The sequence below is a fragment of the Phacochoerus africanus genome, chromosome 5 (genome assembly GCF_016906955.1).
Source record: "Phacochoerus africanus isolate WHEZ1 chromosome 5, ROS_Pafr_v1, whole genome shotgun sequence".
Lineage (NCBI taxonomy): Eukaryota > Metazoa > Chordata > Mammalia > Artiodactyla > Suidae > Phacochoerus > Phacochoerus africanus.
In genome coordinates, this window is record NC_062548.1 from 76099534 (window position 1) to 76243712 (window position 144179).

Sequence of the window (144179 nt, forward strand, 5' to 3'; positions counted from 1 at the left end):
ACATGGATGAACCTTGAGGATGTATACTAAGTGAAACAAGCCAGTCACAGAAAGGCAAATGCTATATGACTCCATTTACCTGAGGTACTTAAAGTGGTCAAAAATCATAGAGTCAGAAAGTAGAATGCTGGTGGCCAGGGGTGGGGGGAATGGATGGTCATTAATGGTTATAGAGTTATGGAGTGTGTGGTGGTGATGGCTGCCCAACATTATGAATGTGTTTAATACCACTGAACTGTACTCTTAAAAATGGTTAGGATTGTGTGTTCCAGTCATGTGGCTCAGCAGTAATGAACCTGACTAGGATCCATGAGGATGCGAGTTCCATCCCTGGCCTTGCTCAGTGGGTTAAGCATCCGGCGTTGCTGTGAGCTGTGGTGTACGTCACAGACATGGCTCTGCTCTGGCGTTCCTGTGGCTGCGGCATAGACTGGTGGCTGTAGCTCTGATTTGACCCCTAGCTTGGGAACTTCCATATGCCTTGGGTGTGGCCCTAAAAATGAAAGGGGAAAAAAAAAGAAAGTTAACATGGAAAATTTTATGTATATTTTACAGCAGTAAATTTTTTTTTTTTAACTGTGATTGAGGTATACTAGCAGCAATGAGTAATTTATCACAGTGGTAGGTAGGTTTCTGTGGTTTAACTATGAATATCAGTCAGTCGGTCCACAAGGGTTTACTGAACCCCCTCTGTGTGCAGCTACCCTTCCGGGTGCTGGGAATGCTGGGGCAAACTAGGAGGCCACACTCTAGGAAGGAGAGAAAGACAGTAAACATGCAAATAAATGAATGGTGCTGGACACTGATACCTGTTATGCAGAAGATAAATTCAGGTAACCAGCGGAGAGTGACCAGAGGAGGCCCTTTTAGCCAGAGTAGCCCGGGAAGGCCTTTCTGGGTGAAATTGAGTTGACTCACATGGGTTAGTGGGATTGGATTGGAGAGTGAGCTGCATGACTGCAAGCATTTTGTTCTGCTATTTGAGACGACACCATTGGCTGAGAATGGGGAATGAGGAGGGTGTGGGGGAGATTTAGGAGGCTTGAGGAGAGATAAGAAGGTGGGAAATGATCCTCTTGAAGAGCCTACACGGGCAAAGGGTGGGTTGCCTGGCAGTGTTGAGAAATTGTTTGAAAGGCAAGGAGGGAATTTTTGAAATGAGTCCAGTCCATCTGGTTATATACAAGGGGCAAGGGCTAAGAAGCATGCCCGGAGCAGTCATGTTGGGGTTAACCAAAGGAGGGGCCCTGCAAGGTGAGAACAGTGGAGGACAGAGGGACAGAGGAGTTAGAGGGGTTTTGCAAAGTGGTTAATTTAAGCTAGAACAGGAGGGATGTGAAGAGTAGGGGTTTGGGGTTGGTAGTGAAAAGCTGAGTTGAAGGTCCTGGAAGACACTGAATTGCTAGAGGAAGGATGTTGGAGTCAGCGGGCTGGAAGGGGATGGTCGAGGAGCAGGATGTGAACTCCAGATGTTGGGGGTGGTGATCTGGTTGGTGACAGCAAAATCTAGGGTGTGTGCCTGTGGGGGTGGGTGGCTGAGGCTGGGGTGGAAGGAGAGAGAATTTCTAGAGGCCAAGAAAATGTGAGGTTGGGTGGATTGCTGCATGGGTGGGAGGTTGAAGGGGAACTTGTCAGCAATGGTAAGGATATTGATGGAGGAGAAGATGCTCAGCCAGGAGCCCAAGTCATCAGTGGACGAGGGGAGTGACCTGGGAGAGGTAGGGGACAGTTGAAAGGAGGGTGGGTGTGTCCTCCCAAGGCCATGGGGTTTTTGAAGCAGTGGAAATAGATGGAGGTGGCCATAGGGTACAAGGAGGCCGTCTATACTGCACCCCAGCGCTGAGTATGTGGGATGTGTGCTGTGAGAGAGTGATGTGTCCAGGAGAGAATCCGACTCTAGATTTTTGATTCTGGGGATTACAGAAATGGGGTTTATGTAGCTGGATGAGGGGATGCTGCAAGGAATCATGTGATTGGTCAGTGAGACTGGTTTCCAAGCAGGAAGGATGGTAACAGGGAGGCATTATTGACTTTGGGCTGGATCAAAACTCAATTAAAGGCAATTCACAGTAGCCGGTGTTGTTTACCAAAGTACCAGTCTCGTGAGGGATCTCCTAGCTGTTCTCGTGAACTGTGAGATGTGGAAAAATGTCCTCCCTTGAGGCATCTTGTGTTTTCACTTCGGTAATTCCTGTGTCACACCCAGCCATAAATCTCAGGGAGGGAACAGAAGGCATCTGTCCTTTCATATCACCTTCTCTGGCTCCACAGAGACTCCTTGTCTGGCCTTGCTCTGCTGATGGTGACCTTTAACATAATAAAACGCTTACGGGAATAATGAGAATGAATGGATGGAGAAGATGCACTTTCTCATAATTAATGGCTCGTGCATTAGGGCAGAACGTTTTTGGAGGAATGAGGTATGCTATGGGAAAGCAGGGGTGTGGGTGAGGGTGGCAGTTCTTAAACACAGAGCCGAAAATTTCAAAAAGCACACCAATGACCTGGCAGCCCTGAGGCCTTACTTTACCACTCTCCAAATGACTAACGCACTCCTCCTCTCTTTACAGCTCCTTCCCTCCCACTGCATCCACCTTGCGGGCTGCCTCTGACTTCATTGAGAAGCCAAAGCAACAAGCCAAGCGGCCCTGCTTCCATCAGAGGCCATCCTTCCCTCTGGGTTCTGGCCCCTTCCCTGTCACCTCAAAAAAACATGGCTCCAGTCTCTCCGTTTTTCTGACTCATCACCTTCTCGCTCTGTCTCTCAATGACCACATCCCCTCTGGCATTCAGGCCTGCCCTAGTATCTCCTCCTGAATCATCTCAGCTACTGCCCCACCTCTCTCTGTTGTCAGCAAAACTCGAAAGAAAAAGTTGCCTTTCCTCCCTGTCTTCCTTCCTCTTCCCCACCTTCTCCCCTCAGGCTTCTGTCCTCTCTATACCGCTGAGATTACTCTTGTCAAGGTCATTGGTGACTTTCCCATGGCAGAATCTAATGCCTCTGCTCTGTTCTCATCTTACCTGCCCTATCAGCAGCATCCCACTCTGTAGTTGACCACTTTCTGAAGCAGTCTATTGTCCGGCCTTCTGGAGCCCCTCACTCTCCTGGTTTTCCCTTAGCCTCACAGGCTGTCCCTCCTCTTCCTCCGTGTGGTTCCCTTCAGCTCAACCAGACCTCTAAATGGGGGGAGCCCCAGGGCTCTACCCTGGGCCACTTATTTTCCCTACAGACTCTACCTAGGAGAGCTCTGCCAGGCCTTAGCTTTAGACTCCATTTAAATGCTAATGACTCCAAAATCTCTCTTTTTCCCAGAACTCAAGTTTAGGGCTTCTCAAACTTTAACATGCATACTGATGACGTGGGGATCTCGTTCAAATGCAGGTTCTTGAAGTTCCCAGGCTAGGAGTCAAATTGGAGCTGCAGCTGCAGGTCTACACCACTGCAACAGCTACACTGGATCTGAGCCAAGCTGATCTATAACCTATGCCACAGCTTGAGGCAATGCTGAGCAAGGCCAGGGATTGAACCTGCTTCCTCATAGACACTATGTCAGGTTCTTAACCCACTGAGCCACAAAGGGAACTCCAAAATGCAGATTCTAATTGCATTGGTCTGGGTGGCCCTATGGTTCTGCATGTCTAACAAGCTCCCAGGTGATGCTGGCACTGGTGGTCCTGGGATCTTTGAGTGGTGTTAAGTGGTGTGTCTACAGACTTGTAATCCCAACTGCTTCCTTGGCATTTCCACTCGGATGTCTTACAGGCATCTCAGACCAAGCCTCACATGACCCTGTTAGAGTGCTGGAGTTCTCTCCTCACACCCGCTTTGCATCCATCATCGTCCTAGCTGCTCATGCCAAAACTCTTGGAGTTGTCCTTAGTGTCTCTCTTTTTCTTATTTTCCTATCCAATCCATTAGCAAATTCCATTGGTTCAATCCTCCAAAAGGTATCCCAAATCTGTCCACTTGACTCCATAATAAGGGTAGTAGCTGGCATTTATTGAGTACTTTCTACATGTCAGGCTATGTTAGTGATTGCTATAGACTAAAATGCTTATGTCCCTCCAAAATGCATTTGCTGAAAACTAATGTCTTGGTATTTGGAGGTGAGTAGGTCATTTGGGCAGAGCTCTCATGATGCAGAATAGTGCTATGTATGTCCTTATATATTTATTTCTTTATTTTTAGGGCTGCACCCATGGCATATGGAAGTTCTCAGGCTAGAGGCTGAATCAGAGCTACAGCTGCCAACCCATGCCACAGCCACAGCAACGCCAGATCTGTGACTTACACCACAGCTTGTGGCAACGCTGGATCCTTAACCCACTGAGCGAGGCCAGGGATTGAACCTGCATCCTCATGGATACTAGTTGGGTTCTTAACCTGATGAGCCACAGCAGGAACTCTGAAGAATAGTGCTCTTATAAAGAGGTCTCAGAGAGCCTCCAGAAAGCTCCCTTGCTCTTCTTCCATGGACACAGTGAGAAGACAGCTCTCTAGGAACCAGGAAGCAGGCCCTCACCAAACACCCAATCTGCTGGTGCCTATGACCTTAGCCTTTCCAGCCCCCAGAACTGTAAGGAACAAATTTCTGTTGTTTGTAAGCCACCCAGTTGAGGGTGTTTTGTTATAGCAGCCTGAGTGGACTAAGACAATACTATATGATTTTATTTATATGTACTTAAAATCTTGTTATCATGACACCCCTATAAGGAGATGGGATTGTTAAATTCATTTTTTTTTTAGGTGAGAAAAACTTATAACCAGGTAACCTATGGTTATACGCCTATGGTTTATGACTTTAAAAAACCAGTTCATTTAACTATTTTCCTCCTTTGTTGTAAATATAGTGCTATTGATATAAATAGAGAATTAAGGAGGCAGTGTCTTATTTTAAGGTTTCAGTGTCCTTGGTAAGTACAAATCACATTACAAATGTCCACAGGCAAATGTCCAAATGGCAGGTGTGTGTTCAGAATTTAAAGTCTCTTTGGCTTCCTCAAGCCCTTTTTGACAAGGGCTGTTTGCACTTAAAAATATTTCTGTCTGATAATTACAATATCATGCCGCACCTTTTGAAGACATTGTGTCTTGCATGTCCTTGTGAAAAGCAGGGATTCTTTCATTTCTCATGACATCACTGCATTTTCTGTAACCAGTGTTCTCCATTGAGAAAATAACCTTCCAGCTCCAAGATGCATTCCTTTCCCATGGTTTCTGTGCATTGATCAGTTTTGAGAGTACTGTACTCTGTTGGTTCTCACGCTTACAAACTATACGAAACATGGCTGGAGTTCAGGAAAAAGCAACCTACATGGTCAAGTAGATGGCAAGTGGTTTAGGTGGAGAAGGTCTGAAGGATCTTGGGTTGTTTAAATTGGAGGAGAGCGGGTTATGCTACTACTTTGCTATATTGTGCATTTTTAAGGAAATCTTTAGTCAATTTGATCTTAAAATAAAGACACCTTTTGTAATGCGAATAATTTTCTTAGTTTTATAAGTGTGAGTTTCTTTTAGGAAAGGGAGCCACACCTTCATTAGCTAGTCATTTCTGACACCTTTCTCTAAAGAATCAATATGCCAAGGCAAACATTATCCTAAACATAACATTTCATTCCTTTCTCTGGTTTGGTCCAAAGAAACATCCTAGGAAGTAAGATTCCTATTTATCAATGAACTCAGGAGAGCTAAAAGGAGCCCCAGCCAGGAGCAAGGACCTGCCTATCTGTCTTTTTGTGTCTAACATGAGTCAGATGTCACATATGTGGAACGTACCACATTGCTGCTGTAGTTCCAGCCTGTCAGATCTTCTAGTCTGTGCCCCCCTCCCTGCCCCCAGCTCCCCCCCCAACCTCCCTGAGTCATAGGTTCAGGCAAGTGTAGCTGGGGAACCCTGGAGGGGAGATGGTCATTACAGCAGATCTGGTTCCCAACAAGCTGCTCTTTGGGGCGTTTCTTTCTACATCTCCCTTTTTTAGTGGCAGAGTTTTCAAGAGACTACTTGATTTCAAGGAAAAGAGGTAAGAAGGATATAAATTCTTGTCAAGAATCTACCATATGGTGGAGGAGATGGGTGGGGCTGAGGCTGGCTCTCTTGGCAGCCAGGCCTCCATCTTGATTCTCATCTCTGGATACAGGGGGAAATTGCAACAATTTAAACTTTGTTACAATGTTGCAAAGAATATTAGCTTCCTAGGGCCATCTTTTAAAATTTTTATTTATTTTATTTTTTGTCTTTTTATGGCCGTACCCACGGCATATGGAAGTTCCCAGGCTAGGGGTCGAATTGGAGCTACCGTTGCCAGCCTACGCCACAGCCACAGACTCTGAGCCACATCTACAACTTACACCATAGCTCATGGCAATGCTGGATCCTTAACCCACTGAGCGAGGCCAGGGATCGAACCCGAGTCCTCATGGATGCCAGTCGGGTTCGTTAACCACTGAGCCATGACAGGAACTTCTCCTGAGGCCATCTTAACAAAAGTACTACAAACTGGATGGCTTAAAACAACAGAAATTTATTCTTTCGTAGTTCTGGAGGGTGATGTCTGGAATCAGGGTGCCAGCGGGCTCTAAGGGAAGAATCGTTCCTTGCCTCTTCCTGCCTCATGCTGGTGGCCCGAAATTCTTGGTGTTCCTTGCAGCTGCATCACTCCCATCTCTTTCTGCATCACCACCTAGACTCTCCTCCGTGTCTGTGTGTCCTCTGGGCCTCTATATGTCCAAATCTCCTTTTCCCATGACAACACCTACCACTAGATTTGGAGTCCATCCTAATCTATTATGACTTTATCTTGACTTTTTGCAAAGCCCCTATTTCTAAATAAGGTCATATTCACAGGGTTCAGTTGGGCATGAATTTTGGGGAGACACTCACTATTCAACATAACAAAAGTTAAAATGGTTTTGTTAACATTTGCTAAGAATTTACTTGTGCCCTACAAAGGCAGCTTGTTTACTTAGTCCAGAAGGGAGGGAAAGGAAAGAGAGAGAAAGACAGGGGAAGAGGATCCTGGAGCACTGCTTCCCAAAGTATATCCGGGAGAACACTATTCTCAAGGAATGTAACATGAAAATTTCCAAGGTTGAGTTCCCTGGTGGCTCAGTGAGTTAATGATCTAGAGTTGCTGCTACTGTGGTTTGGGCCAAATCCCTAGCTGGGGAATTTCTCCATGCCATTGGCACAGCCAAAAAAAAAAAAAAAAAAGTTTCCATGGTCAAGAAAATTTGGAGGACCCTGTGTTTTACTCTCCTCTTGAAGCATCATCAGGCATCGGATATAAAATGTTGGGGAAAGTCCTGTAACAAAGACTGGGGACCTGGGTTCACCCTACCGATTCCACAGTTTATGGGACATGGAATTCTTTGCCTGTGTTAACACATAATATTGACTAAGAGTTGCCTCCATCTTCATGAAACAGAAACCCAGCCATAGTAGCTTTGTCCAATAGGGCTTCATTTCCCTCGCTTTGAAAGTTCAGAGCTCGGGTGCCCAGGGTTGGCTCAGTAGCTTGTAATGGCATCAACATGCCAATCTCCTTCTGTTGCTGCTCTACCATGCTTATCAGGTAGGGTTCTTTCTCTTGGAAGTTTGCAAGCCATTACTCCACTTTGTCTCCCAACTCCCTTCCAGACAGAGAGAAGGAGGAGGAAGTGGTGAGGGAGAAGGGATAGCATTTCTATCAGGAAATCACACTTGCCCAGAAATTCCCAGCAGATTGCTGCTTACACATTATTGACTAGGACTGTATCAAATGGTTGCTTCTAGCTTCTGGGAAGGCTGAGAAATGCAGTTTTATTTGTTGGGCATGTTGCACAAAATTGGGCTTCTGTTAGGAAGAAGAAGGGGTGAATGTGGTGGGGAGGTGGCCAGGAGATCACCCTGGTTAAAAATTTGTCCCCACTATCCTTCATGAGAGAGTGCTTCCTACAGAAGTTTTTTAGCATCAGCCCCCAAGTTTAATCCTGCCAAATATTTTCACTTAGTATAACACAAGCAGTTTAAGAGTGCCTGCACTCGTATGGCTCCATGCTACACTAAGTACATTTTAAATTATTTAATGACTTGATGTGTATTTGCACTCCTAAACTAATTTCATTTTCTTTAATGTGCTCTAATGGATTTTGGAACTTCCCTCTCTACAACCCCAAATCCCTTAAATATACAGCTGCCATATTTAAAGGAATATACTCAGAATGCCTGGTAGAAGCACCATGGGTTCTTCGGGCCAACATTTCAACAGAGACATCTACCTTCTCAGAGACAGCAGGTGCTGCCTGTGGCTCAGGAAACCTCATCAGTGGCAGGGGTCTTCAATGACAGTCACTGTGGCCCCTCATTCTTATCACCGGGGGAGCCAAAGCGCATACCTCCACTTCCAGGGAGGATCTGCAGGGAAGAGCCTCCTGGAGGAGAAGGCGCCTCTGCCTCTCCTCCGTGTGGTCAGGGAGAACACGCCGGCAGGGGCAAGGAGGTGAATTATTGCAGCATAACCTAGCTTAGCCTGGCGAAGACAGCAAACAGTGATGTCGAAGATACAGGGATAAACAATAGATTCCAATAGAGGAATTTTGATCTCTGCTTGAATTTGTGACATTTCTAATCTTCCTCTGCAGACTAGTGAGGAGGAGGAAAGGACCCACATTATAAGGCAATCAGGTCATCAAACCTGAGAAGGGGAATGTTCTTCGCAAGTGAGGGCTCAGTGACCTGGGAAGGAAAACAATCATAGAGATTATTCCATTTTTCATTTTCTTCTATCAATACAAGCTCTTTCCTTCTCTGTGGGTAGAGATAACCAATCTGGGATGCTGGAATGTCAAAACACCTGACCTTGTTATTTTGTTTTGTTTTCCCTATCAGCAAAAACATATCATGATTTTTTAAAAAACCTATTAGAATTGTATACCATTATGAATTTCTAAGAAAGCACAGGTCACAGTGGCCTCATATCCAGTGTGATATGAAGGCAGAGACTGAAAGGAGCAAATGTCCTTGCACCATTTTGATAGTTGATCTACTGTACAAAAAAGAATTTCAAATTGCAATCTCCCAAAGGAAACAATTTGTTTATCATTGAGTAATATTTAAGAAAGGTCAGTCTAAATTTTAAGTGGTTCCAAGCCACTGACCCCTAAAAAGACACTGTCCTTGGAATTTAATATGTGTGTAGAAGGTATAAAGAAAAGGGCAATGAAACAAAAGAGAATGAGTTTCTCTTGCTTGAGTGATGGTGCTCCAGGTGCTGTGGTATGATGAGAGCACACATGGCATGCTGGGAGAACACGTGGCATGCTGGGAGAACATGTGGCATGATGGGAGAACATGTGGCATGATGGGAGAACATGTGGCATGATGGGAGAGCATGTGGCATGATGGGAAAGCACATGCCATAGAGCTCTGGATTGTAATCTTGAGGCTGGGCTTCCTTGTTTGAATTGCCTGCTGAACTCTTCATTCCTGGAGTGCAGAGACCATTTACTACATGTTTGCTTCCTCCTAGCACTTAGCCCAGAGCCTCATTTGGTCTCTAAGAGCTATGAGTTGAGTAAAGTCATCAGGAAAGCACTGATGCCAGGGTAAATCCATCCAAAAATGTTTGTCTCATCAAAAACATTTGGCTCAGATGCTAATCTGGCAGCCCCAGGCTGTGCTCAGTGGTGGGAAGCCCAGCCTTGCTGCCTTGCAGTAAGGTATGGATGAGACCGGGAACTCTGGAATTGCAGGGAAATCCCAGAGGCCAAGGAGGCCCAGTGGTTACTCTAGGACTCCCCAGCTAGTAAACTACCAAATAAAGACTTGACCCCAGGTATTTTGACTCCTAGGCCAGTGATTTCCCATCTCACCCCAGTCTGGGACACGGCAGAATAAGAGTAAATTAGAATCCCGATTGTCCGCGCTTACTAGCAGTATGACCTTAGACACACCTCTTCACTTCTCTTGCTCAATTTTCCTCCTCTTAGTGGCACCTATTGTTAGAATTAAAGGAATGATTGCATGCAGTTAGTGCCTGGCCCCATGAACTGTTTCATAAGTGTTAGCAGCTCCCAGCTCTATTACTACTAATATTTTTCATATTTACATCTACTTTGTAAAAAAAAAAAAATTTAACTTCAATTTTTATTTTATGGCTGCTTTCATAGCATATGTAAATTCCTGGGCCAGGGACTGAATCTGAGCCAAAGCTGCAACAATGCCAGATCCTTTCAATCCACTGATCTGGGCTGGGGATCAAACCTGCATCTCTGCAGAGACCTGAGCTGCTGCAGTCAGATTCTTAACTCACCTAGGCTACAGTGGGAACTCCACATGTGCATGTCTTTAAGGTTCAAGAATGGAAAGGAAGCTGAGTAGTATGCTAGGCACTGGAAGAGAATTGTCAGAGAGACTTACCGCGATAAGTAATTCCACTCCCTACTGATGATGCTGGAAGGGCTTGGAGGAGAGGCCTGTTCATTCTGCTCAGAGATCAGAGAAAACTTCACAAGGGGTTGATGTCTGAGTTGGGCTTCACAACACAAGATGAAAACACCTGCTTAATTTGATTCCTTCTTGGTAGAATCTTTTTAAGCACAAAAGCTATTTTTTATTTATGCAGTGCTATTTTCTAAGTGACAATCACAGTTGCAGGCTCCCCAGCTTGTTATTATTTGAATTCTGTCAAGGGGATATTTATTATTTACACCTTTCCCCCACCATTTTACAAAACCTGTAGGTTTAAAAAAATAGATTTGTTTTGCGGTGAATTTACGTTAAAATGGTCCTTGTTCTGGCCATAGTCTCCAAGGAGAGAGATTTGTGTAATATACTCAGTTAATCTGTCTATCAGCTACGGGGGCTGGGCTCATTTTCTCCTCCTCTCCGCAGGGTCTTTTGTTGTCTTTGGACATCCACCTGACATGTGTTCCTGAGTGTATGCCACTAACCAATCATAAAAATGATGATATTCCTTGGAGTAATTGGACATTATAGAAAAGCAGCTGCTGTCTTTCTCAAGCGGGAGGGGCAGACAGTCTCTGAGTCTGCGCAGACAGCTGCTTTCCCTGGGCAGGGCGAGGTGGGGGTTGGTGTTCGGAGGCAGGGGTCTGGGCTTGGAAGGGAATCTGGTCTCCAGCACCTGGCACTTTCCTGCTTTGTGCTGGGTTGTTAGAAATGTTGTGCCAGGGGCATTCCCTGATGATGGCCTAGAGGCTAAGCATCCTGAATTGTCATTGCTGTGGCTCAGGTTCTACCTCTGGCCCCGGGAATTTCCTCACTCATGCTCTGGGCGTGACCGAAAGAAAGAAAGAAGGAAATGCCTTGCTAACTCAAAGATGGAGCCTGTTCCTCTGGAGGAGACCAGTCCCCCCAAGTATAATTTCCCTTCTCCCCAGCGTTCTTCCCACAGTGGCAATCTGCTCTGTCTCTGGTCCGTACTTTGTGGCACTGTCTAGAGAAGGGCTGAGGGAATAATACACAGAACACAACAAAACCTATAACAAGGATGGGGTAAGGGCGTTTTATACTTCCCTTGACATCTTCGGTTCAGTTCCATTCAAATCCAAAGCTTGAAAGACGTGAACCAGGGGACGTATCCAGGTTACCACTACATCCTGTTTGACTTTTTGAATCTCCTAAACTATCTTTTTTTCCCAATGAATTTATTACATTTATAGCTGTACAATGATCTTTACAATCCAATTTTATAGGATTTCCATCTCACAACCCCACCGCATCCCCCCACCCCCCAAACTGTCTCCTTTGGAAACCATAAGTTTTTCAAAGACTGTGAGTCAGTATCTGTTCTGCAAAGTTCATTCTGTCCTTTTTTCAGATTCCACACGTCAGTGAAAGCTTTTGATGTTGGTCCTAAACAATCTTGAATGCGCACACTTTTCTCCATGTATTCTATGCTCTAAATCCCATCGCCATCTCCCCCATCTGGACCTCTGCAGCAGTTTCTTTTCTTTCTTTTTCTTTTTTTTTTTTTGTCTTTTTGCCTTTTCTAGGGCCAGTCCTGCAGTATATGGAGGTTCCCAGGTTAGAGGTCTAATTGGAGCTGTAGCCGCTGGCCTACGCCAGAGCCAGAGCAACGCGGGATCCAAGCCTCGTCTGCAGCCTACACCACAGCTCATGGCAATGCCGGATCCTTAACCCACTGAGCGAGGCCAGGGATCAAGCCTGCAACCTTATGGTTCCTAGTCGGATTCGTTAACCACTGCGCCATGGTGGAAACTCCATCTGCAACAGTTTCTAACTGGTGTCTCCTCACCCACTTGTGCCCCAGCCCCTGCTCTGTATTACACCACAGCCAGTGTGAGATTTCCACGTGCAAATCTGACCTTGCTATCCTCCTGTTTAAAACACAAGCGCACTTCCTGTTATTCTTCGAAACAAGGCAAACGTCCTCTCTCTCGGCTCCTATCTCAAAGCGCTTGCTCCCTTGCCCACACAGCTTCAGCCACACTGGACTTCTTTCTGCTCCTTATACCCACCAAGGGCTTTCCAGCCGCAGCCTTTGCATTGACTGTTCCCTGTGCCTGAACTGCCTTCTCACATGGTCTTCCTTGGCTGGTTCCTTCTTGTCATTTATAACTCAACCTAAGTATTACCTCTTCAGAGGATACTCTCTCTCAGTCCATATGTGCATTCACTACATACTACACATGCTGATATTTACATCTATACACATATAATTTGTATTTTTTATGGCCACACCCTTGGCACATGGAAGTTCTTGGGCTAGGGGTTGAATTGGAGCTGCAGCTGAGGCCTACACCACAGCCACAGCAAGCTGCATCCTTGACCTATGCTGGAGCTGGAGGCAATGACAAATCCTAACCCACAGAGTGAGGCCACGGATCGAACCCAAATCCTCACGGAGACTATGTCAGATTCTTAGCCCATTGAGCCACAATGGGAACTCCCACATACAGTTTTCAAAACTATTTGCGAATAAAGTGTAAACATAATACTTCCCATCTACCCCAAATACTTCAGTGTGTGTTTCCTAAAAACAAAGACATTCTCTTATATAACCAGATGCAATTATTACAACCAGAAAATAAACCTTGGCACAATCCTGCTACCGAATCCACAAACTTTATTACCATTTTGCTGCTTGTTCTGCTAATGTTCTCAGGAGCAAAATAAAACAAGTTTTGTTCTGGGCCAGTATTTTGTTCAGGATAATATCTCTTTGAGATCCTTGAGCCTGGAATAGGACCAGTCTTCCTCTGTCGTTTAAGACTCCAGGCCAGTTCTTTTGCTGCATGTGCTTCAGTTTGGATCTGCCAGATGTGTTCTCATGATTATGTTCAGACTGTGCACTCTGGGCAGGACTAGGGGTGGTGCTGTGTCATCCACCATCCTCCCAAGTGATACACACTGGCTTGACTCAGTCATGCTGGCCAGATCCATCTACTAGCCTTCTCTACCTTCACGTTCCTGTTGATCTCCTGTAATGATGCAGTATCTTGTGGGGATGTACCCTCAGACGGTGTAAACACCCTGTTTGTCATCATTGTTTTGCCCAATTGATTGAGCAGCCAGGGATGTTTCTTGCATGAAATGGTTATTACCATGTTGGTTTCCAAGCAGTGAATACACCAACCTCTTTTTTGTTTGTTTGTTTAACCCATTTTCTTTTTTTGTTTCCTTCAGATTTTTTTTTACTGTGGTAAAATACAGATAGGAGTTCCCTTGTGGCACAGTTGATTCAGGATCAGGCATTGTCACTGCCATGGCCCCATTTACCTCTGGCAGATACTTACTCAGAGTTTTTAAATAGGCAAATGCATTTTGTTTGGAATGTTAAGTCCAAATGCTTTCATTTTCAATGCTGGATGCTTTGTAAGCATGTAACATTGTGATCTTAAATTGTCAGAGTAGGTTCATTTGATTTATTACAAATACCAACAAGATATGTTAAATCTTGTTAAGTTTCAGATATGTAGTCTTATGTTGAAGGGGAATCTAGCTAAGTTTCTTATCAGAAAAATAAACTCAGAATAATTTCTTGCTTCATTTGAACCATATTTTGTATTCATATTTAAACCAGCACATTGCCTTAGAACAGCCAACAAACTTTGTTATGAAAAACTAATCAGAATTCACTCCCCAAGGTACTATGAGTAATTCTGAGACGGGAGTATTTAAAGACAATGTCTTAATTTTCTTGGCAAATTAAAACCTTGATTTGAAAGGCATTGCCAAAATAGCTTGTGCTTGTCTTTGCAGTGCACAGAGATGACTTTAAATAAGCTACAGCCACAGCTTCCTGGAGGCCTTACTTCTGTTTTGTTTTATTTTGTTTTGTTTTAATTCTATTATATATATTTATTACATATACAATAGAAGCACATGCAATTGTATATGTAGAGAGATGTATATATACTTCTATATGCTTCTGTATAAGTGAGATAAGTGACAGCAATGATATAAGGTATAAGCAAAGGACGGGAGGAAGGAATTAGGAATATTTTGTTCTCATAAGGAACTTGTACTGCCTGTGAAGCAGTACAGTGTTATTTGAAAGTGGACTTGGATTATCTATAAATCTATATATATATAATTATTGGTCAAAATATAGTTAGTTTACAAGGTTGTGATAATTTCTGCTGTACAACAGAGTGACCCAGTCATACATATACACATATTCATTGGGTTTTTTAATTCAGGTTTGTTTGTTTTTTTAAAATAAGCCTGACAAATCTTTCTGAATTTGACAAACTTATTTGCAATTTTATACACTTATTGAGAAGAAAAAAACATTTCCTCCTCTTCTTGTATCAATCTTAAGTTTTGAAGCAGGCATCCTCTCTTATAAATTACCGGGGTGGCGTTCCCGTCATGGCACAGTAGAAATGAATCTGACTAGGAACCGTGAAGTTGTGGGTTCGATCCCTGGCCTTGCTCAATGGGTTAAGGATCCGGCGTTAGCTGCCAAGAGCTGTGGTGTAGGTCACAGACTCGGCTTGGATCTAATGTTGCTGTTCCTGTGCCTGTGGTGTAGGCTGGCAGCTGTAGCTCCAATAGGACCCCTAGCCTGGGAACCTCCATATATCGCAGGTGCAGACCTGAAAAGCAAAAAAATAAAAATAAAATAAATTACCGAGGTGATCGTAATGTACAAGGAAGCAACATAAAGAAAACCACAGGTACCACCATCCATGAAACTGGGAATATTTTCCATAGAGCAGTTTCCTTATACTCACATGTATCTCACAGTAATCCAACTCTCAGAGAAACAGAGTGAAAATGTATTATACTTTGCTCATATCCTTTCATGAGTTGTACACACAATGTACATAGTATATAATTACACATTACTGTGTCAAACAGTACATTCAAAACCACTCTCTATGCTTCACAACCATCAAGATATTTAAGGATGATTTTGACTGTAACCAATTTTGGCCTTACTTATGGCCTCTGGAACCTAAGATATGACTTTGAGGTGATAATTTTGACCTATCTAATCCCCTCCGTACAGAGGCTTGGATTCTCAGGTAGGCTGTGCTGTTGAAATGGACCAGGACCCTATGGTCCTTCCCCTCCATGTCCTCCGCTTGCCTTTTATTTGTAGAAAAACTTTAGTTAAGAATAAATGTAGGAGTTCCCGTGGTGGCGCAGTGGTTAACGAATCTGACTGGGAATCATGAGGTTGCAGGTTCGATCCCTGCCCTTGCTCAGTGGGTTAACGATCCAGCATTGCTGTGAGTTGTGGTGTAGGTTGCAGACGCGGCTCGGATCCTGCGCTGCTGTGGCTCTGGTGTAGGCCAGCGGCTATAGCTGCGATTCGACCCCTAACCTGGGAACCTCCATGTGCCGCAGGAGCGGCCCAAGAAAAGGCAAAAAGATAAAAAAAAAAGAATAAATGTAATCAGAGAAGTGAGAGAATGCAGAAACAAAGGAAAATGGTCAAACAAGACCCAATAATAATAGGTTAATCGTTAAATAAAGTCACAGGCCTTTACTTCCTCCTCAAGAGCTATAGATATTATTCTGAGCCCTATCTTCTGAGCTGTTTTGTAGAGGCTGAAACATCTTCCAGGTGGAAGAAATTAACCACATGATGACCAAACTGTAGCCATGACATTAAGCCGTCACAATTCCCAGAACTGACCTTAAAGAGATGGGAACAAACTGACCCTGAAATTCAAGATTATCTGTATTTAAAACAATCACAGCGACACTGATCAGACAGACCACGGCACGACCAATTTCAAGATGACCATCAGAGCTTCCTGTGCTGTTTCTGCATGTAGCTCTCTCCCTCCACCTATGCATCCCTGAAATTCCCCTTTAAAAGCTCTTTCCAACTGACTGTTGGTGAGGGGTCTGCCTTTGGACACCAGCCTGCCCTTCTGCCAGTTGTGGGCCTCCAAAACAAAGCAAGCTTTCCTTTCCACCAACCTTGTCTTTTTATTGGCTTTAGAGTGGTGAGCAACTGGACCCTACTGTCAGTGACAGAAGTGTTATCTGACAGCAGTATTAGTTTTGTTTTTGTTTTGTTTTGTTTTGTTTTGCTTTTTAGGGCTGCACCCACGGCATATGGAGGGTCCCAGACTAGACATCCAGTCAGAGCTATAGCTGCTGGCCTATACCACAGCCACAGCAACATGGAAGCAGAGCTGTGTCTTCGACCTACACCATGGCTTATGGCAACACCGGATCCTTAACCCACTGAGCGAGGCCAAGATGAACCTGCATCTTCATGGATCCTAGTCAGGTTTGTTAACTGCTGAGCCACTCAGGGAACTCCAGTTTTAGTATTTTTGTAGCAGGCTTCTCATTTAACACATGTATAATAAAGTCCATAGCATGGGATTTAATAAGCTTTTCCCAGTGAGCATGAGTTTTTCCTTCAGGGCAAGGTTAAACCCACATTGTCAAATATTATATAATGTAAAAAAAATTATAATACATTTATTTTATACTGATTATAGATAGCTAAGAACCTCATTTTTAAGCTCACCAGATACATATTCAATGACAGGGATCCTAGAGCTATTTTGCCAGATTTCTTTATACAAAGTACATCAAGGAATTCAGTTGGATTTTGTTGCCCTAAAAGGTGAGCGAGCCCCAAAGACAGATAACAGCTACTGTATTTTTTTGTCTTTGAGTTTCTGTGGCCTTTCTCATATTTCCCTCACTGTTGTTCTGTAGCCACAAAGAGTTGAAGCATCAGTAGATATGAGCTGAGTCTGACTTGATGTTTCACCTTGACCTTGATCACTTTGGTCACAAGCATCATCATGTTTTCTTTCGAAATCCTCTCTCTTTCAGGGCCATGATTTCACGTCATCTAAAAGAAACAATATACATGAATGTGAAAAGCTAGAGAAGAACACCCCAAACTTAGTTTTTTTCCGGTCAAGAGCTGGCTCCAAGCAGGTATAGCTGAACTGGTAGTACCCTTTCCTCTCTGTACAGATGTTATTTTGGGAAGAGTTTTAACATCTCTAGGGGGCAGTTTTTTGTTCATTAACAAATTGCTAACTTGCTATTACCTAGTTTTACTGTTTTGTGGTCAGAGAGTATATCTTTCTCAATTTATTAGATTTATTGGAAGTTCCTTTGTATCCTAATTTGTAATAATTTTTTATAAATGTTTAAGGCATAATAGAAATATCTCTAAGACCTCCAACCTGTTTTAAATAGGCAATTTACCTTTTCTTTTTAACAGGCAATCAAAATGGCTCAAGCCCCTATTCTACAAACTATGGGGAGGTCCATGCCTTTCCCAGATTCCCCAAGACTTTTTGGGTGGAGGGGCGACCACTTCTCGGTCCACTTCTTACTCCATGTGCTTTTGACCATGACCTTATTATTACTATTACTCACAACAGGCCCGCACACTGCGATGTCAAGCTACTCTGTGATCTCAGTGGCTGAACATGACAGATTTCTCTCCTGCTCCTGCCGTGTGTTCACTGAGTTTTGGTGGGAAACCTGCCCCAGGTCTTCCACACTTAGAGACTTAAGTTAATGAAGTCACTGTCTGGAAATCGCTAGAGGCTGCAGCAGGAGAGGCAGGGTTCTAAAATGCCTCTTTCTAGATATACCCTTGTCCGTATTTCATCGATCACGAAAAGACACTTGGCCATGTCAGACTGGAAGAGAGTGGAAATAATCGTCCTCTCCAATATCTGCAAGCAGAGAGCAAATGGATGCTGGTGAACAATAGCGTCCAGCCCACTTGAGAGCTCACCTCCCAGAGGAGCTGCCCTCTTGGTTAAGACATTCGCCCTCATTAAACACTGTCCTTCCCCCTTTATTCTCCCCAAGCAGCACTAACACAAAGCTCTCCTGCAAGTCAGACTTTTAATCAAAGGATTAGGCATCCGGAAGCCATTTATAGTATAGGGCTGGAAACAACTGCTTTTCTGTTTTTGTTTTTGTTTTGTTTTGTCTTTTGTCTTTTTAGGGCCACACCAGCAGCATATGGAGGTTTCCCAGGCTAGGGGTTGAATCGGAGCTGCAACTGCCAGCCTACACCACAGCCACAGCAACGCAGGATCTGAGCCGTGTCTGCAACCTACACCACAGCTCATGGCCACGCCAGATCCTTAACCCACTGAGCGAGGCCATGGATCAAGCCCGGATCCTTACGGGTACTAGGTGGATTCGTTTCCACTCAGCCATGACGGGAACTCCTGGAAACAACTTTTTAAATTTAATGTCAGGCATCAATGATTCTTGAAATTTCTTAGCCATTCCCCAACACAGGGACATTTCACTGTTTCTTTGTATAGGCCTCTGTTCTTTGCTGTGTTCTATCCCAGGGCCCTTTGCCTGTCCTTGCATCTCCCGTTTTTCCACATTTGCGGTTGACGCTCTACTTACTTCCTCTGCAGGGCACTTTATCCCTTTGTTTCACCATCTTTTTCCACATCAAGGCTGGTGAGGGCTGGCAAGTGAAAGGAAAACACTGGCTTCTTTTAGGCTGCTAACTCCACTTCTGGCACCAAATGTCTGACTCCGCCCCCCGCCCTCCCACTGGCCAGTTCTTCAACCCCAGCTGGGTGTCACGTAATTCCATTCAGTTCTGACACTATTTCCCTGGAATAAGCATCAGATCCTACAAGTTAAGGGCTCAGTCCCACAGAGTTGCCCCGCCTTCAGATACCAAGTGCAAGTCCAGGCCAAAAAAAAAAGGACAAAACAATTTATCCTGTCCACTATCTCCCTGAGGATAAATGATGCTTCTCCTAGAATACAGAAGAGCTTTGCCGAAGTGTTTAACTGGCATTTTATCCTGCTCTAGATGCTTGCAGTCAAATTGTTTTCTATAATGCTAATGCTCAGAATACATCTTGCCACTTAAATATGAGTTCCTGAGTTTGTACTGTGACAATGTGGATAGTGAGGGATTTTTTTTTAAGTTTAGTTAATCAACCTATTCAGATTCATTATTTCCTCACTTTTTTTTTTTTTTTTTGGCTGCACCTACAGCATGCAGCCAGTTCCCGGTCCAGGGATCCAACCTGAGCCACAGCAGTGACAATGCCAAATCCTTAACCACTAGGCCACCAAGGAACTCCCCTTCTCACCCATTTTTTAGGTTCTTTACTTTGTTGTGGACTGAGAAGTATATTAATGTCATCTACTGTTATTGGGATCCTGTTATTTTCTCACCGATTCTCAAGAGTTTTCGCTTTATATGTACAGTCCAACGCTATATTATGTGATGTATAATAGTTCAATATGATGGTTTCGTTGTGGGAATTACTCTTTTCAAATATAAAAATTATTTTCAGTCATGACTTCATCATATACATATCTTTTTATGAGTCACCCAGAGGTGGCTTTTGTTTGACTCCCCTACTTATCCTCTCCCAGCCATTTTTTATTTGTCTTAAAATATCTGGATGTAAGATAGCATTGGGATCCACGCCTGTCTCTGGCCAGTGCTGTATGACTGACTCTGCAAATCTGGTACAGATGTAGCATTAGAGATGCTCACAGGGATAATATGTGTGTGAAATGGCTCTGGCCGCTTAAGGAACAACTGTCACATCATAGTGGGAAGTTTGCTAAATTTTCTGGAGGGTAGAAACCCTGAGGGGAGGCATTCAGTTGGGGAGGAATAAGGCCTCATCTTCCAGCTAATAAGATCTCTGTCCCCCAAGTGACAAAGACAAGTGCCCCTATCAGTCACTAGTTGTGCCTTTCTTTTCAATCTCACATGTCCTGTGCCAAGTAAATATTCACATCCATTGTTCTGGCTCTAGTCTAATTGTCAGTCTTCATTTTTGGAGTTCTTATGAGTTAGGATCTTATTTTGTAGATGAGTTGACATTAAAAAGAGTGAAGTTGGGGAGGGTGAGTGATGGATCACTAGCCATCAGCCAGACATCAACTTCACCCTGAACAGGAATTCCTTAAAATATTTGTAATCGTTTAAAAAATTCTGGTCTTCTGTCACTGGATTTTTGTTTTCATTTACAAATAAGTCTCACAAATAGTGTTAATTTTTAAAAATTAATTAATTAATTAGTTTTTTAAATAAAGATAGAGTTGACTTACAATGTTGTGTCCAATTTCTGCCATACAACCAAGTGACCCAGTCATACACACACACACACACACACACACACACACACACACACACACACTATTGCTCAAGTAGTGTTAATTTAAAAAATGCAGAAGTAAACAAGCTATAGAAATAACTGGAGGCGTCAGAGTACACTGGGCTCTGGAATCAGATGCATGTAGGTCCAGTGTTCAGTTCTGCCGCTTATTAGCTGTGGATCTCTGGATAAGTGACTTAAACTCTCTAGGCCTCTGTTTCCTTTTCTGTAAAATGGGCATAGTAATTTTCACTCTAAAGAGTGGTAGTGAAAATCAGAGGCAATCTGTCTGCTAGAACTTGCTCTCTTTGGGCTTCATATAGACATGAGAAACTGAATCAAAATTGGAAGAATTCTTGGGTAGATGGAATCAGAGCAGGAGAACTTGGATGAGTTAAATGTTTAAAATTGTATCAAGCCTGAAGTATTCTTTTTATAATAGGATTCTCCCTCTCTCTTTCTCTCTCTTTCTCCTCAATTGCGCCTTTACGAGCATTCTGAGAAAATTCTACCTCCCTCCAAGCTGACATTATTTAAGTGTTCATTTAACTTTTTTTGCTTCTCAGGGCAGCACCCGAGGCATATGGAGGTTCCCAGGCTAGGGGTCTAATCGGAGCTGTAGCTGCCAGCCTACACCACAGCCACAGCAACACAGGATCCAAGTGGCACCCAAGACCTACACCACAGTTCACGGCAACGCCGGATCCTTAACCCACTGAGCGAGGCCAGGGATCAAATCTGCACCGTCATGGTTACTAGTTGGATTTATTTCCCCTGAGCCACAACAGGAACTCCTAACTCTTTTTTTTTAAGCAGGTATGGGAAGAAGTAAATTCTCTTCAGGTCCAAAATAAAGAAAACATTAATAAGCTTTTCTGAACTGGGCAGCTTCTCAAAAGGCATATGAAAACTTCTAGAAGTTATATCATAAGCTAAGTAATTTATCTCAGTACATAGCACTCTGTCATGTCTAATTTAGAAATTCCAGCTGAAGGTGGTGACAGGCTTCAGGGGACTGTCATGCTTCTACCATGAGACCTGGAGGGGCATTTTACAAAAATACTTAAAAATTATAGGTCAGCACAGTCAAGGAGCTGTCATAAGTCTTCTGTCTGTTCAATGGGAGTGGAACCATTTTAAATTTCATCATAATGTGAAGAGTCATGTACGGACACTTGAGTTAACTGGTGCTGTTTCTATGAAAACTGGAATGTTTTTCTATATATGTTAGAGTGGTGATGTTGTAATGTTTCTTGGTGACTAGAGCCCCAAGCACCTGCCCAGCTCGCCTGCTCTCCAATCCAGCTACTGCCCCGTGTCACTCTCCTTGATGCCCTTGTGCCTGTTCAATGCTCCTTCTTCCTGACATCATCTCTCTTCGGGTGATGGGGCGAAATTCATCACCATCTGATTGTTCTCAGCCTTTCTTTACCCTGGCAACTGAAGAAGACTCTGGTTTTGTGTCCACAGCTTCTCTCATCTTGTACCCTCTTGTGCGGTAAAGGCATGACTGCCCAGGTGCCGTGCTTGAATACATTTGCTGGGTTTGGCAGCCACAGTCCAAGGGCTGTCTTTATTGGATCTGCCATAGGCCTGTTCTTCTGGCTTCTGTGAGGAAAAGTGGGGAATGGAGGTGGGTGTCTCACTGTAGCTTCCTCTGCTGACAAGAATCAGTACCATTCATCGTTAGTATTAATAACAAGAAGGCAATCGCTATCACTGGGGCAGATGGCTGAAGCAACCTTGTGAAGTGAAAACCCAACTAAGACTCTGAACTCTAGAGGCAGAAAGCTTAACATTGTCAACACTTTGTGTAAGTGATGCCATAGGATCTAGAATAAGAAGTCATTCACTCATGAAAACGCCACAGATCCTCAGCCATCCTGGTATATGCCAGCTGTCCTTCCAGGGCGTGAGGATGGAGGGATGGGTCAGAATGGGCCCCTCAGGGACCCTGGTTTAAAAGGACAGATGAACTATGTATCCAGAAGGTATAACTCAAGGTATAGGCTGCTCACTTCTTTTTTAAAGACTGAAGTGTGGTTGATTTACAATATTGTGTTAGTTTTTGGTGTACAGCAAAGTGATTCAGTTACATTTTTTTTCCATATTCTTTTCCATTAGAGTATCCTATAAGATATTGAATATAGTTCCCTGTGCTATGCTGTAGGACCTTGTTGTTTTCCAATTCTATATAAATAGTTTGCATTTGTGAATCCCAAACTCCCAGTCCATCCACCCCATGCCCCTGCTTCCAATCACAAGTCTATTCTATGTGTCAGTGAATCTGTTTTTGTTTCATAGATAAGTTCATTTGTGTCATATTTTAGTTTCCACATATAAATGGTATCATCTGGTATTTGTCTTTCTCTTTCTGACTTATTTCACTTAGTGTATGTAGGGGCAAATGGCATTATTTCATTCTTTTTTATGGCTGAGTAATATATATATTAATATGTATCACATTTATATATATCATAATGTATATTACATATTATACAATATTACATATTATATTATAATGTCACATATATATTATATTAATATGTATTTTTATATATCACATTTTCTTTGTCTATTCTTCTTTTGATGGACATTTAGGTTGTTTCCATGTCTTGGTTATTATAAATAATGCTGCTATGCATGTGTCTTTGTGAATTAGCATTTTCTCCAGATATATGCCTAGGAGTGGAATTGTCAGATCATCTAGCAACTCTATTTTTAGTTTTTTAAAGAATTTCCATATAATCCATAGTGGCTGCATCAATTACTTTCCCACCAACGTTGTAGGAGGGTTCCCTTTTCTCCACATTCTCTCCAGTGCTTGTTATTCATAGATTTTTTGATGATGGCCATTCTGACTGGTGTGAGCTGATCTCTAATAATTAGCGATGTTGAGCATCTTTTCATGTGTCTGCAGGCCACCTGTATGTCTTCTTTGGAGAAATGGCTATTCAGGTCTTCTGAGGCTGCTATTTCTGAAAGGGGTAGTGACATGGTGTTGGCTCAGAGAGTTCAGAGGATCAAGTACATGGGTTTCTTTTAGGCAAGACTGCCCTTAACAGATGTCACCTCAAGGCCCCAGGCTTGGTTTTCACAGAGCACATCCCTGAAGATGCCAGTGGTCTTCTTCCCTCCTCTGCCAGCAGCCGGTTTCCCCCTGTCTTTCCCTGTTTCCTCTGTGTCTCAGACACCCCCTCCCATGGTGGCAGCAATACTGAAGTTCTCCTCCCAGACCCTCATCCTACCCAGGACTCTAAAATGCCCCCACTGCTCCAGGAGCATTTACCCAGTCCCCCTACCCCAAACAGCTTTCCTGAGTCCCACTCCCTGCCTCGGGTGGAGTGTGAGGTTTGTACTCTTGGTGGACACCAGTGGGGTGACCCTCCTGTTTGAAGAAACATGGGGTGGATGTTTTGGAGGGGAAGTGCCGGGCTGGCTTTGGGTGGCCCATCCTGCTTCCTTAGGCCATTCCTGGTAACACGGGTCAGTCCCTTGGTGCTCGGCCCTGGCCCCCGCCAATTGTCCTCTCCCTTTACACATGAATAAACTCATCTTTTTTCCTATTGATCTGTCCCTGTGGCCTGCACACCCGCCTGCTGGTTGCTTTGGACTGTCAGTGGAGCCCCCACTCCACCAGCCAAAGCTAGCAATTCTGTGAACAGGTCCTCAGTGTCCTCGGCGGGGAAGAGATGGCAGGCCCATCAGGAGAAGCGAGCAGAAGGCACTGCCGAGGCCAGGCCCAGGCTTTCTAAATCTAGAGCTCAGAACAGACTGGTTTCCTTGACAACAGAGATGAAGTCTGCTCATCCGCTCCTGGGGATGGGCTGTGTGTGTGTGTGTGTGTGTGTGTGTGTGTGTGTGTGTGGAAAGCATGGCGACTTGGGGACAAGAAAGGCGATCCTTTCTTAATCAGTGTAGCTGCCCATTTCTGAAAACTCACCAACTCTTACTGTATTATCAACCGCATTAAAAACTTCCCAGGTGGCACGGAGACATCAGCTATGTAATCTGCACATTGGGAAGCCAGATATAGAATCTTCCCTCCCTTTCCACGGTGTTGCCTCTGATCCTGGACGTATTTTACCGGCAACTCCTTTTTGATACCGTGTTTTCAGGTGTCAGTCAAATATGTACTCTCCCTTAGCACTCTTGAAGGCTCAGTGAAAAGCATTTCTTGCTTCTCCAGCTAACAACGATTTGTGTGGCTGGGACACTGGGAGGAAATGAAAATCAGCTCCTGACAAGCTGATGTTGGCTCAAACCTGCTCTTGTCAGATGGCATCCACAGAAAAGGCTTGGGGAGCCAAACCCTCATTCTTGATGCAGATCAGAGGACTCCGGCTGAAAAGCGGGTCCATTCGCTTTGCCCACCAGGCCTGATTTCAAGCAACACGTCTTGTCTTGGAGGAGGCCTGGTCTTTAATTCATGCACCACCCCTCCCTTCCTATGCATTATTAAAGCCTCTTTAAAAAGCAGTCTGTGGATCGCAGGGGAGACGTGTGCCAGCAGTGATTTCACATCTCTTGCAAGAAGCAACATCTGCTGCCAAAAAAACCCAGAGAAAAGATTCGGCAGTGTTATAGCCTATGGCAGATCTAACAAAGATGGTCCTTGAACTCTGAGCTTCTATAAGCAGCTAATTTGTTCAAATGTGTTTTATTTTTGTGTGTGTCTATGGCAGGGCATGGACTTCCTGAATGGTGGGCAATATAGACAGGAAACTGTGAGCTGGACTTATGTGCCAAGAGTGATGGTGACAAGATGGGAATTAATTAGCAGGGGAAGTGGATCCAGACAGATGTAGGAACAGATAGATGGGGGCCAGAACCTGGTACCTTTCCATGAGACATTTCAGTGACTGTTTCCTCTTGCTCAAATTTAGCTCCTGCCCATCCCCCTACCTCAGGAGCCAGGCAGTGAGCTGTGGCATTCTAAAGCCCTCCACAAGTTCCTTTGTTTCCTTCATCTTCCCCAAAGGAAAGTCACTAACACCCCCATGCAAACAGTGGGCTCTGCCAAGGCTGAGTTCTTTGTTCGGAGGCAGCCTCCCTGGCCCCTGGGACCTTGTTGATTTGACTCTGGACAACACGAGATCCTCCTCTCTGGCCCCCTTTCCCTCATCCCTGAGGGCCATCTGAGGATGGCTGGGGAGGGGGTGAGCCCGAGCCCGGGGGCTGTGTGTCCCACCCCAGCCCTTGCCCCACATGGACCAAGCAAATCACAAGCTTCTGTTCAAATCACAGACTCAAAAGAGCACCTCTGAACTGGCAGGGACTTCAGAGGCTGCTTTGTCCCGCTCTCACCTTTACAGTGGGGGACACTGAAGAGCCCAGAGAGGTTACACGGCTTGCTGTCCATCACAGAGTGTGTTAGTTGGAGATCCAGGACCAGACCTCTGGTCTCTTGAGTCTGTCCAGTGCTCTTGCCCCATGACACAGCTTCAGGCCTGCCCACTTAGTGCCCTGGCTTCTCAGTACGTGTACATATCAAGGGTACCCAGGGGTCGGGAAAGCTTTCTGTTTCGTACACATAGATCTTGATCGGGCCAGATACCCATGGCGTTCAAATGTTTCTCGATCACACAGAAATTGATTGAGAGCTGACTGTGAGCCCTGCACTGAGCCAGGTACTTCTGTGTGGATCTGGATGTTTGGAGACGGGCCTTGGGCAGGAGTATCACTGGCTAAATCCGGTGCTGTTTTTGATTGATTGACAGAAGAGTTTTGCAAATTGTAAAGATCTATGGGCTTTACCCTATTTATTTATATTTTACTTTTTTTCTAGGGCTGCATCTGTGGTGTATGGAAGTTCCCAGACTAGGGGTTGAATCAGAGCTACAGCTGCTGGCCTATACCACAGTCACAGCAGCGTGGGATCCGAGCTGTGTCTTCAGCCTACACCACAGCTCACGGCAATGCCAGATCCTCGACCCACTGAGCAAGGCCAGGGATTGAACCCACGTCCTCATGGATACTAGTCGGGTTCATTTCCACTGTGCCACAATAGGAACTCCTAACCTATTTATTTTTTTTACTACCTCATGATTTGGTTAAAAGACATTAACTTTGTTCTACCTTCCCATAGAATCATGGTCATGTTCTCAGCTACTGCTGGTACTGCTTAATCCTCTGAACCCGTTGAAGGGAGGGGAAAATTGAAAATATAGCCATATACAATCGATATCATATGATATTTGTCTTTCTCCGACTTACTTCACTCAGTATGATAATCTCTAGTCCACCATGTTGCTGCAAATGAATTATTTCATTCTTTTCTGCAGCTGATTAATATTCCATTGTTTATAGGCACCACATCTTCTTTTTCTGAATCTACTACAACATGGTACAAAAGAAGTTATTTATAAAACAGAAACAAACTCACAGATTTCAGAAACAAATCTAATGGTTACCCTAGGTGAGATGTTAAGAGGAGGGAAAAATTGGGAGGGCAGGAATAAGATATACACACTATTGTGTGAGATAGATGATTAACAAGAACCTACTGTAGGCACAGGAAAATCTACTCAATAGCTTCTTCTTCTTTTTTTTTTTTTTTTTTTTGTGCCATTTCTTGGGCCACTCCCGCAGCATATGGAGGTTCCCGGGCTAGGGGACAAATCTGAGCTGTAGACACCAGCCTACACCAGAGTCACAGCAAAGCGGGATCCGAGCCACATCTGGCGACCTACACCACAGCTCAAGGCAACGCTGGATCCCCAACCCACTGAGCAAGGCCAGGGATCGAACCCACAACCTCATGGTTCCTAGTCAGATTCATTAACCACTGAGCCACAATGGGAACTCCCTCAATAGCTTCTAATAACCTGTATGGGAAAAAAGAATGGGTATATTTATATATATATAACTGATTCACTTTGCTGTACATCTGAAACGAATACAACATTATAAGTCAGCTATGCTCTAATAGAATTTAAGAAGGAAGGAACAAAGGAAGGAAGGAACGAAGAAGGAAAGAAAGAAAAAAAGAAAGAAAAGACCACCATAAACATCACTTTGGGGCATTGGGTCCAACAGACATTAGCGGTTTTATTTTGCTTGTGATGCCTGAGAAAATGAAGGGTGGAAAGTACCCCCAAAGAATTTCCCTTGTCTGCTGAGGCAGAGCCTGCCGCCTACTGAACCACAGGTTTGGCTGAGGAAAACGTAAGCTTGGTTGGAGCTGTATCTGCCTCCTGTCATGGGCGGCAGCAGGAAGATGGCTGAGTGGCTGCAGGTGACAGGTAGGTGGGCCGTTTAGCAGATGCCGCCTAATGAAGGCAGTGACCCAGGGGGACATCAGGAAACCAGCAGAGCTCAGCATACATCTCGTTGGGGTTTGCCAAGGGGTCTTCCTCTTCCCAGAGGCCCATCCCCAACTCCAGCAAGAGACGATGCAGCTGCAAATGGTCGTTGGAGCCTTCAGACATGGGATGGGGAGCCCTCGAGAAGTTCTTTTGGCGTGTTGGTCTGCTCCACCTCATTCACGTGACCGATTCCCGACTTCCGTAGGGCACCTCCCATCTTTCAGGCACTGCCTGAGGTGCCAGGGATACAGTGAGGAGCAAAATCAGACAGGGCCCTTCCCTCTGAGAACTTCCAGTCTCCTGGCAGGTGGAAACCTGATCTAGTTCTTTAGATTTTCAAGTGAGATGGTTCCACATAATGGGCTTTGCTCCCATCACACACAGTTTTATTTTTAGCCCTGCTTCATTGTCAGCCTTTTGTTCACCTCTTTTCCTTCCCTTCAAAGAAGCAGCATCCTGAAGCTCTAGTGGGTGTGGGGGTGAGAACCTGTTCTAGGTCGAGCCTTGGGTAAGCAGGCCTTCCCTCTCTCCTCCCTCTTAGGTGCCTCAGCAACGTCTACGTACCCCCTTTCCTCCACTCCCAGGGGTTCAGGGTCCCTGTTACAAGGAATCCTCCTAGAGCTTTTCCCTTAAGTGCACCAGATCCTCCTTGAGCTCCCTGACCTCTGAGCCCCCGATGTCTGCCAAGCTCTGGGGGGCAGGCCATCTTGTTCAGTCACGGTGATCTAGAAAGGGTTAACATATATCTGATCAGCTGTCCCAGGAGGGCTGGCCTTTAAAAGGAGGAGATATAGTAGGAAATAAACCTCCAAGGATGGAACTTCAAACACAGAGCAGTGGGGCGAGGATGTTCGGGCAGCCTGGTGAGATCTGGGGGCAGAGTGCCCCTGGCTCCAACTCTGCACCTGTGACTTGGTTTGCCCTGCCTCTCAGGCCCACACAGACTGGGCTCGTTTTGCCCTGTGCCTGACTTGTTCAGACAAGCACTGTGTGTGCATCTTCTTCTTAGGTGGCTGTTTAATGACCCAGATGCATCTGTGTAATTAACCTTGGCCCATCGGTCCTTTCAAAGAACATCAGTGTTCAAAACACCTGAAGCGGTGCTCTGCTCACATGTCCCCATTATTCCATGCCAGGGGCTCACACGCCTCTTCTCCCACCACTCCATTTGCACGGGGTGGAAGAGGTGAGATACTGCACATAGACAATCCCAGTGCTGCATTTGGGAAATAGGGTTCATTTTCTTGACACTGTCTTTTACCAGTTACAAATGGTAATGATTGGCTGTGGGACTCTGGAGAAATTATGAAGTGTTAATTAGCAGAAGCTCTGTGTATTTAAAATATATGGCATATTGAAATAACTATTAAATGAAGCCTACTTTCCAGAGTTGAGAAACCATCTGGTCCAAAAAGCTGAGGAGTTGAAATGGGTCTGCATATATTAAGAGAAATGTTTAAATGCTTAAGGAAATGGTCGTTTTGTGTCACTTTTGTTTCCTCAGATATGGGAACTGAGGCACAGGAAGCATGCCATGACTTAGCCATAGTCACCTCCTAGGCTACTCTAATGGATGTGCTGCCATCTCTCAGAGTGAAGGTTTAAACTGCCCCTTATGTCCAGAGGGCATGTTTAGAATGTGAAAGAATTATGGCTGTGGTTGTTTCTTAGAAGTCACATATTTCACACTCGATCCCAATGACTCATGACTCTTTGGGCTTAAAAGTGAAAAGCAAGCATTCCCTGCTATATTCGGCAGAGATGAGAAGGACAGAGCCCGAAAATGCAGTCCAGTAACTGATGACTATGTACTGGTGTGTCTTTCTTTGGATGCATCCCAACCGCTTGGCCTCAGTGTTTTCATTGGTTTAATGAAGTGGAAGGCAAGGGTTGGGCTGTGGATAGGTCAGGGTCTAACCAGGAAAATAGAAGCTTCAAGTATCTCAACAGAAGGAATTGAATGCAGGATATTTACCCAAGAAATGGAGGAGCTGAAACAGACAGGGCTTAGGGAAGAAACCCTGCGATTAGCCCAGGCAGGAAGTCTCTTCTCCCTCCAGGTTGGAGGGAATAGGGGAGGAGATGGTGTCATCCCAGCCCAGGGGCCAGGGTCACTCTGTGGAAGCTGGAACATGGGGACCTCTGGGATGAGAGCTCGGGCCATGGAGGGATTGCCACTTGAGGCAAAAAACAAGAGAGGAAATGCTCTGGCATCCCCCCATCTTGGGTCAGGGCCCCCTATTGCCTCCAACCCAACAGGAAACCAGCTGGGTTGCGCAGGGAAGGCTGAGAAATAGGCTGGAAGCAGCCAAGGCCAAGTTGCTGTCGAAGTGCCCCTTAACTCTGACATTCAATGAGACTGAGAAATTCAGTGTATCCTCAAGAGTGTGCTGGTGGGACAGCCAGGCCCATAAGGCCACACTGCTCTTTTATTTTTTTAATTTTTATTAAAAAAATTTTTTTTGGTCTTTTTTATAGCTGCACCTGCAGCATGTAGAAGTTCCCAGGCTAGGGTATGAATTGGAGCTGCAGCTGCTGGCCCACACCACAGCCACAGCAATGCCAGATCCTTACTCCACTGAGCAAGGCCAGGGACGAACCCTCATCCTCATGGATGCTAGTTGCAGTTGTTACCGCTGAGCCATGACGGGAACTCCACAGAGTGTCTTTAACCAGTGCCTGTCTGGCTGGATTGACCACACACCCCCTCATCGAAGGCGTCCTCTTCCCAAAGTAGGGGCAGTGGTGTTAGCTCTGACTTCAGCTCAGGAAGAGCTGCTTACACAGGCATCAGCTGCTAGGGAGTCTGAAGTGCTAACAGGCTCTATCTCATGGGCTTGAGATGCTTTACCAGGAAAGTGAGGGGTTAGTGTGTTTTCAGGTCCTCCCAACTCTGCCCTCTGGGACCCACCCCAGCCCCTGGCAGACGATGGCAAGACATGGCCCTTCCACCAGGCTGGGAAGAGGGCACCCATACAGCCATGTCCCTGGAGGTGGCTCAAGGATGGACTAAGTAACTGGAAGCCCTTTGTAATAACTCGCGGTCTTGCACTTCCTGACAGAGAAATGGGGAGTGGGTAGCGCCCAGCACGGTTTCCTGCAAATCCACACTTCTCTGCTGCACGAGGCCTTCAAACCCACCAGCTTCCTTGAAGGGCCATTCTGCATCACGAAGCACAAAGAACCACGGAGGTGAAGCTGGCTCTTGACTTTCAAGGAGGGGTGGCTGGGGGGAGGGGGAGAACAGAGGCCACACATGCCTTCGTCACTTATGTCCTGACTCATATATGGAGATGAGCCATAGCGAGGAAAGCTGCCAGTTTGGTGCCAAATGACAGGTCCAGGAGCTGAGACGAGAGAAAATAGAAAGACCTTGGCCAGGGGAAGACGAGCGGTCCATCCAGAGCCTGGCAGAGGCAGGAAGGCGTGCGCAGTACGGGGGTGGGAAGGCCGGCTGGCTGTTGGTCTGGGCTGGAGCTTTCATGTAGAGGGAGCCTTTCCTGTAGAGGGAGATGATGCCAGGGGCTTGAGCCTGAGTGGCTTGAAAGCCAAGGTGACCTTATCCTGCTGTCCAGAAAGAGGTGGCATGGTGCCACTCCCCCTGCCCTCAGCCCACGGGCACATGCTGGAAGCCAATCAGCTGAATGCAGAGGACTCGCACTCTCCTAAGGGGAAATCTCCTGATCCACTGGGGACTGTCTGGCTGTGGACAGGACGTCATGGATAGTCTCAGGGAAGCATTTTAGACTTTTAACCATGGGTGTGGATTGGATTGAAAGAGCTGGCGCTGGAGAAAGAGATGAGTGAGTGGGGAAATGAAAGGAGTGAGATTTTAGGCCAAGGAACATGCGTATATTCTTCTTCCCATTTCTACTTTGGACTTGGGGGAGCAGCCTTTCTTGTTTTTGTTTTTGTGTTTTTTAAATTTTTATTCTTTCTATTACAGCTGCACCCACAGGATGTGGAAGTTCTGGGGCCAGGGATTGAATCCGAGCCTCAGGGCAGTGCTGGGTCCTTTTAACCCACTGCACTGGGCAGGGGATCGAACCCTCTCCGCTACAGAGATCAGAGCTGCTGCAGTCGGATTCTTAACCCACTGTGCCACAGTGGGGACTCCTTATTTTTGTTTTTAAGCGTAGGCTCTTTTATTGGGTAAAGCTCCTCAACTCCCACCCTCACCCTGGGGCCTACATGCAGTAGCCTCTCTTGTCTATCAAACTGAGCTTCTCAGGACCCAGTCACCTAAGTAAGAGCTCATGTTTCATTAGAGGCACATTCTTGTCTTCTTTGTGGACCAAGCCCTTTTCTATAAAAACATTAAGGCAAAAGTACTGATGTAGAGGTCTCCATCAAGTTCACCAAAATTAGAAAACTGGAGTTCTGTCATCCAAGTTTCCATTCTCCCAGGAATGGTTCTGGGCCCTTTGTAAGCCAGGGATGAGGAAATCTGGTGTGTGTGTGTTTTTTGTTTTGTTTTTCTTTTTCCATCCAAAAGGATGAGACCACTTCTTGGTTGACCCTGTTAGAGACTGATGAACTGGAGCAGTCAGAAGCTATTAGCATTGCCCCAGTGAGCTGCTGTTCAATTTAGAAGCATTGACAGAGCCCAGGGAGATGCACCATCAGAGGTCGATGACTTGCATCCACGCTTCATCCTGTGGCTGAAAGCCAGCCTCCTCCACTGTCACAGTGGCCCCACACAGTGGCTGATGGCATCTGCAAATTCCACACTTTTTTTGTCCCAGGGGTCCCTGTTGCTATCATGTGCTGCCGATGACAATATTCTCTTACACCCTTGCTCCTCAAAGCATGGTCTGTGGACCAACAGCGCCAGCCTCATCCGGCAGCTTTTGAGAAATGCAGAGTCTCTCGGGCCTCCCTCTGGATCTGCTGTCTGAATCGGAACCTGTAGGTGAGCAGGATCCTCAGGCAATGAATATGCCCTTTAGGGTTGGAGAAGCGGGAGGCAGCTGGGGAGACCGGAAGTGTGAAATTAAAGTGTCAGGCAGCTGCTCTCCCTCCCTCCAAAGTTCCAGGAGATAATCTTTTCTTTCCTCATCCAGCTTCTGGTGGCTCGTGGTGTTCCCTGACTTGTGGCTACATCACTCCCATCTCTGTATCCATCTTCATGTGGCTTGTGAGGTCAGCTGTGACAGGACTTAGGACCCACCAGGATAAAGTAGGATGATTTCATCTAGAGATTCTTAATTTAATTACATTGGTAAAGATTCATTTTCCAAATAAGGTCATTTTTAATGCAGGTTCTTGAGTTGGAACATGGACTTACTTTTTGAGGGAAGGGGGCCACTGTTCCACCCACTACAGATCCCCCCTTGGAACATTCCAGACAACATGCCTCCAGCTACCAGTCCAGCCTGGTATTCTGACTTACCTGTACTACTGGATGCCGCCAAATAGTACCAGCCATGTTGATGCCTTTTCTATGACAGATGTTGTCCTCTATGATTTGCATGGATGACTCCATTTGATTGCAGCAACCCCTCAGGGCCGCTACCAAAATTTACCACTCCCACACTACAGATGAGGAAACTGAGGCAGGGAGGAGGAGTTCAGGAATCACCTAAGCTCTCACAGCTAGTAGAATCAAGCCTGGGATACCAGCCAGGCAGCCTGCCCCAGAATCTGTACCCTTTACCGTCAGTAATAATGCATCTGAAATTATGGAGGGTTCAAAAGGTGGAGGAGATAGAGGGTACCAGGGTCCTCTGATTTGCTTCTCAGGGGAGCTGGGTGCAAAGAAGCCCCCAAAACAGTGTGGGCTCTCCTGCTCCCACCCCACAGTGTGTTGAGGTTGGGGTACCCCCAGTTGCTGGTGCCTGGAGGATGGAGAACCATTACATACCAGTGAGTGGCTAACACAGTGCCTCCCATCTGTGTCTAAGGAGCAGAGGTATAGCCACGGCGGGGGGCATTGCTCGGGGCAGGGGTTGGTGGGGACTCTCTCCACCGACCCACCCAGGATGGATGCTCAGCTCTCTAGAGGGCACAGAGCTGAGCCCTGCATCCCTGAGATGGGGGGGTGCAAATCAAGGGGACCCAGAAGCAAATTCTGAAAGTGCAGGAGGGGCCAGGACCCCGGGGGGGATGTCATCAGACCACCTCCCGGTGCACTAGAGGGAGCAGCCCAGGGAGTGCACAACTGACTTGAATTCTGGAAGGCCCACGTGCACAGCGCGTGTTTGTGGGGGACAGGATGAGACAGAGACCTATGTGCCCTGCAGAGGGGCCTGCTTTCATTAGGAAGCTGGCAGCTGAGCCACGCTCTGAATCCCTCATGAAAAAGCCACCCCGAAATCCAGGTGAGCCATTTCTCATGAGAGAGGCACTGCCATGACCACCGTTTAGAAATAAAGCACACACACAGTATGTGTACGCGGGTAACTGAATCACTTTGTTGCCCAGCAGAATTTATCCCAACATTGTAAATCAAGCATGCATCGATAAAACTTTTAAACATAAAAAAGAGAAATAATTCAAGAAAAATTTTTAAAGAAAAAAAGAAAGAAAGAAATGAAGTACACAGTGCTGGAGGAAATTTTGCCCAAGGCCACACATCTGCCCAGGCCCTTGGCCCACAGTGCAGCGTGGGCTCTGGAATGGCAGATCATGGCAGGGTAGTGCTGAGCACAGTCCTGGGCATGGAAGGCACTGAAAAAAAGAAAAAAAAAAAAGATTCTACTCTCAAACCTTTTTCATTTAACACTGTATGTGTATGTGTTTTCATGAGAGTGTATTTCTGGCCATGGCTAAATGCCTTGTGGGTGTTTATTATTAAGGAAGGTCTTTAGAAGAGTATTTAGTGTGGTTGCATCACTTGGCTAACACATGCCATTTGTTTACTGACCAGCATGTGATTTCTCATTTAATTTTCTTTAGCTGCCCTTGCTTTGAGTGCTGAGAGCAGGACCTCCCCTTCCTTCATCCCCCCCAGCATTTTCTGCCTTGGTTAGTAATCCTTTGCCACCTTCTTTTTGACCCACACTGAGAGACTCACTCCTTTGTCCTGAGTTCCAAGGTTAATTGCCAAAAATTGCCAGAAGGCCTTTTGAAGGCACAAGCATGGCAATGACTGGACACAGCCTTTTATACCTGCGATAAATGGCCGGAACAAGAGGGTCAGAGAATCAGCTGGAAAAACCCACACCCAGTCCGGGCATTCTCACCGGTGATGCAAGCAGCATTGTAATCAGCAGTGGAAGCTCTAGATGACCTGCTCAGATGGAAAAGTGGAGCCCACCATTTAAAAATGGGTATCAGTCCCACATCTACTTGTGTCTTTTCCTTTCTTTCTTTCTTTCGTTCTTTCTTTCTTGTTTTAGGGCTGCACTTAGAGAATATGGAAGTTCCCAGGCTAGGGGTCAAGTCGGAGCTGCAGCTGCTGGCCTATACCACAGCCACAGCAACTCCAGATCCTTAACCCACTAAGCGAGGCCAAGGATCAAACCAGAATCCTCATGGATACTAGTCAGGTTCGTTACCACTGAGCTACAATGGGAACTCGCATCAACTTGTGTCTTTAGTACAGAAATTCAGCAGCAGACATAACCTGCCTAATTTTATTAAGCTCGGTTTGACATTCCCTTGAGAACATTTGATAGGGCAGTCAGCCCAGATGTACGCTTGTTGGCAAGACAGAAGCCAGACTATGATTTAAAGATTGAATTGTTACACTGTCAATAGACCACATGAGGACTGATTGAATAGTAGCGTGTAGCATTTACTGAGCACTTATTATCTACCAGGCTCTGGGCAAAGCTGGTGCCTACATTAATTTTCTCACGTAATCCCCCAAGGAGGTTCTGTTCCTCCCTCCAGTGCACAGGTGAAGAAAGTGAGTTTTTGAGAAACTGAGTAGGAGCTGGAAAGGTGGAGAGCTGGGATTCGATCCTGGGCCCATAATGCTCTCCAGAGCCTAGATCTCAGCCATGGTGCTGCATAACAAAGACAACTCCCTGGGCTCTTAATGTGATGAGATTGCTGTGGACTCCTATTGAGTGATTTACCACACTACCCCATCCCCACTCCCCACAATAGCGCTTTAAAAATTCTTTTAATGATTTTTATTTTTTCCATTATAGCTGGTTTACAGTGTTCTGTCAGTTTCTACTATACAGCTGGTTTACAGTGTTCTGTCAATTTCTACTGTACAGTGACCCAGTCACACAAACATGTATACATTCTTTTTCTCACATTATCCTCCATCATGCTCCATCATAAGTGACTGGATATAGTTCCCAATGCTACACAGCAGGATCTCATTGCTTATCCATTCCAAAGGTGATAGTTTGCATCTATTAACCCCAGATTTGAGTCCATCCCATTCCTTCCCCCTCCCCCTTGGCAACCACAAGTCTGTTCTCCATGTCCATGATTTTCTTTTCTGTGGAAAGGTTCGTTTGTGCCATGTATTAGATTCCAGATATAAGTGAAATCATATGGTATTTGTCTTTTTCTTACTTCACTTAGTATGAGAGACTCTAGTTCCATCCATGTTGCTGCAAATGGCATTATTTTGTTCTTTTTATGGCTGAGTAGTATTCCATTGTGTCTATATGCCACATCTAATTAATCCATTCATCTGTCAATGGACATTAAGGTTGTTTCCATGTCTTGGTTACGGTGAATAGTGCTGCAATGAACATGCAGGTGCATGTGTCTTTTTCAAGGCAAGTTTTATCTGGATATATGCCAAGAGTGGGGTTGCTGGGTCATATGTTAGTTCTATGTATAGTTTTCTAAGGTACCTCCATACTGTTTTCCATAGTGGTGGTACCAATTTACATTCCCACCAACAGTGCAAGAGGGTTCCCTTTTCTCCACACCCTCTCCAGCATTTGCTATTTGTAGACTTATTAATGGTAGCCATTCTGACTGGCGTGAGGTGTTAACAAATTTTTTTTATTATAGTTGATTTACAATGTTGTGCCAATTTCTGCTGTACAGCAAAATGACTCAGTCATATATATATATATATATTCTTAGTTATATATATATTCTTAATCATATATATATTCTCAGTCACATATATATGTATATACGTGTGTGTGTGTATTCTTTTTTATATTGTTTTTCCATCATGGTCTATCCCAGAAGATTGAATATAGTTCCCTGCGCTATACAGTAGGATCTCATTGCTTATCCATTCTAAATGTATGTTTGCACCTATTAACCCCAAACTCCCAGGCCATCCCACTCCCTCCTCCCTCCCCTTTGGCAACCACAAGTCTGTTCTTTGTCTATGAGTCTGTTTCTGTTTTTTAGATATGTTCATTTGTGCCATATTTCAGATTCCACATATAAGTGATATATGGTATTTTTCTTTCTCTTTCTGACTTACTTCATTTAGTATGAGAATCTCTAGTTGCCTCCACAATAGTTCTTGATTTTACCTCTGCTTACCTGAAATCTCTCTACACCCAACACTGGGAATATGTAGGGCAGATCCCAGTGGCAGATCTGGGAGGGTCTTGGAGAGGATGTAGAGGATGGAAACTGGCATCGGTGGAGCACTTACTATGTGCTGGAGAAAGAACACTTCCAGCCTCGGTGGTTTTCATTGACTCTGCGAATCAGAAATCCAGGTAGCAGATCTATTTTCACTTTGGTCTCATCTTTATTTATTTATTTATTTATTTATTTATTTATTTATTTATTTATTTTAGGGTGGCATATGGAGATTCCCAGGCTAGGGGTTGAATCGGAGCTATAGCTGCCGTCCTACGCCACAGTCACAGCAACGCAGGATCCAAGCTGTGTCTGTGACCTACACCACAGCTCATGGCACTGCGAACCTGTGTCCTCATGGATGCTAGTCAGATTCATTAACTGCTGAGCCACGACGGGAAATTCTATTTTTGGGTCATCTTGATGTCTTTTTAAGTTTGGCCTTCTCATCCTAGTCTGTTCCTATCTTATAATATTATGTTCCTGTTTCACAGAAGGCGAAGATGCCTTCTCAGCCAAACATGGGTGTACACTGTTCGGCCTGCCTTGCTGTTGTAAATCTCAGGACACCATACCTGGCAGAAGCAGGACCGGTAGCTGACAAACCTCACCTGCTGATAAATCCCGAGTCAGGATGTCAAGGGGCCCTCCTAAAGCCCAGTTCTCCTCATTCCTTTGCTTCCTGATTTGGTGGATGACCTGCCACCAGCATGTGAAGGGCAGTCTCAGAGTTGATGATATTAACCTCTAAGGCGAGTTCCTATGCTTCATCACTTCTAAGGCACACATTTCCCCCATATTTCAACGTCTCTGAAATTGGGATGTGTCCTACAATTAATGATGACTTATAACTAGCAGTGGTTTTCCTTTCTTAGCAATATTTAAAATAATGATGTGTCAGGAATTCCCATCCTGGCTCAGGGGAAACAAATCTGACTAATACCTATGAGGACGCAGGTTCGATCCCTGGCTTTGCTCAGTGGGTTAAGGATCTGGCATTGCTGTGAGCTGTGGTGTAGGTCACAGACACAACTGGGATCTGGCGTGGCTGTGGCTGTGGTGTAGGCTGGCAGCTATATCTCCGGTTCTACTCCTAGCCTGGGAACCCCCATAGGCTGCAGGTGTGGCCCTAAAAAGACTAAAATAAAATAATGATGTGTCAATGAATTGAGGATATCTTATATTTGAAGAAATGCAGTGATGCCACTGTTTATTTATTCCTCAGTATAAAATCAATACCTGGGCTTATATCTCTGCCTTCACTTCTGAGGCCTGAATCAAAGATTTTCCTTGCACTGACCTGTGTGACCAGCCTCTGTGTCATTGCTCTAAGCAGGAGACACCCTAGGAGTAGGCTGACTGAGTCACCGGTATCAGCCCTTAAATCGTTGCCATGATGTTGACCTTTCATTTCCTCGGCCCCTAAATCGTATCAAGAGTGTTACAGACTCTCAGGAAGTTATGAAGTGGAGGGTCATATTTTTAAGATTTGTGAATTCACTTATTTGTTTCTTCAATGTTAATAGAATAATCACCCACCTAGAAATGAGTTTGATTGAACTTCATTCAGTTTTCTAATTGTACACGTTTTATAACCTGGATGTGGGGTCAGGCTGGTTTCCTTGACAGTTGTCCTTTTATATCTCTGATCATTAAGGTAGTTTTTGTGGTCAACTTAGTGTAGAAATTGCCTGGAGGTAATAATCACTATTAATTATGCACTGTATTTAATTTTCAGGAATCATGTGGTTTCCTGATCACCTTTTGCTAAAAGCTATGTTCTTGGGGATTTCCTTTCCTTCCCTTCCCTTTCTCTCTCCCTTTCTTTCTTTCTTTCTCTCTTCCTTCCTTCCTTCCTTTTGTCTTACCAGGAGCGTGTGGAACCCCCCGGGCCAGGGATCAAAGCAGTGACCCAAGCCACAGCAGTGACAATGCCAAATTCTTAACCCGCTGAGCCACCAGAGAACTCCATTTCTTAGGGGACTTGGTTTCATCTTATTTGAGAATAAAGGAAAAGAAAGACAATTAAAAGCATCTTGAGGCGTTCCCGTCGTGGCTCAGTGGTTAATGAATCCAACTGGGAACCATGAGGTTGCAGGTTTGATCCCTGGCCTTGCTCAGTGGGTTAAGGATCTGGCGTTGCCGTGAGCTGTGGTGTAGGTCGCAGATGCGGCTTGGATCTGGTTTTGCTATGGCTGTGGTGTAGGCCGGAGGCTACAGCTCCGATTAGACCCCTAGCCTGGGAACCTCCATATGCCACGGTGCAGCCCTGGAAAAGACCAAAAAACAAACAAACAAACAAAAAAAGCATCTTGAGAAAAGAGACTGCAGAGGAAAATAAATCATTCAGAAGACTCAAAAGTACTTACCTCTTATAATAACCTGCCATGGGAACCAGAAGAAAAACGTCAGAAAACTATTTAGCATCCTTTAAATAGTTTTAAAAGACATGGCTTCCAAGAAATAGGAGAAGGCAGTCATAGGAGAGAAGAGACTACGATGAAAACTGAGGTGAAAATGGAGATAAGGAAAGTATGCAAAAGAGAAAAGGTTCAATACTGGAATTACAATTCACATTAATTTTGCTGAATTAAAATTACTGAAGTTGGCCAATGGGGACCTGCTATATAACACAGACAACTCTACCTAATGTGCTGTAATAATCTATGTGGGAAAAGACTCTGGAAGAGAATGTATGTGTATATAAACTGAATCTTTTTGTGGGTTGGCAGAAATGATCACCACCTTATAAATCAACTATGTTTCAATAAGTCTTTAAAAATGGAAAAAAGGTAAAAAAAAATTAATGAGGTTGGAAATAATAATGATAAACATTATTAAACAATGCAAGGAGAATGTCAATAATAAAACTAATGAGAGGAAAAATGAAAAAAAAATTAGAGAGTAGCGATTCAACATATGGATAATTGGTGATCCTGAAGGAGATGCTTGAATAAGTGGAATGGAAGCAGTAACCATAGAGCTAATGGGCTACCATGTGCTAAAGAAAATGTGTGAATATATTTTTCAGGGTAGGCTACCTGCTGTAACAACAACATCAGACTCTCTGATCAGATGCTCAGTGGTCTGCCTTCCCCGACATCCCAGCTCCTTCCATCTGGTGGTTATATCCTCCCCAGGGATCCCAGAGTTTCCACTGGATCCTCTGCATCCAGGAGGGAGGCAAGGAAGGAGAGCGTGGAGAAGGCAGCTCTGCTCTTAATTGCCTGGTTACAGGTGACGCACGTCACTTCTGCCTACACTCATTGGCTTACATTTCATCTGGCCCTATCCAGAGGGAAGAGAGCTGGGAAATATGGGTGCCCAGGAAGAAAAGGAAGTGAGTTTGGTGAGCACATGGCATTGTCTCTGACACATAGATATGCAGACACACACAGAGAGATATACAAAAGCAGCTGAAATCATTCTTTCCCTGCTATCTTCAGGATAAAATCCAAAGCACACAGGATCATAGAGAGGAGTGAAAAGCCAAACAATATGCCTCCTATTTTTCCCTGCTTGTTCCTGACACAAGGTGACATGGTGAGCCTGACTGCTCAGGCAGGATTCAGGCTGTCTCTACATAGACTTCCAGAGACCAGAACGTTCCCCACATGAACCTTTAGACCCTCCTTCCTTTTAGCATATTCTCTGCAGGTCTCACCACCCTCTCTTTCTGGGCCTGTTGACTCTTCTCCTCACCCTCCCCAAATCAGCAAGCCCCAAGTCCCATTGAAGGTGTGTATTTTCACAGCTTCCTCAGTGTGGAGAGGGGAGGGATGGTGTCAGGTCCCCCCTCTGGTCCTAGATGCAAGATGTTCTTATCATTTTCTCCTGCGCCCAATTAGTGAAGGAAAAAACCCCAACAGATCCAATTTAAAAAAACCCACATAATAATTTTGACCTTAATGTGCTAAAAGAACATTATTTATTTATACATTTATTTCTACCTCTGTGGCCTAAGATAGGGTTTATTCTATTAGACATAAAAGGACACAACATAAAAAATGAAAATGAAAAAAAAAAAAGGACACAGCATCCAACAATTCCCTGGATTTCTTGGTTGGAGATGGGGTTGGAGGCAGGGGTAGTCTTGTCGTATGATTCGATGGGGTGCACTTGCTTTTCCTATGGAAGGATAAATGCTCTCAGATTAGGCCCCAAAGCAGAACCAACTGTTTTATGTTTGAACTTGACCAAGGTGAGACTTTTCAAAATATAGCTCCATTGGTTTTTAGGTAGAGTCTTGCCTGAAGGCAAAAGGTAGAGGAGATGACCGCTTGAAATCTGTGACTGGAGTTCCCGTTGTGGCTTAGTGGTTAACGAATCTGACTAGCATCCATGAGGACACAGGTTCAATCCCTGGCTTTGCTCAGTGGGTTAAGAATCCGGCATTGCCGTGAGCTATGGTGTAGGCTGGCAGCTACAACTCCGATTGGACCCCTAGCCTGGGAGCCTCCATATGCTGCGGGTGTGGCCCTAGAAAGCAAAAAAAAAAAAAAAAAGTATCTATGACTGGATTCTGGGACAGCTTGAGGTGTGGAATCAGGGGATGTGTCAGTTCAATTAGCCTTTTGGATGAGCTTTTAGCCACAGATTATGCAAGTTTGACTGATCTCTTCATGAAAGGGACTGAGTCTTTGAAGCCTGAGCCCAGCCATCCTGCTAGTTCCACACTCTCTCTGCATCACCAGGGTTTCCCGAATCCCCCTTTCCTTCCCTTCACTGTAGGCATGAAGTCCGCATGGTTTTGCAACTGGTGCAGAGGCATCTGCCCAGTGGGTTAAAGCTCATGTGGGAGCCTCAAAGTCAGGACCTCCCTGGAAGCCCATGGTTCATGAGCCTGGACTAGATACTGCCCCCCACCCCCAGCATTGTAATGATCTCTCTATGTACCTCCCAGTAAGGCGATGATCCCCAATAGCTCCGTGGCCCTGATCAAGTCACTCCATTTTCTGAGCCTCAGTTTCCTTACCTGAAAACTTGGGTGATGGGTCCTTGACCTCGGTGCTAATGAGAAGGGCTCGGCACAGCACTGACACCTGTTTGGGTTTAACAGCCCCAATTTTTTTTTTTTTTTTATTGAATCATGTCATCCTTCTTAGACCTGTAGCAGTCAAGGGGGTTAAAGGGTTCTTCCAGCCAAGGGAGCTTTCAGACATGGACAGGAGGAGAAGCTTTCCCATTTTTCTGTCTTTTTTTCTTTTTGCTTTTTAGGGCCACACCAGCAACATATGGAGGTTCCCAGGTTAGGGGTTGAATCAGCTTCAGCTGCCAGCCTAAGCCACAGATACAGCAACTTGGGATCCAAGGCACGTCTGTGACCTGCACCACAGCTGACAGCCACACCAGATCCTTAACCCACTGAGCAGGGCCAGGGATTGAACCCACATCCTCCTGGATACCAGTGGTGAGCATTTCCCATTTTTCTTTATAACTATTTTTGTCCTACATGGTCACAGCAGTGGATAGCTATTGTAGAACCTTGGAACATTCAGAAGTACATGAAGAAGCTGATGATAAGCGTCAGCCATAATCCCATCACGTGGGGGCATGAGCTTTCGCCCTATCTGAACACACCAGGCTGGGTGTGGTCGGGGCCCTTACTCAACGGTCTCCATTTACTCTGCAAAGTAACCACAGTAAGGCCTTAAGCAGCTTCCCCCTCACTTTTGGAAGATTCATTCAGGGATCGGTGAGTTTGGGCTCTGGCTTCAAGTCTAAGGCTTAGAGCAAATGCCATGCTGTCCTTGTCTGGGGCCAGGGCCTGGGGCTTTAGAGGTTGGTACCACCCAGGGGGCTGCCGAAGCCGTGTCAGCCATGGGGGCAGCTGGGAAAGGACCCCTTCCTGCATCTTTCTATGTTGGGCTCCAGGTGTGGGCAACACAGACTGTCTGTTCCTATCTGGACTCTTTCCACCAAAGAGGCAGGAGACAGGCACCTGCCTCCCTTGTGTGTACTCGTGGGGCTTAAGTGGGATTTTGCCAAAAAGTCAGACAACTTGAGCATCTGTTACTCCTCTCCTAGACCTTCCATTTCTTTTATAGCTTCATGGAATGACCCCCAGAAATGCGATTTCATACTCCAATGGTTACATCTACCTGGCCTTCAGTAGACGGGGAAGAAAATGGCCAGTGACAGGGAGCATCTTCCATGATTTGTGATCCCCGGCTGCTCTCCTAGGAGGTGAATCCCGGCAGAGTCTTTGCGGAGGAGGGTCAGAAGTGTGAGGATGCAAACTGGAGATGCCCAGAAGGAGCTAGAGGGTATCGGGGTGGGGCAGGGGAGGGGATGCCGGAGAAAAGTGGTGAGAGAGATGGAGATGGGGGTGGGGCTGAGCTTTGCGGAGCTGAGCGGGGTGTGTGGTGGTACCTTCTCCTCCGTCTCACACCATCGGTGTTCCATTGTGGAGTTGGATTTGTTAGAGCTGCAGTCAATCAATTGTAATCAATTGCTGGAATTCTGCCTCAAAAGAGTCCAGAAGCGTGTCTGCCAGAGCAGGCCTGCCTGGCCATTGGGTTATATAACAAAAGAACAGGTTATTTTAGAGCCGGTGCCTGCCATGTACCCCCCCCCCCCGCCCCCGCCGTTATCACTTGGCCCCTTACTCTGAAATGAAGCTTCCCTAGGGCTTTATCTTTGGGAACCCAGGACCTGGACAGTGCTGCTTTGCTGAACCATCCTAACTCCTCCCAGTTCCCCTTTAGTTGAGTTTTAATGCAATTAACATTTCTTCAGCATCTACCTGGCACCAGGCCCTATAGCAACACAAGGGTAGAGAAATGGCAAAGATACAGGCCCTGCCTGCTAGGAGCTCATGATATAGGTTGTTGCTGTTGGGTTGGAAGTGGGATGAAAGAGGAGGGTGACCATGATGGGAGATCCTGAGGATCCGGAGTTCGGGGGGCTTCCAGGAAGAGAGGGCAACATGTGCTGAAAGGAGATGGCAAAGAGGAAAGAGTGCTCCAGGCAGAGGCCAGCAAGGGCAAAGCAGGGGGGCCTTCTGGGTCCTGGGAGTAGCCCCAGAGCACCAATGATAGGCAGGGAGGGCAGGGTTGGGCACTGGGAGGCCCACGGTGCTTTGGGGAGCAGCCATGAAGGGCCTCATTTGGCAGGGAGCATCCTTGAGAGGAAGGGAGTGTCCAGAGAGAGAAAGGCATGGTTCCCCCTGCCCCTGGTCAGGGATGAGTGGGTTTGAATTTCCACCATGGAGCATGCATTTGGTTTGCAAGAGCAAATTTAAAGTTTTACATTTGATAAGAATAAAAAGGATAGCTGTCCCTTTGGTAGTACAATCTAAATTTGACTAAATTTTGGCTAGAGGAGCAGATACTAGGGAAAAGGGGGGGGGGGGACTGCCCCATGGGAGGAGGCAGGATAGTGACAGACATGGGCCAGATTTGCATTTTCATCTATTTATTTTTTATTTTATTTTTCTGCTTTTCAGGGCTGCACCCACGGCATATGGAAGTTCCCAGGCTAGGGGTCAAATTGGAGCTACAGCTGCCAGCCTCCACCACAGCCATGCGGATTCCTAGCTGAGTCTGCAACCTACACCACAACTCTTGGCAATGTGGATCCTTAACCCACTGAGCAAGGCCAGGGATTGAACCTGCGTCCTAGTGGATTCTAGTGGGGTTTGTTTCCACTTTGCCACCATGGGAACTCCCAGATTGCCGTTTTAGAACAGTCTCTCTGGCTACTGATTGGATGCGGGGAGTGGGGGGTGGGGGGATGAGGGGGTATGAGAGAGGGAAGACTAGTCAGATACTGTGAAAGGAATGGGAGTGACATTGGCCTGATTCAGGGCGTGGTATTCTGGGTGGGGAGATATTTAGGGATCCCAGGGCCTAACTCCTCCTGCCTCCCAGTCAGCTTGGCTGCACTCCAAGAGCAGGGAGCTGGTGGCCCAGGGGTGCCAGGCCTCCCAGGAAGTTCAGACATGCTCACTAAATGGTGGTACCCCTGGCTTCTCAGTTCTACCCTTGAGGCCTGGGTGGCTGGAAGGTGGGGTCAGCTAGGCTGGTGAAGCACATGCTGGGGAAGCTGAAGACGGAATGGATCATGATCATGGCCTTGAAAGCACAGCAGGAACAATTCAGAGGAGTCTGTTGGGCCAGGGTCCCCTGAGGCACACCCAGGACTACCTCTATGCCCCAGGTGCTGGACCCTTCATCAGACCTCTTTCTTGTTGATCTGGTTGTTGATCAAGACTTGCTGATCTGGGAGTTCTCATTGTGGTTCAGCAAGTTATGAACCCAACTAGTATCCATGAGGACTCAGGTTTGATCCCTGGCCTTGCTCAGTGGGTTAGGGATCTGGCGTTGCCATGAGCTGTGGTGTAGGTCACAGACGAGGCTCAGATCTGGTGTGGCTGTGGCTGTGGCATTGGCTTGCAGCTGCAGCTCTGATTTGACTCCTAGCCTGGGAACTTCCATATGTGCGGGTGCAGCCCTAGAAAGAAAAAAAAAAGAGTTGCTGATCTGGTACCCATCCTGGCTCTGCCCAGCCTGACTCTGCAGTCAGAGATTTGACAGGCTTGAGAACACAAGAGAATGTTTAAAATAATTCTTTGCCTACAATACCTCTCGGGGCTATTTTCATTGTAATCAGAGGATAACAGTATAAGCCAAGGAGTAAAGTTCTAACAGTGGAATTGCAACATGGATAGAGATGGGGGGAGGGATTATTCAGGGTTCAAGTGTATACTTATCCACAGGACAAATGTTCTGCCTTCTTACATGAAGGACACAGGTCCTTTCTGGGGACAGAAGATTAATTCTCTCAGTGGACACAAGAAATAGCTCAGACTCTGAAAATCCAAACCTTAGCAGAGAGCTGTGGTGGGGGTGGGCGTGGGGGTGAGGATGCTCTGAGGGAGACAAGCATCCCTTGGGTGTGAACAATAAGCACCTAAGTGAGAGGGACCAAAAAAAGATAAATATCACTCGTCCTTTTTTAAAGCATGTTGATGATTAACCCTTTGATGACCTTGACCTCCAGGATTTGGGGATTAGTTAACTCTCCCTTGTTTGTAAGACATGATCAACTTTACATTTATCCTTCAGTAGTCCTTTATGACCTGTTACCCAGTCATCAGCTGGGAACCTTTCTTCTCCTTAAACTCTTGGTAAAATTGTCTTGAATCCACCAATTCATGGCCGGGGCAACTCCAACATCCTCCCATTCCCCTGGGGTGTGATATTCTTCAGGCTTCTCCTGCCTCTTTGGGCTGCATCCAAAAATCAGTCACACCAGGATCTGTGAGTTTAGGAGCTGTTAGTGAAGTATGGGGAGTGGGGGGTCGGGAAGGGATCCACCCCCCCAGCCCACCCCCCTTTGCTCATGCCCTTCTGGGCTTGCGCAGAGTTCTGCGTCCTCCTCTTAACACCGTGTGTGGCAGCCTCCCTCTTCTGGGCTTCCTTGGCCAATACTTGGCAAAGGCATTTTCCAATTCCTCTCTTTGAAAGGAATTTTGATCCCAACTGTAATGATAATAAAGCCTTCTTTACCTTTTTGTAGATGTAATTTGATTTTCAAATAAAAATGCATCTTAAGTTCATTTTTAAGAATTTCCCAGCAGTCCTTAAAATAAACCTGCACCCAAAGCTGCTGCAAAAACAGGGCAAGAGTCACGGTGGTGTGGACAACACCCTGATATCTGTCATGCTTGTGTTTTCCAGTTTCCACCCAGATGTCTGAAATCCTATAGCTGCGGTCAGCGATCCCCAGAGTGGAGTGCAGTGTGGAGGCTGAGTGCTGAGAAGAGGCAGCCTGGGGCAAGGCTGGTCCACCCTCCTGGTAACTAGTGGGTAGTTTTTGGTGGTGATGGGGGGTGGGGTGGGGTGGTGAAAGACACTTTTTGGTTGGCTCCGTCTTATCAGGATGAGCTTCTGAACCCTCAGGCCTATGCCATGAACTCCCCTGATCCTGATGCCTCAAGAGCTATCATGGCATCTGAAAGACCTTAGAGGTCCCTCATCCAGCCCCCAGCAAGAAAGAAGCTTCTCTCCAGCATCTTGTAGTCCTTCTGACTCCAGGGAGAGAGCTCACCACCTAACAAGGCAGGCTGTCCCATCTTCTCGTCACCGAGCAACTCCTGCTGGTGGAAAGTTCACCCTCCCACTCTCGGCTAGAATCTGTCTGCCTGCAACAATCACTTGGTCTCCTGGTTCTGGCCGCTAAGGTTCTAAGGAATCAGCCCAATCCTTCTTTCACGTGGCAGTCCAACAGCTATTTGGGGACAACTGGAGTGGAGGAGTTCAGGATCTGGGACCATAGACAGGCCTGGTTGAAATTGTAATGCACTGTTATCTGTGTGACCTTGGGCAAGTCAGTTAACCTCTCTGATTCAGTTTCGTTATCCATGAAGCTGAGACAGTAATGTCTGCCTCACACAGTGGTCCCAGGAATGAACATCAATCACAAATAGACGTTGCCGGGTGCCATTCCGTCCCCAATTCTCCGACACCAACTGGATGTGCTTCAATCCAACTCGTCTGACACTACCTTTAGTTAAAGGGCACATAAGCTAAAAGGCAAGATCATGGATGAGCTTCCCCTCACTTCAGAGGCCACCTGCACTTCTGACTGACTTGACGGTAAATGTGGGTGTTCCCACAACCTCGCTTTCAGTTTTGTTAATTCCCTAGAATAACTCGCCAAACTCACTAGAAGTGCTGAAACTGTGATTACAGTTTTATTATAAAAGATCCAACTCAGGAACAGCCAAAGGAAAGCAGAGCTATCCTGCGCCCTCCTTGTGGGATTCCTCACCAGCCCCGCAATGTGCTCACTCACCAACCAGGACGTTCCTTCAGGCCTCGGTGTCCAGCGTTTTTTGTTCTTTTTTTTTTTAGAGCTGCGCCTGTAGCCTATGGAAGTTCCTGGACTAGGGGAATTGGAGCTGCAGCTGCTGGCCTACACCACAGCCACAGCAATGCCGATTAACCCACTGAGTGAGGCCAGGGATCAAACCCATGTCTTCATGGATACTAGTAGGGTTTGTTACCATCGAGGTTTCTTTTTTTTTTTTTTGGCTTTTTGCCTTTTCTAGGGCTGCACCCGAGGCACTTGGAGGTTCCCAGGCTAGGGGTCTAATTGGAGCTGTAGCCACTGGCCTACGCCACAGCCACAGCAACGCAGGATCTGAGCCACATCTGTGACCTACCCCACACCTCACGGCAACGCCAGATCCCCAGCCCACTGAGCAAGGCCAGGGATCAAACCAGAAACCTCATGGTTCCTAGTCGGATTCGTTAACCACTGAGACACGATGGGGACTCCGAGGTTTCTTTAATAGGAGTGCATGTGGTATTACTAGGCCCAGCTGGTTAAATCAATTGCCGCTTGATTGAATGCAACGTCCGGCCCCTCCCTCACTTCCTCCCTCGATGGTTGGGGTGGCGCTGAAGTTGCAACCTCGAATCTTGTGCTTGGTCCTTTTCAGTGGCCAGTCCCTCCCTTGCAGTATCTAAGTGCTCACCGAAAGTCACCTTATTTGCATAAAAACTCAGGCTTGGAGTTCCCTTGGTGGCTCATCCGAAAGGCATTTGACTAGTATCCATGAGGATGCAGATTTGATCCCTGGCCTTGCTCAGCGGGTTAAGGATCTGGTGTTGCCGTGAGCTGTGGTGTAGGTTGCAGATGCGGCATGTAGATCAGTGGCTACAGCTCCGATTCAGCCTCTAGACTGGGACCCTCCATGTGCTGTAGGTGCGGCCCTAATCAGACAAAAAAACAAAAAACAAAAACGAAAACACCCCTCAAGCTTGGTGAAACAGCTCATTATGACTAACAAAAGACACTTCTAATGGATCTGGACATTTTAGAAATCCCATAGGTTTTGGAAGCTCTGTGTCAGGAACTGAGGCTGGAGACCCCAGATATTCTTGACGACTTCACATCTGGCCCCACAAACACCGGACTCCTGTGATCTTCAATGCCTGCTTTCCCCCTTTTCTGTGATGTCCAGGTTAACATGTTCCAGCTATCTGGTCAGAGAATGAGGCATTCTCGTCAGCCTTTTTTTTCCCCGTGGATTTACTTTTTGTTAATATAACTCAAGATTGAATTAGTCTGGGGACTAAAACATATAATTACAGTTATTTAGTATGCACCTGTTTACAATTGAATCATAAGCCTCTCATTACTTGAGTTCCTCATGCTACGATGATTCTAGCCCCAAAATGACACATAATAAGCATTTGCTCCACAGCAGGCGCTGTTTGAAGTACTTCACATGCACTAACTCACCTAATCCTCACAACAACCTAAAGAGGCGTTAAAGAGGTGCAGTCCCCATTTAATAAATGGGGACGCTGAGGCACAGAGAGGTTAGGTAATTTGCTCAAGATCACACAGCTAATAAGGGGCATAGGTGAGATTTGAACTGGTGGTCTGGTTCCAGAGTCCCTGCTTTTTCACCCCTAACCTGTGTATGACTTTGATCACCTCCCAACATTTGGGGAAGGGAAGGAGGGAGCACAAGAAGATGTGTCTGGTGCGCAAGACCAAAAAGTGCATCCTGACCCCTGCCATCATGGTGACGGAGTCAGGGCTTCCATTTCCTACCCCACCCCCATCAGAGCCCATCTTGAGCAGCCCTCAGGGGCTGGGCTCTAAGGAGGGAAGATGGGCCTGGGGGCTTCTGTGCATCGGGCCCAGCACTTCTTCATTCCTCAAGCTTTGTGGGGGGAGAGGTGCTCAGCCTTCACAGGCCCATTCCTGGGAAATGCAGCCACTCCAAAGGGAAGGGAGAGGACCAGCCTTTTCCTGCCCAGATGAAAAGGACTGAAGCCAGGAAGGTTCAGTGTCAGACTGTTGGTCCCAGAGAAGGTGACAGCTCCAGTGGTTCTGGAGCTGGTAGGACCTGGCATCTTGTAAGGAACACAGGGATCTCCATGCTCACATCCAGGGTGCCCCCTGGTAGGGGTTGCTTGTTGCTGTTTGAAAAATAACATCAAAGATTTGGGGCTGTGCAGGTGCCAAAGAGAATTAGAAGGGATGAGTGCATGGGGGCAATGCCTCTGGAAGAATTCTGGTCTGCAGCAGTGTCTGCCTAGAAGAATCTAGGTGGTGACCCCATGTCTGCATGGCTTTGATGCAGTCCCATTGCATTTGACCTTGCAGTCTTTGCTTGCTTCCTAAGTTCCAGAGATGAGGCTGGTGGGAGCATGATGGGGGTGAAATATTCTTAATGCATCCCATGCATGTGGGATTGACTTGAAACCACAAGGTGACCAGCTCCTGTGTGTTCTTTGCAGATGTTTCTCTTCTGGCATTTGGCTTGAGGAAGAGGCACTGGGGGGAGGCAGGAAGAGGGTCTCTTGCTCCAGGAAACCTGGATCCCCCACCCTTCTGCCTTTTCTACATGAATCTGTCTTTCTCCATACAGCGCCAGAGCTGGAAGGGGCCCCAGAGGTCCATTCTGTCCCCTCCTCCATCTAGGGATGGACACAGTCAGACTCAAAGAGGGAAATTACTTGTCCGAGTCCATGAACTAGAGAATGTTAGAAGCAGGGCAACACTGCAGGCTGTGACTTCTAGTCCAGAGCTAATTCGACCAGAAACATCCCTGAGGGACTCAGTCACTCTCCACTTAGATTAAGAATCTAGCTTTGGGAGTTCCCGTCATGGCTCAGTGGTTAACGAATCCGACTAGAAACCATGAGGTTGCGGGCTTGATCCCTGACCTCGCTCAGTGGGTTAAGGATCCGGCGTTGCCATGAGCTGTGGTGTAGGTCACAGATGCGGCTCGGATCCCGAGTTGCTGTGGCTCTGGTGTAGGCCAGTGGCTACAGCTCCGATTAGACCCCTAGCCTGGGAAACTCCATATGCCGTCGGCCCTAGAAAAGGCAAAAAAAAAAAAACACACACAAAAAAACACTGGCTTTAATTGGCATTAAATACAATCTCAAACATTCTAACAACCTGCCAAATATGTTTCAAAATATGTCTTTCGAGAATGTTTGTTGTGTTTGCTTGTTTGGGGCTGCCACGTGCAGGTGACTCCCTCTTCCATCCTCCATCCCATCCGTGTGGCTGGCGAGGGTGGCGCCAGCTGGTGGAGATCTGATGAGGGCTTTCATGAGGAGCCGACTGACTAGTGACAGAATTAAGATCAGAGGTCATAGTCTCAAACTTGACAAAACAGGTTGTGGTGGCATTTGGAGGACTCTTGTCGTCCCAGGTTGGAGTGGGAAGAAGGGTCTGGATGGCCTTGGGAAGTGGCACCTGACACTGGCGTTAGAGGCGCTGTGCCGTCTTTGGCAGACTAGCTAGAAATGGTCGGCATCTGGAATGGATGTCTTCCGTTCCACAACACAACCCCTAACATCTAGCCAGTAGTATTTTAACCCTGACTGCCCATTAGAATCACTCAGAGCTTTTAAAAATCCTGATGTCCAGGCCATGCCTCAGACTAATAATATTAAAATCACTGATATCAGTAATTTTTCAAAGTTCTCCATGTGGTTCCAATGTGCACTCAAGGCTGAGATCCCTGCTCTAGGCCAAGGGTTCAGGTCTGTCCCTGGAGGGATCCTGTCCATGTGTCTTCCTTTGAACTTGCAATTTGCCTTTTGCAAAGGAGAAGAATGCAAAATAATAATAATAACAGCAACAACAATAATATCAATCAGTGGATCACCCAAGTGTTCCGGGCTGGTGGGACAGACTTCCACTTCCCTGGCCTAGTGCATCAGCCCAGCCCACCCACTCCAAGCAGCTGTAAGGTGGAGGGTAAAGTGCTGACAGAAGATGGAAGAAGAGGTCACAGACGGCTCACGGCCAGCAAGAATATGCTTTCCCCGTGGTCAGCAGGAAAAGGTAGCTGTGACCAGCCCAGCTCTCCAAAGGCTCACTCCAGGATCTAGATATATGGGCCTCTGGGCAGCAGGGTAACGTGGTGCCCTTTGGACAGCGTTTATTCTGTTAATGTTTCTCAATATTTATTTAGTAGGGCTTAAGAGAGACTAATTTTCCATTCGTAAAAATGGTACACCTTTTTTAAACTTGGAGTAAGACATTTACTAATTCTGCATTGAGACACTCTTTACATAAAGATTCATGATTCAGAGGCCAGGGCAAAGACAAAGTTGTAAAGAAAAGCCCTGCGGGAAGCATTTACCGCCTCTTAGACGTTCCCCGTTCTCTTTTTGTGAATTTCCCACATAATGTTTTTAGGAGGCGTCTTAGAAGGTTTACATTTTACATCAAGTCCGATTTCCCAGTGAACAAGTTTACACTGTGTAGATAAGCATTACAGAACTGCCGCCAAAGTCTGCAGGTCGCCCTCACCCTGGGAGACCAGACCGCTTGAACCAGAGTAGGGGCTGAAGCCCGGGGGCCTGGAGCTGGTGACAAATTTCCACTTAGTCGGACGGTGCATCAGCGCCCCCTATAGGCCGGTAGCCGCGGAGCCCTGTCCTCCAACCCGCGCGGTCCCACTCACACCCTCCCGGGTATAGCCGCATCCCACCGCGAATGCCGCGGAATCCAAGCCCTCTGCTTTAGGAGTCGTGTACCCCGACTGGGAACAGCCTCCTCCCTTCTCTGCAGGGTTCCAGGAGTGGACCATAAACCCACCAGGAGGACAATGAGTGAAGAGACGGTCCCCGAGGCCGCCTCCCCGCCGCCCGCGCAGGGGCGGCAGTACTTCGACCGCTTCTCTGAGGAAGACCCTGAGTACCTGCGCCTTCGCAATCGTGCGGCGGACCTGCGGCAGGACTTCAACCTGATGGAGCAGAAGAAGCGCGTCACCATGATCCTGCAGAGCCCAGTGAGTGGGGTCTGCCCCAGGCGGGCAGGGGGAGGAGGAAGCGGGTGGGGGGACGTTGCACTTGAAAGATAAATAACTGCTCTTCCGCTCGTTCAGGATCTGAGCAATTTTAAACTCACTGAGCAAGACGCCCTGGTAACGTGGGTGTTTGGGTCTCTCTCCAGGCATGGGCAGCTGGCACATCCTCATTTAGGGTTTGGCTGGGTGGTTGGGGGAGCTGGGTCTGAAGGACAGGAGCCCCACCTCGGTTACTTGTGCCCCTTCTGAGTCTCAGTTTCCAACCTTCTTTTCTCTCCTCACTACAAGCTGTAACAATGACGTAATAGATTTAGGTAAACCAAGGGTGGGGGTGTGGGGGGAGGGTCACGTAGGAGATTTGGGGCTCCCTTTTCTAAACACCAGAAACTCTGTCCTGGCAAGTAAGGCTTTGATACTGGGGCAGGGGTGAAGTGGGTCTGAGCTCCAGAAGGTGGCAGAGTGGAGGGCCCAGGGGGCAGGTCCTGATCACCGAGCCATGGTGCCCCTCTTGAGGTCAGTTGGTGCCTGCCTGGCGTGGACACAGAGCTCTTCCTTGAGGCGGGTGATGGCTGAGAAGGAGGGAGGGTGAGCCTCCTGGACCAGTGAAGCAGGCAGGTGATGCAGTCCTTGGAGGGGAGGAAGAGCAGTGGAAAGAGGCAAGCGGGAGCCTCCCGCTGGTAGAGCTGGGGGCTCCTCAGGAAACAGGGCCTGCTCCTAAGTGCTGAGAAGTTCAAGGATGGAGCTGGCAAATCCAGGTACCTGCCAGGATGGGCTCTGCCTCAGCCCCTCCCGGGCTTTTGGAGACCCGGGGTAAGCAGGGCACTGTGTGTGACCCTGGTTGAAAGGGCACATAGAGGAGCAGTAAGGGGGATGGGCCTGAGGTCTTGGTGACAGGTGACACTGGGGAGTCTGGAGGAATATGGGATGACAGGTGTGGGAGGAGAAGTGGCAGAGTTAGTACCAACCCAAGTTTTGGGGCCCGAAGAATGGGACTTCTCAGGCAGGCAATGGGGACAGGAGGTGGTCATGCTTCTACTGTCCTTTTGTAGATTCCCCAACCCCTAAGTGGTTCCCTGTTTCCTCCTGAGGGTTCCAGGCTGCCACCTGGTGGGCAGACATGCCCTATTTGTGTCCCGATGGTCTGAAAAGCCACGCTTAGGGTAGCAGGACTTCAGAAGTGGAAGTGATCTCTGAAGTCATTGAATCCTTCTGTATATGAGGAAACTGAGGCCCAGAAGAGCATAGGCCTGACTGATGGACAGGAAAGATGGCACACTTTTTTATTCAGTTCTGCTTTTTAAAATGTCTTTTAATCACTAAAGCGAAGTCTGATGGGAAGAGGGGGTCTAGGTTATCACTAAGGCAAAGGAAGGACCTGGAATCTGGAATATTGCCCAGAGGGCAAAGGGCACAGGATTGTCCAGTGCCCTCTAGGGCCCAGATATCCCACTTGTGGCCCTGGCCTAGCTGACCCAGGGACTAGGGGTGGGCACTTGGAAGAGGGGCCCTTGGTCTCGCACACGAGATGCCCTGGGAGGACCAGCGCCTCGGGGCCTGCTTCAGTCTTTCAGGGAGGAGCTGGAAGGCCTCATCCAGGAGCAGATGAAGAAGGGGAACAACTCCTCCAACATCTGGGCCCTGCGGCAGATCGCGGACTTCATGGCCAGCACCTCCCACGCAGTCTTCCCAACATCTTCCATGAGTACGTGGGGAGCTGGGGAGCTGCCAGGAGCAGAGGTGGAGGAAGCGGGGTGGGGAAGGTGCAGCAGGAAGCAGCTCGGTTGCCAGGCTACACAGTGAGCGGTGCAGCTGCATTAGCAGACCTGGGGGAGCTGAGCAGCAGCCAGAGAGGTACCTGGAGCTCCTTTTGCTGTGATATCAAGAGGAGAATTATCCCTGACGCCCAGACATAGGAAAGGGGGGGGGGGGAGGGCAGGGATGGAGACTTAAGGGAGAACCTGCCTCTGGCTCGGCTAGGGGGAGGGGGAGGATGATACTGTGGCTGTGATGACACTGGGCAAGGCAGCCTATGTATGATCCCACCAGCCCCACCCCTTATAAGTGGATCAGCATGAAGGGAAGAGCTTTGCAACTCAAGGTCCCTTACATGGCTTCTGCCCGAGGCCCAGGAGTGGACAGTGGAGACGGAGGATTCTGCTCCCTGTTACTCTAGCTATGAGTACAGAACCTAAGAAAAATCCTGGTGTCCTCACAGCATCCAGCCCTCAGACTGCTCTTTCCTCAATCCCCTGGAGTCACTCCCTTGGAAATGGGGTGAGGAGGATGGGAGGAGGCCATTGGAGCTGGTGTCTCCACCCGCCTCTGGACAGGCCAACCTGACTCCATAGACAAGAGCCGAGAGCAGCCAGGGCTAGGCATGAACCCATTTTCCCGGGCTCCAAAGCTCTGCCCACAACCTTTAAGACACAAACATCAACAAGATGATTAGAGTTGAAAATTAGGAAAATAATTGAGAAAGGGAAATAAAAATCACTACTGTGAATCAAGAAATTACTGTTACAAGTATTTTGCTGTGTATCCTTTCAGCCTTCATCTTTTAATACATGCAGACTATGCCAAAAAAATTGGAATCACATTATACACACAAATTTAATAGCCTTAGCATGTCTTGACTGATTTTTCATGGAATAAAATATGGTTCTGTAACATAATTTTTGGTGGATTATGCTGTTCTACCCATATACCATGGTTTATTTAATCAATTTCCCATTTGTGGACTTTTAGGTTGTTTCCAGCTTTCTGCTATTTTGAACGACAATGCACTAAACATCCTTGTCAATAAATCCGTGATTATATCCACGACTACTTTTTAAGATAAATTACTAGAGGTAGAATTGCTAGATTGAATTATATGCATGTTTTAACGGCTATAATGCATAATGCCACATTACCCTGGAGAAAGCCAGAGCAAATTTAGATTCCTACCAGAAATGCAAGAGTGCCCATTTCCTCTACCCTGATCTATAGTATGTGCTACCATTTGTTTCATCCTTATAATTTGATAGGTGATAAGTTGTCCATTGTAGTTTAATATGCATTTGATCACTGATGCGATTGAATATATTTTCATATACATATTGGGCATGATTTTCTTTTTGTAGTAAATTGTCTGTCACAATTTACTTTTGTAAATTTGCCAATTTACCTATTTGCATATCCTTTTCTTACAGAGTTAAAAATCTTTATAAAGTAAGGCTGCTTCCCTACTACATGTCAAATATATTGCAGATTTTTTCTAGTGTCTCCTTTGCCTTTTAATTTTGTCCATGATATTTTTGTGTGGTAGAATTCTCTAATTTCCGTGTAGTTAGATCCGTTATTATTTTCCTTTGTGCTTTCTGCTTTTAATTCCATGTTTAGAAACACCTTCCCCATATTTTATCATCCAGTAGAATACCCTTAATTATTCACTCTCCAGTTTTTCTCAACCATTGTACAAGCTGATTCTTTAAAATAACATTAGAAGTATTTCGTCAAGCCTCTCCATCTACCTTAAAAAATTCAGTTTGGCATTTTTATTGGGATTATATTAAATGAATAGATTAATTTGGTGGTGAATTTATAAATGTACAATTTTATATTAGAATATAAGCTCCCGGAGTTCCTGTCGTGGCTCAGTGGTTAGCGAATCTGACTAGGAACCATGAAGTTGCGGGTTCGATCTCTGGCCTCGCTCAGTGGGTTAAGGATCTGGCGTTGCCGTGAGCTATGGTGTAGGTTGCAGACGCAGCTCAGATCCTGCATTGCTGTGGCTTGGGCATAGGCTGGTGGCTGCAGCTCCCATTAGACCCCTAGCCTGGGAACCTCCATATGCCATGGGAGCGGCCCAAGAAATGGCAAAAAGACAAAAAAACAAAACAAAACAGAATATAAGCTCCATGGGGGAAAGGACCTTTGTATGTTTTGTTCACTGTTCAAGTGTCCTGGACTTAGAAAAGTAGCTGGCCCATAACAGGTGCTTAAAAAATAGTTGCATGAATGAATTTTAAATCTTTTCAGAAGTGATGTGTATCTTCTATTTATTTGTCTTCTTTAATATCCATCAGGAAAGTTAGTGGTTGTTTTCATGTAGTCCCTAAGAATGTCTTATTAAGTTTATCTCAGAAATTTTATGTTACTTTGTCATTTTAAGTGACTCTCCAACTTTTTTTTCTGGTTATTGCTGTCATCTAGGGAAATCATTGGATGTATGTACGTATATTTAATAATATATTTAACATACCAATATATATTTATAAATATATAGAACAAATATATTTAATAAATATACATATATATATTTAAACTTACCCCTTATTGAATTCATAAATTCTAATATCTTCTCAATTAATTCTTTTGGATTTTGTATATAGAAAATAATCTGCAAATAGTGGTCATTTTTCATCTTTCATTTCAATATTTACCCTTTGGTTTATTTTTCCAGTTGTTTTATTTTAATGGTTTTTATTTTTTCCATTATAGTTGGTTTACAGTGTTCTGTCAATTTTCTACTGTACAGCAAAGTGGCCCAGTCACTCACACACACACACACACACACACACACACACACACACATTCTTGTTCTCATGTTATTTTCCGTCATGTTCCATCACTACTGACTAGGTATAGTTCCATGCGCTGTACAGCAGGACTTTGTTGCTTATCCACACCAAATGCAACAGTTTGCATCTGTTAACCCCAGACTCCCAGTCTATCCCATTTCCTCTATTTTTCCAGCTTTTTCATCCCATCCACTAGAACTCTCAGAACAATGTTTGATAACAGATTAGAGAGTAATCATCCTTGTCTGCTTCTCACTTTAATGGAAATTCTTTTACCACAAGAGTTTGAGATAGTTATTCTTTATCATGTTGAGGAAATATCTTTTCATTCTAGTGTAATACAGGTTTTTCTCAGAAATGGATATTGGATTTTATAAAATGCATTTTGGGCATGTATTGATTTTTCCTTTCCTTGGACTATTGATGTGATGAATTATATTAATAGATTTCTGAATATTGAACTGTTTTATTCATTCCCACATCCTCACAGAGACAACGTGAGGATTCCCCTTACCCCACTGAGCCTCATTGGGACCTCTTCCCTGGAATATTTTTGATAACATTTTTTTCCTCATTTTCATTGAAAGCTCTTTAAAATTTTATTTTGCTGCTTCTTAAGTAAATTTTGGTCATATACTTTTATATAAAAATAATCCATTTCATGGGCTTTAAGAATTACTAGCATGATTTACAATATTATTTTTATCATTTAAACTTTTTGCTGTGGATAAGATGACACCCGTTCACATTCCTGGTACTGTGTATTCCTGTTTCCTCTTTATTGGCCAATCCAGATGTTGGTTTGTTCATATTTCATCTCACATAAGCCAATTCTTGGATTTACATATAGGGTCTACTAATTTTCTTCCTGATTTACTGATTTTGTTTTTATATTTATTAATTTTTTCCATAACTTTTCTTTGGTTTATTTTGTTCTTTATATTTTTTCTATAATCAAATAAAATTTTTTCTAGGGCCACACCCGCAGCATATGGAAGTTCCCAGACTAGGGGTCGAATCAGAGCTGCAGTCACTGGCCTACACTATAGCCAAAGCAACAGCAGACCCGAGCCGCATCTGCGACCTACACCACAGCTCACAGAGACACCGGATCCTTAACCCACCAAGTGAGGCCAGGGATTGAACCTGCAACGTCATGGTTGCCAGTCGGATTTGTTTCCGCTGCGCCACAATGGGAACTCCTATTTTTTCCATTTTTTTAAGCGATTTTTTTTTTCCGTTGTAGCTGGTTTACAGTGTTCTGTCAATTTTCTACTGTACAGCAAAGTGACCCAGTCACACATACACATGTACATTCCTTTTTCATTAATATCTTATTAAAATGATATGTGGTTGCAGACTCTATCTCTGGGGAATAATATTTAATCTCTATCTTCATTTATTGTTTTTGACTTTATAAAAAATGAAAATTGTGTTTTTAACTCCCAGGCTATTTGACTTTTGTTCATTTCTCTCTGTATTTCTGATAATGTCTGCTTTGTGAGGAAATATGTTTCACAGCATAAGGGTTTTAATAGCTGTAGCTTCCTTGTGGATTATGCCTTTAACCCATATAAAATGACTTACAAAATGGCCTTTTTGTCCGAAAGAATATTGTTTTCCCTGACTTCTACTTAGATAAATCGTGGCCTCTGTTTTTTTGTTTTTTGTTTTTTTTTTTAATTTGCCTGACGTACTTTTTTTTTTTTTTGGTCTTTTTGTCTTTTTAGGGCTGCATCCGCGGCATATAGAGGTTCCCAGGCTAGGCATTCAATTGGAGCTGTAGCCACCGGCCTACACCACAGCCACAGCAACGCCGGATCCTTAACCCACTGAGTGAGGCCAGGGACTGAATCCGCAAACTCATGGTTCCTAGTCGGATTTGTTTCCGCTGCGTCACCACGGGAACTCCTGCCTGACATACTCTTGATTGTCCCTTTACTTTTACCTGTTTTGTGTTACCTTATTTTAGTGTTTGTTTGCTCTTTGTAAATCTCCTATAATATTGTCCAGCATCTACTGCTGTAGCAGAGAAATCTGAACCAATGTATGATTGGTTCCCATGTAAATAACCAAATTTTTTTCCAGCGGCTTATGCATTTTCCCCCTTAACTTTATGTATCAGAAAAGTGTCAGGAAGCATATAGTGATAGATTTTTTTTTTCTTCTGATGGGCTTTTCTCCTGGAATGCAGCAGTTCCTTTCAGTTTACATGGTATATACACATGCTCTTTTCTTTCAGTTCAGAAAGTTTTCCTTCTGTTATGTCAATACTGATAATTTCTATGCCAGGCTTGCTGGTCTTTGTCTCCCACTATCTATCGTATTCTTTCTCATTATGTACATGTCTCTGACCTTATACTCTTCCTTTTAAGAGAAAAATAGGACTGACCAAGCATTCCCATGGCCCCTCTGATCAGCATCTGCCAGAAAGACAGCTGGACGCCTGAAAATGTGATGGTTGATGTGCGCCAGGGTATCTGAGTCAGGAAATGTGGAGAGGGAAAATGCCAAGTGTCATGAGTTTAAGCCCAAAGAGCTTGTTCTTTGCCTAGTTCCATTTGCCTTGGAATTTTGTTTGATTGGTTTTGGATTTTTTTTTTCTTTCTTCTATATATATGTCCTTCAGTCTTAGCTTTCAGGGAGTTTGGTGGATTTTCTTTTCTTTTCTTTTTTTTTCTGTTCCCTTAGGTACTTTGAAATAATGGCCCAGTTAGATATTTACTTTGGTGAGATTGGTCAGAATAAACACTCTTTCTGTGAAGACCCTGAAGTCCAGTCTCTTCTGGGTCTGTGGGTGAGGTCATCCTCAGGGGAAGCTCCACAAGGTTGGGGAGGTGACTCTTTGATACAAGACACAGAGGACACAACAGAGTGAGTGTTTTTAGACCCATCCTGGCCTCCTGCCCATCTCTGGGATGTTACTGTTATGGCTAAGAGAAGGATTCAAAGAACTCTGGGTCTGAAGACCCTCCCCACAACAGTCTCCACCCCACCCCACTCCACCGCTTTGCTTTGGGGACTTATTCATATGTCACCCTTCTCACTGCCAGGGGGAAAGGGAAGAGGTAAATACTTGTCTGGGGAACTGGAGAGGAAGCAGGGATCCCAGACTGTTCCATTTGAATTAGAAACCCTTGACTTTGGGATTTTGCGGTTGCTCTTCTTGACAGTTGAGGTGGGCCTTTGGACCACTTCTGTCCCTGTCAACTTTGTGTGCTGGACACATGCCCTGGAGGCGTACCACCGTTGGGGGGCACAGGTCCTTGGGGCCCATCTTCCTGACATGGGGTGTTGGTGGCTTGCTCTGCTGGCTTAATGCCCCTGTCCACCCTCATATTTGCAGACTATCTTGTCATTTCGACTAATGACAAACCTAACACAGGACACACACCACATGGTGTGGCAGTGAGGTTTCTAGAGATGGTGCAAGCTTCCGAAGAGCATTTTAATCCATTAAAGCTTTAGTGGGATGCTGAGAGAGGGCAGCTACAGGAGGCCAGACATTATTTCAAGCCAGAACCCTTTTCTATTGATTCTTTTATTATTTCCCAGACACTGACTAACAGTCGCCTTTCTCTGCCTTCCTGAGGCATGCAGGCGGTGGTGATTGTGGTTAATGAGACAGACTGGGTGTCAACTCCTAGAGCCTTTGGGTGCCCTGAGCACAAGACTATCAATTCTCTAGGCCCATTACCATATTACTTTCACATCCCCCCAAAATTTCCAGAAAGACCCATGATGACCAAAAGACTGCATATCCAGAGGGGAACAGATCTGGCCCACCCAAGGCCTCCAGCCCTTCAACCAACCACAGCCACCCTGACTTCTGGAAGTTTATGACTTGTCAGAAAAAGTTGAGGAATTTACTTCCTGGCTAACTTGGCTTTCTGTTTGCCCTGTTTCCAAATCCAAGAAAAAGTTATATTACGTGGTATAGTTCAAACAATATAATAATAGTGGGTCTAATGATTAGTAACTTCATTAAAAGCTAACTGATAAAATGTCCCCTTATGTCCACTCAGAAATTCATTTGTGCTTTTATTCAACATCTATCTCTAGGATTTATGGTAAGCTGAGGACCTTTCACTCTGTGGCCTTGATTCTGACCATGACTTTTGACCAAAAGCAATGCCAATCTTTTTTTTTTTTTTTTTGGCAGGGCCTGCAGCGTACAAAACTTCCCAGGCTAGGGATGGAACCCAAGCCACAGCAGTGGCAACACCAGGTCCTTAACCACTAGGCCACCAGGGAACTCCAGCAATGCTCTTCTTACCCAAATGAGCAGAGGACTTTATTGGGCACAACTATCCATTCCATGGATTTTCTTTTCTGGGGTCAGGGTCAGAGGATGTGGAATTCCCTGCCGGCAGAAGTCTCTTGTGCAATTCTAGTGCCAGGGAGAATGTGGAGAGGACTGGGACCAGGAAGGGAAGGACAGACAGGAGCCCCCGACCTGAAAGCTGCCCTGTCTGCCTGCAGATTTCTCCATGATGACGCCCATCAATGACCTCCACACAGCTGACTCCTTGAACCTGGCCAAGGGCGAGCGGCTCATGCGGTGCAAGATCAGCAGTGTCTACCGCCTCCTGGACCTCTATGGCTGGGCCCAGCTGAGTGACACCTACGTCACAGTGAGGAGCCCATCCAGGGGTGGGGCAGGGCACTACTGGTGGCCTTTGGCCAAGATTCAGTGAGCCCTTCCAAGGTTTCGAACCCCTGTGGTTACTTGAAATAGATAACCTGTCCACTGAGCACTTCTCTGGATGAGGACCCAGGAATTTCTGGGTCCCATTTCTAGGGGTACTCTTGACCATTGGGAGATTCCCCTTGTAGCTCCGTTTCCCCAGCTCCAGATAAGGGCTGAGTCCTCTTCAGCTCTCAAGGGTCAAAAGGAGGTAAGGGTTCTGGGGGTGGTTGGGTTGGGGGGAGATTTAGGTGACGTGGATTTAGAAGAAGAGGGAATTCAAGCAGCGAGTCATTGGAAATGACCCTTCTCCATCCTTGCTGCTGAGAACATGTGTTTTTTTCTCCAGCTGAGAGTCAGCAAGGAGCAGGACCACTTCCTAATCAGCCCGAAGGGAGTTTCTTGCAGTGAAGTCACAGCATCCAGCCTGGTAAGTACAGTCTGGCATCTCACTGCCCAAGTCTTGACAAAGAAGTCACATGGACATCAAAACAAGCTGAGTGCAACCGAGCATGTTGTGACCAAGAGACCAAATGTGAGGTGCAGGCAGCAAGCACGGTAGGAGGGAGGCAGGAGAAGAGATGGGCCGAGAGGCCTCTGAGCCTGGGATTGGACCACAAATGTTTGGAGTTGGGACGCTCTCCTAGCTGGCAGGGGATGGGGGGCGGGACACATTGTCCCAAAGCAATGCAAGATTCTTGTAGTGCCAGTGCCACGAGAGAGAGACCTTTCTGTCATCCTGCTCCTTCTGCCTTGGGGTAGGAAGAAACTTCCAGAATTGCTTTCGATCAGAAAGGATTTCTGGTTGGAGCGAGGAAAGTAGTAGAAGGGATTGCCATAGAAGCAGAGGCCCAGTGCTTCTTAGATGCAGGGCTGTGGCTGCTGTGCCAGGTGCCTGGGAAAGGAGGATGCCGCCTGGGGTCTCTGCCAGGCATGAGACACGCTCAGATGTTGAATCCAGGTACTCAGTCAAAAGAGCGGCCTGGCAAAATCTCAAAATATGTGCGCAGGGAGGGACCTGGAGGACCGGCTAGGCCACTTTTACAGGTGGGAGAGGACACTGGTGGCCAGGGGAGGTCAGTGACCTGCACAGGGTCACCCAAGGCAGTTATGGCCAAGTCAGACTGGGACCATGGACACAGGGATGGCCCAGGCTCTGCTTTCAGGCATTTATAGTTTGGAGGGGGAGACAGGTGAGGCCATCAGAGATGAAACGTGGAGTGCAGGTGCTCTGATAGACACTCGAGACAAAGGAAGCTTGGGAGCATAAAGAGGGGCGCTGAGCCCAACGGGTGCCTGAAGAGGTGGAGGGGACTGGGAGGAGTGTCTAGGTTGAACCGGTGGTCAAGGAGCAGAGTCCTCAGCAGCCCACAGGATAAGCAGGCACAGACCAGGGCGACAGTGAGGGGCTGGGCAGAAGTGACCATGTCCTCAGGAGCCCACCAAACCCAGGTGCACGTCTGGTCTCGGTGAACCTGAGGACAGGAGAGCGGCTGAGTCTGGCTCACATATTCCGTCTAGAGGTGAGGCTGGGAAGGAGAGCAGGACTAGATAGCAAATGGAGCGTTGGCTTGATTCTGTTGGACACGCAAAGCCTCCGAAGCATCATGGGGCAGGTGGGTGATGTGATCAGGTTCCAGTTGTAGAAGCTGCACCCTGATAGCTGTGTGGAGGCAAACCCACCTCAGGACCACCAGTGGGGGCTGTTACAGTGAGCTGGGAAGGAAATTCTCGGCCAGTGGTCTCAGCGGGCCGGGTGAGCAATTGGGTTGGGGGTGTGGCATGGAGTGTGAGGAGCTGGTGGCAGGGTCAGGAGAGAAGTCATCTGGGATCTGGTTAGCCCAAGGTGCAGAAGCGATCTGGCTGAGAGGTACAGGTTTTGTGAGTCATAGGCTTGAGATGTTCAGGTTGTGAGTGGACTTGAGGCTGCCATGTGTGGTTGTACAGCTCATGCACTGCACGAAGGAGTGTGGCTAGAGATGGGAGTGGGGAGGACGAAATCCCAACCTGTGCTCCCTCTCGAAGTGTGTCCTGGCACTGGGCTGCTTGTCAGATTTGCACAATGGCAGCATCTGAACACCCCACGGCCCCAGAGCAGTTCTCAAGAGGAGGCGTGGGATGGTGGCTGTCTTATTAGGCTCTAGAGATTCTTGAGTGACAACAGATCACACATCCAAGGCTGAGAAAAGGAACACATGAGAGCAGAGAAAGACCACGCTGGAGAGGGAAGTGAGAGTGGGCCACCCAGCCGAGGAGATGGGCGAGCTGGGCTGAAGGGAACCCAGGGTCTGCATCAGACTCTCACAGGTTTAAGTATGTGAGACGGGAGGGTTGCTGCCACCCCTGGAGGTCAGGCCACTTGGAAGTCATGTTCATCCTGTAAAAGTCACTTAAAATAGACTTTTGTTAGAGATGGTTTGTTGAACATCTTGGCATCTGCTTAAGCCAGTGCTGTCAGCGGCACCATCCTTCCTTTGGTACCATCATGTCTGGGCTCCAGCTGGGCATGCTAGGCGTGTGCAGAACTGCCCTGTGTGCTGCATTTGGGATGTCCCAGCACTGCAGTTTTGAGGGGCCAAAGCTAGTGCAATCTGGGGAACCTAAACTCTAGTTAGTTAGCCCAACTTACTGACTCTAGGCATTTTACTCCTGGATGTCAGGCTAGATTTTAGGAGACTGCGTCCAGGAATGGTGTGTTGAGCCCCAGGGTGGCCTGTTTCAGGATTTGGGTTGTGTTGGCGATGTGGGGGAAGAGCCTAGGAAGGAGGCACTGGGGGGTGCGCAGTCAGCTGTCAGACACTGGGCAGTCCTTGGAGCAGAGGGGAGGCATGGAGGGAGGCTCAAGCCACCAATGGTGCAGTAGCAGTGAGTGTCTCCTGTTAGCTGGGAGGTAGCGGTGGTCATTTTTGCATGTGAACAAGGTTGTTTGTGTCTGTGTGTAGACGTGATTAAGGAGTGGCTTTTGTCTTCCGTGCCAGAGTCAAAAGCGGCCTTTTCTGATGATGTTCACTGAGGTTGTTTATGTTAAGCAGGGGGCACCATGGCTTAGCTGTGGCCATGGTGCCCCCTCACACACACAAATGCAAGCACGCATGCACACGTGCATACACATGCAAGCGCGCGTGCACACACGCACACACAGGTGTGTGAGTTTTAGCCATGACACCCACTAGCCACTTGGAGTCAAACGCGATTGTAAGACTAGTAACTACTTTCTATTTGTCCTTTAAGACCTAGCTTTCAGGTGACTGGTAAACGGGTGTTCATTTTATTGTGGTCTTTACCTTTGTGAATGATTAAAATTTTTTTCCAAGTAAAAAGCGGAGAAAAGAGTTCTTTTGTGGCACAGCAGGTTAAGGATCTGGTGTTGTCACTGTAGTGGCTCAGGTCACTGCTGTGGCAGGGGTTCGATCCCTGGCCCAGGAACTTCCACATGCCACAGGTGCAGCCAAAAAAAAAAAAAAAAAAAAAAAGTGGAAAGAAAGAAAAAGGCTTATTTGGAGTTCCCATCGTGGCGCAGTGGTTAATGAATCCGACTAAGAACCATGAGGTTGCAGGTTCGATCCCTGCCCTTGCTCAGTGGGTTAACGATCCGGCGTTGCCGTGAGCTGTGGTGTAGGTCGCAGACGCGGCTGGGATCCTGCGTTGCTGTGGCTCTGGTGCAGGCCAGCAGCTACAGCTCCGATTTGACCCCTAACCTGGGAACCTCCATATGCTGCGGGAGCGGCCCAAGAAATGGCAAAAAGACAAAAAAAAAAAAGAAAAAGGCTTATTTTAGGTGTTACTCTGGGATGGCTTTTCTGTCCCTCCTGTTCTCCAGGGATTAAACTCCCCCTGTCTGCTTCTAGAGATTTCTGTGAATGACCCTTCTTGCACTGCCTCGCCAAGGGTGGTCTGTGGCCCCACAGTAGAGGTATCCCTGGGAAGGCATTAGAAATGCAGACTCTCAGGCCGCTTTCTTGGCCTTTTACTGAATCTGAATCTGCATTTTGACAGGATCACCAGCTGATTCTTAGGCACGGTCAAGTTTGAGAAGCTCTGTGCTGGCATTTGTCCCACTGAATCATAATCACTTTTACTTCCCATTAGCCCACGTGCTCACTCTGAGGGCGGAACAGGGTCCCTGGCCCCCACGCCAAGCACAAACGTTGTCCATGGTGTGGTGGAGAGTGGATGCAGGCGGGAAGCGCCTGGCCCATCTGTGGGGAGGGGATCAAGGGGCCTCTGCCTGCCGGTGGCAGTGGCCGGAAGTCTCTCTTCCCCTCCCACCCAGATCAAGGTGAACATCCTGGGAGAGGTGGTGGAGAAGGGCAGCAGCTGCTTCCCGGTGGACACCACAGGCTTCTGTCTGCACTCCGCCATCTACGCTGCCAGACCCGACGTCCGCTGCATCATCCACCTTCACACCCCAGCCACCGCGGCGGTGAGTGTGGGCTTCTCAGCCAGCATTTCAGTCCCCGAGTCTGGCCGCAGACCTGTGGCCCTTCTCTCTGAGAGTCTCCTCGAGGAATGACATAAGCCCCCAAGCTAAGAGCCATCTCACCATTTAAAACAGTCCTGGAAAGATGCCCTGGAACTCAGGCCAAGGCCACGAAAGGGAACACCCATGGAGGCAACTTCCTCCGCTCCATTGTTCTAACCTTGGACGTCTCAGCTGGGGAGAGAGGGGAAGATGGGTGATGTCTGCTCCCCCGGACCCCACATACTTTATATGCAGACCAGCACCACTTCTACGCATGCCGGCGTCCCTGTGTCCCTGCTTAGATCAGGCTGGCACCTGCCCCCACAGCCCAGGCTCTGCAAGGGCAGGTCTTGATAGAAGATTAGATGGTGGGAACTGGCACTGTGCCCACTTTTCACAGGACAGGCTGAGCGCTGGGATGGGAGCAAGGAGAACTGGGAGAGAGCAGAAGGAAGCCCTCAAGGAGCAGGCTGTCCCCAGGGTCCCTGGGCATTTCTCCATGTCTACCTAGGACACTGCAATGCACTTGGAAAGACAGAGACATGCAGTTCTGGGGGTTCCCTCAGCTCTCACCCCGGGCCACACAGCCACAGGAGAGAGCAGACCTGTCGCTGGCCTGTGCCTTTCTCCACAAAGAACACCAGTTACAAGCACTCAGACCTTCCAGAATTTGGACTAAGCCTGGGTGATGTACATGCCAGGGCTTACATGTGGGGCAAGATGAGTGGAAGAGGGCAAGAGGCTCTCCTAACCTCTCCACGCTCCTTGCTTTTAGTAAAAGGCGGGGATTGCGGCATGGAGGTTGCAGCCTAGGTTTTAACCCTGTTCCCTGGCACTTGCATGGCCCCTTCTTGAGTCAGATGGGGCTTTTCAATGGGCCTCCCTGTCAGCGAGGTGTTGTCGTGGCTGCTTCTGCACTGACCCCCAGGTGGAGGGTCTTGATCAACTCACCCCAGGGACCCTGCTTCACCCCCGCCTGGTGCCAAGTCCACCAGCCCAGCCTCTTCCCAGGTCCTAGGATAAGAGCCAAGCTGGAGTGAGAAGCAGTGCACCATCCCTCGAGTTTATTCTTTGCAGCAATTTAAAAAAATGGTTTTTATGATAGTTGATTTACAATGTTCTGCCAATACCTGTTGTACAGCAAAGTGACCCAGTCATACACACATATACATGTATATGTGTGTATACACATTCTTTCTCTCACCTTATCCTCCGTCACACCGCGTCACAAGTGACTGGATATAGTTTGCTGTGCTGTATAGCAGGACCTCATTGCTTATCCACTCCAAGCTCAGTGGTTTACATCTCCTAACCCCAAACTCCCAGTCCGTCCCATCCTCTCCCCTTCCCCCTTGGCAACCACAAGTCCATGTCCATGTCCATGAGTTTGTTTCTTTTCTGTAGATAGGTTCATTTGTTATCCTTTGTAGCAGTTTTATTATTTATTTATTTTCCTTTTTTAAGTTTTATTGAAGTATAATTGATTTACAAGGTTGTGATAATTTCTGCTGTACAACAGAGGGATTCAGTTATATGTATAGGCCCATCCATTCTCTTTCAGATTCTTTTCCCATATAGTTTATCACAGAAGATGGGGTAGAGTTCCCTGTGCTACATAGAAGGTCCCTGTTGGCCAGGCATTTCATATAGCTCAGTGTGCATGTGCCAGTCCCAAACCCCCGGTCCATCCCTCCCCACCCCCCACCTGTCCCCTTTGATAACCAGAAGTTTTTCAAAATCTATGAGTCTGTTTCCGTTCTGCAAATAAGTTCATTCATATCCTTTTTTTTTCAGATTCCACATATAAGTGATATCATATGACCTAGAGATTGTCATAGTAAGTGAAGTTAGACAGTGAAAGACAAACATCTTTGCAGCAGTTTTAGAAGTGATACATTGACAGGGCTGCTGGGAAAACTGTGACACGAAGACATTAGAGGAGGCAGGGAGAAAGCCAGAGCCGAGCCAGGGGAAGGGTGTGCCTTTCACCTCTGCTCCCTCCCTCCCCCCGCCCATCCCCAGATGCACCTGGACTGTGCCCTCCCAGGAAAGGGCAAATGTGACAGAGGGACGGTCGGTGGGGTGGCAGGAGAGAGTTGCAGGGCTAACTATTCCATCGCCTCACTAAAGGTGTCAGCCATGAAGTGGGGCCTCCTGCCTGTGTCCCACAACGCCCTGCTGGTGGGGGACATGGCCTACTTCGACTTCAATGGCGAGATGGAGCAGGAAGCCGATCGGATCAACCTGCAGAAGTGCCTTGGACCCACCTGCAAGGTTTGGTTCCGGGAAGATGCTCTGGGTGGGCCTGTCAAAAACCGACATCACAAAAGGGACAAATGTTCACTGGCAACAAACAGCAATAACCCCAAAAAGTGAAATAAAAATCTTTCATTCTACCCTGAGATGCTGGTGCACAACCTATGTCAGTTCACATAGATTTACAAAACTAGGATTATAAAATACATTCTCCTCTTCCCCCTTAGCAATGTTTGTATGTTAGAAAATACTTTCTGCAGCACTATTTTAAATCATACCCCATTGTACGAGTGGCTGTGCCACCATTTACCTGGATAGTCCTCTAGAGTTGGACATTGAAAAGCTCCCACCCACACATTTTCTCTTGAGAAAAAAAACTCTGTGATGAAAATTCCTTCAGCTGAGTCTTTGTGTTTTCTTTAGGATAAATTCCTAAGTATGCACATTTTATTTTTATTTTTTGTCTTTTTAGGGCCGTGCCCAACGGCATATAGAAGTTCCCAGGCTAGGGGTCAAATCAAGCTACAGCTGCCAGCCTACGCCACAGCCACAGCAATGCAAGATCCAAGCCATGTCTGCGGCCTACACCACAGCCACAGCAACGCAGGATCCAAGCCATGTCTGCGGCCTACACCACAGCCACAGCAACGCAGGATCCAAGCCATGTCTGCGACCTACACCACAGCTCAAGGCAATGCTGGATCCTTAATCCACTGAGTGAGGCCAGGGATCGAACCCGAGTCCTCATGGATACTAGTCAGAGTTGTTTCTGCTGAGCCACAGCAGGAACTCCAGGGTGCATATTTTAAAACTTTTAATTCATGTTATCAAATTCTACCCCCCCATGACCAGTATATGAAAATGCTGTTTCCATGCAGTCTCTCCAAACTTGAGTGTTAATCTTTTTTTTTTTTTTGGCTAACTTGATAAACGAAATCTCATTATGGTTTGATTTAAGCTGAAGACCTATTTTGTAACAGCACATAATTAGGGCCGGTCAGTTTAGTGTGGGAAGTTTCAGAGCCAAGCCTGGGTTGATGGACATCTGCCCCCTTCCTTGAAAGGCACCCACCCCCTTCCTTGAAAGGGACCCCTCCTCAGTCACCTCCCATCTGAGAGGCCCTGTCGTCTCACCTCTGAGGCAGAGCAGAAATCCCTGCCACCGCCTCCAGCCATTCTCTAAAGCCTCCTTAGCTGTGCCGGGAGGGGACACCTGTGAAATGCTACAAACATTTACAAGATGGGGTGTTGGTTACCTGCAACATCACGGTCTTTTTCCATTTCTATGGATCCTGAGAGGAAACAACTCCAGCTGTTTTCAGCAGGAGTGGATGCGATGCTTAGGCCACCAGACCTCAGCCCAGGCGCTATGAGGACAGATATGATATGTGGGTCTGTGTCCCAGCTCCCAGGTGGGTATCACCCAGGTGTATCGTTCAGAGTCCTTGAGGATAAAACCAACCAAGAAGAGGTTCTGATAGGGAGGGTGCCCCTGGACCTCAGGATAAACACATTGCTGTTTGTCCCCCCTTTTCGATCTGCCTGCCCCTGCTGAGTCAGAACCACCGCACCAGCAGGGAGCCTGGGTTCTGGTTCCAACTCTGCCCCTAGTCAGTTGGGAGACTGTCCGTTTCTTTAAGCTATTTCCTTATTAGGAAAACTAGGGAGTGATTCAAAGGTCACTCTGACCTCTTTCATGGAACTGTTGGATCTTAGAGTTGCCAGGGCGCCTCCCGGAGATTGTGGGGAGGAAACTTGAGGATCACAGAGGTGACCGGACTCGCTGGTTTCTGAAGGGGTACCTCGAGAGCCCCCGTCCCCTCCTGCCCCTCCGACCATGGCTTTGACTCCTAAGTCCACTAACTCACAGCGGGCAAGAGATAGCTTTTGAGCTTGCACCCTCGTGTTAGACAGCGAATAATTTCTTTCACTTTAACACAAACATTAGGTTTTTTTGACTTCTAAGCTCTTTGGGGCATTGGAAAACCCAGGCTTGCCCAAAGAAATCCACCAAGCTCTTCAGTCTGTTTTAAAATGCATCTTCAATTTCTTAAGATGGATGCTTTAAACATTCTTTAGATGTTAAAACTCATGGGGTGGGGAGCATTGGGCGTTTGGATAGGGAGAATGAGTACGGAATGAGGTGGGGATCCCATAGGATTCCCCATCCCGTAGGATAGGATTTGGAACTGAGCTGAATAAAATGAACATTCTCTTCCTCTTCACTAAGGTTTAGAAGACTTAAAGTTTTGTCATTGTTTTTAACATGTATTCAAACACTTTGATTTCTGACGTATAGAAAGCTTAAAGTTTTAATTGGCTGTTTGCTCCTCTCCAGATCCTGGTGCTAAGAAACCATGGAGTGGTTGCTCTGGGTGACACCGTGGAGGAGGCGTTTTATAAGGTCTTCCACCTGCAGGCTGCGTGTGAGATCCAGGTGAGCAAGTTCCTCTGGGGTGTGGGCCAAGGAGGGGCTCAAGTGGGGGCTTGTGGGCAAAGGTCGGGGTTCAGGGAGAACTTTGAGCTTAGCCCTCTAAAAGCCTCACGCTCTTTCTCTGCCTTGGCATCAGCTTATTCTTCTCAAGTTTCATACTTAGAATCAGTTCTGTAGCTTTAAAAACTTGTATCACCATTGTCTCACAGGGCACACCCAATGTTTGGGGATCAGTGCTCAGGACGGGGAGCTGTCTGGGCTCATCAGTAGGAAGGGGGAGGAACCGAACTTACCATGCTCCTGTATTAACTGGGTGTTTCCATTACATCTAGCTGTGCCCCATAGACACCCCACAGATAGGTCTTTTCTTTGTTTGAAGGAGGGTAGTTTGCATAGATCATGAACATGGTCAAGTCCAGAAAGCGATGTGGAGAGTAAGCCAAGGTAGAGGATTGAGAGGCAGGACTGATACGAGGGAAGCCCCAAGGTGATGTCCAGGCAGCCCATTAAAATTCTCCTAACCAGTAAAGGATGAGATGGAGGGGGGGTGGGGTGTGTCAGCGGTCGTGGACCCCTAGACAAGTTGGTGGAGAAGCAATGGGAAAATACACATCCCTTGTTTTCATCAGATAACAAGGTGGTGTTGGATAAGCCAAGCACATGCTCCTTTCAGTGCGGCAAGCCGTCGGGGGGAGGAGGGGGCCTTGCAGCCTGACTGGGCGCCATCCTTCCCAGCCCCAGGCTGTGTGCCCTTGGGTCGGGGCCTTGTCCTCCACAAGCCTCCACATCCTCCACTGCAGACACGGGTTTATAGAGCCCTTGTGAGGATGGCCTTTCAGACTCAGAGAGGTGTTGCTGATGGTATTTTTAGGACTCAGTTGACAGAAGGGGAGGCCGGATGAGTCAGCTCTCTGCAGGGCCCTCTTGGTGTCCCGCCTGCCCTCTCCTGGCTGGTCTGGGCAGAGCAGCGCCCCAAGGAAGCCGGTCTGCCCTCCTCTTGGGCCTTATGGGGGAAGAATGGGATCACAGCATCACTGGTGGAGGCTATACACGCGGTGCTTTTCTCAGTGGTTTATAAAGGATAGATATGTTGAGAGTTCGGGGATGAAGAGGTATTAGAGGGAGTGATGTGAGATACTCCCCCTACCCCTCCTCCCCCATCCGATGATCCTGGCCCTGAACTCTGACCCCTGACTGCTGTTAGAACCTGGCAGAACCTCTGATATGCCCGCTTTCCCTTCTCCACATCTGAACTCTGAGGAGCTCCCCATCGTTATCCTGAAGAAGAGGCTTCCATGAGAACACAGCTCATGAAAAAGGCTTATCCCTTTGCAAAGATAGCCCAGCCCTAAAAATGAACGGACACAGGTGCCCAAGTGTCTCCCCCAACACACCCAGTGAAATATACCTCCCATCAGCTCCAGATCCCCAGAAATGGCCAGTGCAATTTAACCAAAGGGAGGATGGGCATCTAGCAGCTGGGGACATGAAAGGGCAGAGCTGCCAGCCAGAGGCCCAGCAGCTCCCCTTGGCCCTGCCTGCTGTCACTGTCTTTTCAGTCAGGACTGGTTTGATGTGACCTTTTAAAAGTGCATCAGGTGATGAGGGCAGGTAACCCCCAGAAAAGCTCCAGTGGCTTTTGTTCACTTGGTGGAGCCGCAAGGCTTCCAGAGGGAGAAAAGGAGCTAAAAGGTGTGGAAGAAAAACAGGAGCGATTCGATCAAGGGTGTGGGTGGATTAAGCCCTGGAGAGGCCCAGGTACCAGCAGCCTGCAGATGCTGTTGGGATTGCAGCTCCTGGAAGGGTCGTTTCTGGTCAAATGACCAGCACTGAAGTTCTGTAACCATCGTAGGAGTAGTTTTCTTCCTCAGTGTCCTTGGCAAATGAGCAAATGTGTCTGTGGTCATTTCAGTAGTTCAAGGCTAAGAGCCTGTTCCATTCTCCTGGGGACCATATTCTCTTTGCTCCCCATCAGTTTGGGGTTCCAGGAAACTGGGTCATCCTCAGCCTAGAGAGGCAGCTCCCTGCTCTGTTATAGGCAGATGGGAAGAAGCTCAGACAATTTCCCAGCTGCTGCCCATCACCATGGAAACAGACAGGGGAAGAGGGAGGTGGAAGGAGACAGCTCTTGCAAGGATATGGGCAGTTCTCGCCTCCTCCATGAATGACCAGGCCCCAGCAATAGCCATTGCTTCTCAGCCTTTCATGGAAAAACCTTGGAATTTGTTTATCATAAAGATTTGTACCCACCAGGTGCTATTCTAAGTGCTTTACAAGTACTACCTTAAATAATCCTCATGAGATAGATGCTACTATGTTCATTTTACAGCTGAGAAAACTGAGGCACAGAGAGGGTAAATAGCTGCTCAAAGTCACACAGCTAGTAAGTGGCAGAGCCAGGATCCAAACCCAGGCAGTCTGATACCCGAGTCCATATTCTTAACACCACATTGCACTGCTTCTCAGAGCCGCAAGAGTTGGTGGGAAAGGTCAGAAGGAAGGCTGGAATCTCTTCTCAGAGAGCTGGCACCTCGAGTCAGGGTGTCAGGGACCTAGGCTGAAGCCCTGTGTCTTCGTCAGTCCGGGATGAACTAGGTAAATGATCAACCAGCTGGGATTCACTACTTATGAGAGCGTGTTCCTACACTCTCAGCCTCAATGCTGGGGGCGGGGGGAAGAACTTCAGAATTAGAAAACATGGTCATTTCAGTAGTTCAAGGCTAAGAGGGCAGAACTGGGACCCTCTGCTGAATGAACCTAATAAAAAGTAACTTTCAACTCAATGTAGTCTGTATCAATTCACTGTAACCCTTCTACCATTTGGAGAAAGCAGTACACTAGGCTGCCTTCCCACGCCTGGAGCCGACCACCTTCTAGGAATATTAGACACAGACTTTTACTTTTGGTAGGAGGATGGAATAAATGGCCTCTAAGGTCTCTATGTTTGCAGAGTGTAGAATCACCTTTTTCAGATAAAAATGGAGGCCTCCATTGGACACATATCTTGGATGAAGAGGGCACGGAAAATGTTTGTTCTTGTTCGTCCCTTTTCACAGAGTGTTGAGAGTCACCTTGGAAAGGCTGCCTGGCTAAACTCCAGGAAGTCTCATAGGGGCCAGGTGTTACACTGGTGAATTAAACACACTCTGGAGTGTGTTCAGGATCCTTGTGGGTTCATAGGCCTGTGTTTGTCAGCAAGCTATATTGGATTCTTTCATTTTCAGTAAAACAATAACTGGCACAAAAACTGGAACACTGAAAGTTTATATAACCAGAGCAGTTCCTCTGTAATACGCAGGGCTACATGGATATCAAATATTAAATCAAAATGCTAGTGCCTTTTTAAAAAATTAAAGTGTAGTTGATTTACAATGCTGTGCCAGTTTCTGCTATACAGCAAAGCGACTCAGTCATAGATATATATATATACACATATGTGTATATACACACATTGTTTTAAAATTTTTTTATTTTTTAAAAAAATATTTTCTATCAAGGTCTACCCCAGGAGATTGGATTGAGTTCCCTGTGCTATATAGTAGGACTTTGTTGTTTATCCATTTTAAATGGAATAGTTTGCACCTACTAACCCCAAACTCAGTCCATCCCATTTCTTCCCTCTTGCCCTTAGCAACCACAAGTCTGTTTTCCATGTCTGTGAGTCTGTTTCTCTTTTGCAGATAGGTTCATTTGTGCCATATTTTAGATTCCACATGTAAGTGATATCATATGATATTTGTCTTTCTTTTTCTGACTTACTTCACTTAATATGAGAATCTCTAGTTGCATCTGTGTTGCTGTGAATGGCATTATTTCATTATTTTTTATGGCTAAGTAGTATTCCATTATACATATACCACATCTTAATTCATTCATCTGTTGATGGACATTTAGTTATTTCCATGTCTTGGCTAATATGAATAGTGCTGCTATGAACATAAGGGTGCATGTGCCTTTTTGAATTATAGTTTTGTCTAGATATATCCCAGAAGTGGGATTGCTGGGTCATGTGCTAATTTTATTTTGAGTTTTCTGAGGAACCTCTGTGGTAGTACCAATTTACATTCCCACCAACAGTGTAGGAGGGTTCCCGCACCCTCTCCAGCATTTGTTATTTGTAAACATGTTAATGGTAGCCATTCTGACCTGCGTGAAGTGGCGCCTCACTGTAATTATGATGTGCATTTCTCTAATAATTAGTGATGTGGAGAGAATGCTGGTGTCTTGATGTGAAGCACAAAACACTGACTCTACAATACTTGGAAACCACCATCTCTCTCCATATCTGGACCTACCCAGAAGCCAAATCATAACCAGTTTATATCTGAGTGGTGGGCACAGGGAGTAAATTGAATATACTTTCAGATGAGCGTAAATTAAAAAATAAGGAGATGAGTCGGATGAAGAGTTTTTAGGATCATTCTAAAATCGTCTGCTTTATTCATATACCTCCTGCCCTAAAACTCAAAGTCCATTGCCTGTAACCACCTGTGTTGTCCCCTCCCCATGGAGCCTTGACAGCGGGGCAGACGCTCCAAGTCTGTTTCTGAAAGCGTCCTAACCCTATGTAGTGCATGGCTGCGATGTCAGCATTTAATCCGTCTCTTTTTTCTGGGCTTCCGTGACTGGCTAACCCATCACAGAGGATCGGCTTCCTTTAGACCGGCTCATTCAGCCCAATGGGCAACACTCACGTTTTAGTGCCCTAGAAGCCAGTTTATTTCTTTCAAGCCAGTTTCTTTCTTTCTTTCTTTCTTTCTTTCTTTCTTTCTTTCTTTCTTTCTTTCTTTCTTTCTTTCTTTCTTTCTTTCTTTCTTTCTTTCTTTCTTTCTTTCTTTCCTTTTATTTTATTTTCCCACTGTACAGCAAGGGGATCAAGTTATCCTTACATGTATACATTACATTTACATTTTTTCCCCACCCTTTGTTCTGTTGCAACATGAGTATCTAGACAAAATTCTCAATTTCTTTCTTTTTTTTAAAGGAGAGATATTTCAGTCACATAGAAAAGTGCAGAGAATAATATAATACACCTCCACTACCCACCAGATTTAACAGAGATCAACGGCCTTTTTCTCTTGAAGAAGTAAAATATCACAGACAAGAATTAAAGCCCCCTTTTCTTGTCTTCCCTCCTTTCCCAGAATAATCATGTTCTGAGATTGGCCTGTGTCCCAGGTGACTTTTCAGTCCTCCGTATTGTTTTATTTTTAAGGTTTAACACCTGCTATGTCCTCCTGAGAGCTAACATTAGGAAAGAAACCACAAATACCTCTTTCCCTGGAAGTGGGCATGTGCCCTACAAGTTTGGAGTGGCTCTCCTCTGGAAGGAAGAAGCCAAATCCAGCTCTGTTTTCCAGACATTTCTGTTTCCAATCTTCCCAGACCCCCACTCTCTGTTACACCCAGGAGCGCAGGTGCATGCACAGGAGTGTGTGTGTACACTGGCACACACGTGTGTGTGAGCTGAGGGCTCTCCGTTCTTTGCCACAGGTGTCTGCTCTGTCCAGCGCGGGGGGTGTGGAGAACCTCATCCTTCTGGAGCAGGAGAAGCACCGGCCGCATGAGGTGGGCTCCGTGCAGTGGGCAGGGAGCACCTTTGGGCCCATGCAGAAGAGCCGGCTGGGTGAGCACGAGTTTGAGGCCCTCATGAGGATGCTGGACAACCTGGTGAGTCTCGTGCCCCTCTCCTTTCAGGCCAGTCCTTAGTGGCTTAACCTCCCCCAAACCAGCAGGAGGCATTAGGTGGGCATGAGAACTGCCAGTATCACAGATAAGTTGTTAAAGCCCCTCGATTGGCAACTTGACTTGGAAGTTGTGGTTAGTCTAATAATAATAGTTGGGTTTTCTCAAACGATGGCCTTCACCACCCCTTTCTAAGGGCTGTGGATGTCACTGTACCTGCAGGGTGCTCTCTGGAGAAGAGGTAGAAAGGAATTGGTTGGCATGAGAGGTGGTCACCCAGTAAAAATCAGGACCACAGAGCCTCTCACATTGAGGCTTGGTTTGCTCCTCCTTTGTTGTTAGTCCTGCCTTTCTAATCTCATGATTTTAATGCAGAAAACACCTAATCCACTAATTTCCTTATTCCTGGTGAGCAGCATTATAGCAATATCTTATTCATCCTAATAAATGAATCAATCAGGTAAGGAGTTACCCGGTATGTGTCTAAGAGTGGGCTTTAAAGAATACAAAAGGAGAGTGTCCATTGTGGCTCAATGGGTTACAAACCTGACTAGTATCCGTGAAGACTCAGATTCGATTCCTGGCCTTGCTCAGTGGGTTAAGGATCTGGCATCGCCTGTGAGCTGTGGTGTAGGTCATAGACACAGCTCAGATCCCACATTGCTGTGGCTGTGGTGTAGGCCAGCAGCTGCGGCTCCAATTTGATCCCTAGCCTGGGAACCTCCATATGCTACCAGTGTGGTCCTAAAAAGCAGGGGCGGGGAGAACAATACAAAAGAATGATAAGATAGCCTTCCTTCTGGAGCTAACTGTTTCGTTGATGATATGCAACATAAATGGGAGACAATTCAAGAACAAGAGGAAAGCATATACAATGAGGAGCTAATGCAGGAAGAGGCTATGACCTCTTAGATTGCGCAGAAAAGGAAGCCGAAAGCTAGCTTTGTAACATTTCTGTATCATTTCTCCCTGCCCCCTCACTGCTATTACCTTGGCCCCTCTCTTTATTGTGTTCAGGTCATTGCAATAATGAATCCTTTTCCTCTTGCCTCCAGTTCCTCTAAATCAGCTCCACTTTATTACCAGGCTGACCACAAAGGTCACTTTATCCTGGTGAAAGGTACAATTCACAAGGAAAATAAACTCCTGTTAACATTTGTGGGTTTAGTAATCTGTGCCTAAAGAAAGCAGCAGTACCAAATGGTTTCGTGCAGGAAGTCTTTCAGACCTTGAAGAAACAGACTATTCTTATGCTATTTAAACTGTTGCAGAGAAGAGTGAAGAAGGAAACCAGACCATGACCATTATACCGCATTCAGACTCATCTCACTTTGAGTTGATGAAAAATGCCGCATGAGAACCAGCAAATAGTACCCAGCAGAACATTAGGATAATAATACGCAATAACCAAGTGAGGGCTCGTTCCTAGTATTCAAGGGTGGTTTAATATGATAAACCTTTTAAACGTATTTCATGATATCCATGAGCCAAAGGATAAAGACCTTCTGATCACTTAAGATCAAAAGGTATTTGATAAAATTTTAATATTTATTTATAAACATAATACGTGTTAAGCAGGACAGGAAGCCACACATTTAACTTGATGAAAAAAATTTTTTTCTCAAAACAAGCACTGGTGGTATCTTTGTGAAACACTAGGAAAATTTCCATTAAATTTTGAAACAAAACAATAATCCTGTTCTCAACATTATTATTTAATATTATTCTAGAGTAACATTGGCACTCAATCCAAGGCGGTGAGACATAAAAATGAGAGTCAGAGGGAGGTCCCATTGTGGCTCAGCGGAAACAAATCCGACTAGTATCCATGAGGATGCGGGTTCAATCCCTGCCCTCGCTCAGTGGGTTAAGGATCCAGCATTGCTCTGGCTGTGGTGTAGGCCGGCAGCTATAGCTCTGATTCGACCCCTAGCCTGGGAACTTCTGTATGCTGCAGGTGTGGCCTCAAAAAAAATTTTTTTTTAATTTAATAAAGATGCATTAAAGAATACTGCAAAAGAAACAAAATTACTCTTCTTTATAGTTAGTATGGTTACATGACTCTAAAGTTCAAAAGAGTCTACTGAAAAAAATTAGAAATAGTGCATTTTAAGGTGGGCAGTTATGAAAGTGCATACAAAAACTAGGAGCTTTTTGGTGTCTTAACGTATAGTATAATAATGTATTTGAAAACATAATAATGAGAGAAAATAATCCTCTTTGAAAATGCAGCAATATCATAAAACTTTAAGAAGAACCCAGTTAAAGAAAACTGTAAAACTTTACCAGTAGACATCAGAAAAAACCTGAAGTCATATTTATTCTTGGTTAAAAACCTCAATAGGGTAAAGAGGTTACTTTTCCAAATGAATCCATAAACTTCAATGTAATTTCCTCCAAGGGGAGGGAGGGTATAAGGCTTAGCAGAATGTTCTGTCAAGTGAAACTCAGACTGGCTCAGAAAGCCTATAAAAAGGAGAGTGATTACCACCACATGGCAAAGCATGATAAGGCTTTAGTAACTAAATGAAAGAGCACTAGTCCAGAACACATGGGCAAATTGATGCTGCAGCTTAGGGGATCCAGAAATAGCTCCCAAATACATGAGACGTTAACACAGAATAAACAGCCGTCTTATAAATCTGTGGGGAAAAGATAAACTATAAGCCATTTGAGAAATAAAACTAAAGTGAATTGCTGCCTTATTCCTTTCAACAAAATAAAACCTTGAATTATCAAAAGTTTAAACATGAAAATTAAGTGCATATTTAAAAACATACATTAATATTTTTGATGCCCTTGTGTTGGGAAAGACCTTCTCAAGCATGGCAGGAAAGTCTGAAATTATGCTGACAAATGTTGACAGATGTGATTACATTAAAATTCATAATTGGCATTTAAATAAACTACTCCACCCAGCCTAAACAAAGCTAAAAGACAAACTATAGGGGAAAATATTTGCAGCATCTCTGATGGTCAAAGGAGTCATATCCTTAGTGTAAAAAGAGATGCTACAAATCAATAGGGAAAAGCTAAACATCACAATAGAAAAATGAGCTGAAAACCCAGTTTACAAAATTAGAAATTCAAGTAGCCATTAAATGTAATTAAAAATATCCATTCTTACTGCTAATCTAAAAAAGTACGAAACGAAGCTAGAGGATTTTGCTTTTAACCCATCTGATTGCCAAGGATTTTTTTTAAACCTCTACAAATTCAGGGTGGGAAAAGGAGACCAGAACTGAAAACTCAAGCAAAAATGGCAAAAGTGTAAATTGAATCAGTGTTTGGGGAAGATAAATACATGAAAACTTATACTGTATACCCTTTGACCCAATAATTTCCATTACTCTGCATTTAGGTCAAGGAATCATTTAATTGCTTAAAGAAAAGTATGTTAAAGATACTCATTTCAGTGTGGTTTATGACATTTTGAAAATAACAAAGTGCCACCGATAATTGTCAAATTATGACATGTCCATTCACGGGCACTTTATGCCGTTGTTTAAAGGTTGCTGTGTATTTGTAGGTTCAGTAACGTGAAAAAAAAAAATCTGTAAGACACGTGGATGAGCTGTAATAGCAGGTTATAAAGCTGATTATGTAGCATTATTTACAACAGCCAAGGTACAGAAGCGACCTAAGTGTCCATCAATGGAAGAATGGAAAAAGAAAATGTGGTATTTATATATGGTAGGATACTATTCAGCCATAAAAAAGAAGGAAGTCTTACCATTTGCAACAACTTGGATATGCAACTTGAGGGCATTATGCTAAGTGAGATAAGTCAGACAAGAAAGGCAATGTATGATATCACTGATATGTGGAATCTAAAAAAATCAAAAACCAAAAAAACCCAACAAACCTAAACTCAGAGATACAAAAAACAGATTGGTGGCTGTCAGGTGGGGGTGAAGGGGAGAGAAATGAGTGAAAGGGCCAAAAGGTACACACTTCCAGATATAAAATAAATAATCCTAGGGATGTAATGTACGGCGTGGTAACTATAGTTATTAACACTATATTGTAGATTTAAAAGTCGCTCAGAGAGTAGATCTTAAAAGTTCTCATCACTGAAAATAAATTTGTAGCTATGTAAGAGGATGGATGTTAACTACACTCATGGTGATCATTTTGCAATACATACAAATATGTATGTATTGAATCATTATGTTGTATACCTGAAACTAATGTAATGTTAAATGTCAGTTATACCTCTTTTTTTTTTTTTTTGGCTTTCTAGGGCCACACTCGCAGCATATGGATGTTCCCAGACTAGGGGTCTAATCAGAGCTACAGCTGCCAGCCTACGCCACAGCCGCAGCCACACGGAATCCCGACCCGTGTCTACGACGTACACCACAGCTCATGGCAACGCCAGATCCTTAACCTACTGAGACCAGGGATTGAATCCACATCCTCATGGATCCTAGCCAGATTCATTAACTGCTGAGCCATGAAGGGAATTCCCTATACGCCAATTTTTTAAAAAGCTGCTTATGTGGTACAGTCCTATTTATAAACTGTTTTATATATTCTACATATATATTACACATTAATTACATAGTCTATATATTTACATACATATGTATATGTACACTGTACAGATTTTTAGTGGTTGTCTGTGGGGATGCAGTTTTGCATATAGCCCACTTTTTCCTTATGTTTTTTTCATATTGCTTAATTTTTCTACCTGGCTCTGTACTTTCTTTATAATCCACTTGCTTTTTAAATGCCACTTTAATTTTTTATAAGATGATAGACCACGCTGAGAATTGCTCTAGCAGCTCTAATCAAGATTCCTGAATGTATATTCTCACTGAATAACAGTCCACCTTTGAGAGACATGGTCTTGCTTGGGGATGGGACATCCTTGAGTCAGATTCAGGGTTCCAACAGTGAAATAGTCAAGAAGCCTCAGAGCCAAAGAAGGGAGGCTGCCTGTTGGAGTCAGCTGGGAAGCTTTTTACCATCCTGTAGCCCAGATCGTACCACTGTCCAATGAAATGGGCAGCTCTGAGGTGGGCCCCGGGCCTCTGCATTTTTAAGGCGTGATTCTGATGTGTGACCAGGGCTGAGAACTTCAGGACCAGAGGAAAAGCTGGAGCTCTGCCTGGTCCACGGGGTTCTGGGGGCTTTCTCATCCCTGATCAAAGGGCTGGTTGGGGTTGGGGAGGGGCAGGGCAGGGGAACCAAGACAGGAAACAATTCCGAAATACCCCAGAGGTGCGGCAGGGCCTGGATGGTGTTTTGGAGACTTTGGGTTAAACCGAGTCCCGAAGATGGAACGGGGTAAAGTGGGTGGATGGGTGAGCAGGCACGTGACCAACCATGCTCCCCACCTTAAGTGGTTCTATTTCTGTCCTTTTCAGGGTTACAGAACAGGCTACACCTACCGCTACCCCTTAGTGCAAGAGAAAACCAAACACAAGAGTGAGGTGGAGATTCCAGCCACAGTCACAGCCTTCGTGTTCGAGGAGGACGGCGCCCCGGTGCCTGCCCTGCGGCAACACGCGCAGAAGCAGCAGAAGGAGAAGACCCGCTGGCTCAACACGCCCAACACCTACCTGCGGGTCAACGTGGCCGATGAGGTCCAGAGGAGCATGGGCAGCCCCCGGCCCAAGACCACGGTGAGGAGGGCAGAGGGAGCAGCACTGCGGAGATGAGGGTGGCTGGAGAGTGGAGCTGGGCATGGGCAGCTTTAGAAGGGGAACAGGGAGTTCCCGTTGTGGCGCAGCACAAATGAACCCGACTAGTATCCGGGTTAGTGGGCGAAGGATCTGGCGTTGCTGTGAGCTGTGGTGTAGGTCGCAGATGTGTCTTAGATCCTGCATTGCTGTGGCTGGTGGTGTAGGCTGGCAGCTGCAGCTTCCATTCGACCCCCTAGTCTGAGTGCAAACTTCCATGTGCCTCGGGTGTGGCCCTAAAAAGAAAAAAGAAAAAAAGAGAAGGGGAACGGGACAGACCTCCCCTGGGCCCCCGTTGGGACGATTTCCCCTTTGGGCTTCCTGCTGGGCATCTGGGAGCAGTTGCTTGTGCCCACAGAGCAGATCACCTGTTCCTTGCACCCTCTATGCTGAGTTTTCGGGTGCAGAGGGAGGCTGGACCGGGCCACTCCTAGCAGCACGAAAGCATTTTGCTCCCACATTCGGGAAGGGGCTTCTGGGAAGTTCAAAGGATGTCCAGCTGATGCAGACCCAGGAGGTGGGTGAAATACGTGTTTCTATGACACTGTCCTCTCCCTTTGGAACCCTCTTCCCTAGAGAGGTGCTTGCTTTATTTTTTTACTTTTATTGTTTGTCTTTTGTCTTTTTAGGGCCGCATGCATGGCATATGGAGGTTCCCAGGCTAGGGGTCTAATCGGAGCTGTAGCCACTGGCCTCTGCACAGCCACAACAACGCCAGATCTGAGCCACATCTGCGGCCTACACCATAGCTCACAGCAATGCTGGATCTTTAACCCACTGAGCAAGGCCAGGGATCGAACCAGCAACCTCATGGTTCCTAGTCGGATTCACTTCTGCTGCGCCACCACGGGAACTCCGAGAGGAGCTTGCTTTAGACCTTAGTCTAAGAGACTTGCCAAGAGACTGAGTTTTAACGAATTTTATGCTCTTTTCCTCTCTCTCCCTCATACATACACCCTGACACTTAATTTGATTTTCACTAACAAAGTAGCTGGCAGCCAGCTAGATTAGCTCTTCCACAAGATCATCTAATACTCAAAGGCAGTGGCTGCCTGTCTGTCAAAGCTGGTCACCAGAGCTCTGTTCCTCCTCTTAAGTGGACTTTATGGCCATTGCTCTGGGGCCTTTGACTGCTGGTCATTTCTGCCCATCTCTGCCCTGGGAGACAGACATTAAAGAGGCCCAAGAGGAGGGAGCGTGTCTGTCCAGGTGTACTGGCCTTTCGTGCGGGCTGGTCAGCCCGGATCTCATGTGGTGGACCCCTGGGTTGGACGGTGGGCTCTATGCCCTCGCCTTACCCACCCTGCCTTGTTTGTGTTCAGTGGATGAAGGCTGACGAGGTGGAGAAATCCAGCAGTGGCATGCCCATACGGATCGAAAACCCAAACCAATTTGTGCCTCTCTATACTGACCCCCAAGAAGTGCTGGACATGCGCAACAAGGTAAGACAGGAGCTAATTGTTTCCCATCTCGTTTCTCTCAGGGGTCTGGGGAGGGGATTCCAGAGGATGCTGATGACTTCCCAATATCCCAGATGCCTCTCACGGGAAAGAAACTATCATTTATTGGCCATGTTCCAGGGATGGTGCTAAGTGCTGTGCTTATACAGTCCTGTATAACCCTCTTTTTTACTTATTTTTTTTATTAAAGTATGGTTGAGTTATCATGTGCCAATTTCTGCTGTACAGCAAAGTGACCCAACCGTATATATACACACATTCCTTTTCTTCTATTATCTTCCATCACATCTATCCCAAGAGATTGGATATAGTTCCCTGGGCTATGCAGCAGGACCTCATTGCTTATCCATTCTAGATGGAAGAGTTTGCATCTCTTAACCCCAAACTCCCCGTCCATCCCATTCTCTCCCCCTTGGCAACCACACATCTTTTCTCTGTGTCTGCGAGTCTGTTTCTGTTTTGTAGATAGGTTCATTTGTGTCATATTTTAGATTCTACATAAAGTGATGTCTTACGATATTTGTCTTTCTCTTTCTGACTTACTTCACTTAGTATGAGAATCTCTGGTTGCATCTGTATAACCCTCTTACTAGAGAGGTGCTCGCTTTAGACATTAGATGTGTCTCCGAGACCTGCCCCCAAATTGATTTTTTACACATTTTCTGCTATTTCCTTTTGGCTCATTTTCAAGATTCCAAAATCCTTTATTTCTTCACCTTTGCTTTACAGTTCACTCATTTGTATTTCTAATGTTACTTTAAAACCTAAAGTAACAGACCACCTGCAATAGGTCAGATATGCCCATGGAAAGGTGTTTTAATGTGCCGTCCTTTGAAATGCAGATTCGTGGGTCACCCCAACCCTCCTCCCCATGGGACTGAGAGTCAATCCATGTAGGGTGGCCCCAGGAATCTGTAGCTTAAATTCCTCAGGGGGGCTTCACAGGGATATTAAACATTGAGCTTCTCCCTCTAGAATCCACTCTGCCATGTCTCGCTCTTCACTTCTGACGGTTTCCTCAGAGTTAATGAGGCTCTGGTGTTTTATAGAAACGACTCATTCTCTCTGGATCAGCCGTGGAGACTGTCTCAGACTGAGGTGCTGTGTCAGAATCAGAGGCTCCCCCACCACTGGGCGACCCTCCCTAACGCCACCCCCACCCCCTGGACAGCCAACTCACCCTTGCCACCCCTTTCCACACAGATTCGAGAACAAAACCGGCAGGATGTGAAGTCGGCAGGGCCTCAGTCCCAGCTCCTGGCCAGTGTCATCGCTGAGAAGAGCCGAAGCCCGGTACAGCAGATGCCGCCCCCATCTGGAGGGGAAGTGTGTGCGCCTTCTGGGTCTGCTGTGCCCAGGGCTAGGCAGCAGGACCCCTGAGCCCTCCTGCCGACCTTTCTCTGGGATCTGGGGCGCTGGTGCTTTTGCTGCAAAGTGGATGCTGTGAGGACTGTGGGGACAGAGTTGAATCGCCCCCTGTGGGCAGCGGTCAGGAAAGAGCAGCCCAACCTAGGAGTGATGCAACTTCCAAGCTTCCCGCTGCCCCCGACTCCCGCCCCTGGCACTCCCCTCAATCAGTGTCCCACCAAGTGGGCCCACAGGAGTGCAGCTGCGGCTCCAGGCTGCCTGGCCTCTGTGGGAGCTGGCATCATCGGGTCACAGCTCTGGGAAGATGCCCACGTGCTTGCAGAGGGGAGGCTTGCATATTAGGACTGATGCTCCTACAGGATGGGAAGGGGCAGGTAGCAGCCCGCAAGGACGCACATAGAGTTAGGAAATACAAAGTTGTTTTCATGCTTGAGATAGAACGGTGTCTGTCTGGTGCTTAGCTAAAGGGGTGAAGATCAGGATTCCGGCTTGTTTTAGGATTCTGGCTCGTGCTGAGAGTCACCGCTGCTCATTGCGAGGGAGCAATGGCGGGTCTGGGAACCCCTCCTCTCTGCAGAGCAAAGTGAGGTGATGTAAGGATTTCAGGTCAGGTTTGCAGCCCACGAGGGAATCCCCTGGGGGGCGGGGGAAGGGCCACCTCACCCCACCCGACCTCAGCCAAGTAGAGGAATATCACATGTACTCCAGGGTCCAGGATAGAAATGCCCTGTGATGGTGGGAAGAGGTGAGAGTTGGATACAACACAGCAAAACACTGCCGTTTATACCAAGCGCTCTCCTTGGAGTCCCCCTCCTTGGGCTCCTGGTCTTGGACTCTCTTTTGAACCCCATGATTCCTGGAAGTTATCCCAGGGCTGCCCCTCTTCTGAAAGGAGCCCATAGGCTCAGAAGGTCCCATGGGCCAGAGACAGATGGCCTGGGGTGTGTGGCATGGGCCAGCTGCCCAGGCTCACTTCCCCCAGGGTTCTCTATCTTTGGCTCCTCCTCGGCTTCAGAGTGCTGCATTCCCAAAGGCCAAGATGAGGATGCTGAGTTAGGAGAAAGGATTCTGGCATCTGAACTTTAGTCCCTATCCTGAGCTAGAGGGGTCAGAGAATTCCCAAAGCTGACACAAGGCCCAGCTCGTGGGCTCCCCAGAGGTGGAAAAACACAGTGGTTTTTGCCAGTGTTCCCACAGGAACTTGCAGAACAGGCTTGGTGAAATCCCATATTTAGGACCGTGGCCCCCTTGTATTTTATGACTGTGTGCAAAACAGGGCTAACCGTTTGGACTGAGAACTCCAAAGCCTCTGTGTGTTTTGCATATGACTTACTGCAGTGTGCTGTGGCTTGTGCTCCTGGTGGGGGATCGGGGGGCACCGGGTGGGGAGCATGAAGCTGGTTGAGCCAAGGCTTTGCTTGCTGGGTTGCGGCTGACCGACTGTGCGCCCCTGGCTGTATTTGCATAGTAACGGCTTGCAAGCATCCACAGGAGAGACTGCAATAAAGGTGTGTCTGCCTTCTGCTTGGGAGCATCCTCTGATTTTATTTCCGGGGCAGAGGGGGGATGCAGTTGCCAGGAATCTCAGTCTGGGGGTGAGGCAGCCTTGGGAAGGTGTGACCAACCCCTACCCTGAGGCCCTGAGCTGTTTCCAAGGAGCTGCATGCCACGCTGTCCCTAGCAAGACCGCTGGCAGCCACATGAGTCTGAAAGGAAGCTCCGGCCGGGGCCCCCAACAGCAGTGTTCAGAGGGCGACATACTCTGTGGTTAATTTTCAGTCTACAGAGAGCCAGCTGATGTCGCAGGGCCAGGCGGATACCAAAGACGAGTCTGAGGAGACAGTGCCCAACCCCTTCAGCCAACTCACGGACCAGGAGCTGGAGGAGTACAAGAAAGAGGTGGAGAGGAAGAAGCTAGAACTCGATGGTACATAACCCCAGGTCGCCCTGGGGCTCAGGACCTCTGGGTGGCGGGAAGGGAGAACTGGGGGCCCTTACCACCCCACCAGCAGCCTGACCCCCATTCCTGCCTGCCCACCTGCCAGGGCCCCCAGGGCTCAATCTAGCCGTGGCTTGCTTTCATTTCCAATCTTCCTTTGCTTCGCGCTCTCTGTCTCTTCTCTGTCATGCCCTCAATTTGACCTTCCTGCCCCATCGCCAAATAATATTCTTATAATCATAATCCCATTAATCACCATAATGCCCCTCGTGGCTGACACAGTGCTGCCATGACCCCACTGACCCTTGGGAATAAGGAGTTAATCCGTGTGGAGCGCTTAGAATAGTGTCTGTAAATGTGGCATAGGCGGTAAACACCAGGCAGATGTCAGCGATCATCATATGGTCACTACACTAGTGATGATGATGATGATGATGATTTTGGCTGCACTTGCTGCCCTTGGATGTTCCTGGGCCAGGGATTGAACTTGCCAAGGCCAGATCCTTAACCAGATCAGCCACCAGGGAACTCGCTGGTAATCATTATCATTCATGATCTGTCAGATTTCATATAAACTTCTTAGCCTGGCAGTCAGAACTCTCCACCAGCTGAGTCCTTTATGTCGGAATCTCCGTCAAGCCCATCTCTCCATTGCTGACTTCTGAATAGTGGTACTTCTCATAGCTTGTATGCCCTTGTTCGTTTATGCCTTGGCCCCTTCCTGGCAGAGTGTATCTTCTTGGCTAGCCTGATTCAATATTACCTGCACTTCGGGCTCCATGGCAACCCCTTACCTCCTCCAGCCCAGAAGCCCTTTCTGGCCCTCGCCTTGAGCTGTCCCTTCTCCTTGCTTCAAGTGCCCTGGGGGGCTGAGACACAGAATCCAGCTCTTGGTTTTGCCCATCAGGCAAGGCTTCCATTCTCTAAGGAATTCCCTCAGGAACTCACCACCCCTTTCCACTCCACTCAGACTCAGCCACCTTCCTAGGCACCAAGCAGGCACTAGAAGAACCCCCGCCAGTCTGCTTGGCGCCCTCAGGTGCCAATCGAAAAAGTAGGTAGGAAAATCTGGTGTTTTTTGTCACCAGGGAGTGTTTGGACTGAACATGCAAATAAGCTAAAGAATAAAGGAGCTCCATGCAAACAAATTGTGGGCAGCAGATCTCCTGCCATCTTGCCACCCCCATCAGGGGTAACAAGAGTCCATCTAAGGATGTACTTTGATGGAAGAAGAACTTGACTCTGACTCCTCCCATTTGCCTCCCCCAGGATATAGCAGAATTGTTTTTTGTTTGTTTGTTTTGTTTTTAAGTTAGGGGACGCAACTAACGCCAGCCTGGCGAGCACTCCCCTTCCCTGCCCATCCTCCTCCGCCTGACCTCTATCCTGAGGCGGTTTTCTATATTTCCAGGAGAGAAAGAACCAGCCGTAGAGGAGCCTGGCTCACCTGGAAAGTCCGCACCTGCTTCCCCAGCTCAGAGTCCAGCCAAGTCAGAGACGAAGAGCCCCGTGGGCTCTCCCTCCAAGTCTGTGGACGGTGAGTCTGAGTCGAGCTGAGCAGCTAGTGGGGCGGCTGGGGTGGGAGCAAGACACATCCATAGGCCGGGAAAGGGCCCTGCCTTTCAACAGGTGTTGCCCTTCTATCGGATACTCTCTCCCCTCTGCTACTTCTAGGGAACCTGAAGTAGGGGTGACCAATTTTAAGCTTGTTCCAATCACAGGTGTGATAAGGTGATTTAAGCCTGCTCTAAGCCATGCTGAATAAGTTAATGATGGACCCCACAGCCTCCTCTTCTCTAAGTCAGACCAGGTGGGCTGACAGGCCTTTCTAGATGCACCAGCCCAGAGCTCAGACTTTAAGGTGCACAGGGATCACCTAGGGATCTTGATAAAACTATTAAAATGAAGATGCACTAGGTCCGGAGTGGGACCTGAGATGCTTCATTGCCAGCCAGCCCCCAGCTGAGACTGGTAATGTCATTCTCAACCTTGACTGCACACGGAAGTCACTGGGCAGCTCTGCTGTTCCTGACACTGGCTTGGGTCCCACCCCAGTGGTTCTGGGTTCCAAGGGCTGGGAGTGGGGGTGGGGGAGTGCAGCCCGGAGTCGTCAGAGCTCTCTGGGTGAAAACAATGCGTAGCCCAGGTTGAAAACCACTTCATTAGATCCTAGTTTAGAGACATGAGTTCTAGGGCCAACACAACTGCTGACTAGTAATAACTCAGCTGCTGATTTTAGAAAATCAGATCAGCTCCATGCCTGAGTTTCCTCATCTATCAAATGGGGCTACTGATATTTCCCCTTTTCAAGGTTCTTATACATTTAAGGGGAATTGTAGATGAGAACATACTCAGAAAGAGTAAAAAGCGTGATTTAAATATAAGATCTAATTATGCTTATGATTAATAACATACATGGGGGACAATGGTATTATAGTCATTACTTCGTAGACCATGAAATCAGTGTTTTTACTGAGCTCCTAGAATCACTCTGGGGCATGAACACCCGTCCCAAGGTCCCTGGGCCCTCATCAGGGAGGGCTGGAGAGTACCAGCTGGGTGGCCTGTGGGACCGTCCCCTTCCTGGGTAGAATGGCCACATGTGGATGCTGCTTGAATCCCCCAACCCTTGAGCTGCCCCTGTCAGTGAATTGCTGCCTTGAGCCCAGGCCCAGTGTGTCCAGAGGAAGCTCGAGGCTGGAGCCCCAGGTGGATGTGCCATGACTGTGTTCATCAGTTCTCACTGTGGTCTTGTCAGCCTGTCTCCACAATGTCTTCCTTTCTCTCCCCATTGTGCCTTCATCAGAGGAGTTCCCTCTGATTCTGAGTACTTGTCTCTGTATTCAGTACAGGGAGGCTGTTTACTAGCACCCCGACACTGGCAATGGCAGCGGTGAGGGAAGACTGTTTCCACGGAAATACATTTCTCTCCAATGTTTTCTTGCAAGCCACAACCCTGCCTTCAGGAGGTTTCCTGACTATACATGTCACGACCAGGAGTTCCCGCTGTGGCTCAGTGGGTTAAGAACCCAGCATAGTATCCAGGAGGATGCGGGTTCCATCCCTGGCCTCACTCAATGGGTTAAGGATCCAGTGTTGCTCTGAGCTGTAGTGTAGGTCGCAGACACAGCTCGGATCTGGCGTGGCTGTAGCTGTGGCATAGGCTGGCAGCTGCAGTTTGGATGCGACCCTAGCCTGGGAACTTCCATATGCGGCGGGTATAGCCATAAAAAGGAACAAATAAATAAATGTCATGACCAAGTCCACTTGTGCTACATGTGGACTAGACATCCCTCTAGCAGAGACACACATAGGAAGCACTTATGCTCAAACACACTCTCCTACTCGCCCCCCCCCAAAAGCAACAAGCCCCCACAGCAACACCAGATCTGAGCTGCATTTTTAACCTATACCACAGCTCATGGCAATGCTGGATGCTTAACCCACTGAGTAAGGCCAGGGATTGAACCCACATTCTCATGGCTACTAGTCAGGTTTGTTACTGCTGAGCCACCACAGGAACTTCTGCTAGGTCGTCTTAATTCTCCAGCCTGAGTCTGGTTCAGTGGCACTTCTTCTGCATTGAATTGGTTCCTCTGAGTCAGAGAGCCAGCCCAGATGCAGGGTGGGAGGGAACCATACCCCAAGGGTGGGGTCTTAAAAAAAATAGACAGATGCAAGTATAAGGTTCATATATTAGTAGTAGGTGTAGAGAAGGGCAGGCTCATTGTCAGTTGTCAAGGGAGGCTTGAACCAGACCTTGGGGAAAGACATGCTTGGACTGGCAGACAAGAGAAGAGGGAGGAATGTTGGAGGATTGAGAGGCAAGTGTTTGGAGGCCGAGGGATAGTGAGAAATCCAGTCTGAGAGGTAAGTATGCAAACAAGCTCAGCATCTCCCTACCAAGGCACCTGCCTTCCTCCTCCAGCCTCTGCAAGCCTTTCAGCTCTTTCCAACCCTGGCTGCCGAGTCCAGCCTTGCTCCAGATCACCTATGCTCCCTATTCCCTCTCCCCTTCCCCCTGTTTCCTGGCCACCATCCTTGGACGAATCCCCCCATTTTCCAGCCTCTGCTCCACTCCACCCACCTGCACACCTGTCTCCTACTCCACGTGCCCCATCCAGGAGAGAAAGCCAGTGGTTCTTCTTAGGGGATGCTAGAGGGTGAGTTCCCATCTGCCCCAGCTCCTGGGGCCCTGCCCAGCCTGGTCTTCAAATAGCTGAAGACCAGTGTGATCCTGACCTTTGCTGTCCTGGGCTGTTATTGGAGGAAGGATCTGGCCTTCAGAGCTGGCCTTGATACTTTCCAGGGGCCCAATGAGTGTTTCTTTCTAGAGCCCTGTCCTGCTGCCCTATCTCTTGGCCAACCGCGCCCTCCAGGGGCCTCTGCCCCTCTAGCTGAGGACATGGTGACCTCCCTTTGGAACCTGACTCCTCTAAGATCCACGGTGCCTCCCAGCCCTACTTTCCATTCACAGGGTGGGAGCTCTCCGAGGTGCTGGCGGTGCCCTCGGTGTGACCTTGTTTGCTGGACGGTGAGAAGAACGCTGGGTGGGCGCTCCTAAACCAAGACACAGCAGGGGCTGAGGCGGGGGGCGGTGGGGGGGGGGCGGTGAGGCTGACAGGGCGTGTGTGGTGAAGGGCACGGATGAAGGGCGCTGTTGGGGCGAACCTACATATCACTGCCTGGGCAGGTAATGGCACCTGGACAGAAAGGGGGAGCCCTCCAATCCACAATTGCGTTCATGGAGCTAGAAGGCAGGTAACAAAACTTCTGAGAGGGTGAGACTTGAAAAACATGTCCATATGGGAGTTCCCGTCGTGGCGTAGTGGTTAACGAACCCAACTAGCATCCATGAGGACGTGGGTTCGATCCCTGGCCTTGCTCAGTGGGTCAAGGATCCAGCATTGCCATGAGCTGTGGTGTAGGTTGTAGATGTGGCTCGGATCCCACGTTGCCGTGGCTCTGGCGTAGGCTGGCAGCCACAGCTCCGACTAGACCCCTAGCCTGGGAACCTCCATATGCTCTGAAAAAGACAAGAAGACGAAACAAAAAAAATGTCTGTGTGGGTCATCCAAGTGAAGAGGCATGGGGGGTACAACAGCCCAGGAGGCTGAGTGTGGGAACAGGGGACTAGGTGCAGGAGACAGAGGCCAGCTCCCAGGGCTGCTGTTTGTTTTCATGACTGAGTCCAGTTAGCCTAGAAGGCTCAGGATGGGACAGACAAGAAAGAAGGTGATGTAGGGTGTTCGCTCATTGAGAATAAAACCATTCATACGTTCATGAGTTTGCTTATGCATTCAACCATTTGCAGATTCCACAACTTTTTTTTTTTTGTCTTTTTGCCCTTTCTAGGGCCACAGTGCGGCATGTGGAGGTTCCCAGGCTAGGGGTCTAATCAGAGCTGTAGCTGCCAGCCTACACCACTGCCACAGTAACACCAGATCTGAGCCGCATCTGCAACCTACACCACAGCTCACGGCAATGCTGGATCCTTAACCCACTGAGCAAGGCCAGGGATTGAATCTGCAACCTCATGGTTCCTGGCTGGATTCGTTAATCCCTGAGCCATGACGGGAACTCCTTTTTTTTTTTTTTTTTTTTTTGAGTACCTCCTATGAGCTAGTCACATAGATAATTAGACACAGTCTCACCAACTTATTGCCGTTTTGAGGGGAGGGATGGGCATAAAAAAGGAGGTGTGATTGTTTTGCAGTTGCTGTGATGGACATTTCTGTAGTGGGGATGGAAAGGAAGGAGTGACAGATAATCTAGAAGCAAGGATGGGATCAGGAAAGAGACACAAAGAAAAGATAGGAGGGCCTTCCAGACAGAGGGAAAGAGGCTGGGCGGGGTCCAGGGACCAGGGGGTTGACGAGGCCAAATAGCAGGTGAAGAGAGGAGAGGAGATGGCGTCAGGGAGAAGGTTGTGTCTGGACTGCATTCAAGAGTGTTTCCAGTGATGCCCATGGGAGCGCATGGTGGGAGGGAGGGCAGTAAGGGCCAGAGGAGTCAAGGGCATTCGAGAACGTGGAAGCTGGGTGATGACAGGATTCGGGCCAGACAGTAGGAAGAAGTGGAGCCAGGGCCAAGGTCTTTGGTACTAAGAGAGAGACAGCCCTCAGGAGCGTGCGCAGAGGACTTTGGCTCAGTCAGATGGGTACACTAGCCCATTACAGCTGGCCCCAAATTGACCCCCCTCTGTCCCATCCTCCACATAACCAGACATTTCTCTAATCTTCACCCCATCCAGAACCGGGCCTTTTCCCAAGACGTCCATCTGCCCCACTCCTGGGAATGACGGGGGTCGCACCTTTCCCAGTCCCCACACCCCCTCCTTCCTGGACCTGACGCCCTCACACTCAGCCGCAAGCACCCTCACATGTACCCCTCCCTAAGCTCGGACATCGGGAGATCAAGGTCTGCCCACGTCTATGCCTTTACTCAGTTTTCCTGCCTGTAAAACGGGAGGCACTCCGTGACCACTACATCCCTTTCTACCTTCCACCGTCTGTGGTTTTATGGGGTTCCCTGGTGGTGCTGCAGGGTAAGAATCCAGCACTGTCACTGTTGTTTCTCTGCTCCCTGCTGTGATGCAGGTTCGGTCCCTGGTCCGGGAATGTCCGCATGCCACGGGCATGGCCAAAAAAATTAAAAAGAGATTCAGAGTCGACAGTTTTATGATCCCTCCTTCCTCCAACCAGGCATTTCAGTCTTGAGCGGAAGCCGGCGGGGGCGGGCAGGGGGGTGAGGATGGGAAGTGAGAGGGGGCGGCTGGGGGGGATTCGGTCCTGAATCCCTGAACAAGGTGGCAGTCTGACAGCTCCCCTGCTGCCGGCATGGGCCAGCCGGGCCTCTTCCCCTTTGGAAATGCAGCGTCCGTGCCGTCCTCCCTCTGCCCACCCCTCGCTGCCTGCTGGGAAAATGCTTTCCATTCTTTCCAAAGTTCCTCACAGGTATAGGAAAGGCAGTGGTATGCACACGTGTCATTGCCGTGTGGTTACTGGTGAAACTGAACCAATTGCAGTTCTCAGTCACCTCCCCCAAATTGTACTTGGCCCTGCCCTCCCCTTCCCGCAGCCCCTCTGCAGCCTGCATCTCGTCCCTCTTTCCATCCCCTAGGACAGCGCTCAACCAGGGCCCTCACTGGGTCGCCACCATGTTGGGACATCATCTCATTTGTAGACAAGAGCCCGGCATCCCTGGCCTGCCCAGGGCCTGACTGGGGGAGACCCCTCCCCACCCCCTTCCCCTGACAGGGTCAGCCCACCCCTTCCCATCCCTCTAGACTTACTTTAGAGAATTGCCTAGAAAGGGTTCTGTGAGCCCCGGGTGGAAGCGCTTGCCCGAAGGAAATCTTACGGGTCACGTCTTTGGATCTTTTTCTAGAAGAGGCTCAGAAGACGGAACCAAGCAAACCCACCACAGAGCCTGAGACGACCCAGCCAGAGGGCGTGGTGGTGAATGGCAGGGAGGATGAGCCGACGGCAGAGGAAATCCTCAGCAAAGGCCTGAGCCAGATGACCACTCACGCCGACACGGATGTGGACACCTCGAAGGACAAAACCGAGTCAGTCACCAGTGGCCCCATGTCCCCGGAGGGCTCTCCTTCCAAGTCCCCGTCCAAGAAGAAGAAGAAGTTCCGAACCCCATCCTTCCTGAAGAAGAGCAAAAAGAAGGAGAAGGTGGAGTCCTGAGGTGGGGCTCCCATTTGCACCCCCGCCCCCTCGCCTTCTCCCACCTCTGTCTCGGAAGCACGGGGCCCAGGATCACACTCCGAGGGGAAGCTTAGAGATTGCACGACCACCCCCGCCACACTTCATTTTCCAATCACCCCACAGAAATCAGGTGACTTCCCCAAGGTCACCCAGCGAGTTTGTGGCAGAGCCTGCACTAGAATCTGGGTCTTCAGGCTCCCAGTGCTCCAGTGCTCTTTCCACTACACAACACTGCCTAGTTGTGGGCCGCCTTTGCGAGAAGGCTGCCCCTGATCTGAGCCCAAAGCAAGGGGCCAAAGGCGGCCATGAGCTCTCACAAGTTCAGACCAAAATCAGACAGGTCGAGGCTTCCCAGAGCCTTTTCCTTGCAGGAATCCAATCTCCTGCCACTGGAGCCATGGCTATATTTGGAAATCTCTCTTCTCCTTTCCAGAGGGTAACTGCCCTGCCGCTCACAGTGACCAGACAGATGGATCCGTCCCCTCCCCCAGAAGTTAATCTTTGTTCCCAAGGGCTGATGGCTTAGCTTGTGCTTCCCCATCCACTAACCCCGAGCTTTCTTCATGGAACCCCTGGAATGACGGCTGGAAGCCTTTGAAGAGTGGGTAGGCGTAAGGGTGAGCCAGGTCAGCCGCCGAGGGCGGGAAGAGGGGATGGTTTCATCAGTACAAGAAGCCAGGAACTTGACCCATTTGAAGTGCATCTCAGGCACTTCAAAACTAAAACCAAATTTAGCTTAGAAAAACATGGTCTCGTGCTCGGGGCCGAAATTTGGGCAAATTACCATTCTCTGTTGGCTTTGGGTTGTATGAGAAGGAGCAGGGCCGTGCGGGATACGCTCTGCCTTTCTAGCGTCCCCTGAGCAATGTGCTCTCCTGTCAGTCGCCCTCCAGTCCAGCGTCAGGGGTCCCCTGACCTCCCCCTCCAACCTAGAAGCCCTGGCTCATAGACCAGAACTGGCATCGTACCCTGGGCCCCTTGACCTTGGCTCCTCTGGGTTTTGACTCAGTCCCTCTGGGTGTAGCAGGGAAATAAGAGGTGAGCCCTTCAGGATTAATCCTCTTGGACCAGCCATCATAGGAATGTCCCCAGCCCTGCCCCTATCTGGCCATCCTGGGGCCTGGAGGAGCTACAGCTGCTGTTTTAAACGCCAGCACTCCCTTTTCGTCCTCTCCGCTGGGGCACTGGTTCGTGGTCGGCTTCCAAAAATATAGACAATCCACTCTCTTTAAAGCACAGTGTCTTCAAAGAATGTTTTCCCTTTCTGTCCTGATTATTGTAAATGTATTTTTGAAAATTGTTAATCACAGTTTTCCATTTTTGAGCACTTCACACACACACACACACACACACACAGCACTGTGCAGGCTTCACATCCATTTTATCCTTTAACCCACTCTATAATCCTGTGATGTGGGTCAGATTATTCCCATTTTATGGGTCAGGAAACTGAGCCCCACCCAAAAAAGGATAATTGACTTGTTCCAATGACTTGGCTAGAAAGATCCGGAGCCTGGATTTGAACCCAAGCCCATCAGAGTCCAGAGCCTTTGCTTTTAACAGCTATGATGATCAGCAAACTTTAATCGCCATGGTGGTGGTTTTAGTCCAGAGCCTGTGTCTGTGCCTGGTCTCTACTTCACTTGAAGTGAAGGTAGGAAACCCCTCATCAATGCATTTAGTCCTGGTGAATGTGGGTCATTGGTGAAGGGGCAGTGTGGACCTCTGACACAGGAGAGGCCAGAACCTTCTGGTTGGAGCAGGAAACACCATCCATAGTTGGGCTATTCCTGGAGAAGGAAGGAAACTGACACATGACTAAGGAAAACCCAGTAAGTAGTCAGTGTCCCTAAGACAAATTCCTCACTGCTCCCCAGGCCCCTCTCTCTATCCCACTTCTGACCAAGTCAAGTCTTGTGATGGCCCACCCAACGGTCAGGGCACCGATGCCTCAGAAAAGTCTGTGATATGGGAAATGCCTTTCAAAGCCAATCCTTTGATGCCTTTAAAAAAATAGATTGCACATTAATCATTCATCCCAAGAGTTCTTAAGCACCCACTAAGCATCAGGCATTATGCTGACATTCAAAGAAAACAGTCATCAAGACGAGAACGATCAACAGCAGGCAATGTTCAGAGGAGAGCAGAGGATGCAGCTTCTGGTGTCTTTGAGCAGTTGTAGCTCAGCGATGACATCGACTGACCCTTCGCTTTCAGCAGGTTCTCTTTATTCCCTTTGTGACAGGGAGGTCTCATTTAGGTGAGTGTGCCGGAGCCTGGCAGGAGTTTGTGCCACGGGTCCACCCCCGCCTCCATCCATCTCTTCTTCCCTCAGGCATTCCAAAGCCATGCAGGAGCTTGGGTCGTGGGCCGGGCCCCAGGGCAGGACACTGTCCCCTCCCGGAGGGAGTTCCTAAGTCTAGGAGGCATGTAGACTAGTTACAAAAAGGTCCAGGGCACAGAGGTGGCAGGAAGAAACTGCCATTCACTTCTCTTCCAGGCCAGGGAAACCTTCCTGAAAGGAGTGATGGTTGATTTAGGTTTTCAAAACAAAGAGGAATTGTCCAGGAGGACAGGAGGTTGAAAGGGACCTCAGTGATGAAGGAAGAGCAGGTGCAAAGGCACAGGAGCGTGAAAGAAGCAGGAAACGCTGTGACCCGCCCACTGAGTAATTCAGTGCAGTCCAGACAGACAGTGTGATGCAGGCTGGACATCCTTTCCCGGGTGGGCAGGGGTGGAGCCTAAAGAAACGTGCAGCAGGTGTGGAGGATCTGGACTTTGTCATGGTTTGGAGCTGCTGGGTGCTTGTGATCAGGGTAGATGATCAGCTTGCATTTTTAAGAAACCCCTTCGGTGGTCGAGCAGAGAACGGAGTGGAGAGGACGGCGCCAGCGGCACGGGGGTCTCCGTGGAGCCTTTGGGAAACCTCAGCATTGACTCAGGCTGGGGGCCTGCTGAACACTGCATCTTCCTTTATAGCAAGGAGAGCGCATGGAATTCATTCCTACACACTTCTTTGCATAAGGCCTCTCACGAGAGCCCTGCAACCGGGACAGGGAACTGGTCAAAGAGCTAACGTTTAGTGCAGTTTCTGGTTCTCTTTGCCTTGCTGGACAGTTGCCGGGAGAACGATTGAGTCCTCTGGCCCCTGTCCTCCCCTCATACATGTAGGAGGTGACACTCGTGGCTCCAGGCAGGAAGTTGCAAGCTAAGGGCTGTTGGAGCTGATGCGCTATCCAAACAAGACCACAGGCCCTTAGGTGAGAAGAAGGGACTTTTCTTTGGCTCTAAATAAAAGTTGGCTGGATACTTTGGCCGGTATCTTTCTGGAGAAAAATGTATACATGGAACACCCAGAATTGTTAGAGAGTAAGATGGGTTCTAGTAAAGCTTGGATGTGCCACAGAAAAGGGATGAGAAACTGTGAACAAATGTGCTGTTTTGTGGATGCTGGACTGCGGAGCAGAGAGATTTCTGAGCCTGTTTCCCTGGGAAGATGGGCAGGAAAAATGGTTACAGAGACAAAAGCTTGGCTCCAGTGACTCTCTGAGCACCAGTGACCTGCACCCAGCAGCAACGTGTGAGGACCAGCCATGCAACCTGTCCTCAGACTTTGCTAAAAGTGCTGTCAAGAGGCAACCCCCTCACCCCAAGCCCAGATCTGGGCTCCATAAGAGCCTCCTGGCCTGCAGGTGACTCAAGTCACTGTCCCACTTCGGCCAGGTTATAGCTGAAAATAACCTCCCTCAACACTCTTGTAATGAAAATGGGCTTTCCTCTGCAGACAGGTAATTCTTTTTAAAGGACTAGGAGGGTTTGGATGAGAAGCTTGGTCCAATAAGAGCCCCACTGGAAAGTATCACCCTTATACGACTGACCGTGTACCCTGAGCCGTGCATCTGGCTCCCTGTCTAGCAGTCACCCACTCCTGAAAGTCGCAAGACAGGCATGCAGATGTCATTCCGCTACTGCCCTCGTCAGCGCGGGGAGAAGTGCTAGGAGGCCACTTCTCTGGTTTCTATGGATTTGCCAGAACCATTTGCCCAACAGCGCAATTCACTTCCAGGAGCCATAAGGATGAAAAGGAAGCCTACCCTCGAATTCTGTGCCATCTGTTGCATGAGTGTGGACTTTGAGGTCTAGTTCCAGGCAGGAGTATTGTTTTTTGACTGCTGAACAAATGAGAAAACACTCAGCCCTTCTCCAGGGCACCACTGTGGCCTGGAAGCAGCCCTCCAGGTGGCTGGCACGTTGCAGTGGCCTCTCTGAGTGCAGGAAACAGGGCTTTGTACACCTGCTCTCCCACATGAGCCCAAGCCAGCTTTCCAAGACAATCCCATTCAGAGCCTGAGAAGAAATGACAGAGAGGCTAGACCATGCTCTCCATCCCTGCCAAAAGGTCAGGGCTCCCCACACTTCACAACCAATGACACATCATATCGTCACTGCTCCACATCTGTTCTGAAAGGGATACTTTAAAAAGTCAGAGACCTCAACTGATGATATATGCTCATGGATATTGATCTGTGCCTGATTCTGCTGGTGCCACAGAATGAAAACACTTACACAGATCACAGTAGAGCAATAGCCTCTAAATGCCCCGTCTGAGCAGCCTATCCACTTGGATGTTGGAGTACTTTTTGCCAGAACTAAGATGCACCCGTAGAGCCTTGTCACCGACACACACGGTCTTCGATCTCCTACGATGGGAAGACACCTCCCCCAGGACCCTGTGGGGACATCTGGCAGTATGCCCCTCTTGAGTGGAGAGAGCAAGCACCATTTGTCATTGTTATATAAGACAAGCTTCTCTTTTTAGGAACAATTCGGAAGACTCTCCAGTTGGGGGTTTTCTTAAAAATGCAGAAGTAATGGTTTGCATTGGTTTGTAATTAGGAAGTACAAGGTTTTGCTAAATGGATATTTGGTGCCCTTTGCCTTTGAGATTGCCCCTCAAAATTGGGTCATCGCTTTGAGAAATTGGGGTCTGAAGATGGAGCAGTCACCACTGCTGACAAGAGGAGAGGCTCGGGTGTCGCTGGAGTCAGAGGCTGACTGCGGGAAAGTACCAGTAGTTCTCCCAGTGTAGACAGCCCCTGACTTTCCTCACCCACTGTTTCCAGGCAGCAGGACGAGGCCAGCTGTAACATGGCAAACCCGTCTCTCTAAGTAGTGTGTGGAAGACATGTCGAGGGCTTAAGTGAGTGGTAGGCTAGTCCAGAAAAAAACCCTAAGCTCTTTTTCCCTCCAGCAAGTCATTGTGTATCATTTTTAGAAGCTTTAAGACCAGATCTTGTCTTTTAAAGTCAATCAGAAAAAGGAAGACAGTTGGACCAAAGCCAGAGGGGCCACATTTAAAGACATCAAAAGCCTCATAAAATGGGAATATATATGAGGGAACCCCATGCCCACATTTCACCTCCGCCCCATGCCTCTCGGTCCTGCTTTGTGGGTGCGTGATGGGCTCCACGGGCTGCCCTACCTTTATATTCCTGGGCTCTGCACCCCCAAGTCCCACCTCCTTGCCCAGGAAGAGGCGGGGTGGAGAGAAGGGATAGTCTGGAGGCTGGCTCGTCTGGCCAGGGGCGCGGGGGTCTACGCAGGGTGCAGTGATCTCCGATGCTGTGGATGGTTTTGGTGAAATGTCCGTGTCTGACAATCGTCTTCCCTTGTACATACATGGTCTGTGTTTAGCTTTTCCTAGTACTGTGAACTTTCCCATAGGGGTTCCATGTAAATACTCTTTCTGCTCCTGAAATGCCAGCCCCCAGATCGTGCATTTGCCCCACAAATGGTTTTGCCTTTCTCTATGCTAACACTTTTGGAGCCACTGATGTGCAGATTGATTAGTTTCTTGGGCTTTTATTTTGCAATTTTATATATATATATACACACACGCACATATATAATATATATATATATATTTATGGGTTGGTTTTGTACAGTTTTCTGTTTGAATCTCTGAGCACCAAAGCTGCCCTTGGATTTTCAGGAGAACTTTCCAAAGCCACTTCCTGAGTAACACCCCACCCCCCGACCCCGCTTTGGTGTCTGTGGTGCCAGGCGCTGCCTCTGCCCGTGGACTCTGTCTGTATGTGCTGTTATCTCCGGCAGATATCACCCCAGTAAATCTACCGTGCTTGGCTTCCTGGTGTGTGACCCGTCTCTGTTGGCTCCCAGGGGACCAGAAGCCAGAGAGGGGCCCTGGGTGTGGAAACACCTGACCATACAAGGAAGTTTTCTTCTGGAAACCTCGAGTGTGGCAAGCCAGCTGTAGAAATGCTTGAGTTCTGACTGGGGCGGGAGGTAATAAAACGCCACCGTCCTCTGAGAAGGGAAAGGCTGCATGGATTCGCAAACAGCTCTTGGAGGAAGGTCAGGTCAGATGGGGTGGGCTGGGGAGGGGCTGCAGAAACAGATATGTGGGGGCTTCCCCCCAGAGAAGCAGCAGGAGTGGCTTCACAGGCTGCAATGGAAAGAGGTGACAGGTCAGACGCACAGGGCTGGGAGAGCTAGGATGTCACCCCCAAGGGCCAAAGGGAAGCAGAGATACTGGGAAAGAAAGAAGAAAAATCAGAAAGAGCCATTTGGCCCCTCCCAGCCCCTCTTTACTCAAATAAGGAGCCTGGTGTTTGTTGGGGTCCACCCACATCTGTCAGGCACTAAGAGCCTTAAAGCACCTCATTTAATCCCCATAAAACCAAGAGGCTGATCCTATTATTATTATGACCAATTTTACAGATGAGGAAATAGGCTCAGAAATAAGGAAATTGGGAAGTTCTCATTGTGCCTCTGCGGTAACGAGCCCGACTAGTATCCATGAGGATGCGGGTTCCATCCCTGGCCCCACTCAGTGGGTTAAGGATCCGGCGTTGTTGTGAGCTGTGGTGTAGGTCACAGACGTGGCTTGGATCCAGCACTGCTGTGGCCGTGGTGTAGGCTGGCAGCTGCAGCTCCAATTCGACCCCTAGCCTGGGAACTTCCACATGCCGCACCTGTGGCCCTAAAAAGAAAAAAAAAAAAAAAGAAAGAAATAAGGAAATTGCCATGAGCCCCAGGTTAACATGTGATGAAGCCCAATTCAAACCGAGGTCTTCTAGGTTACCAAGTCCTTCCCGCTCCTGCCACTGCCCTGTGTCCTGAGCAGAGAAAGCTCCACAAAAGCAGACTCCTCCTTCTCTCCCAGGCCCACTGCTCCCCTGGGGACCTGTTCCCCTAATGCAGCCTCTTCCTGCATTCAAGTGCCCCGAGGTCCCCACAGGCTACCCCCAGGAGCCAGGCTCTCCCCTGCCCCAAAGCCACCAAGGAGACCACCTGTAAGCAACACGATGTCCCAGTTCTGTCATCTCACAGCTGTGCGCACTGATCAGGCCGGGGGCGGCGCGGGGAGGGGGCGGGGGTTGCCGTCCATGGTCGGTGTGCGGACACCCCTTTATCAGGCTTGTTGCAGCTGAAGGTGCTGATGCAAACCCACAGGTTGAACAACTAAATTTCCACTGCGGAGGAGAGGGATCCAAACACGGAGTAGAGCGCCCTCTACCGGCCAGAAACGCCCTCTACCTCCTACAGCGCAGAAAGGAGGCTTTAGGGCCAACCATCCGCACGTGAAAGGAGAGCCGGCTTGAAGAAGAAGGGGAAGCGACCCTCAGTGGAGCCAGCTAGGTGATAGCAGCGAGGGACAGTGAGGACACTGGGGAAATGTGGGCGGTGGGGTGCAAGCTTTGCCAGGTGCAGGGTTCACACAGCTGGACCCCTCTTTGCAAGAGCTAAGTAGCAAGGCGGGGCGCGACGGGGCATCCCTCAGCACCAGAATCCTGACAAGTGTCCATGTGCCCTGAGCCCCACTAGTGCCGGCTACCCTAATGCACAGGAAAAAGGAAATTTTCAGCCAAGTTATTGGGGATTGCACTGCAGCCACACAGATAACCAGATCTCAAATCTGACAAAACGTAACCCTTAGAAACAGAAATCTTTCCTTTTCTGTTCCTTTGGACACATCCGTGACAAGAACCATCTTTAATCTGATAGAGATCTTACTCTTTCAGGAATAAGCATGGAGAAAAATAGTGTGACAATGCTTTGGTAATTCAAAAGCTGGAGCCTACCTGAGGCATGCTCCTCAAGAAACTGAGTTACTGCAAAAATCAGGAGGAAGGTTAAGAAAACTCTCTTAATATCCATTTATCAGAAAAGACCAGCTAGTCATGAAAAGGGAGCATTTTAAATCAAGACAAAAAAATTTGATGATGAAAACAATGCCATATTTTAGGAGTTCCTAATTCTTAACTCACTGTCGCATGGTGGGTTAAGAATCTGACTGCAGTGGCTGGGATTCCTAGAGGCTTGGGTTCATCCCTGCCCTAGCACAGTGCGTTAAAGGATCCAGGATATGTTGCAGTGGAGGCTCAGATTCAGTCCCTGGCCCGGGAACTTCCATATGCCACGGGTGCAGCCATTAAAAAAAAAAAATGCTATATTTTATTTATTTATTTTTTGTCTTTTGCCATTTCTTGGGCCGCTCCCGAGGCATATGGAGGTTCCCAGGCTAAGGGTCTAATCAGAGCTGTAGCCGCTGGCCTACGCCAGAGCCACAGCAACGCGGTATCCGAGCCGCATCTGCGACCTACACCACAGCTCACGGCAACACTGGATCCTTAACCCACTGAGCAAGGGCAGGGATCGAACCTGCAACCTCATGGTTCCTAGTCGGATTCGTTAACCACTGAGCCACAACGGGAACTCCAAATGCTACATTTTAAAACGAGGCATAGGCAGTCAAGAGCAGGTTGAATATTGCTGATGAATGAGGAGCGCATATATCTTTATGCTTTAGACATATGGTTTAGACAGGTAAGGATCCCAAGTCCACCAACTTGAAATGATTAGCCAATCATGTTTAGTTGGTTGGGAAATCCGTACCAGTGAATAACTCAAGAATGGGAAAGACATGGGACTGAAAAAGGGCCATGTGCAGTTAAATCAAATACCTTCATACCCAAGTCTAGATTTTCACTGTTAATTAGCAAACTGAAAGCAATTGTTTAAAAAGTAGTTATTGGAACACACACACAACAGAGAGGTAAAATATGCTAAATTTATCATTATTGATGAGAGGGATCATTTTTAAGACTGTTTTAGGAATACTGGTTCACTTAATATAAAGTAATGAACTTGAAATGATTTCTAAAAAATTAGAGATAATCTTCATTAAAATGAAATACGGTTTCCAAGTCTTTGAAGAGAAAAAGAACTAAAAATATTAAGAAGGCAGCTAAGATGGAGTAACAGAGACTATATCGACCATCCTGCTTAAAATGAACAAAAGTGGATTAAATATATGAAACAATAATTTTTAAGACACTTGAAAACCGTCATCCATTAGAACACAAAAAAATCTTCTTTGCCTTGTCACCTGCCCAAGGATGCAGGCCTCCTACTGACACTGCCAAGGATGTCCACCAGGGGGAAGCATTTTCTTTCTCTGCTTCCAATGCGGAGCTAGTCCCAAGCAATACTGTTCCATGTTTTTGGCAGACTGCCCCCAGCGGTGCTGTCATGGACCTTAGTCCCTTTTAGTCACTAGCAAGGGGACCAAGAATCATCAGTGTGCCTCCTTACTCACCCAAGACCTAAGAACCTATGTGATAGCTGAGAAATTCTTAATGCTTATCTAATATCTGGTACTCTCTGCCTGCCTTCCAGAGTCCCTGCCTTTTGGGCAGCCGTGCACGCCGGCTCAGCTCATCTGAATCTGTTCTCCCGCACAAGAGGCCCCGCACAATAGTGAGCAGAGATCCAGAGCTCTGGAGCCACACTGCTCGGACTGAATCCTGGCCCTGGGCTCCTGAGCTCTGTGCCCTTGGGAGAGTCACTTAACATCTCTAGGCTACAGTTTCCTCGTCTGTAAAATGAAGAAATAATACAGAAGGAAACAAACAAACAAACAAATGCGGAATTTGGGGAGGAGCTAATTTTTGTTGATTTAAGATTATTTTAATTTTGAATTATACAGTGAGGGACACCATAAAATTTTCACTACTTCGGGCTTCTAAAGGACAGCTTCTACTCTTCTTAAAACCAATGCATGGATGTACACATGAACACACAGGCAGATACCGCCTCCCTCCACACACCCCCCCACACAAACACACACGACCACACACATCCACACACATTTATAAACACACGCATACACAGTCACACCCATATACTCCCCACGCATATAAGCATACACACAACCACACACATTTATAAACACACGCAGTCACATCCATACACCCTACACACATATAAACATACACACAACCACCTACATCCACAGAGAAACATGCACATACATACTTACACATCTTTGGCATCATTCTAAATCAGCTTAAAATTGATGATCTCAGCCTCCATTTTTTCATCAGTTCAGGAAGATCCTGATTCCAGAGCGTGCTGCAGGAGCCCCCTCCTCCCCAAAGTGGTCTTCGCCTTCTCTAAGGCAAAGCAGGGTCAACAAGGTGCACCCCTGACCAATGCAACTGCTCTGGACCTTTGGGAGTGCAGGGCCAGAGTATACCCGGGGGCCCACATCCTATATAGCAAAACACTTTAAATAACTTCTAGGAGTTCCCGTCGTGGCGCAGTGGTTAAGAAATCCTACTAGGAACCATGAGGTTGCAGGTTCAATCCCTGCCCTTGCTCAGTGGGTTAAAGATCCAGCGTTGCCGTGAGCTGTGGTGTAGGTTGCAGACTTGGTTCAGATCCCGCGTGGCTGTGGCTGTGGTGTAGGCCGGCGGCTACAGCTCTGATTCGACCCCTAGCCTGGGAACCTCCATATGCCACGGGAGTAGCCCAAGAAATTGCAAAAAGACAAAAAAAAACCAACTTCTAAACTCCTGCCTTGACAAATACGCATTAGCGAATAGGACAGAAGGCCAGGTTCAAATTTAGACTTCCCAGGTTCACTGGAGTCCTGTAGGGAAAAACTACTCCCCACTCTCTAACCACCTGCCTGAGCCTGTCTTCCTTTACTTCCCAATGCTGGGTCCATCCCATGCCACAGGTGGCCTTGGGTGCACACGTGGGGATCCCCAGACCCCAACCAGGCTCTGTCCATACCCTGCGTGCAAACAGCCGCCTTTGGCCACCCTGTGAGTCCTTGGGAATATGAACTCTAGGAAGAAACTGTGCAGACACCAGAAGCAGGTCAGGGGCTGCTGGAGCAGGGGGTTCTAGGGTCCTGGACTTCCAGGGCATCAGGTAGCACCAATGGGCATGTTCCCTTGGCCCTGCGGACTCCACCCCGTGGGGGTGTGGCCAGAGAGAAGTGTCTGTGCAGGACCCAGGGCAGCGGCCCTCTAGTTGGAGTCTAAGGGATGATGGAGGATAATGTGAGAAAAAGAATGTGTATGACTGGCTCACTTTGCTGTATAGCAGAAATTGACAGAACATTGCAAGTCAACTATAACACATATATATTTTTAAAAAATAGAAGTCCTAAAGCAGGAGCAGGGAAGAAGTCCTACCCTCTGCAAAGGTCCCATGAAGCCTGTATCCTCATTCCCATTAACTGACAAAACAAAAGCTCCTTACAGGCTTGGGTGGGAAGTGTTTTGTTACAACCAGGGAAGACAGACACTCACCAAGGTCTGATGAGGATCCAAGAGGCCCTTTGCTTTCCTGGGGATCTAAATACCGCCTGAGTTTCTACTTTTGGCAGCCGGCAGCATGCAGAGGTTTCCGGGCCAGGAACTGAACCTGTGCCCTGTCAGCAACCTGAAACACAGCCATGAAAACACCAGATCCTTAACCCACTGAGCCACCAGGGAACTCCTGGTGTTCAAATCTTAATGGTGAGCATTTCAGTTCTCTGCCTCTCAATCTTGGCTCCTGAAGCATAATAGATGCAGGCAGGAAACCGTGCTGGCCTGGCGGCTGGTTCACTGCCCATCTGGTGGACACTTGTAGGGCCTGAACACTGCCTTTATCAAATCGCCCAGGGGTGATCTGGCTCAGGATTACAGCTTACTTGCCGCAGGTGGCATTTCGAGGTGGCTACTTCCTGGTGACTCGTAGGGAGGTGCCTTCCTCTTATCCCTTAGCCATCTCCCAAACTCGGGGGCTCCTTCCATGAGGAGACTAAAGTCCTCTAATCCCAGCCTCCACATGGTGATGCTCATGGGGTCACTACTGACAGTGGCATTTGCTGCCCTGGCCTCTAGGTCTGGGCCTGTAACCCCACTGGACTGTTAATGTCACCCAGGGCCCATGACTAAGCTTGGGGTACAGATGTGACCATGCCTCTGATTTTCTGGCCATCGATTGTTCTACATATAATCATGTTGGAAGAAAGGCCAGCCTTGCCCTCTCGAGGCCTCCCTCAGCCGCCTCTATCTAGAATTGTCCTAGCGCCCAGGGGGACACCTTGCCTACAAACATGAGGAAGACACCTGGAGTGACATGAATCCACTTGTGCTGTGGATTTTTGCAAACACAGCTGTGAAAATGGATCCCACACACTCTGGCATCGCTTGACTACAGCTGCCTTGAGGCTCCCACGCTGGCCCAGTCCCCACAGAGGTCAAGGGCTTTCCACTGGTTCCCAAAGGCTCCACCCCAGGCCGGGGAGCTGGGTCCAGTGGAGCATCCAGCCTCTGCCCTCACCAGTCCTAGGACCCTTGTGGGGGCACCAGCTGCACTCTGCTCAGGGGCCTTGTCCTTTCCAGCCAACAGACCCAGGTCACCAGCGCTTTAATCCCCCTAAGGTGTTTTTTTGTTTGTTTGTTTTGGTTTTTTTTGTTTTTGTTTTTGTCTTTTGTCCCTTTAGGGCCGCACCCGTGGCATAAGGAGGGTCCCAGGCTAGGGGTCTAATGGGAGCTGTAGCCACTGGCCTATGCCACAGCCACAGCAATGCCATATCTAAACCGCATCTGTGATCTACACCACAGCTCACGGCAATGGGGATCCCCAACAGGCAAAGACCCCCTGACTCAGTGGTAAACGAACCCGACTAGCATCCATGAGGACAGGGGTTCGACCCTGGCCTTGCTCAGTGAGTTAATGATCCTGACGTCACTCATCAAAAGGGGACCGTCCCGCGTTGCTGTGGCTGTGGTGTAGGCCGGCAGCTACAGCTCTGATTAGATCCCTAGCCTGGGAACCTCCATGGTCCGAGGGTGCGGCCCCCAAAAAACAAACAAATTGCCTTTGACCTTTATAACAAACAACACATTAACTTTTGAAGAAATCTTGCTTCATGTTTTCAATTCTCACTAACTACATAGAACATTCAATAGGCAGCAGGGTTTTGTGTTTTTTGTTTGTTTTCTGTAGGAAGATGGACAAAAAGTTAAAAATAACACGTGTGTGCCTTTTGGCCCCACTGAGTTGGTTGTGACTTGTCACCAAGTTTCAAGAAGCTCGGGCCCTTTCCAGGCTCTCTGCACTGCCCTGTGGCCTCCAGGGGGCGCCCTCGGCCACATGAATCCCAGTCCCTTGCTTCAGAGAGTGTCAGATCCTTCAAGGACTGCGCATGCCGCATTGCCGCATTGCCGTGAGTGTGCCACCACCCTTCTCTGCTGGGATTCCAGGACACCATCCTGGGTCTCAACCATCCTGTGTTAGTACGCTCGCTTCCTACTCTTCATCTCGTCCTTCAAGTGTGGGCTCCTATGGCCTGGCACCCAGCAGGGGGCCCCATCCTCTGCAGCATCCAGCATGGTGCCCAGGGTACCCACCCGGAGGAGGAAGAATTGAGAACACCGGGGATTTGGAGGGACTGCCTTTCCCACGGCGGGCGGCACGGCCGGCCCTGGAGCGCTCTCTCGGGGCTGGCTATTCACAGGCACTGAAGCTGTGAACTCCCGACGTCACTCATCAAAAGGGGACCATCATTAATTACAAAATCAATCACCTTTTCAGTAGCAAAAGCAGAAAAGACACTGTACAGCTCACCCTCCATTTTTTTTTTCCCCACCTTCAGATGTTTCTCACACCCTGGGCAAGGGTAAAAAGCAACCCACAGATTATTATTTTTCATTTATCTTCTTCCCACTTTGAAGATTAAGAACTGATTAAGGCTAGAGTGGTTTGACTTTCCTGGACTTGAAGGATTCAGAAGCCCGTGGGGGTTTGGAAAGAACTGAATAACATTTTATTCTAGGACATTCTATGCTGTTCCTCCCACATCATCAAGCCACTGAAGAGCTGACTAAATCTTGCCCAAGCCCCAGAAGCAGGGATGGACCAGAGGTGCAATAGTCTGCAGCCTGAGGTAGAAGGCAGGACGGTGGCTTGGCTGGAACTCTGGTCCCCAAACTCTTTCTTCCTTTGGGGTATTATTGGAACTTCCCCAAACTCTTTTTTTTTTTTCTTGTTGTTGTTGTTGTTGTTGCTATTTCTTGGGCCGCTCCTGCGGCATATGGAGGTTCCCAGGCTAGGGATCTAATCGGAGCTGTAGCCACCGGCCTACGCCAGAGCCACAGCAACGCGGGATCCGAGCCGCGTCTGCAACCTACACCACAGCTCACGGCAACGCCGGATCATTAACCCACTGAGCAAGGGCAGGGACCGAACCTGCAACCTCATGATTCCTAGTAGGATTCGTTAACCACTGCGCCACGACGGGAACTCCCCTTCCCCAAACTCTTCTGCATACTGATGGAATTTCTCCCTAGATTTTCTTATCAGCCTATATACCTTGGCTTTGCAGCCGGAAGGCTTACATTCACATGCCAGCATCTCTACTTACCAGCAGTCAATTATATGCTCCAGGCCTTAGTTTTCTCATCTGCAAAATGGGCTCCATAGTAGTACCTGCCCCCTGAGGTACTGTGTGGGCTCCCTGGGATAAGGTAGGCACAGTCCTCACACAATATCTGGCATCAGCAAGCACTTCGAAAGGATACTATTATTGTTGTTGTTGTGCTTGTCATTATCTCCCCCCACTTTTTTTTTTTTTTTTTTTGCTTTTTAGCGCCACACCCTTGGCATATGGAAGTTCCCAGGCTAGGGGTTGACTCGGAGCCACAGCTGCCGGCCTACACCACAGCTCACAGCCACACCGGATCCTTAACCCACTGAGCAAGGACAGGGATCCAACCCGTGTCTTCATAGATAATAGTCGATTCATTTCCGCTGCTCCACAATGGAACTCCTCCCCTTTTTTGTTTTTTCGGGGGGGGGGGTTGGCCACATTCATGGCATCCAGAACTTCCTGGGCCAGGGATCAAATTTGAGCCACAGCAGTGACAACAATGAATCTTCAACTGCTAGGGAATTCCTGTCGCTCCCATTTTTAACATAAGACGACCAAGACTCCAGTTAAAACATTTGCCTATGAACGGCTACATCATCACAGCTGAAGCTGGAACCCCATTTCCTGGCTCCGATCCAGGGCTCTTTCCCGCTGGGCTGAGAGGTCCTACCATGGTGACCACCTCCATCCAGAGGGAGGCGGCATAATTAATGCTTTCAAGAGATTCCCGAGGCCCAGATGAAAGGAACACAGGGATGTCATTACCTAGCATTTTGTCTTATCACTCGCCGTCTTTGAAGTTTGTTTTGGAGGAAGAACCTGACTGTTCCCCTGGGTCTGGTCCACGTGGCCATGCCCCCAGGCCCTGGGCTTGCCCATCATCAAGCTCACCAGCCCCTGGGCCTCTCCCTCCAGATCCCCCTCCAGATCCCCCTCCAGCTGACAGATGTGGCTCCTGACCTGAGAGCCTGCTGTCCAGGTCAGCTCTGAGCAGAACTAATGGTGGGCTGCCTAGAAGCCCTCCCACCCCCACTGCCAAATTGCCTTCATTTTTTTTTTAAGATTTTAATTTTTTTTTCTTTGTCTTTTTAGAGCCATACCCATGGCATATGGAGGTTCCCAGGCTAGGGGTCAAATCGGAGCTGTAGCTACCAGCCTACACCACAGCCACAGCCACGCCAGATCCGAGCTGCATCTGTGACCTACACCACAGCTCACAGCAACACCAGATCCTTAACTCACTGAGCGAGGCCAGGGATCGAACCCACAACCTCATGGTTCCTAGTCGGATTCGTTTCTGCTGCGCCACGACAGGAACTCCTAATTTTCTTTATTATAGTTGATTTATAGTGTTCTGCCAATTTCTGCTGTACAGCAAAGGGACCCAGTCCTACGTATATATATATATACACATATATATATATATATATATGTATATATATATATACACACACACTTTTTCTCAGATTAGCCTCCATCGTATTCCATCCCAAGTGACTAGACATAGTTCCCCGTGCTGTACAGCAGGACAAATTGCCTTCTTCATACAAAAGGCTGTGTCCTCCTGGGCTCCTCTCTAATCACACAAAGCCTCCTGGGGGAGGGGAGACTCCTGTCACTGCACACAAAGGCGTGGGCTGCTGCTGTCAGGAGGACGGCACCACTCAGGACAGCTGAGGGGAGAAGCGGAGCCAGGAGGGGGAAGTGGAGGCCTCAAGACCAGCCTCTGCCTCCCTCACAATTACGGGGAAGGCTGAATCATAAGAGACATGAATCAGATTTATTCTCGTGGCTTTCAAAATAAACACCACAGGGCCAGCATGACCCGACAGCCCGTTCTTGTCCGCAGAGGCCTGTGGTCTCAATTTAAAAAAGCAAAGACAGCACGTCCCAGCCCCAAAGCTTGTGTCATCCTGAAAGCGTGAGCCCATCGTTCTGGCTCTTTCATGGCAGGAGAGAAACCTGTGACCCAGTTTCTTTGTCACCGTGGGCCTGGTTGGGTCATGGTGGCAATGGGAGGGGACCAGGCCATTGGATGCAGGCAAGCCCCATGGGAGAGGACAAAGGCGAGCGTTCTGTGGACACCTGCTCTCTCTAACTTCCTGGTCCATAGCTGAAGCCCCAGGTGTGGGGGAGCTGAGGGATGGGGAGCTGAGGGATGGGGAGCAGAGGGAAGATCCTTCTTCTTAGATGGAGGCAGGCGAGTGTTTCTGTTCCAGAAGGCCCAGCTTCACGTGTGCACTTTGAGGAGGGGGTGGAAACTCAGGAAGTGAGGTGGGGGGCTCGAGGAGGGGTTCTCAACTGTCTCTTCCACTGCCTGTCACTCGATTTGAACTTATCTTGATTTTCTCTTATTCCATTTATTGAGCTGTCGAAGGAGTTTTGATTTTTTCTTTTCTTTTCTTTTCTTTTCTTTTCTTTTTTATTTTTTTGTCTTTCTAGGGCTGCACCCGCGGCATAAGGAGGTTCCCAGGCTAGGGGTCCAATCGGAGCTGTAGCCACCAGCCTATGACACAGCCACAGCAACACCAGATCTGAGCCACATCTGCAACCTACACCACAGGTAACGGCAATGCCAGATCCTGAACCCACTGAGCAAGGCCAGGGATAGAATCCACGTCTTCATGGATACTAGTCAGGTTCATTAACCACTGAGCCACATCAGGAACTCCAACTCTGTGATTTCTATGGGCCACTTTGGCAATACAAACTCACCTTTAAACAGTGATATTAAAATATTCCTAGCAGCAAGCTGGATGGGTAGACTTGATGGACTGGGGCTGGGTGGAGCCAGGCTATCCAGGGGGGCAACCTTACAACCTAGTGATAAACCTGCTAGGCTAGGGATAGAAACTATGTTTTCAGGAGTTCCCTGGTGGCCTAGCATTTAAGGATCCACATTGTCACTGCTGTGGTGCAGATTTGATCCCAGGCTCCAGGAAATTCTACGTACTGTGGGCAGGGCCAAAAGAAAAAAGAAAAAGAAAAGGAAATCTGTTTTCATGCTGTTATTTATTGAACTGTGTCCCCCTGCAAAGGTGTGTTCAAGTCTTCACTCTGATTACCTCCCATTATTTGAAAATAGGGTCGCTGCAGATGAAGTTATACTCCGTACTAGAGTATGGTGGGCTTTTAACCCAGTGGGATCAATGTCCTTTTAAAAAGAAGATGTGATGATAAGAGGGGAGATGCCACATGCCATGTGAAGACATGAAGACACCCACACGGGGAGAAGTTGGCCACATGAAGGTGGAGGCAGAGATTGGAGTCCAGCTGTCACAAGCCAAGGAGCACCTGGCGCTCCTGAAGCTGGAAGAAGGAAGGAAAGCTCCCCCTTTAGAGCCTTTGCAGGGAGTGTGGCCATGCCCACACCTTGACTTTTGTACTTCTAGCTTCCAGAACCCCTAGAGAATAAACATCTGTTTAATGCCACCTGGTTCGTGGAACTTTGTTACAAGAGAAAAGAATACACACACCTAACCTTAGTATCTAACTCAACAGGTGACCAAGTTGGCTTCTCTCAGAGATTCTATAAAATGAGGTGGTTGGACTAGATCAACTAGGAAGCCCCCAGCTCAATAGCAGGTAAGGGTTGTTCTGAGGTTAGGAAGGCAGGTCATTCATTTGGCCAGTTATCTTTGAGTATATTCTGTGCCAGGCTTGGGTGGTGAGAAGGACTCTGCTCTCAGGGAAGTGGGTCTTTGTGTCTCAAAGGCACAATGAAACTATTAGAAAGGATTGGACATTGGTTAAAGCCAGGAGGAGCCTGGGTCCCTTGAAGTCCCCAGAGCAGGTCCTGAGGAGCTAGGAGGCCATAGCTGGACTTCTGAACAGGAAATACAAAGAGGGAGGGAAACTCAAGATTTCCCAAGGGGTCAAAAAGGAAATTAGCTACATGATAAATTAACATGGTTGATGTTTAGGAAGGTGTTAACTTGCATTACATGTTGTCTGCAAATACTTAAAATTATAGATATGCTTTTCTTTCTTGTGATCACTTTCTTTATTCTCCAAGATATTTTGTACTTTGAAATAACACCTCATTTTTAAGAAACATTCACCTGTAGAGGGAGTTCCCAATGTGGTTCAGCAGAAACAAACCAGACTAGTGTCCAAGAGGATGCAGGTTCAATCCCTGGCCTCGCTTAGTGGGTTAAGGATTCAGCATTGCCATGAGCTGTGGTGTAGGTCACAGACATGGCTCAGATCCCACATTGCTGTGGCTGCGGCTGTGGTTGGCAGCTACAGCTCTGATTCCACCCCTAGCTTGGGAACTTCTTTATGCTGTACCTGTGGCCCTAAAAAGCAAAAAAGAAAAGGGAAGGGAAGGGAAGGGAAGGGAAGGGAAGGGAAGGGAAGGGAAGGGAAGGAAGGGAAGGAAAGTAAAGGAAACGTAAATGGAAAGAAAAAAGGAAAGGAGTAAAAGGTACAGAAGAACAGACGAAAGAAAAGAGCAATCCTGCCCAACTACGCCGCAAGCACATCACCTCCGCACTCCATACTCCCTCACCGCAATCAATCAAAATACCTACGCAACCAAAAAGAAAGAAAGAAAAAGAAAAGAAAGAAAGGAAACTCATCTCATAGAAAAATAAGAGGTGGTTTTGAGGGTGTGGGGGAAGTTGGAATTGCTGGGTTTTTTTTAGGCCTGGGCCAAGGAAGTTAAAAAAAAGGAAAAAGTGCTACAGCATACAGAGACAGCCACAAGACTTGCAAGCAAAGTACTAGGAAAAATTGATCAGTTTTAAATTAATTTTTGTTTTAACAGTGCACATAGTTTCAAACATCAACTTGAACTAAACAATTCATAACAAAATATGATTTCTTATTCCATCTTTTCCCATGTATCCCTCCCCAGAGGCCCCTGCAGTCACTTGCTTTTTTCCTGGGTTTGCTCATCTCCATGTTTCTAAAAAGCAAGTATCTGCTGTTGTCTTTTATTTCCTCGATTTTAGATGCTCTCTACCGACTTCCTATTGTGGCAGATGAGGCTCTAGTTCTCTGCCATCACTATCCTCATCCCTCTGTTTCCTGCCCCCCTCCTCCCCATGAGGTTAGATTACAGTTCTTCGATCAATATTCACTGTTTACATATGAATATTGCCTAGGCAAATGTTATTCACAGCTGAGCACTGCAGTGCATTATGATTAGATTATGTTCCTTTCTTGATTTTTGTTTTATCTGTAGTTAATAATTACCTTGGTTTTTTATTTACTTAGGTTTTTGGGTACTTAATTGCTCATTCACTCCACTACTTCCAAATGTCTCTCAGAACATTTTTCTACAGGGCCAACCACATCAGGCAATATAACTGTTCCTTTTTTCTTTTTATCTATTGAAATCATCCCTCATGAAGACCTGCTTTCTCCTATCTAGGCTGTTTGCTCTCCAGGCTGGCCTTGGCCTGATAGCCATCTTCCTGGGACTGAATCCTCTTTTGTGTGTGTGTGTGTGTGTGTCTTTTCGCCATTTCTTGGGCTGCTCCCGTGGCATATGGAGGTTCCCAGGCTAGGGGTCGAATCAGAGCTGTAGCCACCAGCCTACGCCAGAGCCACAGCAATGCAGGATCCTAGCCGCATCTGCAACCGACACCACAGCTCACGGCAACGCCGGATCCTTTACCCACTGAGTGAGGCCAGGGATGGAACCTGCAACCTCATGGTTCCTAGTCGGATTCGTTAACCACTGAGTGACGACGGGAACTCCTGGGACTGAATCCTCTTTGCTGTCATCCTTAGAGTTATTTGTCCTCTCTTTCTGGGTTGAATCCTCTGTTTCTTTGATGTCTTCCTCTTTCCAGTTCAATATCTTGTTTGAATGGAATAGATGCCCAGTCTATTCAGGTTAAAAAGATGGTCCATCCAGCGGTGGAGGGTACATTGATGGCCATCCTCATATGTCTCCCCTGGAGTAACACTTCTCCAGTCTGGACAGCTGCCCTATCCCTCTGTTCTAAAGACCTTACTCTGGGAGCTCCCTCCATCATATTCCTGGTGATTCCTTTCATGTCTTTTCTAGGTTGAAATTCATGTTTTCAATCCCATGACCTTCTCTTACTAGCTTTATTTCCAATAGCTTCCAACAGCTTCCTAAGGAAGTAGAGTTTGTGAGACTTTGCCTGTCCAAAAATGTTTTTACTATGTCTGTCCTCACAATTCCTTGACTGTTGGCTGACTATAGAATTCTAGGTTAGAAATAAATCTCATTTTTTGTAGTTGGAAACATTTTTAAAATAATTTTTTCATAATTTGAGGGTTTTGTTGCACTGCCATCTTTTTTTTTTTTTTTTTTTTTTTTGCATTTTAGGGCCTCACCAACAGCATATGGAGGTTCCCATGCTAGGGGTTAGAAGGGGTCTGATTGGAGGTGTAGCTGCCAGCTTACACCACAGCCACAGCAACACAGGACACAAGCCGCATCTGGAAACTACACCACTGCTCACACCAATGCCAGATCCTTAGCCCACTGAGCAAGACCAGGGATCGAACCCACATCCTCATGGATCCTAGTCAGGATTGTTAACCACTGAGCCATGAAGGGGATTTCCGTGGTGCTGGTTTCTGATACCTTTGAGGATTTTGTGGAATAAATTGAGTTGGTTTTTCTCTAGCTCTACAGATGACTTAAGATTCAGCTTTATGAGCTCTGCTAATTCAGGTACTACTCACCCTTCTGATTTCCGCCTTCAAAAGCTTTGTAGCTGTTGTTTCCTCTTATTCTCCCTGTCCTTGTAATTTTATGTTTTGTTCTCGTTTTTGATTTTTTGGTTTTTTGTTTTTAGGGGGGCTGTGCCTGAAACATGTAAAAGTTCCCAGGCCAGAGATTGAACCCACACCACACAGTGACATTGCCAGAATCCTTAACATGCTGAGCCACTAGGGAACTCCCTGTTTCATCTTTGAATTTCCTTAATGGGGAAGAAACTTAGACATATGTTATATATCAGTTGAATTATAATCATATTTAGAAACTCCTAAAGCTAATTTTCCAAACCCAATGATAGCAACATTTATTATTTATTGTGATCCAAGCAGTCATTTAATTACTTAACATAAATTAGTTCATTTCAGCCTCATACCAACCCTAAGGGTTAAGTACAATTATTATCAAACAGGGAAACTGAGGCAGAGAGAGGTTATTAAAACCTCCCAATGAGTAAATGGTAGAACAGGAATTCAAGTGCAGAAATTTGGCTCCATGTTTGAAACCTGTTTTTTTTAATTAAAAAAAATTTTTTTAAACACATCTTTATTATAGTTGATTTATAGTGTTCTGTCAATTTCTGCCATAATATCTGAAGACTGTCTTGCCTAAGGAATATTACTACTTTTCTCTCTTACTCTAAGACCTAGTTACCCAAAGACGAAGAAGGCAACAGGGATCTGGTTGGGATTCCTTTCAACAGCTCTTTTCTGGTTAAATGACATCTTGGTTCTGCCTGTTATGTATCAGGCACTGTTCATAATTCTCATTCACACTGGGACAGGGATGTAAAGTCATTTGCTGGAGTTACTCATAGTAACTGGAAGAGCCTAGATTCAAATTCAAGTCCATATGGCTTCAAGATGAAGGATGATGCTGGGGTGGGCTCAAAATTTTCAGGGACCCCAGTTATGTGCTTGTTGGATCTCTGTTGTCTGCATCGCTTATCTCCAATCTTCTCTTTAAATCTTTTTAACTTTTTAATAGTTTATTTAATGTTTATTGGCTGTTCCCAATTCAGTCTTTTGTATCTCTCTCTTTTTTTTTTCATTGTGTTTATTTTCTTTCACTCCAGTCATTGTTCGTCTATTTTCTTTACTTCTTTCTTGAGTTCTGACAGTTCACTTTTCATCTCCTTCTATTGTTTTGGCATCTTTTCCCCAAGATCTTGCAACTCTTCTTTGTCCTCTTACTTTCTGGAGATTATTGTCTTACTGCATGTTTTTGAAATTCATGGTGAAATATTTATGTCAAAATGTTCTGATCTCTAACATTTTCAGGTTCTTCAACTGTCAAACTGTGTGTGTTCTTCAAACTGTGTTTCCTTCTTCCTCTTGTCTTCCAGCATTTTTGTGTAGCGTCTATGCTGCTTTGTTGTAAATTACTCATCGGTGGAGGAGGTGAGTTTTTCCTGGACCAGCTATTGGAGGAGATTCATGTGTTAGTGGGGTCAGGGCCATGTCCCAGGCTAACTGGAATTTGTGTGTGTATACTTGTTTAGATTTATTTCTTCCCAGAGAGATTGACCACTTTCTGTAATTATGGTTTACCAATATGATTTCTTCTCTTTTTTGGCCACACCTGTGGCATGTGGATGTTCCCCGGCCAGGGATCAAACCCACACCACAGCAGTGACAATGCTACATCTTTAACTCCCTGAGACACCAGGGAACTCCACCAAAATGATTTCTTATTCCATCTTCTCTGCATTTGGGAAGAAAACTAGATTTAGGGAAGCTTCTCTAACAGCTGGAATACTCCTAAAACATGTTTAGACGCAAGAGTTTGGGGGGTTGCCCATCAAAGTTGCCTCTCATCTTTAAGAAGGGTGCTTTTTCTGCTTTCCTGAGAGCTGTGGCCATGGCATTTTCTCCCTGAAGCATCCTTTCTCTGTATAAGGACCCTATCACCCTCTGTTCATGACAGTCCTTTTCCCAATTGTATGGACCTGGGTGTTAGCTGCCTCTAAGTTGCTCTCAAAATGGCATTTGCATTTTTGTTTCTCATCCTCCTTGTTGCTTTTGGATCCATTCCAGGGAGAGAGGGGAAAGGTAACTGAATAACCATCTTCAAACCAAACTCCCTCTGCTTGCTTTCTCAAACCTGTTGCACAACTTCATATTGACTGAGCTGTGGTTAGGACTGCCATTTATATCTCATGTCTTGCTCATTCTCATTTTTTCTCTCTTCCTTTCTACCTTTGTGGTTGCTGGCTTTTCCTCAAGAAGTGTGCATAGGAGGTCAACTTTCTGGGTCTGCTGAGAAGTAGAGTCCAAGATGGGGTTAAATGAACCTACAAGAAAAATTAGAGGAGTTGGGTAAGTTCTGGAGACCATGATGCAGGTTGGATCTGAGTGATGGAGAGAAAGAGAGAGAGGGAGGAGGAGGAGGAGGTAGGGTAGGGGTGTTCTAGACTGCGTTTAGTCCAAGGAAATGTTTGATAGAGACACTGGAGTGTCCCCTGTCTCCCAGAAACAGCCTCATTATCTCTGCTACATTCAGTCATTGACTGACAAATGTGTCAATGGATTTGAGGCACCAAAGTGGAGCCAGTGTTAACTGTACTCCCCTCCCCATAATCAGAGATCTACAAGCTGCATGCTCGTGGCAGCCACACATCATTGGTTGCCACTTTTTTTTTTTCACCTGACATTTAATGAAGATTTTAGCAGTACACAGAATTCTAGATTCAAATAATTTTCCCTTAGAACTTTTTTTTTTTTTTTTAAGGGCCACTCCCTCAGCATCTGGAGGTTCCCAGGCTAGGGGTCGAATCAGAACTGTAGCTGGGCCTATGCCAGAGCCACAGCAACACCAGATCCAAGTTGTGTCTGTGACCTACACCAAAGCTCATGACAACACTGGATCCTTAACCCACTGAGTGAGGCCAGGGATCGAACCTGTGTCCTAATGGATACTAGTCAGAATCGTTTTCCCTGAGCCACAATGGGAGCTCCAAAACTTTTTTTTTTTTTTTTTAATGGCTGTATGCAGCATGTGGAAGTTCCCAGGCCAGGGATTGAATTTGAGCCACAACCTACACTGCAACTGCAGCAATGCCCAATCCTTTAACCCACTGGGCTAGTCAGGGATCGAACCCTCACCTCCCCAGCGAGCCAAGCTGCTATACTCAGATTCCTAGTCCACTGCGCCACAACAGGAACTCCTCCCTTAGAACTTTGAAGGAATTAGATCCATTGTCTCCTAGAATCCGTTTGTTGATGAGAAATCAGATGCCAATCTGACTTCTGATTTTCTTTTTTGTTGTTATTTTTGTGTGTCTTTTTAGGGCCACACCCATGGTATATGGAGGTTCCCAGGCTAGGCGTCAGATTGGAGCTATAGCTTCTGGCCTACACCCACAGCCACAGCAATGCAGGATCCAAGCCACATCTGCAACCTACACCACAGCTCACGGCACCACCGGGTCCTTAACCCACTGATCGAGGCCAGGGATTGAACCGTGTCCTCATGGATACTGGTCAGGTTTGTTACCACTGAGCCAAGACGGGAACTCCCTGACTTCTGATTTTCAAAGAATGTCTCTTTGTCTCCCTCTCTCCCTCCCCTTCCTTGTTTCTTCTCTCCCTCTCTCTGCTTTGAGATCTACCCTATTCTCAGTATGCAGAAATGTTAAAGATGTGCCAGGCTGTTAGTGTTCAGTTTTAAAATCTGAAAACTATGTTTCTTTGGAGCCCTGGGAAAGTTTCTTATATTATTTATTTGCTACACTGCCTCTGTTTTTTCTCTGGAACTTCTGTTAGACAATTAACTTTCCAGATGGCCACTTTAACTTCTTTTTTCTCTCAGGTTTCCAGTTCTTTGCGGTACCTTCTGGGAAATCTCCTTGACTTTATTTTCCAATTAGTCTATTAATTTTTTTTATTAATAGAAAATCTATGATTGTTCTTTTCTTTTCTTTTAGGGCCTCACCCTCCACAGATGGAGGTTCCCAGGCTAGGGGTCCAATCGGATGTACAGCTACCGGTCTATGCTAGAGCCGCAGCAACACAGGATCAGAGCCATGTCTGCGACCTACACCACAGCTCACCACTGTGCTGGATCCTTAACCTACTGAGTGAGGCCAGGGATAGAACCCGCATCCTCACGGACCCTAGTCAGGTTTGTTAACCACTGAGCCACCAAGGGAACTCCTGATTGTTCTTTTTTAATAGCATCCTGCTCGCGTTTTTATCCATATCCATACCACATCTCAAAAACTCTGGGGCTATTACTTAAAGGGCTATTACTAAAATATTACTTATATTTTCTTCTCTTCACTGAATTACCTGTTGCTTTTGGAGTGATTTGTTCTGTTTGCATGTCTTTGTCATTTCATGCACAGGTCCTTCTATAAGATGATTGTCAGTCCCTACATATTAATGGGGAATGGTGTTGATTTTTCTCCAGAGCTGCTATGGGTTTCCTTGCTGGCTTAGACGTGGGTCTCTTTGCCTCCCAGGTCTCTCCTAGGAATGGGCAGCTGGCGGCAGCTCAGCAGTGTTGCCAGAGCTCAGCTGCAGGCATACTACTCTTTTGGATTCGCTTGTAGATGTCTAGACCCAAGCTGCGGCTTCCCAAATGTGTACGTAGAGGGCTGTACTAATTGGTCCTGGCACCCCACCTCCGCACCCCAGGAGTCCTGATTGGCCTCTGGAGGTAGGTTTAATATCTTTAGAGAAGAGCCTGGAGGAAACGCTGAGCTTCCTATGATCGCTCTCTTAGCAGGTAGGCTGAAAAGGGAAAGTGGGAGGGGCCACTTTGAATTAACCCTTTCATTCAGGCACCCTTCTTCTTGCCCTGGCCTCTTTCACACCTGCCAACTGCAGCCTGTTTCTAAAAGCGCCCCCCCTCCCCAGGCCCCTGCACCATGTCTTAGGGCCATTGGCTTTGTCCTTTGCTGGGGTTTCCTCCTGCATATTTTGGGATACTTGGTTTCACCCTGTTTATTCATGAAGTATCTGATTGTCTGCTCTCATCTACAAGGAACGTGTGAAACCTCTCACCTACCCACGGTCCCTTTCCCACTTTCCTCAATAATATGAGTTTCCTCCTTCACTATCGCTTCACTGAGGGCTCAGGTAGAGAGGAAACAACGGGTGTGCGCAGCCTGCCAATTGGAACCTTAAAATCCCCTGCCGCCTCACCTGCCCCACAGCAAGGCAAGAATTTCAATGCCTCCTAAGTCACTTTTTTGTGTGTGTCTTTTTTTGTCTTTTTAGGGTCTCATCCGCAGCCTATGGAGGTTCCCAGGCTAGGAGTCTAATCAGAGCTCTAGCCGCCAGCCTACACCACAGCCACAGCAATGCCAGATCCAAGCTGTGTCTGCAACCTACACCATAGCTCACGGCAACACCGGATCCATAACCCACTAAGTGAGGCCAGGGATCGAACCTGCAATCTCATGGTTCCTAGTCAGATTCATTTCCACTGTGCCATGACAGGAGCTCCAATGGGACAGTTTTTTGTTTTTGTTTTTGTCTTTTTGTCTTTTTTTTTTTTTTTTTGCTATTTCTTGGGCCGCTCCTGCGGCATATGGAGGTTCCCAGGCTAGGGGTCAAATCGGAGCTGTAGCCGCCAGCCTACGCCAGAGCCACAGCAACACGGGATCCGAGCCATGTCTGCAACCCACACCACAGCTCACGGCAACGCCGGATCGTTAACCCACTGAGCAAGGGCAGGGACCGAACCCGCAACCTCATGGTTCCTAGTCGGATTCGTTAGCCACTGAGCCACGACAGGAACTCCTCTTTTTGTCTTTTTTTAAGGCCGCACCCACAGCACATGGAGGTCCCAGGCTAGGGGTCGAATCAGAGCTGTAGCTGTCGACCTACACCACAGCTACAGCAGTGTTGGCTCTTAGCCCTCTCTGCATCCTACACCACAGCTCATGATAACGCTGGATCCTTAACCCCCTGAGCGAGCCCAGGGATCGAACCTGCATCTTCATGGAGGCTAGTCGGATTTGTTTCCTCTGAGCCACGATAGGAACTCTAATTCACTTTTTGAATCCTCTCGCTCTCCAAAGCACAGGGTTTCCTCTGCCGCTTTATTAAGTGAAGGTGTGTTTTCTCTCACTTCCTTACCCCCACTGAGCCTGGCGGGGCAATAAGTGGCCTCCTTGCTACTCATTGCTGGTACAAGACTGACTTTCCCTCCCCGCCAATACCATGTCATCAGAACATGACCTGCTACCCTCCTGCAGCACCCATCTACCACCAGCTAGTCATTTCGCTTTATCCCCTGAAGATTTCAGCTACTGGCTCACCATCACTCTCTATCACACTACATCTTTCATAATTCATGATGTTGTGATAGCCACATAGATGGGATTTCCAATATCCAGCAACTCAGTTCCTTGACCTCGTCTGTTTCATGGATCATGTTCTCCAATGTCACTCCCTTGACCTCATCATCACCAATGTCCGTTTCAAGCATCCACTCTTTGACCATCACCTAAATAACCAGTTTACTTCTTCTAGCGCTCAAACTCCAGCAATTCTTATCAGACCTTTTAGCCCATTGATTCTACCTTTTCACTACGCCTCAGTGTTCTTATTTTGCGTCTTACCTAACGTAAATATAAATCCTAGAATCCCACTCTTAATAAATAATGCTCCCTTACCCCCTTCTCGTCACGCTGCATCCCCCTTACCTGCAGGTTCACTTTCCATGGTTTCAGTCAATCACAATCCACTGCAATCTGAGGATGTTAAATGGAAGAATCCCAGAAATAAACAATAATTTCTCAACTGCGGGCTCTTCTGAGGAGCGTGATGAAACCTTGCCCTGGACCCCTCTCTATCCTGCCCGCTCTCCCCAGCCACTGACATCGTCTGCTCCTGACATCTACCCATCGTCATCCTCACGTCTCAGTGACCAAGGACCACCTGAAGCCAATGAGCCTCCTTCTGATGTATGGTCAGAAGGGCAATAGCAGCCTAACACTATGTCCCAATGCCCACATCACTCACCTCGCTTCATCTCATCAAGTAGGCACTTCATCATCTCACCTCATCACAGAAGAAGCATGAGTAGAGTATAATAAGTTTTTTGAGAGAGAGACTACATTTGCCTAACTTTTATATTATTATAATTATTCATTTTTATGATTAGTTATTGTTAATCTCTTACTGTGCCTAACTTCGAAATTCAGCTATCATGGGTATTTATGTAGGGGAAATGACAGAGTCACAAACAGGGTTGGGTACGATGCATGTTTTGAAGCATCCACTGGAGGTCTTGAAACATTTCCCATGGGTAAGGTGGGGCTACTCTACTCACCTGGAAAAATCCCAAACCTAGTTATTTTCTGCCTACTTTACCTAAACCCACGCGATGATTAGGCTGCTTGTAAACATACAGCCATGTTGACAGGTTGCACTTTATAATTTTGGTACTTTTGTTGGAGTTTGTTCTCTAGCCCAGAGCATGATGTATCTTGTTCAGTGACGCCTGCCCCTCAAAAAGAATGTGTATTCTGTGGTTGTGGGTGGAGTGTCCCATCAGGGTCACTTAAGTCAAGTTGATTGTGTCAGTCAGGTTTCTAGACTGGTCCTGATAGTCTGTTTCCTTTTTCTACTGATTACTGAGAGCAGAGGGTTGAAGCGTTCAACTATAATTGTGGATTTGTCTATTTCTCCCTTAATCAGTCTTTAATCTTCTCTCACTTGTCTCGTCATTTACTTTGAAATTCTGTTGTTAGGTGCATACGCATTGAGGGCTGTTATGTTTTCGTAGTGAATTGACCCTTTATCATTATGCAGTGTCTGTCTTTATTATTCCTAGTAATATCCCTTTGCTCTGAAGTCTTTCATGTTTCAGCTTCCTTTTGACTAGTATTTGCATAGCATGTCTTTTTCATCCTTTTTCTTTTATCCCATCCATATGTTTATATTAAAAATGGGTTTCTCGTAGACAGCATATGGTTGAGTCTTTTTTTACACATCCTGACAATGTCTGCTTTTAATTGGGGTGTTGAGATTCTTTACATCAAAGCTAATTATTGGAATGTTTGGGTTTTTTTTGTTTTGTTTTGTTTTGTCTTTTTGCCTTTTCTAGGGCCACACCTGTGGCATTTGGAGGTTCCCAGGCTAAGGGTCTAATCGGAGCTGTAGCCTCCTGCCTACACCACAGCCACAGCAACACAGGATCCGAGCCACGTCTTCGACCTACACCACAGCTCACGGCAACGCCAGATCCTTAACCCACTGAGCAAGGCCAGGGATGGAACCTGCAACCTCATGGTTCCTAGTCGGATTCGTTAGCCACTGAGCCACGACAGGAACTCCTGGTTGGGCTTAATTCTGCTATCCTGCCAGTTGTTTTCTGTTCTTTGTGCTTTTTCCCCCCTCTTTTTCTATCTCCTTTGGGTTTTGAGTATTTCTATAATTCAATGTCATCTCCACTTTGGCTTATTAGTTATGGCCCTTAAAAAATTATTTAATGGTTGCCCTGGAGCTTCTAATGTATGTCGTCAATTAATTACAGTCATTCTCTAAGGAGTATTATAGCACTTCATGAATGGTATATGACCTTAAAACAGTATACTTCCAATACTTTCCTCTGATGCTTTGTGCTATTTTGTCTTACATTTTGCTCTTACATATTTTGTAAACCCCACAATACATTTTTTTATTATTTATTTATTTTTTGTCTTTTTTTTCTATGGCTGCTTCCTGCAGCATATGGAGGTTCCCAGGCTAAGGGTCTAATCGGAGCTGTAGCCGCCGGCCTACACCACAGCCACAGCAACTCGGGATCCGAGCCATGTCTGCAACCTACACCACAGCTCACGGCAATGCCAGATCCTTAACCCACTGAGCAAGGCCAGGGATCGAACCCGCAGCCTTATGGTTCCTAGTCGAATTCGTTAACTGCTGCGCCACTACGGGAACTCCAGTACATTTTTTAAAATCATATTTGCTTTTGACCAGAGGATAAACTATGACTCTCAAGTCAGCCACACATTTTTGTAAATAAAGTTTTATTGGAATACAGTCATGCCCATAGATTACATATTATCTAGGGCTATTTTTATGCTACAGCTGCAGAGCTGAGTCATTGCAGCAGACATCATATGGTCTATGAGCCTAAAATGTTTACTATTTGGCCCTTTAACAAAATATTAGCTGGCTCTTGCTTTAGAAAATTATCTGTTTGGAGTTCCCATCGTAGCTCAGTGGTAACAAAACTGACTAGTACCCATGAGGATACAGATTCGATCCCTGGCCTCGTTCAGTGGGTTAAAGGATCCAGCGTTGCCATGAGCTGTGGTGTAGGTCACAGACAAGTCTCGGATCTGGCATTGCTGTGGCTGTGATGTGGGCTGGTGGCTCTAGCTCCAATTCCACCCCTAGCATAGGAACTTCCATATGCTGCAGGTGTAGCCCTAAAAAGAAAAAAAAAAGGAAAGAAAGAAAGGAAGAAAAAGAAAATTATCTGTTAGAACAATGAAAAAGAATTAATTTAGGAGTTCCCTGGTGGCTCCACAGGTTAAGGATCTGGAGTTGTCACCGCTGTGGCTTGGGTTGCTGCTTTGGTGCGCTGGCCTGGTAACTTTCACACACCATGGCCATGGCCAAAAAAAAAAAAAAAAGTAAGGAAAGAAAAGAAAAAAAGAATTCACTTACGCTTCATTTGGAGCATCTCTGTAGCTCTTTATTTCTTTTTGTGGATCTAAGTTTCTGGGTGGTAACATACTCCTTCTGCCTGAAGAACTTCCTCTAACATTTCAGCAGGTCTGCTGGCATTGACTTCTCTCAATCTAGGCTATTGTTTTCTCTGGGAAAGTGTTTATTTTGCCTTCAATTTTGAAAGACATTTCATGAGGCGTGGAATTCTGGATCAACAGCTTTTTTTTTTTTCAGTATTTTTAACTCCACTGTCTTCTGCTAGCATAGTTTCTGATGAGATTCTATTATAAGTTTTCCCTTTGCTCTTTGAATAGAATGCCAATATAACATAATGTGAATATAAGTCTTCTCCCTTCCCCCCTGCCCCCCACCTGTTGCCTTCAAGATTCTCACTTTAAAACTGGTTTTCAGCAGTTAGACTATGAGGTATCCTGGTGATTTCGATTTTATTTGTTTGGTGTTTGTCCTTCTTGGTTCTCTGAATTTTTTGGATCTATGGTTTGATGTATTTCATTGGGTTTGTTTGGTTGGTGTTGGGGGTTTTTTGTTTGTTTGTTTTTGTTTTTGTAACAGCCACACTTGTGGCGTATGGAAGTTTGCAGGCTAGGGGTCCAATTGGAGCTGCAGCTGCAAGCCTATACCACAGCCACAGAACCAATGGATCCAAGTCACATGTACAACCTACACCACAGTTTGTGGCAATGCCAGATCCTTAACCCATTGAGTGAGGCCAGGGATTAAACCTGCATCCTCGGAGTTCCCGTCGTGGCCCAGTGGTTAACAAATACGACTAGGAACCATGAGGTTGTGGGTTCGGTCCCTGCCCTTGCTCAGTGGGTTAATGATCCGGCATTGCCGTGAGCTGTGGTGTAGGTCACAGACCCGGTTCGGATCCCCCATTGCTGTGGCTCTGGTGTAGACTGGCGGCTACAGCTCTGACTCGACCCCTAGCCTGGGACCCTCCATATGCCGCGGGAGCGGCCCAAGAAATAGAAAAAAAAGACAAAAAAAAACCCCTGCATCCTCATGGGCACAATGTCAGATTCTTAACCTGCTGAGCCACAATGGGAACTCTGTCTTAACTTTCTTGTAATAGTTATGTTGGACTTTATTGTCATTTTTAAAACTGGATGTGGGCCTAATAAACTTCCTTTAAACTTTTAAAATTCTCTCAAATTCTATTCCTATAGATGCCTACATGCTGACATACAAATCACTGAAAAGATACTCCTTGCTGCCAGCAGAGGGCACCCTCATGGTTCACACACTTTTCAGCAAGTGCGTGCAGGAGTCCAGAGGAGCTTTTGGTGTGGGAAATATGTGCCCAGGGTTTCTGATTATCATGTTTCCTCAACAGGCACCTGTTTGACTGGCATTTCCTGGCACATACCCATCTGAGCATATTTCTTGGTTGGCTGAGTTTGGCTTGAAGAGAGATTTCAGTAAATCATTGCTTCATACCATCAGGTAAGATTTCCTTAGCTTGGAAACCAACTTAAGCAGAGTGATGAAAATAAACATGATCTTGAGAAACTCTACATGGGTTTTGCTGTTATACTAATAGGGTGTTAATTAGTAAAGAGCACTGAGCTTTTTTTACTGCCAATCTAAACAAACTGGCTTTGTTTTTGGCTGTGGGCCCTACAACTGCATCTCAAAGTGATTTGCAAACATTAATTAAATACTTCAATGCACATCCAAGTGGTAGGTATCATCAAGCCCTCCTCCAAGATGTGGAAAACAGATGCCCTAAGCCAGTTTATGACTTAGCTGAGGTTAGCACCAAGCTGGGGCTGGATTTAGAATTCCGCAAACAGTTCCAAGACTGTACCTGTTTCCCGAGACCTCTCCAGCACGTCATCACTTTTCCGCAGACATGGACACCTCTTCCTTCACCAGCATTTACAGCATCAGAACATTCCAGAATAGTGCTGCTGTCTCATGCCTGTTTGTCCCTGTTGATAGCTTTTAACCTGTCAGCTTCCGGTCTGAGAACTTTTGTTTCAGAAAAAAAAAATGGGATCTTCAAGATCATCAGTGATGCACAGACTTCACCTGGATATGTCGCAGTACCTGCCACACTGTAAGCACATTCCTGGTCATCATTTAATGTCCTCTCTGAAAAGGGAGGCTTCGTGTTTCTATCCTGGTGGGACCCAGGTCCTGGACCACAGGGCTTGCTGGGTTCGAGCGTGGGAAATGCTCAGGCTCTGTGAGGAGGAAAGGGCTCTTTCCCCGAGTCTCCTATTCTCAGGAAACAAACAGCACAGGGAGCTGTAGCAAGGAAGCGCCTCAGGCATTTCACCACTGTGTGCCCAAGGCAAGGCGGACGGTCCGACCGGGGGCTGTGGTTCACAGACAGGTTGGGCCAGTTTCAAATGGAGGGGGTGGCCCAGGGGCCAGCCTGGCTGCTGGGAGTGAGCCCTGCAGAGTGTTGGGCTCAGCACTTCGGGTCTGTCCACCCCAACACGTGCTATACGTGCAAACTGGCGGCGGTAACACACGCTGCACTTTACTGTCTGCTTCCAGGCGTGATGTCAGGCTGACCAGTCCAGTGGGGACCGGCATCTGAGATCAAGCTAATGACTCCACTCTGCTGCATTGGTAAATAGTCTCAAAGGGTTTTCCTACGAGATGAGTAGCCGGAACTCGGAACACAAAGCTTGCACTTGGCTCCTTCCCAAGGCAGGCGCGCCAGGGGGATCCCTCCGCCTTAGTTAACTAAGAACGGGGTCCGGGGGAACCCTGACCTCTGGCCGGACACTCAGCCGGGGATGCTTGACTGGGATAAGAGCTGTCACCTGTGCGTGCTGTTTGCTTTCTGTCACCTGTTTCGCTGCTTTCCTTACTTTCCCAAGGCAGAGCAGAGCCCCATAAGTAATTAACCCTTCACAAGCTGAGTCACTGGACTCCTGCTAATACGGAATTAGAGCGTTTGGCTGAAGCAGCTTACATCTGTAAATATGTTATGGGTTTCTGGCGCCTCTGGCAGTACTCCCTATGGATTTCTGGAATCACTTGCAGGACATGAGGTAGGTTAAAGATCCCTGGGTGGGGAGTGGGCACGTCGCTCCAGCCTCTGGGTGCCCGGGACCTTGCCAGCGTCGTGAGGTAGTTGGCCCCACTGCGAGCATCACTATGGACGGCGGCTGAAGGTGACAGTATGAATGATTGAGGTGGATGCATTTCTGGCAGTCATGGGACCCCAGCTCAGTGGCCAGACACCTTTCTTCTGCACAAATTAGGAGCAAGTTGCGGTGATGTTGCACCTCTTAATCAGCCCCTATAAATACTTCCAGAGCCAAGAGTTCTGTGAGTGTCATACAGAGGGCTGGAATGGAGCCCATTCATTCTGCTCATATGTACTGGGCCCAAAGGAGGAGAGAGGGAAGAGAAAGAGAAGAAGAAAGGCGCCCGGAATTTGGTCAAATAAGAATCCTGAGATCCCGAGGTGGCCAGACTCACACAGGGAAGAGAGGAGACAATGACAGATCTAGGGCATCCCTTGAGTACACGCTGCTATACATACACTGATACACAGTCAAACCTCCTGAACAGCACAATATAAATCATCACTAAATGCTGTATTAAACAGTATTTTCAAATACCTGTTGTCAAGAAAGTCAGGAAAATCTCTAAGACCCAATGCAAACCAGAGCAGGGATCCAGAGAGGTGTGAAATAGTCAGCGGTGACCCTAGGGGCTTATGACCACCCCCCACCACCTGGAACTTCATTTGTGGGTCCACACAAAGGACCAAAGGCTCCCAGGCTGGAGGAGACACAAATAAAGCTCTCAAGCACCACACCGCCAGTGACAGAAGGAACCGGAGAAAATTCTGACCTCACAAAAAAGAAGCCTAATTGGAGCCATAGCCACAATAACGCCAGATTCAAGCCAAGCCACATTTGCAACCTACTCCACAGCAACACCGGATCCTTAACCCACTGAGCAAGGCCAGGGATCGTACCTTCATCTTCATGAATTCTTGTTATGTTCTTAACCTGCTGAGCTACAGTGGGAACTCCTAGGTTATTTTGTTTTAAATAATCCTGCTTGGATAGGATGGGTATTGTGGGAGACACTGAAAGCCGACTCAACCCCAAATCCATTCCTGGGCAGTTTGTGCAGCCTCCTTTGTCTTGCCTCCAGGAGGAATAGCTCTGGGCACAAGTCCATCTAAAAAGAAAGAGAGTAAGACCCCAGGGGGAGGCTTGTTCCAGTGGAGGGAGTCCAGGAGCCAAGAATTGTAGCGATGTCAGCTGTGCTTGGACTGTCTGTGAGGAGAGGACACTGAGCGTTAAGGCTGATGGACTAATCTCACCAGACATAAGCAGTGTTCACTGCAGCTCTGGCGGCCAGAGAGCACACAGCCAACTACTCAACCACGACTGGAAGTGAAAGACCAGAGAACCAGTCCCCTGAGAGAGCATCCAAACTCCTCTGGTCAGGGGGGCACTGAACATGGCCAAGGTGCCTACACAGGTGGGGCAAGAGTAAAGAGACAAGACGCCCAAAGGCATATTTCAGAGGTGATGTCACAGCTGAAAGCCTAGGACAGCTCATGCGATGCTGCATTTTCCAGAGGCTGGGAAAGGAGTGTTCATCACAAGTGTCCCAGTGCCCAGCAGTGGATGATGGCTCCAGAGCCCTGCTCGGTGCTTTCTAGGTGTCATCCCTTTACTATGCACAGTCCTGGAAGAAGGGCACTGGGCTACTCCCAGGGTAAAGGTGACTAGGGCAGAAGGGTGGCAGCCAGGCCTTGGGCCAGCTATAGCTCAGATGCCCTTGCTTTATCTATTTATTTGCTTATTTATTTATTTAGGTGTATTTTAGATCTGTCCCTTACTTATTCTTGCAGTTGTTGGTTTTTTTAAATTTTTTATTGAGGTAGAGTTGATTTACAATGTTTCAAGTATATAGCTAAGTGATTCAGTTATATATACATATGTGTGTGTATTCTTTTTCAGATGTTTTTCCATTATAGGTTATTATAACATACTGAATATAGTTCCCTGTGCTGAAGTAGGTCCTTGTTGTTTATCTTTTTTTACATATAGTAGTGTCTATCTGTTAATCCCAAACTCCTAATTTATCCCTCTCTGCTGCCCCCCTTTAGTAACCATGCTTTTTTTTCTATTCCTGTATTTCTGTTTTATTGTAAATAATTTCCTTTGTATAATTTTTTCTAGATTCCATATATAAGGGAAATCATATGATATTTGTCTTTCTCTAGCTTATTTCATTTAGTATGACAATCTCTAGGTCCATCCATGTTGCCGCAAATGGCATTATTTCATTCGTTTTTATGGCTAAGTAATATTCCATTGTGTATATATTACCACATCTTCTTTATCTAATCATCTGACAAGGCCGTGCTCTTAATCCCTGTTCTGTTCACTTCATTTGTTCAAAAATAAATAAATAAATGCAAAAACAAACTATTATTTTTTTTACCTACTATATTTAGCAAATTAAAACAAACAAAAAATGACTGTGAAAGGGGCAGCCACACCTAATCATGAGCCCAAACCCTCTGGAAAGGCGCCCACACCTTGAGTCAGCAATTGTTTCCATGATAAACACATTCCAAGGTCTCTGAAATTTACCTTAAGAAAACAGCAGAAATGTGGACATAGCTTTTCAGTTCATTCTCTTGGATATTCTAGCCATAAAGAGGAAGAATTGTTGTCTCTCCTCCTTTCAAATGTCCATGTACCATGTCTAGCTTAGTTGACAACATTCAGAACTACCAGCTCCAGGTTAAGTGATTGTTACCTGCAACCCCGCCCACTTCTCTGCCCACCTGTCTACCCACCCTCTGCCTAACTCCGCTAGAAAGGAGAAGGTGCTAATTTGATTGGCCAAAACCCAGGAAACTGGTAGTGGGCGGGGTCGCTGTCTATTAAAGGTGCAGGCAGCCTGCCTTGTCCCCTTCTGAATGCATCAGAACCTTAGGCTGCACTCTGCCCTGCCCCTCTGAGGACTGGCCTGAGCAAGCTGTTCATTGCTTCTTATACCAAGGAACTCACCAGAAGGGGACAAGACCCCAAGACTGAGGCTCAGGCTGAGGCAGCATCTAAGCTGCCTGCTCCAATCGGGCCTTTGATTAGGTTTGCACAGGAGGTCACTAGGCTCTAGTCCAGCTTGCAAATGACACTTGAGTGCCCTTCTGTTCTTCTGGGTTCAGATGCACTCCCTCAGGGGTCTCACAGCGGGAGAAGGCATTGGTGAAATGGGATTCGGGCTTCCTTTGGATCTTCTGGCCAAATACTATCAATTTCCACCGGAAACCCCGCCTTTATTCTGCTCTAGCTTTGCAACACTCCCCCCCACCCCCCCCCACCCCCGCGCGCACTGAAAGGAGATGCCGGGGTTGCAAAGCTAGAGGAAAAAATAAAATTTACGGAGAAATCGTCACAGGCTATTTAGACGGTGTCATGAAGCATGAGTCATTATAAACTTGTCCTTCCTAGAAAAAGGTGTTGGGGTATTGTGATGGCCCTAGCGGGTGCAGAGAAGCACCTTACCATGGTCTGTCCATCTCCCGCCCACTCAACAACAAACAACTTGGAAGAAGCCAAGGCAATACTTAAAACTTGCAGAAATTAGGTAATTGATCACTCTGTAAGTTAATTTTTGGTAAATTTGATCTGCTTTGGAAAGCAGCTAAAGCTTTTAAAAATCTTAACAATCTTAACAGAGAAACACTTTGGTTTTACCCTGAATTTAGCAGTGATGGCTCAAAAGTTTTTCTGTTGATTAGTACAGTGGCTGCTGGTTTTATATTTCTATTATTTTTACTCTATTAAAGTATTCTCTATCTACATTTTAAAGCGTTTTTATCAGTATTTTTAAACAGTATTTCGAGTTAAAGTTTTATTTCTCCAAATCTATTAAAGGAAATTACTCTAGTGTAACCTTAGGGGTTTTTTCCTTCTACCCTCAGAGCTTTGCAGGGGAATGTCTTAGGACAAGAGTAGGCATTTTGTAATTCACATGCCACTTGCTTGCTAGGTAGATGACATGACTGGAGAGAAAATAGTTCTATTTCTGTTGTCTTTGGTATGTTTGTCAGGGACAGGACATCCTAATAAAGACAACAATTCTTTTTTTGCAGGGGGTTTAGATATAGATCTTAATTAGCCTTGATTTTACAAAGGTACATTTTAAATGTATTAATTTCTGTTACCTAGGAAAATCAGATAATGCTGTTCATATCTGGAAGCTGTCTAGTTAGCAGATTATTGCTCAGACAAGTCACTAATTGAAATTCACCATGAAGGGAAATGAAAAGGAATACAAGTGGTTCCTTTTGACAGATTATGACATAGAATGCACAGATCTATTTTAACTGCTCACAGCAACCAAAACAAACCAAAATTGCCTAGCAGGTCTAGAAGGAAGAATTTTAGAATTCTAGAAGTCGGTTCCCTTCTCCCTTTTTCTGTCCATGTTTCCTAACTAGGAAAATAACTGGCATTCCTTTGTTCTCTGTGATAGGTTATATCTCTTTCCCCATTTGTGTGCCATTATCCTGTGTTGTGTTCTTGAAAATAATAATAACTGCACCTTCTACTCTTTCCTGGCTTCCATTCCTAAGCACCACACCACGCCCACTGGCAGGAGGACCTTCCCTCCTTCCACAATAGCCCAACAGAAATCCCTGGGAATGCCGGCGTCTTCAAACCAGATTGGATGTTGTAAAGCATCCTTATGTGTGAACACAGCAAGTGCACATTTGCCGTGGAGCCATGGGACCTGATAATCCACTATCCTGTTTCATTTCTTGGGGATGCATTTTGTTCTCTTGATTTAAAATTTTTTGTTTAACCTTTCCGCAAACCGGAAAACCTAGACCAACTGGACAAATTCCTACAAAGATACAAACTATCAAAAATGACTCAAAAAGAAATAGAAAATGTGCATTGACCTATAACAAAAAAAAGAAAAGAAAAGAAAAAAGAAAAAAAAAAAGATTGAACCAGAAATCAAAAAACCTCCTGCAAAGGAAATCCCAGGACCAGATGACTTCACTAGTGAATTCTTTCAAAATTGTAAAGATGAATTAACACCAATTTATCACAATCTCTTCCCAAAAAATACAGGAGGAGAGAATACCTCCTGACTCATCATAGAGGGTCAGTATTACCCTGATACCAAAATCAGATAAAATATCCCAAGAAAACTACTGACCAATATCTCTTATAAATATAGAAGCAAATGCTAGTCAACCAAATCTAGCAGCATGTAAAAAGGATTTATTCCAGGAATGAAAATTCGATTCAATGTAGAGAAATGAATCCGTGTAATACACCAGATGAACAGACTAAAGGAGGAAAAACCCATATGAGCATCTCAATAGATGCAGACAAAGCATTTAACAAGAGCCTAATACTCTTCATGATAAAAACATTCAGTAATCTAGGAAGAGAAGGGAACTTCCCCAACCTGATAAAAGGCATCTGTGAAAATTCCACAGCTTACAACTTACTTCTTGGGGAAAGACTAAATGCTTTCCTGCTAAGATCAGGAACAAGACAAGGATGTCTGCTCTTGCCATTTCTAAGCAGCCTCATCCTGGAGGCTCTAGCAAGAGCAATTCAATGAGAAAAAATAAATAAATAGAAGGCATTCATATAGCACGAGAGGAACAGAAACAGTCTCTATTTGCAGGTGACATGACCGTGACCTTGAAAGGCAGGTGCTGGAATGGTCCCTGGTCGTCTTCTAGCCTCACTGGCTTCTGCATAGGAGCTGCTGTCTGTGAGGTCTTGACATCCTCTTGGTCCCTGGCAGCATCTGCTGCTGAGATGAGGCTGCCCGTTGACAGGTTCACACTACCTTTCTCCTTTTTTTTTTTTTTTTTGTCTTTTTGCTATTTCTTTGGGCCGCTCCCGCGGCATATGGAGGTTCCCAAGCTAGGGGTCTAATCGGAGCTGCAGCCACTGGCCCACGCCAGAGCCACAGCAACGCGGGATCCAAGCCGCGTCTGCAACCTACACCACAGCTCACGGCAACGCTGGATCGTTAACCCACTGAGCAAGGGCAGGGACCGAACCCGCAACCTCATGATTCCTAGGCGGATTCATTAACCACTGTGCCACGATGGGAACTCCCACCTTTCTCCTTTTTGTCCCGAGGACAGGTCCGCTTTGTGGGGGCTGATGCTCTTGCCCATGCCTGCATCACACTGGCAGCTGTGGGGGGTTGGGGGGGTGGGCACCTGTCTCAATGAAGCTGTCCTCAGGTCCATCCACCAAGATGCCCCACTCAGCCAGAACTACAGCACTTCCCAGGTGCCGTGTTGGAGGCTGGTCTTTTAACCTCCTAGATTACCCGTGGGGGTGCTAGGCCCCAGCTTTCCTGCAGCGAAAGAAAGTGATTTGAGCAGGATCCAAAGAGCCTGAAGACATGGAGATGTGGAACACTGATTTGTAATGGATCAATATTCGAAGGGATAATTCCCATTATCAGGAAATTTGGGAAGGCCATCATCCCTTTGAGGAAAGAATCAGAGGAGAAAACACTGCTTGGTGTGGGAGGGATGGATGAGAAGGTTTTTACTGGCAGAGGGGACTGGACCATGGCAGGGAGGAGGCTGGTTCAGAGCATCCTAGCCGTGATGTGCCCAAGTAGCAGAGGCCCAAAGAGGCATGCGGGCCGTGGGCCTGGTCAGTGGCACCAGGTCTCTGGTCAGGGTCCAGGCAGATTGGGGCCCAAAGAGGGATACCAGGAGGCTGTGCCAACAGGATCAGCCCCAGGCCTTGGGGGTCAGGGAAGGAGGTTCGGTGGCTTCAAAGATGTTCACCTTGTGAGAGCAAGAGTGGCATTTCTGAAGAAAAACTTGCAACGTGTCACTCACTCATGCTTACTCAGAGAGACTGGTTTTACACCTCCACCTGTCACCTGCCGCAGGAGCAGAAAGTCCACCGGAAAAGCCGGCAAGGGCATTCCCATGGGCTGGGCAGCTGTGCAGCTCAATTTCTGTCCTTTCTACTTGGCACAGATGTCTCGACTGCCCTCTTATTCTCAGCACAAAGCCATCACTGTAGTTTCAGCCAGGATTTCTCATAATTGAGAAACTTTCCATAAAAACCATGGGTTAAAAGTGTAAATAAGTGGGTTGGCTTGTTATTCCTTTTGTTCATGGATTTTTAAAAACAGAAAAAGGCCTTGGTCAGAGTATGTGCCTGATTTTTTTTTTTTTTTCTTTTTCAACCACACCTGCAGCATATGGAAGTTCCTAGACCAGGCATCAAATCCAAGCTGCAGCTGTGACAACAGATCCTTAACCCACTGCCCCAGGCTTGGGACCAAACCCACGCCTCTACAGCAACCCGAGTTGCTGCAGAGACAACACTTGTCCTTAACTTGCTGCATCACAGTGGAACTCCAGCCCTGATTTTTCACTCAGAAAAGACCAATACTTCAACTCCTTGCTATGTAAGTGCTATGACTATGGCAGGGCGGGAACAAGTGTAAAAATGAGTCTACAGGCAGTGAGCACCACAAGTTCAAAGACAATGAGCTGGGCCTGGTCCAAAACCTATAAAAGAGAAAATATTTGGGAGTTCCCGTTGTGGCTCAGCGGTAATGGATCCAACCAGTGTCCATGAGGATGCAGGTTTAATCCCTGGCCTCGCTCAGTGGGTCAAGGATCCGGCGTTGCCATGAGCTGTGGTGTAGGTCACAGACTCGGCTTGGATCTGGCATTGCTGTGGCTGTGGTGTAGGCTGGCAACTACAGCTCCGATTTGACCCCTAGCCTGGGAACTTCCATGTGCCATGGGTGTGGCCCAAAAAAAAGAAAAAAAAAAGTGAAAACATTCCTCCCTCCCACTAGGGCACTGGGCATATATCCACTTGCCCTCTGATGTCATTCAAGTTTTTCTGATGTCTATACAGGGAACTCTGAGAAGAAAGAAACACAAAGCACATTACTTTATGATTTTTTTGGATATAATGGGAAGAGTATCAATAGGCTTCCATGTCACAAAGCCTACGTTCTAATCGGACACTTGCCACCAAGATCGGTGTGGCCATAGGTAAACTCTTTAATCTGCTTGACTCCCCCACTTTCCCTTCTGTGAAAGGGATGCTCCAATCTGCTTCCCAGGTGGTTGTGAAGATGACAGAAGACCTATTCAAGAATGTGTCCACAGCAGGTGTCACATAAATGCCTGTTCTTTTTTTTTTTTAATGTTTTTTTTTTCCGTTATAGCTGGTTTACAGTGTTCTGTCAATTTCCTGCTGCACAGCAAGGTGACCCAGTCACACATACATAATACATTCTTTTTCTCCCATTATCACGCTCCATCATAAGTGACTAGATATAGTTTAAATGCCTGTTCTTATTCCTTCCTCCAAGGGAAGGAAGAGCAGATCCAAGCTACTCTGGGATCAACAGAGGACTCTGCACTACTTTGTTTTTTGTTGTTGTTGTTGTCATTGTTGTTGTTTTTGTCTTTTGTCCTTTTTTTTTAGGGCCGCACCCATGGCATATGGAGATTCCCAGGCTAGGGGTCTAATCAGAGCTGTAGCCACTGGCCTACACCACAGCCACAGCAACGCCAGATCCAAGCTGCCTCTGCAACCTACACCACAGCTCACAGCAACGCCGGGTCCTTAACCCACTGAGTGAGGCCAGGGATCGAACGCACAACCTCATGGTTCCCAGTCAGATTCGTTTCCCCTGTGCCACAACGGGAACTCCACTCTGCACTACTTTGGAACAGACAGGTTACCCCGGACTTCCCTTACTCTTGGATGTATTTGGGTGCCCAGGCTCAGGAATCCATCTAAATAGAATTTAGTTGCACAACAGAGCCTTCACTTTGAAAATAATATCATTTGTTCACCCCTCCCTCTGCCCTCATGGCCTTTCTCAGCACCCTCCTGAATAATGCATGAACTTGGAAGGCTTGTCTTCACAGCTGCTCCAGCTCCCCATGCTGCAGCAGAAGGAGGCCGTCCACCTTCCCTCCACAGAAAGCGTCACGTCCTGGCACACAGCCCGCCTTCTCGGGTCTGGGCCTTTCACCTCCCAGGCTGACGTCAGTCCTGCCCTCCTTGGGGCTATGCATGAACTGAAGAGGGGTTCTGCAGCGAGTCCCCACCCTGGGGTTTTCAATGGCCATCACGTGGGGAGGGAAGGCAGCGGATGTGTCCTTGGCCCTGGCTGTCTCTGATGATGTGGCCCGAGAACCCTCGGGTCACCAAGCCAAGTGCTGAGTTGGCGGGAGTTCCTACAATCACAGCGTCCGGGCTTCCATGGGGCATAAAGAGGAGCATTGTCTTGGCAGCATAAGAGATGATTCAGTGAGTACGGCTGGGAGCAGGACTGCTTATTATTACCTGACCTCAGCTGATTTTGTGCCCAAACAGTGAAATATAGGCAATTCATGGAATGCCTTTCTTTCTTTGACAAGAAGTACACAACACAAGCTATGCAAGGCTGCTGCCAGTGGTATTTGCAAATGAATGTCTTACAGACCAAACTCCACATGGACTTTTTTTTCTCTTTGGTGATGAAAGATCATCCCTAAAATTTCCTTCCTTCCTTCCTTCCTTTCTTTTTGCTAAGAGCTTATATCTGCCCTGGCCTACGGGTCACACATTATGAGAAGGCTAAGACTTGTTAGTTCAGCTGGAAAATGACCTTGGTTCTCAACAGTGGAGCTGCCATTGCCAGACCCATGTATCCGACCTGAGCTGAGTCCTCACACCCAACTGATCACCCTTTACTTCCTCGTAGTCAAGCATCTCCTCTCTTTCCAAGTCCTCGGCACTGTCTCTGAGCTCCCTACTTAACCAACTCCCCAGCTACTATGCCAGCAGAGGGCCTACCACCCACCTTATCAAGATAATCAGGGTGGACATCTATAAACTATGTACTCCCTTTCCAGTTCCCCATCTGAAAACTTTTTCACTTTCCACCCCATTTCTCCCTCCATCTCTCTAGACTGAGAGGACCAGGTGTGCAGGCTTGGACTCAGAGCCAACCCTTCCCTCATGGCAAGCAAAGGGAAAGAAAGAAAGAAATTTAAGGAGTTCCTGTTGTGGTGCAGGGGAAACGAATCCGACTAGGAACCATGAGGTTGTGCGTTCGATCCCTGGCCTCACTCAGTGGGTTAAGGATCTGGTGTTGCCATAAGCTGTGGGGTAGGCCCCAGATGCGGCTCAGATCCTCATTGCTATGGCTGTGGTGTAGGCCGGCAGCTGGAGCTCCGATTCAACCCCTAGCCTGGGGACCTTCATATGCTGCAGGTGCGGCCCTCAAAAGCAAAAAGAAAGAAAGAGGAAAGAAGGAAAGAAATTTAAAACAGGAAAACAATGGGTGAAATTAATGAAACAGATCTTTGGAAAGATCAGTGATATTGACAAACTTTTAGCAAGACGGATGAACTTTTAAAAAAGACACAAATAACCAATACCAAGAGTGAAACAGAGATATCTCTACAGACTCTGCAGACATAAAAAATAAGGAAATACTTCAAATAACTCTACATCCACAAATCAGACAGGTTAGATAAAATGGAACATTCCTCGAAAAACACAAACTACCACGACTTACTATTACTATTATCTATTACTAAAGAAATAGATGTGACTAGTCTGGCCTATTAAGGAAATTGAATCTGTAATTTTTAAACTCCCAAAAAAGATCTCCAGGAACAGATGATTTCACTAGAGAATTCTATGAAACATTTAAGATTTAACACCATTCTACACAATTTCTTTCAAAAAACAAGAGGAGGAAACATTTCCCAATTTATCTTATGAAGCTAATATTACTCTGACATCGCAACCAAAGACAGCATAAAGAAACCACAGACCGTAGTTCCCATCGTGGCGCAGTGGTTAACAAATCCGACTGGGAACCGTGAGGTTGTAGGTTCAATCCCTGGCCTTGCTCAGTGGGTTAACAATCCGGCGTTGCCATGAGCTGTGGTGTAGGCTGCAGACAGGGCTCGGATCCCGTGTTGCCGTGGCCCTGGTGTAGGTCGGCGGCAACAGCTCTGATTAGACCCCTAGCCTGGAAACCTTCGTGTGCCGTGGGCGCAGCCCTAGAAAAGACAAAAAGCCAAACAAACAAACAAACAAAAAAACCCTTGCAGACCAATATCTCTTGTGAATATAGATGCAAAAATTCTGGGTTTTATTTTTTTGTTTTTTTGTTTTTTTGTTTTTTTGTTTTTTTTAAGGGCTGTATCCGAGGCATGTGGAAGTTCCCAGGCTAGGGTTAAATTAGAGCTACGGCTGCCAACCTACACCACAGCCAAGCAATATGGGATCTGAGCCTCATCTGTGACCCACACCACAGCTCATAGCAATACCAGATCCTTAACCCATTGAGCAAGGCCAGGGACTGAACCCACATCCTCACAGTTACTAGTTGGATTCGTTTCTGCTGTGCCACAACAGGAACTCCCTAATGCAAACATTCTTAACAAAATTAAAGTAACAAATAGAATTCAGTAATTCATGAAAAGAATTATACACCATGACCAAGTGGAATTTATTCCAGGGATGCAAGCAAGACTGTTTCAATTTTCTTTTTTGTACTTTTCTTTTTTCTTTTTTTGGCCAAGCCCATGGCATGCAGAAGTTCTCAGGCCAGGGATCAAACCCAAGCCACAACAGTTACCTGGGTCATAAGCAATGATGCTGCTGAGTCCTTAACTGCTAGGCCACCAGAGAACTCTGCCTGATTTAATATTTGAAATCAGTAAATACAATCCATCAAATTAATAACCTAAAGAGGAAAAATCACATGATCATATCAATTGGTGCAGGAGATATTTTTGACAAAATTCAATACCCGTTTTTGATAAAAAATTCTCAGAAAAAAATAGGATAGAGGAGAGCATCCTCAACTTGACAAAGAGCATCTACAGAAAACCCATAGCTAACTTTATACTTAATGGGGAAAGACCAAATGCTTTCTCCCTAAGATTGGGAACAGGGCTGAATAGCATTGAGAACTTTGTCTAGATACTCATATTGCAACAGAAGAAAGGCTGGGGGAAAAATGTAATTGTAATGTATACATGTAAGAATAACCTGACCCCCTTGCTGTACAGTGGGAAAATAAAAAAATAAAATAAAATAAAATAAAATAAAATAAATAAAATAAAATAAAACAAAAATTTTAAAATAATAGAACATAATATAATCATACAAATTGGAAAGAAAACAAAACTGTCTCTGTTTGCAGTTGACATGACTGTCTACATAGAAAACCCTAAGGAATATATTTTAAAACCCTCCTAAAACTAATAAGTGAACTCAGCATGGTCTCTCTATAAACATAAAAATCAGCAATGAACACATGGACATTGGAATGAAAAACACAATACCATTTACAAACTAAAGATAAAAGACTACTTAGATATAAACTGAACAAAGCATGTGCAGAACCTCTAATGCTGAATACTATATAACATTAATGAAAGAAATCAAAGAACACCCAATTAATAGGAGAGATATAATATTAGTGTTTATGGATTGGAAGACTCAACATAGTAAAAATGTCAATTCTCCCCAAACTGATATGCAAGTTTGACATGATTTCTATTAAAATTTCAGCAGGATTTTTAAAGATATACACAGATTATTCTAAAATGTATACGAACAGACAAAGGAACTAAAAAAGCTCAATTTTGAAAGAGAAAATAAAGTAGGAAGAATCAGTCTATCCAATTTCAAGACTTCCATAGCTATAGTAATCAAGACAGCATTGGGATTGATGAAGGGATAGAAGCAGAAATCAATGGAACAGAAAGCACGGAAATAGACCCTTACAAATTTGCCCAGCTCATTTTTTATTAAGATGCAAAAGCAATTTAACAGAGGAAAGATAGCCCTTTAAATAAATGCTGGAGAAAGTGGACATGAAAACAAATCAAAGAAAAAAAATGATCCTACACCTAAGTCTCATATCTTACACAAAAATTAACTCAAAACTGGATTATGGACTTCTATGTAAAATGCAAAAATATGAAACTTTTAGGAAATAAAAGCACGGGAGAAAAAATTTGAGCTCTGGACTGAGGCAAAGAGTTCTTAGACTTGACCCCAAAAGTGCAATCCCGAAAAGGAATAATTGAGAAACATCAAATTTATTTTCATAGAGCAAAGTTAAATGGATGAAAAGACAAACTACAGGGTGGGAGAAAATATTTTCAAACCATACATATGACATAGGAATAGTATCTAGACTAGATAAAGAACTTTTAAAACTCAAGAGTAAAAAAGCAAAACAATCCAAGAGTTCCCTGGTGGCCAAGCAGTTAAGGATCAGCATTGTCGTTTCTGTGGCTTGGGTTCGATCCCTGGCCCAGGAACTTCTGCATGTCTTGGGCGTGGCAAAAAAAAAAAAAAAAAAAAAAGCTAATACTCCAATTAGAAATGGACCAAAGATGGAGAAGCATTTCATTCAAGGGGATGTACAGACGGTAAATAAGCCTGTGAAAAGTCATTCAACATCATTAGCCATCAGGAAAATGCAGTTAAACCACAATGAGATATCACACTATGCCTATCAGAATGGCTAAAACAGAAAAGTACTGACACCGTAAAATGCGGTGAGGATGCTGAGAAACTGGACACACTGCTGATGGGAATGGAAAATGGTACAGCCACTGCAGAAAAAATGTGGGGCTATTTCTTTAAAAATTAAACCTTCAAATCCCATATGCTCCAGGGAATTGCACTCCTGGGTGTTTATCTCAGAGAAATGATGACTTGGGTTCACACAAAAGCATGTACCCAAATATTTATAGCAGTTTTACTCTAATAAGCAAAAACTAGAAATAATCCAGATGTTTTTCAAAGGGTGAATGGTTGAAAAAACTTTCCATTGAACACGAGGGCTATGTCTAAATGTTTGTGGCCCCTCACCCCTCTTGATGTGTTGAAATTTTAACCCCTAAAAATGATGGTATTTGTAGGTGGGGCCTTTGCGAGGTGCTTAAATCAAGAGGGTAGAGATTAATGCCTTATAAAAGAGACTCCAGAGGAACCCCTAGCCTCTTCCATCATGTGAGGACACAGCGGGAAGGCGCTGACATGAACCAGGAAGTGGGCCCTCATGAGACCATGACCATACTGGCACCTTGACCTTGGACTTCCAGAGCTGTGAGAAATAAACTTTGTTGCTTATGGAATGGATGATCAATGGGGACTTTTTATATATCACAGAGAAATCGACTCAGTGGTCTGTGATGACCTATACGGTAATGGATGTGTGTGTGTGTGTGTGTGTGTGTGTGTGTGTGTGAGAGACTGAATCACTTTGCCGTACAACAGAAATTAACACAACATTGTAAATCAACTCTACTTCAATTATTATTAAATTTTTAAAAAGATATGAGTCTCGACATGCCCCCCCCCAAAAGCTACAGTCTGTGGTATTTTCTTACAATAGTCTAAATGCACAAAGACAATGAAACTCGACAATGAAAAGGAATTATTAATACAGATACACACCAACATGGATGAAGCCCCAGAGAATTTTACTAGGTGAGAAAACAATCCCTCGAAGTTACAAACTATAGGTTTCCATTTATACAACCGCCTTGAAATGACACCACTGCAGAAATAGAGAACAGATTAGTGGCTGCTGGGATCTAATGAGAGGACTGGGGAGGAAATGGGTGTGGTTCTGAAAGGGGCACATGAAGCTCCTTGCGGTGATGGCAAC

General features: G+C 46.7%; 1 protein-coding gene across 2 annotated transcripts; it reads left to right on the forward strand.

The window, feature by feature from the left end:
* The first annotated feature begins 47021 nt into the window (after positions 1-47021).
* Positions 47022-96668, forward strand: ADD2 (adducin 2). 2 transcript variants are annotated; one of them, XM_047781831.1, is made up of 15 exons: positions 47022-47139; positions 52900-53119; positions 54701-54839; positions 62182-62333; positions 62736-62816; positions 66660-66809; positions 68979-69122; positions 71443-71541; positions 77032-77208; positions 82596-82853; positions 84233-84352; positions 85574-85663; positions 87518-87665; positions 89089-89214; positions 95067-96668. In XM_047781831.1, exons 2-15 carry the CDS (start codon positions 52937-52939, stop codon positions 95372-95374), a joined length of 2175 nt encoding a protein of 724 aa, XP_047637787.1. In that variant the 5' UTR covers positions 47022-47139; positions 52900-52936; the 3' UTR covers positions 95375-96668. The 2 variants fall into 2 exon arrangements, with proteins under 2 accessions (XP_047637787.1, XP_047637789.1); XM_047781833.1 differs by lacking the exon at positions 47022-47139 and having other exon boundaries at positions 52783-53119.
* The last annotated feature ends 47511 nt before the right edge of the window (positions 96669-144179 follow it).

Coding starts and splice junctions, on each gene's coding strand:
- ADD2 (XM_047781831.1), top strand. CDS start 52,937: ATGAGTGAAGAGACGGTCCCCGAGGCCGCCTCCCCGCCGCCCGCGCAG. Junction 54,840..62,181: donor CTTCCCAACATCTTCCATGA/GTACGTGGGGAG, acceptor GTCTGCCTGCAG/ATTTCTCCATGATGACGCCC. Junction 82,854..84,232: donor GCCCCCGGCCCAAGACCACG/GTGAGGAGGGCA, acceptor GTTTGTGTTCAG/TGGATGAAGGCTGACGAGGT.